The sequence below is a fragment of the Sturnira hondurensis genome, unplaced genomic scaffold (genome assembly GCF_014824575.4).
Source record: "Sturnira hondurensis isolate 20B ecotype Veracruz unplaced genomic scaffold, ASM1482457v3 Scaffold0013063, whole genome shotgun sequence".
In the NCBI taxonomy this organism is placed as follows: Eukaryota; Metazoa; Chordata; class Mammalia; order Chiroptera; family Phyllostomidae; genus Sturnira; species Sturnira hondurensis.
Window position 1 is genome coordinate 3898054 of NW_028085694.1, and position 137373 is coordinate 4035426.

At 38.8% G+C, this 137373-nt stretch overlaps 3 protein-coding genes, 1 non-coding gene and 2 pseudogenes across 11 annotated transcripts; 4 read left to right on the forward strand and 2 right to left on the reverse strand.

Annotated features, from left to right (window-relative positions):
- Window positions 1–8972: 8972 nt before the first annotated feature.
- SSX2IP (SSX family member 2 interacting protein) lies at window positions 8973–52699 on the forward strand. 7 transcript variants are annotated; one of them, XM_037060961.1, is made up of 14 exons: window positions 8973–9123; window positions 25598–25729; window positions 26319–26488; window positions 26946–27158; window positions 32328–32438; window positions 34281–34416; window positions 36495–36570; window positions 36656–36833; window positions 40723–40873; window positions 42217–42353; window positions 42688–42858; window positions 45414–45528; window positions 45920–46082; window positions 49696–52699. In XM_037060961.1, exons 2-14 carry the CDS (start codon window positions 25687–25689, stop codon window positions 49871–49873), a joined length of 1842 nt encoding a protein of 613 aa, XP_036916856.1. In that variant the 5' UTR covers window positions 8973–9123; window positions 25598–25686; the 3' UTR covers window positions 49874–52699. The 7 variants fall into 7 exon arrangements, with proteins under 7 accessions (XP_036916856.1, XP_036916859.1, XP_036916852.1 ...); XM_037060964.1 differs by having other exon boundaries at window positions 25598–25717; window positions 42685–42858; XM_037060957.1 differs by having other exon boundaries at window positions 8974–9123; window positions 42685–42858.
- On the reverse strand, window positions 20344–21163 carry LOC118997363 (60S ribosomal protein L6-like; annotated as a pseudogene).
- Window positions 52700–75723: 23024 nt separating the features above from the next.
- Window positions 75724–95597, forward strand: CTBS (chitobiase). 2 transcript variants are annotated; one of them, XM_037060965.1, is made up of 8 exons: window positions 75724–75936; window positions 78768–78906; window positions 79409–79617; window positions 88785–88956; window positions 90735–90832; window positions 91410–91571; window positions 94810–95049; window positions 95309–95595. In XM_037060965.1, exons 1-7 carry the CDS (start codon window positions 75754–75756, stop codon window positions 94999–95001), a joined length of 1155 nt encoding a protein of 384 aa, XP_036916860.1. In that variant the 5' UTR covers window positions 75724–75753; the 3' UTR covers window positions 95002–95049; window positions 95309–95595. The 2 variants fall into 2 exon arrangements, with proteins under 2 accessions (XP_036916860.1, XP_036916861.1); XM_037060966.1 differs by lacking the exon at window positions 91410–91571 and having other exon boundaries at window positions 95309–95597.
- LOC118997385 (U6 spliceosomal RNA) lies at window positions 86289–86392 on the forward strand. Its single transcript, XR_005068655.1, has one exon. It is a non-coding gene; the product is annotated as a U6 spliceosomal RNA (small nuclear RNA).
- A 1320-nt stretch (window positions 95598–96917) lies between the features above and the next one.
- Window positions 96918–121253, reverse strand: SPATA1 (spermatogenesis associated 1). Its single transcript, XM_037061013.1, is given in 10 exon segments — window positions 96918–96948; window positions 96950–97003; window positions 99025–99125; window positions 102085–102263; window positions 106216–106392; window positions 107029–107090; window positions 115779–115893; window positions 119374–119602; window positions 119988–120000; window positions 121108–121253. Coding segments are annotated over 10 exon segments (1107 nt in total).
- A 6082-nt stretch (window positions 121254–127335) lies between these two features.
- On the forward strand, window positions 127336–128062 carry LOC118997380 (elongin-B-like; annotated as a pseudogene).
- The last annotated feature ends 9311 nt before the right edge of the window (window positions 128063–137373 follow it).

Below are 137373 nucleotides of genomic sequence, written 5' to 3' on the forward strand. Positions count from 1 at the left end.
AGTTTGTAAAGGGAGTCATTTCCAAGGTATTGCAATTCATATTTTTAAAAAGATGTTAGCTCACTCTTTTAGTTTTCCCCAAAGAATCTACATCCCACATAATTTGTTACCCACGTTACTCATTTTAAATATAGATGACCTAGCTCTTTAACAGAAAATTTACATTGTTCTTTCTTCTTCTTGAACTCATATTTTCATTCTATTTCCCCTCAGAAGGTTATCTGATTGTGTATTGTCATGCTTGAAAAGTATTTATCGATCATTTAATCATTCTTTACGACAGACATTATAACTACAAATTTACATAATTTTACTTTCCTGTGACTATGAGGATCTAAGTGTTAAAAATGTCTCTGGTTGAAGTTGCTCCTACAATTGTTAGTGATACACAATTGATCAAACAATAGCTGTATTGCAAATTGGTAACTGTATTTTTAAACATAAAATAAGATTTTATTGAAAACACATCTGTTAATGAAATGGGACGTCCTCTTTCCCAGTGGATTTGTGGAAGAAAATTATTTCTAGCCAGAATGAGCCTGAGTTCTGCCTCAATTCTATTCATGCATCTGTTCTTAGAGATAGAAACGCTACAGCACTTTGTTCACAGAAATAAGTAGATGGGAGTGGCAGGAATTTGTGGTGGCAGTGTTATTCCATTCCTCAAACTCCTTCCAATTCTATGCCAAAGTCTTGTGGTAATCTAGCATTTAAATTACTTTTATTGGTCTATCAGGTGACAGTTCCCTTTCCAGCCATCCTAGTCCTCCCCCTTTCTCAACACTAAGGCGGGCTTCCAGTTTTCTGTGTATTGTGCACCTGGGGTCAAAGCGCCAGAGCGAGGTGTGGGATCTGTGGGAAGAATGACTTTCTTTTGTTAAGTGGAAAAATGGTGATTGTGAAATGGGGTGGAAAAGAGACCGCAGACATGTTCTCAGGCAGATACAGTTTAGGAAAGTGCAGAAATGAAATGGAGGATGTGAAACTGATTCCGTTGAAAGTGTCTACACCCTGGACCACGTTCACATGCACAGGTAGAAGGTGGCTGTCTGGTTGGAAGATTTCTCTAAATTAACCAGCGGGCATTTGAACAAACACGGTTGGAGATCAACAGAGATTCAGGCAATCCCGAACAGACTGGTGAGGACCTGGTAGTTAAGTTAAGAGCTCTGAAGTTTACTAGATGCATGACCTTGGGCAAATTTTTAACCCCTGCCCTCTTAATGCTTCTTCAGGAAGTAAAGGCAATAATGACATTTACCTCAGATGGTGGTTGTTCCATCTAATTGAATTAATATGCAATCTCGGCAGAGCCGAGATTCTTCCCCAGAGCTTGTACTCTTAATGATCTTGCTATGTTGACTCTTGAAAAACAAATGCAATAAAAATAAATGAAAATACAAGGTATATGAGTTTCTAGATCAATGGGCAGCCTATGCTAGGGAAAGTTTACAATCAGCTTATTTCGGAGAGGCAAAAATAGTGTTTGATGTGTTCTTTCCTCCTCTTCCACGACCACAGAAAGTTCCATTAGTTCCATTTAGGACCCTTCCCCTCCCCCCCACACTTATTACTAAATATATCACCCAACTTTTGGTGCTTAGAGGTTCAGTTGCCTTGCTACTGTTACAGGGGCTTCAAGCAGATCATGTTCAACAGTTTTATCTTTGTTACATGAAAATTAGAGTTTCTTTCAATACTATTTTATTTCCCCAGTGTTTCTACTTGTCCCCAACCCACACCATTCTAAATTTGGGTTTTATGTTTGATAGCATATACCATAACTTGAAAAACACAACAAAAGAGCTCGAAAACCCTCATTTGAATAACATCAACTTCAAGAACAGCTGCTAAGATAAAATAAATCCAAGGGAGCTCAGCAACCAGAACCCAATTGCTTTCCTTTTTTAAAGGGACAGGCAGATTCTCATGTGATTGTAAGTCTTAAATGGTAACTTTAAATCAATACTATATTTTAATTGATATCTAATATGAATTTTATATGGGTGTTTTACCCAGTATACAGAGGATTCTATTTCACTGATTTTCAATTTACACAATTATTTTGTGACATCATTGATAAAAGTGCACAAAGCAGAAAATAAAATCCATCAGGAATCAAGCCTCCAGATTCCTCCTTCACTGAGAATGCAGAAAAATAAAATTTGCTTATTACAATATAAATAATGCAATCAAATGGAAATTTATAACTGAGATAAAATAGAATTGCCAGAATAAAACAATTTGAACAGTTTTGTTGATTGCAACACCTCAGCCTTTTGTAGTGTGGCTCATACTACAGAAAACTCAATAAAATAGTTACAAAGAAGCCTGAGTTTTAAATAATGATACATAAAACTCTTTTAAAGAAGTCTAATGTTAAAGTGTAATCTTATAGAAGTGATAAATGATAAAGAGATTATTTGTTCCACAGAGGTGTCATTCATCAAGCAAAAAGATTACTGTAACTTTTAAAAATCTAGTTTCATTAGTACATTTAGAACATGATTTGATTTCCAAATATATTACTTACACCTGACTTTTACTAGAAAAGAGCTATAACATGAAGAAAGTACTAGCAAGAAAAATAGCACTATGGCCTGAACATCTCAGCACAGCAAATCATTTTGTGAAAAGATGTATATATGAATATGCTTTAATTTTTCTGGCCTAGTTAAATTTATATATATGTACTTTTACAAAAATTTTAACATCCTAGATATAAATGTATATCTCAAAGCATAGAAATAGTTCCACATTTTTCCTGCTTCTAATTTAATTATTCTAGTCAATCAGTCCTTTGCAAATAGCAGCTATACTTAATTTTTCACTGAATTTTTTTGCTCACTTGGCTGTTTCCACTTGGGACGCTTAAGTATATTGGTACCAATAAAATAAAATATTATACTGTCAGGTCACTTTATGTGAGTTCTCTTTTGGTGTACTCTCAGATAAGATGCTTCTAACGGCAAGTAACAAAAAACCTAACTAGTAGTGACTTAGGCCACAAAGCATTTATCGAGTACTAAACAGAATGCCAACAGGAAGGAAGCCCCAGCTCGTTTTGGGAGCCAGTGATGCCAACACGAACCCAGAGGCTGAGCCAGTGTTTCAGCCCAGGCGGTCTGCCTCCAGTGCCTGTTAAAGTGAAAAGTGCATGCTCTTTTCCTACTATGGACCTCCCACCCAATTTCCCCATGAACAGTTTGGTTAATAGCTCTAATTGCAGGCATGGAGGGGCTGGGGCTATGAAGGCAAACACAACCAGCAAAGTCCCCACCTTCATGGGCTTATGTTCTAGTGGAATAATACAGACCATAAGCAAGCAAACAAACAAACAAATAAACCCAAGCCAGTGAAGTTTGCTTTATACATGGAAGTGGGATCCAAATGATGAAAAGGAACCATAGTCTTGAACCCTGTGGGAAGAGCCTTCCAGGCTGACTGAATGGCAGGTGCAAAGGGCCAGAAGAGCAAAACACAGGCTGCTATGGCTGGCACTCTGTGTGCCAGAGTGAGAGTTCCAAGTTGGGGACCAGATCATGTGTGCAAGACTGGGGAGAGAGTTCGGTTTCACTCCAAATACAATGAGAGGCCATTAAAGGTTCTTCACTGTAGGAGAGTGGGAGAGAGGAGTGGAGAGCATTTGATTTTCATTTTTCAAAGACTCTGATGTAATGGAGGCAAGAATGGAAGTCTACAGGCAGATTGGAAGAGATTCATTCCACATACACACAAACATACAGAATATATGTATATGTCTCTATATATTTTTTTCTGAAACTTGTTACCCATGTACATTTTTAGAACTCCTCTCTGAAATTATGTTCAGAGTCAGTTTAGTGTGTGTTTAAAAAAATCAAACACATCTTGCCCTGGCTGGCGTGGCTCAGTGGATTGAGCACGGGCCTGCGAACCAGATGATCGCAGTTCGATTCCCAGTCAGGGCACATGCCTGGGTTGCAGGCCAGTTCCTTGCAGGCTAACTACCAGCAGGGGACGCACAAAAGGCAACCATACATTGATGTTTCTCTCCCTCTCTCCTTCCCCTCTAAAAATAAATAAATAAATAAAATCTTTAAAAAAAATCAAACACATCTTATTTTTTGACCTTTCTCTATCCACCCAAGTATAGTAACTTAGTTGGAAAACACAGGTTGGGCATTTTCAACACTCCTCCAGAATGTGTTCGACAGAATTGGCTCTAACTTTTGGATTGTTCCGAAAATTAGGTTTCTTCTCAAGGAAAGAATTCGATAATTCGGTGCCTACTGATGAGATCGCTTTTGAGCAGCATTGTTGTACTGAGTATACATTAACTTGCCAAGGCAGTTCTTTGAAATTAAAAAACATTCATTTGAAGTTATGTTCATTTATTCACCAAATAATTATTGAGCACCAACCACTAAGTACCAGGCACTGTTTTCGGCGCCGGGGACACATTAGTGAACAAACAAACAAAAGCTCTGCCTTTGTTGGGCTGACATTCTATAAAGGGGGAAGAACCAAATAAATGAACAAACAAATAAAATAAGTAGGGGTTATGTTATAGTTGAAGATTACATTAGAGGGAGATGAAAGATTTAGAAAGCTGGAGGGGGGGTTCTAATTTAAATAATGTTGTCAGGTTGGGCCTCACAAAGAGGGGGACTTTGTGCAGACTAGAAAGTGGAGAGGTAAGTACAGCTGTTAAGAGGGAGGATGTTCAATCAGAGGCAGTAGCTAGTGCAAAGGTCCTGCAGCACTAATGTGCCTGGCAAGACTGAGGAACAGTGAGGTGGCCAATGGTTACTTGAGAAAGGGAGAGCGTTGTGGAACACGAGGTAAAGAGATGGAGGGCCAGCCATAAGAACCTTGTAGTCATGGAAGAATTTTGGCTTTAACAGTGAATGAGGGGGAAAGCAGAGGAATGACATGCTATAAATTATATTTTAAAAGAATTACTCTGACCACTGTGATATAGACTACAGAGAAGTAGTGCTGGATGTTTTGATATGTTTTAGAAAACAACAATACTTGATAGTCGCACTCCCTTAATTTTGCAAAAAGAGGGCAAAGTAGCCAAAGTAAAGCATTTAAAAAATATTCCAAATTGCTCCTTTATCCTTTATTTTTCCTTACCATAGTAAAGTATTATCAAGCCCAATTCCTTTAGCCCTGTGTTTATTGTGTCTTTATACTATTTTCAGGCTGACGCCAAATTCCTTATTTTGTCCTATATATCAGTCAAGATATTCTGGCTGCAGGAAACTGAATAGCTGACCCACGCTGGCTTAAGCAACAGGCCATTTACTAGCCCACATGTGAGCAGTCTGGAGGTACACAGAGCCAGAGTCAATTAACTCAGCCACTCATTGACATCTGGGGTCTGGGTTGCCTTCCCCCCCTCCCCTTTTCTCTCATTGTTTTGGGATGCACCACCACAGCTCTAAACATATTTTGCTCGCTGGAGGATGACCAGGAAGGGAAATAGGGAAAAGACTTCCTATGGGCTCTTGTGGGGGGTCTCCATCCACAGAGCCCTACTCCCATCCACCACAGGTGAAAATAAGTCTACCAACAGATGATCTGTTTAAGGAGGACAGGTGGCCAGTCTCTCAGAGGAGAAGGGCCAGGAGCTTCTTCCTCAATGGGCTTTTATTAGGTTCAATTTACACAGGAATACAGGTAAAGCTCATCAATCATTGTCTGGCAGTAAGGATCAAACAACAGATAACATACAAAGAACTCTGAGGGCTTATTCTGAGTCAGGGTCAGTTAGATAAAGGGCTATAAAACTTGGGGGAAACAAACTCATTTCATGCTTGGATCCTTATTAGAAAATTGAGGGCATTCTTAGCAAAGCAGTTTTCACAAGATTTTATGCATTTTTTTCTTAAGCCTGATTGCCCTGGGGAACCACCCATTCCTGCCCAGGGCTACACTGCCCTCTGGCATTATTTCAGGCTTAAGTCAGGTAGGGGAAGTAAGGCAGCCAAGAGATTAGGAGACTTCTTCCAGACAGAATGAGGAATCAGGCTATGTCAAAGCCGATGGGTGAGGGTCCATCAACCCCTTTTTCTATAGCCCCCCAAGTCCTTTTCTGAGGGCCACTTCAAGGCTGTGCCTGTCTTAGGTCGTCCCTCCCTTGTGGATTGGCTAACCAGTCATCCACCTGGGCCCAAGCAGGGTGAAGTGAAAGGGGACAGAGGCTGATGCCCCCTGCCAGGAAAATAAGCTTTGTCTCCTTAGTGGATTATGGTCCTAAGGTCTTTTACTCAGCCTTAGTCATGGGTGGGGGCAGGCAGGGCAGTTACAGCTTCTGACACCAGGCAGGGCAGTTCCCAAAAGGCTCTCAGAGATAAATGTCTGCCCTTAAACCCCCTTCCCCACCACACACATACACACTTCCCATAATGTACTCACCAGAGTGGGGTCACCTGTGTAGTTCCTAAACCAATCTTTGAAAAGGGCACAGCTTACCAACACAGCTTTGGACCAATGGTATTCCGAAGACCATCTCCGAACATCTACAGAGTTACAACTATTTTTATTATACTACTAAAAGGCTAACTTTTACTCCCATTCTCTTATGAGTGTACGGTTTTCCAAAGGCTGCCTGAGATAGTGCAACAGATTGAATGCATCAAGTATGAAAGTCCAATTGCCTTCCATTAGGCCAGACATTAAAGACATTTGAAAAATGTTAAAGTATGCCCTGGCTGGTGTAGCTCAGTGGATTGAGCACAGGCCTGTGAACCAGAGGATCGAGGTTCAATTCCCAGTCAGGGCACATGCCTGGGTTGCAGGCCGGTTCCCTGCAGGCCAACTCCCAGCAGGAGATGCAGGAAAGACAACCATACATTGATATTTCTCTCCCTCTCTCCTTCCCGTCTAAAGATAAATAAATAGAATCCTTAAAAAATAATGTCATTCTTTTTGAAAATATAGTTGTTTTCCATTAAAATGTGCTATTTATGTTAAGATGTATTTTTATTCTTATTTATTATTTTATAAATAAACAACTTCAAATTTCTGCTTTAATTTCTCGTATGGTAAATATTTATAAATATAACCCTTTGGGGGAGTCTCAATAATTTTTAAGAATGAAACTTGGGCCCTAAGACCTGAAGATTGAAAACCGTTCATTTATTCTCACAGGTCTGACTGATCCTTGGAGCTCTGGGTAGGGCTGAATGTTTTGGAGTTTACCTTAGCCTGACCCAAACCTTAAAATCTGATTCTGTGAAAGGTTAGGTCACGAAAGGGTGTGCTAGACGCTGCTTATTTAATTCATCAACCTCAACTCCTCTAGTTAATCAGAGAGTGAGCTCTCGCTTTTACTGTGAAGAAGCAAACCGGTCAAAATGAAGCCTTAAGTGTTACTTAAAAAAAAAAAAACTCTCACATTAAGTTGTTCCTTCTTAGTATGGGAAGTGATATGGGATTTTGGGGGCAGACAGTTGAAATTGCTCACCCCCTTTTTGGAGCAGAGGTTAACCCCGCCCCAACATACAGGTCATCAGTACTCTGGAGTAGGGAGTAAGAAATTATTGGTAATAATTGGTTTCTTCTTCCCCAGCAGTCCTGCCTTAACAGCGTCCTTAACACTGATGGTCCCTAAAGGATTATGGAGCTGTCATTCAACTAAGCTTAACAGCATCCAGCCAGATCTCCTGAAGGTGGACAGGCCACTGGTCCCCAACCTTTTTGGCACCAAGGACCAGTTTCGTGGAAAACAATTTTTCCACAGACAGGGGTGTAGAGGGGTCGGGGAGACACAGGAGGTAATGCGAGCAGGGTAATGAGAAGCTGGCCTGCCTCCCTCCCTGCTGCTCGCTCGCTGCTCGCCTCTTGCTCTGTGGCCCATATCCTAACAGACCATGGACCTTTATAGGAGTAGTCACTAAGGTGTGCTTATTGTCTTGACTTCATCTTTCATCCAGGATTGAGAATATGTGCTTGTAAACTGGGAGAAGGGCACTCACCCCTCCCTTATTCTTCATTGTTCACGTATATTCTTTTGGCTCATTATTTTGGTATTTTGGTTTCAAAGTACTTTCAGAAGCCTTCTTAAAATAGCAAGCCTGTCCCCCCCCTTGAATAAATAAATCCCGTCTTACACACACATACACACACTAAATCAAAGTACATTTTTGTGTCTCTAACTCAACTTATATACCTATGAGTTCCCCATCGGATCTTCCCTTTCTCTGGCCTCTCTGCTTCCCTGGGCAATTTTAAGCTGACACGGAACCGGTAGGAGCCGGCCTGACCCCGGCTACGGGTACAGCAGCAGGGATTCACTTTCTTCTCACATATTTTGGTGGATGGGTGTGGGACATTTCTGTATAAATTTGTGGACCTTAGGAGCCATTTCTTAGTCTTCCCGTTGTCTTCCGCCTAGGTAATTTTATTCGCCCTAGTTTTCCTTGTAACTTCCCCCCTTGTTGAGTTGTTTGCAACCACGATTCCCGACGCTTGAAACTCCCTTCCCCTGGGCCTGACCTAATTCTGGGTGCCGGCTGTTGTTTGGTTTATTTCTCCACTTTTAAAGCGCACGTGGCTCTACAGGGGAGCTTCACTTCTGCTCCCAGTATGGGTGTTGGGGTTCACTGGAACCCAGAACACGTGTTTTAATGCAGTCACGACCCCCTCCCCCGCCGGGCCCCAAGCCGGGTCAGCGTGAGGCGGGGCGGGGAGAAGTGCCCGGCCGGGTGAACCACAGGGCGTAACAGGTGCCACGGCCACAGCTGCGCCAGCATCCCGCCTGGCTCCAGGGATAAGGTTTTCTTTCTTTCAACGGGTTTTTTGGACGTGGGGAGGAGACTCCCAGGCCCCCACCGGGCCAATGCAAGCCGCGGTTGTTCATTGCCTAGCAACAGGCGGAGCCAATGGGAGGTAGCCCGGCCTTCGGCTCTGGCGGTGCGGGGGCGGGGTGGGAACCTAGAGGACTCGCCGAGGCTGGGAGGCAACTGCGAGGGGCGGAGCGGAGCCGGGCTGGGGACCGGGAAGGCGGGAGCCGGAGGCGGGGCCGCAGGCCCGGGGCGCTGCGTGCGGCGCGCCTCAGCGGGCCCTAGGGGCTGCGCAGTCTTGAGTACGACGCCCTGCCGTGTCTCCCGGCGGCTCCCGGGGACCGTGACGGTGAGAGCCTAGCCCCGCGGCGCGGATAGTGACGTGCCCGCCTGGGGAGGGGCGACTGCACCGGCGGGACCCGGGACCGACGGTCCGGGGGTGGGCGCAGGCGGGGAGCGGTATCGGGGGTGGGCCAGGGGTTGAGGGTCGGCACCTGGCTGGGCGACCCGCTTCTCAGCTAGAGGCTCGGCGCGGCCGTTCGGGCCGTTGGAGCTGGCGAGCGTTGACCTCCCCGGCCGCGCCCAAAGGTAGATGTGGGAGGTAGGTGCCAGCTTGGGGATCGTTCTCGCTGGCGGTCGCAGTGCTGTGCCTACGGTAGGGGTCTGGCCCTGGGAGCCTAAAACCCTCTCCTGGATGGAGAGAGCGTGGCGCCTGGCTTGGAATGACGAGCGATGCGGAGACTTGGGGGAGGAGGAGATGGCAAATTTGGGGTTGCGGTGTCTCAGCGGAGGCTGCGGGGCATACGGGTTTCGAAATTTTTTAGCGCAGTCCCCGAGAGTTGTCCTTAGAATGAGTTACTAGGCGTCCCATGGTCGCTGCAGAAGAAGAGAACCCTGATGATAGTTAAATGTGTAGGGGGAGAACTCACATCATCTAAGAGGCAGGCATGTGTGAGAATATTTCCATGTAGAATCTCGTAGTATAGTACAGTAAACTGAATTACGAGCTAGCTCCCTGCCCCCTTTTGAGCCTATGCTGGTCGCCCAGTTATGCAAGTCACTTGGGCCCAGGAAATGGAATCCGCTAAATAATTTGTTCTCAGCACGTGTGATACAAGAATCTTTAGATTATTACCCCACTTCGGGGCCTATAGTTAATGGTTGCTGAATTATCATTACTTGCGACGCCGATAAAGTGCTTGTTTAATCTGAGCGAATTGAGATTTTCCAATGCTGGACTCCATATTGGGGTGAGGATTAAAAGAGGCACTCTTCCGAGGATGGTTCAGAAGTGTAAGAGAGGGTGTTTCCTGAAATTTGAAAATGCTGGGCTTCCCTAACAATTCAGATTGGAGTCTAGGTCAAGATTTGGCTGTGAATTGTGGGTGCCTTAGAATTCTTCACGAAAGAGGAGGGATTGGTTTACTGTTGAGGTAGGAGAAAATTCTGGCAGCTTTGACCCTGACCTGAAAAAGTAGGTATGACTTCACACATTTAGAAGATTGAACAAAATATGAAAAGAATGTGAGATCTGGAGAGAGGGGAAAAAAACGCCTTTAGAGTTCGAATTTAGGTCAGGCTATCCTGAAATTTAGAAGAAGATAGGTTTATGAACTTGGATTCTCATCCATCCAATCCTAACTATTTTAACCTACAGGCCTGGGAAGATTAGGTTATTCATTCAAACTAAATAAGTGAAATTACTGATTTTGGTGGAAGTACTTGGCACTCTATTCTGCCTTCTATTAGTGAAAGTTTCTCAAAATGCTTCTTTTGAAGAGGATGAAGAAACTGGTAGTTAAATGAAGGTTCTTTTAATGACTCGCTGGGTCTTTTCAGCCAAGTCATTTTATACCCTTCACCTCTTCTCTCTCTCCATGTGTGCAATGAAGATAATAAAGCCCCAGGGTTATGTAACCTGAGTGAAACAAGTTTGAAGATAACTGCAAGGACTTGGTTATTCTAGGATGAAATGTGCAGATCTCATAACACATTGTGCCTTATGAAAAAACTTGGTAAAGTATATTATGTTCCAAACATGCTGAGGTGGTGTATGAGAAAATTAAAATGTTAACTATTAATTTGACTTGCCAAAGGCCTCAGGGCGGACATGAAATCAGATTAAATCCTTGGCCTACCCGGAATCCTGACATAGCTGCTCTTTGACAAAGCTGGCCATGACACAGTTTTTATAAAAGGAGACATTTGAGTGTCTTCTATGTAATATGCACCTACAGATAAGAAGATGGAAAGGCACTGTTCTGGAATTGTGTGATTTTAATTCATTTCCCATGCTGAAAATGGAGCAGTCCCAAAGTATTTCAGGTGTTTTTATATATCACTTATTAGTGATATAAGCCTTGAATATATAAGCCTTATTAGTTCTCTAAGTTCACAGAGAGGTTTTAGTACTCTGTCGGTCTGTTTTGTGTCTCTGGTTATGGTGATCACAGTTAGTTGCTAATGAAGGTACAAGTTATCTTGCATCCACAAATTTATGGATTGAGATAGATTAGAAAGGTGCACTATTCATTATTGATAAAAGAAAACTACCTGAAATTTTTACTTTTAATAGCTTTTAATTTTTACTTTTATAAGTCTTACATAGTACCAGCAGATTTACTGAATTACACTTTAATAATTCTTTTAATAAATATTTATTAAACACTTATTAAGCCCTCATCAACTTGCCAGACCTGAGCATAAAAATGACAAATGTTGCTTTATGGACTTTGTTTAGGAAAATTTACAGTAAGGGAGAGAGCAAAAATAGAAAATAAAAAATGAAAATATGGGAACGCTTCAGAAAAGAGAACTGTACCTGTGTCCTGATGGACGGGAGGAGGTAGTGGTGCAGCTCCCTGTTGGACAGACAGTGGCCTGTCCTGTGTGGTGTACCGTTGGGGACATACAGGTGGTTTGCTAGTTAGAGCCAGGTGGGGTGAGTTAGTGATAAGCTTGGAAAATAGCAATATGACCTTTGGCCATAAGTGATAGGGAATTTTTAAAAGGCTTTGTTCAGGGGATTTGCATGTGATTTTCACTCTAGTAGTATTTCCACCAAAATCAGTAATTTTTGTGACCCAAAAGTACTCTGAATATAGACAATCTAATTTGGGGGATGACAGCCCTACACAGCAATTAAAAACTAAAAATATCTTATTGAACCCCCCCGAAGTTTTTAAAAAGTAAAAATGCTTATTCATATAATTAACCTTTACTGAGTATCTTTTTTGTTTTTTATTGAGGTATAATTGACATAACATTAAATTCAGGTGTAACACGATTCAATATTTGTATATATTGTGAAATGACCACAGTTTGTCTGGTATCTTCAGCTTTTAAGATGGAGGAGTAGAGATGCAAGGTTAAATCAGATACAGCCCCATTTTCAAGCAACTTGTCACTCAGTAGGAGAGAGAACACAGTTATAATACAGTGTAGAATCTGAGTGTCATAAGAGGTATAAGGATGTTAGGTTCTAGCAATGCAGGATCTGAGATAAGATAAATTCAAATTAAAAACAGTTCTTAGTTAGAAATTAAAACGGCCAGTTTAACAATCAGTGCAATCCTAGCTAACATTTGCAGTTTTCTATTAACCCTTATTTCGTACACTGCCCTCCCTCTTAATTCTTTTGAGTCAAATTTTTGGTTTGACCACCATTTTACTTAGCTTTGGGACCTTGACCCAGTTGCTAGTTGCCCTTTATCTTCTCTGTGTCATGGTTGTCTCACTTGTGCATTCGGGGTGAAGTATCTGCTTTATAGGGTTGTGATGATTAAATAAGAGTATGTTCGTATCTAGAACAGTGCCTGGAAAAATACATTTTCTGAACTTACATTCACTGAGCACTTAAGTATTTCTATTTGATGTAAAGTGCTGTAGCTGAATAAGGACCAACTTAAGGAGAGGATCTCTTTTTTATCACCAGTGGAACTGTCTATGATCCTCTGATAAAGTCTCTCCATTCAAAGAAGCCAAACATATTCTGTCACACTAAGCTTTGTTATCTCCTTTTCTTGTTTGCTGATCACTTCCCTGAAATCCGATTTCCATTTTTAGCCCTCACTAATCACCAAGTTCAACATATTTTTCTGTTTAGATCTTGCTATTTCTATCCAATTTGTTGCCTGCTGTTCATCACACTTTCCACTTGAAAACTTTTTTCCCTTGCCTTTCCCAAAGCCTGGCCACTCGGTTTTTATCTCTTACGTCTAGATTACCTTCACTCACCGGTTATATGTTGATGTCCTTTAGGGGTTCCTTCTGCTTCCCCTTTTTTCTGTATGAATGCAGTGATCACATACATGCTAAATCTGCCTGGATGCCTTTTGACCTCCTGGCCCCAGAGTTTATCCCTGTTTGAATGTCTCATGACAGCATCTCTAAACGCAGTGAGTTCTACACGGAGCTCATTGTCTCCACACTAAACCAAACCCAGGCTTATTGACCTTATTCCTCTGCTCTTTGTATCTAAGAGAGTGTCTTTTCTCTGGTAACAGAGACAAATTTTTTCATGAATAAATGCCTCCCTTTTGTTTACTTGTCACCATGTTTATTAGTGCAGTTTTTGAAGTATCTCTTGTGTGTCCTTTGCTATCCTCATCGTCATAGGTTAAGTCAGCCAGCCAGTCCCTGACTATCAGCTACCCAGTATGTCATAATGTTTTTGTGCTGGGACTGCTGAAAAAGGAGCCCATTTTGGAAACATTAAGATGGGAGTCAACTGCTCGAAGAATATTGCTCTTCGTGAAAAAGATACATGAATTTCAACTGTTATGCAGTTAGATTTTCAGAGGTTCTCCTCACCCTCCAGTGTTGAAGAGGCCTTAGCCAGGTGTTCCTCAGGACTGTTATATTCAGCCTTTACTTGGTACTTTGGAATACTTTTACATTTTGGAGTCCATTTGATGGCATCCTTAGAAAAGAATACCTTTTTGGTATTCTCCACTCTAAACTGCATAAATAGGGTACTAACTTACACCGAACCAGTTCTGTAGAGTACAGCCGTGTTCTTACACTGTCCCATCAGAGTCCCGTGGAGGATCTGTTAAAGCTCTGATTTCTGGGTTCCACCCTGGACTTTCTGCATCTGTAGATCTGAAGTGGGACGTGAGAATTTGCGTTTCTAGCAGGTTGCTAGGTGCTGTTGATGCCGCGAGTCCTGGGACCACAATTTGAGAACTATAACCAATGACTGAATTTGGGCTAAACACTGAAAAAAGATTACAGAAAGATGACTACACTGTTACAGAACAGATTTATGGATGATGTTCAGTTTCTGTGTTATTTCCATTTAGATTCTGTTGCCTATTACTTAAGAATGAAATACTAATAAATAGTAATTGTTTTTTAATTTTATTGCGACTTCTTAGCTGACTTTCAGCTTTACAAAGAAAGATGGCTTCTTTTTTGTTCTTTTTCTTAGTAATTCTCATGTAAGAATGTTATCCCTGCTACTTCTACCCCTGCACTGGAAGGATTTGAAGTTGGTGTACTATGTGTAAATTGTCGCACTCGTGGTTCATATGCTCAATCAGCTTCCTGCTTCTGTAAGCTGGCACCAGTCAAGATCTGATTGAAGGCCCCTCTGAGCTGCAGCATGGCCAAAGTGTTGGCTCTTCTTTATCATGATATCACAGTGGTGTGCCTCACAGTAATATGTCATTGAACTTTGTTGACATTATTCAGCATACTTTATTGGGTTCTTATCATGGGTCAATTATGATATCTCATAATAAAGCAGGGCACAAACAGTGCGATGACGGGCCTGCTGACCAGAAACTCAGTTTAGGTGCAGAGAGGGGTCTCATTACAGTTGGATCTGGGCTGCAGTAGGGTTAATGCAAAAGGTTTAGGAAGTACAAAGAGGAGGGAATGGTAGTTTGGGGAAAGCCTGGCAGTTGGGCTCCATATATTCTAAATTTTTCAAAAATGTTTTTGTGTACTGCTTGTTTGAATTTTAATATTTTGGATGCCTTGTAATGCGTTCTGGTTACTCAGTTGGAAGTTTGTAACTTCATCTTGAGGTAAGCTGGCAGAGAGATGGGTACCTTTGCATATGTTCAGTCTGAAAAAGCAGCTCACCCACTGTGTATTCCCTTCTTTTGACATGAAAGCCAGGAGGGTGTCATAGTAGATGTGCTGGACTACTGTGGTTTGAATCTTGGTTTTGTCACATTCTAGCTGTGCCACTTTGGGCAAGAAAACTCTCTGGGTGGTCTGTTTCCTCATCTGTAATAGGGGGCAAATAACTATTTGAGTTATTTTTGAGATTGAATGAGTTAATACATGTTTTTATGTGCTTTAACTTTCTTGTTCCAAGTAAATGGTTATGCATAATAATTTTATTTTTATTGTTAAAATTAAGTGGAATCTCATTTGTTAAATGTGCTTTTGGAGACAGTGTGCTCACATTCTGTTATAAAAATGTGACAAAGAGATTTTGATATAGCTATACTTGATTCTATTTTAAGCCCTATGAGAAATGTAAAAATCATAGATGATAGACCTGGAAATTCTTTAAAGGTCATCTAGTTTGACCTCCTAATGTGGACACTGAAAACCAAAGAAATTGGGACTGGCTCAAGGTCGCTCAGTGAAATGGTAGAAGCGGCACTGCCCCTGGCGCCCATTCTGGTCGTCTTTCAGCTCCCTCTCAGCTCCCCTGGACGACAGTTCCCAGAAGAAAACTACGTTTAATTGGAGAGCCAAGACCAAACAGATGAAAACATAGCAATAAAAAGTCAGTCTGTAGTGAAATGCCAGATGGTGCGACGTGAACTCTTAAGTACATACCTGTGTAACTTCATGCACTGCTCCCTTGAAGCAGAGTGTAATTAACTGATTGACCTGGAGATAAATAATATTTTGTGTGTGTGTGTATATATATATAATATGTATATATACATATAGACTATAATATATATATATATATATAGACTATAATTATATATATATATAATTGCTTGTGCCATTCTGCCATTAGTTTTGGTGTTTGAGAGTGGTGCTCTTCATCCCCATTGCCTATGCTTATCACCAATTTCTTTTTAAAAACTTGGATTTTTCCTTATATGAAAATATATTCACTCATAGACAATTTGGAAGACACAAAGAAGTAGAGATTCTTCATAATGTTTTACAGGTGTGAAAATGTGTGAAGAAAGGGATGAAAGTCCTGCCCTTGTTCTCTTTTCTATTCCCAGGCTGGTCTTGTCTTCCAGTTTTTCCTGTTCTGTCTTTATAGAACAGAATTTATACCTGTATTTATATACTCATATAACTTTTAAAAGATCAAATAAGATCATGTTTTTGCTGCTCTGCAGCTTTAAAAACATTGCTTAACAAAATATCATGGAACTCTCTCCAAATAATAAAATATCTAATAATAGCTAACTGACATTTTTGGGTACTTAACCATGTACCCAAGGCCCCTTACATGTATAAACATATTTAATAATGTTGTTACCTAAATTTTGCAGCTAACTTTAGTTTTTTATTTTTATTTTTTAGATTTTATTTATTTATTTTTAGAAGGGAAGAGAAGGAGAAAGAGAGGGAGAGAAACATCACTATGTGGTTGCCTCTCATGCACCCCCTACTGGGGACCTGGCATACAACCCAGGCATGTGCCCTGACTAGGAATCAAACCAGTGACCCCTTGCTTTGCATGCTGGCACTTAAATCCACTGAGCTACACCAGCCAGGGCGCAGCTAACTGTATTAATCACATTGTAATTCTTTAAGGTAAAGCCGGTTTTACTCTCCTTTTGCAGTTGAGGAAAATGAAGTCCCAAGATTTCTGTTCTGAGCAACTTACCTTATAAGTGCTGGAACTGGGGTTTGAAGCCAGGTGGTCTGACTTTGGCTCCTGTGTCATTATAGCATGTTATTTCTCATACTGCAGCAATAATTGGTGTATATAAGGAATTTAATGTAGCATTCTACTCTGTAAAGTAGCTTTGTAATGGCAAGTTCTGGCTTGGAGCTTCACTGAGATTATATTCCTCAACCCAAAGAAATACACCTGAAATATATTTACTATGATTTGGGTCTTCACACTGTTTTGGGCCGTCTTTGTCCAGTTGGGAGGTTTGATTTAATGATTGGTAATAGCACATACTGCTTCCTGAGCCTCGTATCCACTGAAGCTGCAACACCTGACAGTTAAGAGAATGGGTTCTGGGGTCTGGGGTGGGGAATACACCCCAGTTCTGCCACTTGCCAGTTCTAGGACCTTGCACCAATTACCTGATTCTTCTGTGCCTCAGTTTCCTTATTCTGTAAAAAGGAAATAACAGTGAGGGTGGTTGTGAGCGTTGACCTCATAATATTGCAGAGCATTTAGAACGGCACCTAGCACGTGTTTATTGTCGGTCCCCTGTATCCCAGGTACACTTTGCTCAGGTATACCCATTATCTCATGAACCCACAGCCACCCTGCAAAGTAGATGGTGTCACCCGGTTTCCCAGGTGAAGAAACAGGCTCAGACTTGGTCAGGGTGCGACCCCAGTCTGTCTGACCCAGGTCCGTGAGGCTTGCATTGCTTGCACTGGACTTTCCAACTGTGGATTCTCAGAGCCACAAGCTGAGCAAGAAGGCAGATTTTAAGTTTTACCATTCAGTTATATATTAAAATTAATTTGTGAAGAATTTCCTTCTGTGGAAAATAGCTATACTATTAAATTATGCCACTCAAATCAAATCATTTAGATTTTAAATTTGTACAAAGCAGAATTTCTAGAGGTTGAATTTTTATTGTGTTTGTATTGTGATATGCGTGCCTGAATTGGGATTTTGTTATGGTAGCAGTGGCATTTGCACTGGAGTTAAAAACTATACATAGTCTTCTTTGGAACAAAATTAGAGTAGGAGGTGGTATTAATTTTTAAATAATCATAATGTGGTTCTTGAGAGCATTCGTGTCTCTTAAAGTATGCTGATAACTAAATTCTCAAGTTTTATGACTGAATTTGTAAATAGGACTAGTGTTTAAAGACTTAGTTTTAATCATTTGTTTTCTTAAACTAACAATATGATGGCTCTGACTTTGTGAGATCTTAACAGAGACCTTAGTTTGCTATCTGTGAAAAATCCTGCACGATATTTAGAGGCCCAGATGATATAATGTTCCCATATAATGAAAAACTATTATTTTCTCACACTTGATTGAAGTTTGTTTTAGAATTCTGATTAGGTAGGCAGATGTGCCTTCTCAAGTTTGAATTCCCAGGGAACTTGAAAAGAACACTTAAAATTGCTTACAGTGTGAAGGGAATCTTGTAATCCTGATGTTACTTACGTTTTTGCTGAGCTCTCTGTCAGTGAGCAGATGTGTTAGGAGAGGCTTGGTGGATGGAGAGAAATGCTTTCCCCTAAAAGGCTCACATCTTTTGCATCGTTTCCATTGCTGTTTTCCTTTAACCACTTCTGCTTGCTGGAGTCAACATGTTACTTTACAATTAGTTATTTAGCTGAGTATTCATTGATTATTCCATCCATTAAGATAAGTGGGAAGACTACAGAAATGTAAAATAAGTGGTATTTAAAGACTAGCTGGGAAAGATGAAACATGCTAGTAAGTGGATGGAGGACCTAAAGAGTGGAGTTTTGCGGGTTGTGTGGAGGGCATGATGGTGGCTGAGCTCGGAAACAGTAGCATGAGGGAGGTGAAAGAAGCAAGCAGAGGTGGAGAGCACAGGCTGGAGTGCGAGTGCCATATGTGGGACTCAGTGCATTTATAAGCATTTACTGAGCTCCTGCTGGGTTTCAGAAACTGTTGGATACAGAAATGAATGATTCCCTATCCTGTAGAAGTTCATACACTAGTGGGGGAGGCATCCAACTATAACAACATGGAGTGGTTAATTACAGTGCTGGATGACATCATTGTCCTAGAACTGAATAGTTGCTTTTGTAGTTTATGTTATTACTTTAGTTATGTTTCAGCAAGAGACATGTAAATTAAGGAAGAAATTCAGAAATGTATACAGGGATGGGCAAAAGTAGGTTTACAGTTGTTATGGAAAATAATACAAGAATAAGCTGTTTCATGAGCTCATAAGTGTAAACCTACTTTTGCCCACCCTGTATATATATTTTAAAACTTTTATTAGTTATTTATTGCTGAGTAACAAGTTACTGTAAGTCTAGAAGCTTAAAACAGTAAGCATTTATCTCCCGATTTCTGTTGATCAGGAACCTTGAAAGTGCCATGTTGCTTCAAGGTATTGGCCAAGGTTGCAGTCATCTGAAAGCTTGATTGGGGAAGGATCTACTTCCAAACTGACTCTTCTGGCTCTGTGCAGGCCTGAGGTCCTCACTGGAGACATCGGTTCCTTGCCACGTGGTCTCTCATGGGGCTGCTCGCAACATGAGAACTTGCTTTCCCCAGAGGGATCCAGGAGTAGTGAGTAGGAACTGATCCCAGACGGAAGCCACAGCCTTTTTATAACCTAAACCTGGAAGGCCAACTTAGAGGTTGCCTTTTCCAAAATTCCTCAAGTGGTTGATGCATATAGAGAACTGAGTCTGTGTAGAAGGAAGAGGAAGAACCAGCCAAGGAAGTTTTCTGATGGGGGCAAAAAACAGGAGTAATTAACCTGAACCACAGATGTTTTTGCTAAAGGTACATAAAGTTACTTTGGATGTTGTCTTACTATTTAGTCTACTACAGAAAATAGTAAAATAAGTTATTCTATCCTCATTAAACATTGTATGTACCTGGTTTAGTTTCTGGGAATTGTTTTTACGCCTTTTCAAAGCACAGTTGTGAGAGAGACGCTATTGTTTGTGGCATAGCAGTTTATAAGTGTGCCTGAATTTTAAATAGTAGATAAGTTTATTTTAAATTGTATGCTCTGAATAGAATAATTAAATGATGAGAACTCAGTCTTTTAAAGAAATGATGAAAATCTTTTCTATTATATTCTACTTGGAAGATAGGTAGATGGAGAGATTTAAGTGTACAGTGCTGACAGGTGGAATTGGTGGTAAAATGAAAAGAGCACAGTTTTGAAGGTGGAGATTTTTGTCCAAACTTCATGATGAATTAGAAATGACTTCAGGTAATACTGTTGACTTTCTGAGCTCAAGTTTCTTATCTATAATATAGATAAATACATATGAAAGAAAATTATTTGACATGAAAATAGTAGATTTATGAAACTTAAAACTGCTTCTCAATTTTCTGTCAGTTTTCTAATCTAGAAAATGCTATTAGATAATTCTTATGTTCTGCACAATCACTTCACCCAAACAAACCAGAGTCCCTTGTTTTATACCTGAACTATATGGCATTGGTACTTCGCAACACAGAGGGAAGCCAAAGCAGTTCTTCAGAAATAGTAAGATGATATTTTTTTTCTGAAATGATTGCAGTTTTACTGTAATTAGTAAGACTTTCTATTATGAAGACTTACTGAAGTGTACGCTAAGGAATACTTGGAACAAGGAAGTGTATGAGTGCCTATACGCATAATATGTACCAGTAAGGAATAAGCTGTCTCTCTGAATAGGAGAATTTTTTATCAGATCAATTATTTAATTAGGCTCTTTGTAAGAAATTTAGAACACCAGTTTGTGAGGATAACGCCTGTTTGTGAGAGCAAACACAGAGTGGAGTTAGCGCTGGAGGTGAGGGACATCTTTGATTTGTGGCAGAATTTACGAGTCCATGGCTTCTTGATCAACCTTGCGCTGCTGGGTAATCTCTCTCCTTCTCTTGGTCGAAGAACTTACTCTCCTGGCGTCTGGGCTGGCACAGCTTCTTTTTGAAGTAAGCATCTGTTTGGGGGTTTTCACACACTGATACCAGTTTTGGTGGAGGTGGCAATGACAGACTTCTGGTATGTTCTGTGTAGAGGAACCTGAAGGGACAGGTCTGGTCACAAGTAGCAGGCCGCTGCACAGCCACTTCAGGAAAACCAGCCTCTTGCCTCTGTGACGCCCAGCAGGGACGATTGGAATGGTCCCAGGAGTGACGCTGGCCTATGGTCTCCTCACATACTACGGAAGGCTTTCTTGCTGTGACTCAACAGCTTTCAAGGCACACCTTCATTCGGATAATATGTAGGCATTCCACTCAGGTACCACCATTCTGGTTGCCACAAACTGGTTTTGTGACAGCAGCAAGAACTTTCTCCTTTTTCTTTTCAGTCCTGGATTTAGCTGCTGAATAGTACATCCCCTTTCAGGAATACATAGCTGATTGGGACTGTCTGCCAATTCCTCTGACTAGGACAGGGTTTCAGCTGCAGTGGGGCTTCCCCATTTTAGGCACCTTGGCCTTGAGGTTAACCTTCTTATTAGCCTTGCCACCAGCATCAGCCTTCTTGGCTCCAGGTTTCTTCTTAGTATCTGGAGTTTCAGTTTTTTCACCCACCATCTTGTAAGATGGGAAGAAGAGGGGAAAGAATTCTTACTTATGAAATACTTTATAGGTTATTTGTTTTTATATATTTTAAGATTGTTCCCTAACAATCTTCGATGAATGAAGTGACATTTACAAGATGTTTAAATTCTTTAAGCTTCAATTTTGGTTTATAAAATTCACTTGTGATTTTGATCTATCTTGGAATCTGGGGGACTGTCCTAACAGCTGGTATATAGACAGAAGTGGGGATTCCAGATCACTTGAACCAAAACACGACCACTGTTGACTTTTTCCCTGTTGCCTTTAATGAAACTATAGTAACAATGTTAGCATAATCAAATTTGTTCTATGACTTGTAATGGATAATTATGTCTAGTTTACAATGGTTTGCTATGACTTGATTAATATATTGGGTGGGCCAAAAAGTACATTTGTTTTTTTCTGTAAGATGGCTCTAGTAGCACTTAGTTGTCTTTAATTTCATCAGAACAATTCGATTAGATTGTATTGTGACATCTGGCATATCAGTGTGCATTTTTAAAAAAAGATCATAATTGGTGAATTTTTGTGTAGCCATTTAACTATTGAAGATGGAAGAAAGTATGCAACATTTTCATCATATTATGCTTTATTATTTCAAGAAAGGTAAAAACAATTGAAACGCAAAAAAGACTTGTGCAATGAATGTGTAGAGAAGGTGCTGTGACTGGTCGAATGTGTCAAAAGTGGTTTGTGAAGTTTCATGCTGGAGATTCCTTGCCGTATAATGCTCCACAGTCAGGTAGAACAAATGAAGTTGATAGCGTTCAAATTGAGACATCAATTGAGAACAGTCAGCATTATAACACAAGGGAGGTAGCTGACATACTCAAAATATCCAAATCAATAAAGTTATTGGTGAAAATGAAACACATGTCTTATATTTTATGGAAAAAACCATATGGACTTTTTGGCTACCTATTATAATAACATGTATTGTGTTTATATATATATACATATATAAACAATATATATATATATATAAAATAAGGAACTTAATTCTGGGCCAGTGCCAGGCTTTAATGGAGTCTTTCTTGGCTGCTTTGAGGCTTTCAAATTGAAATGAACTTGGGATGGTATAAGATTTAGTTATAATTAAGCTAGAATAGAATACTGTGCTTTAATTAGTCTCTTGATTTGGGGGATATATATTGATTAAGAATTTTAAGACTCCTCTCTTGGAAAAACTGAAACTGATTGGTTAACTTTTATCACAAGCCATGTAGTTTATAATTAGTTGCATCATTGAGCAGAAGAGGTGATAGAAGGTTCTAGATTGTGTGAAATCGTATACTAGAAGATCTTTGTTTCATGGCAGTTTAAAATGGAGTTCTGGTTTTCATTGTGAACATTTAGTCCTGAATATTTTGCAGTTGATTTCATCTTAAGTAATAGGACAGGCAACAGTGTTTACTGTCTAAACCTTCAGATGCTGGACAGCTAAATTCACAGAGAAAGAGCAGCTGACTTAAATTACAGTTTTACAGAATGGATATGCAGTAGACACATTTTGGTGTTTTGACGATCTTCCTGTATGAGGACAAAAGGCATTTAGCGCACTGTTGTGTCTTATTCTCAGATATCCTGAAAGATAAAAGGACCTGGAAAAGTGCCATGTCTGTTTTCTTCTAATCCTGTCCCTCCCCACAATTTATTGATTACACAGTTAATCTACTGCCTGATAGATTTTTTATAAGGACGTGTGTCTTCAGATCTTCTAAGGATTTATGTCCAGCTTTTATTTGGGACAGCAGTGCATTGCGTTACAGGTTTTAGAATTCTATTATTTCAACAGTCAGATCTGTACCTTTTTTTCTTTTTCTTTTTTCTTTTATTTTTTTTTAATTTTTATTTTTATTCTTGTTCAAGTGCAGTTTTCTGTCTTATATTCCCAGCCTTACCCCCGCCCAGTGCTCCCCACCATCTGTACCTTGACGATGATAATTGCTGATATTAATTCAGTGTGTTTCAAATTCCAGGCAGTGTGCGAAATACTTTATGTGCGTTATTGCACTAATTCCCAGGGAAAACTGCGGAGTAAGAGCCATAATAATGGCAGTTTACCTGTGAGGAAACTTGGTCTTAGGAACATTAAACAACTTACCCAAAGCAGAGCTGAGTTAGAGTAGATGGGTTGTTATCCCTTGGACTCTGTTTTGCTCCCATCCCCGAAAGCCAAAGGTAAAATCATTGCCTGCCTTGATGCAAACTCAACCTTCATTCTGCTCATCCTGCTCATCCTGCTCATCCTGCTCATCCTGTTGTTGAAGACATCCATCGGGACAGGGGGAAGTGCAACATGGGTAGAAAAATGGTAAAAATTCAGAGCCAGAGAGAATGACCTTCTGTGTATATGTGCGTGTGACATCATAATGTTACCATACCACTGCCCAGAGGTATGGTAACCTCTGGGTTACCATAAATTCCAGAGGCAGAGGTTTCGTGAAAAAGGAAGTCTTTTATTTAAAGGCTATAGAATTTATGAAGAATAATGGCTTCTGCCTTGTTCCCTTTCAAACACCCAAAGGTAAATAATCCCACCACCCTCTGCCAGATCAGTTCAAGGCTGCGTCTGGAATCCCCTCGCCAATTTTAAAATACTGTCCTTTGGGAAATACAGGTGGCTTAGCTGGTTCCTTGTCATAGTTTGGTTCCAAGTGTCTTTTGGCGTTTTCTAGCCACATGCCGGAGGTCGGTGTCTCCACCTAGGGCAGGGGCGTCACCATGCTCATCTCTATGATATAGGTGTGTTGTGACCTTTTCAGCCGTTCAGGCTCTGTGCAAGCTGTGTCACAAGCCACATTAGTTGTTTTTACCCTTTCCCCAGGGTATGGCAGCCTGTCACACCCCAGCTCTGGCTTCAAGCCACGCCTTGGGGTTTCTTGCAACCCCGCCCTCACTTGGGGACTGCAGCCTTTCTCTCTGCCTTGGCACTTCCTGATCCCTGTCCTTACCCTCCTCTCTGCCCAGCGGTCTGGCCAGACCACCGTGTCACAATAACACGTTATACGTAACATCATTTGCATTAGCATAAATAATATGCTGCTATGTGGCCTAGGAATCATCTGTAATGTCTCTTTTGCCTGTATTTTAATCCATCTGTGAGTCCTGAAGGTACTGTCTTTGGCACGCATTCCTGACTTGTTCACCTGTCTGTTTCCGCTGTCAGAACCTCAGTGTAGTACTGACCTTGCCGCAATGATTGTAGTAGCTTGGTTTCTTTCAGCCTCCACTATTGCTCACCTATAATCTACTCAGAGTGGAGAGTAGTTTGAGTGATCTTTTTTTTAAGGCCTCAAGATCATGTTGCTTTCCTGCCAAAACTGCTTTAATAGCGTTTTGTTGCAATTCAGAAAAAGTCCAACTGCCTACCATGTATTCTTGCTCATGTGCCTGAAACTTACTGACCTTTGTGTTATTCTTACTTACCAAGTTCATTTCCATCTTGGGTCTTCCTACCTACTGTTTCTCTACCTGGGCTGTTGTACTCATTGATCATCTTGTGGCCAACCCTTTATTGTTTAGGTCTCAGTTCAAATGTCAGCATGTGAGAGCAGCCTTTCTTCGCTAATCTAGATACCCTCACCCCAAATTGCTCTCATGTTAATTGTGTTGTATGTTCTTTATGGTTCTTATTACACTCCTAGTGTTAATGTAGTTTATTTCTTATCTATTTCTGTCCCCACTGGAATGTGAACTTCTTGAGGGCAGGGCCTCCTCTGTGCCTAGAATAGTGCACTTGGCACATAGTAGCATATTTAAAAATTTATTGGATGAATGAATATTTTCATCTCACTTTAACATTGTATTGTGAATATTTCCCTACAGGCTTATATGCTCAGAAAAGAAGTTGTGAACCTCGATCCACAGTCCGCATCTGGCCTATTAAAACGTGTTGTTTGAGGAATAACTTAGACTTAGTCAAATGTACAAATCTTAAGTGTACATTTAAGGACATTTTCTGGGAATTAACCAGAAAAGTTTGGCTGATATAGTTTATAAAAACAAAAAATGGGAATTGCTGGCCAGGATTTTTTTTCATCTTCTTATCTATGTAAATAAGAATTATTTTAAGGGACATAGTATAGAAATATTTATTACTCAGTACAATGCTATACCTTGAGTTAGGAGTTAAATCATGTATTTACCATGTACTTTGTATATGATGTAATGTGAGTATCTCAGTACAACTGGAGAAGCCCTTATTCTTGACCCTCACACACACGTGTGCACAACACACACAACAGTTGTTACTGAGTTCTGCCGTGTTCTATCTGGGTATACATGAGAGTGAATAATGCAAAATCTTGCTGTTTTGAAGTACATAGAACTAATTTTTACACATTTGTTTAATATTTGCCTTCATATATTTATTGGGTGCTGCTGCTGTGTGATCTGCTTTTTAAGGAGATGCCTACATAGAAGAGCGACAGCAGCAGGACTCAATGTTGCACTGCTGAACCGGTCCCTCAGGTTCCCTGGCTCTGGCAGTTGCTATGGGAGATTGGATGACTGTTACAGATCCAGGTCTGTCTTCAGGTAACTGAGTTTGAAGTAACTGTAAGCTAAAGCAGTGATTGTAATGGTGATTTTTTTCAATGAAACTGTAATTACCACAACATTGAAGATGTGACGAATGAGAGACAAACAATTGTAAAATATCCAATTTCCATCTTGAGTAAAATTATTAGGGAGGACTAAGAATTATGCCATAATTAGTGGGGTTTTATGTTTTGGATGGATGATAGATTTCTTGATTGTTACTATTTTTGACAAAATTTGTATGCATTTGAAATAAATTCATTGGCTACTTTAGTACATTTCTCTGATGTATTCCTTTGTTGCATAAACTTTGAGTGCATAGACAAGTGACTTTTGTCTGTTTTTATAAATCTAAAGCACTGTAAATTAAGGTAGCAAATTGTAGCTTAACATGCTTAGTAAGAACATCAATCACTTCATAGTTGTGTCTTTTTGGAAAAATGTATACAGTCTTCATACAAAAACCAACTTTGGCTTAATTTGAAAATACTTAAAACTATTTATATAATTCAAAATCTTTGGTAATGGATATTAACATTGCATGCATTTTATAAATTAGTTATATAAGTGCCTTTTATTCTTTCAGAAAGCAAAAATCTCTCTCAATATACCTCAGAAACAAAGATGTCTCCATCAAGTTTATACTCACAGCAAGTGCTATGTTCTTCAATACCTTTGTCAAAAAATGTGCACAGTTTTTTCAGTGCCTTCTGCACAGAAGAGAATATTGAACAAAGTATTTCATATCTTGATCAGGTAACATTTTTTTTGTAAGAAGCAAGAGTATAAATCATGTTCTATAGTAGAACGTATTGTATTATTAACATTAGGAGAATGTTTGCCATTGCAAGTGTGTTGCTGTGCGAGGGCCAGGCCTCGCATTAGATGTGTGGGGATCTTGGTGATCACCTCTCTAGATACAAGGTGAATGTTTTCCCCTGGGGGCAGGGTGGCCTCCCATCACCCCAGGGGCTCCTCCACCAAGTGTTCCCCTTATTTTACTGATGTAGAAACTCGAGTGCTCTGCTCTAAGTGAATGCAGAGCAGAGTCGAAAAGAACCCAGTTCTCTCAATTATGTTTCCTTTGGGATATTTACTATTTTCTTAACTACCTCAGGATAGTTTTTTTTCTTTCTCAGAAAAATTTCTGTCTTGCATTTCTTTACAAAGTTGTCTGGTAACCAACTTTTAGGAAAACGTTTTCTCCCACCAGGAATTGACTACTTTTGGTTTCCCTTCATTATATGAAGAATCCAAAGGTAGAGAGACAAAGAGAGAATTAAATATAGTTGCTGTTTTAAATTGTATGAATGAGCTACTTATACTTCAGCGGAAGAACCTTCTAGCTCAGGAAAATGTGGAAACACAAAATTTGAAGCTGGGAAGTGATATGGACCATCTTCAGAACTGCTATGCAAAACTTAAGGTAGAAATTACATGTCAATCTGAATTTTAATGCCATTATTATGTAATTTGATGCTGTAAATTTTCATTGGCTTTCTCAGATTTTAGAGTTAATGTTTAAGTTTTATTGTTTTTTAAATGGCTAATTAAAGGTGAACATAAAGTAACTTGTGCAAATCCATTATACTGCTTCCTAATATCTGTATTAGCAACATTGGTGTAATGAATTGTTTAGTGACTTGCTGAATCTGTAGACAGTTAGATTAAGAAATATTTATATCCGAGAAAAATAAGGATTGCCCCACCCCATTCAGTCTTGCTTATAATAAATTAGATGCTTAATTTACAGAGATCTTAGCATGACAGGCTGCATCAGTTAATTCCAAGAAAAATATTCTAGAGGGCATCTAAGTGAAATTTGCTAAAAATCTCAGTAACAGAAGCAGGCCAGGTTACTGGTCACTTGTAGAAGTCTCCGAGGCTCTAGAGACGACCACAGAAGAATGCTTTTGCAAACTTGCTTGTTTCTCTGAACAAAGGAAATATTTTTCATAGGGCCATTGACCTCTACCTTAAAATATAGAACATTTGTTGCTGGCTTCTGTTTTACTTTCATTCTTTCCTTTTATGTTTTCCTTTAATTTTTTTTATTCATTGAGAATGAAAGGGAAGAATATGTTGAAAATCACATCAGGGTAGAGACTTCTGATTGTGTAGTATGGAGGATATAATAGAATCAACCCAGGGTAAATTTTAATAAATCCTGTTGAATCTGCATACACCCAGAGGATCAGCCTCCTTTTAGTTTTTCACCTGTTGGTCCATGCCTGTCCACTTATTTTTCTTCCTCTATATCCCCCCATTCCACACTTCCTCTAAGAACAGATAACAGAAAAACAAAACAAAACAGCACTTAATATCTTGAATCTGAGCTCTGTTGGAAAGCAGTAGGATCTCTATATGTAATATTTGGAAATCCCTTAGTAGGGAGTGTACAATAAAGAAGTGGCTTGGAGTTGGCCTATATGTGAATATTGGGAGCATTCCGTAATTGACTTAGGGAAGCGTCTCTAAGCATCTTAGCTCCTCAGCAACACCTGTCCTACTGGCTCCTCTTTGCCTAGTGCGATGTATGTTGTCTTCTAGCTCATGTACAGTAATAACAGTATATTTTCTCATTAGTATTTTCAGATTTTGTGCATCTCAGCACACTGGGGAACTGTAGAGGGCCAGAGGGGCCAGTTGGTACCTCCAGGCTTATTAATAGGCTGCAAGTTGTGGATACTACTTTAAGTGTAATCAAAGAGACCTGTAGAAGTGGGGTAGCGATGGGCAGACCCAGTGAGGGCGCAGGGCGGCTGGCTGACTGTGGTCACACATTCGCACACAGAAAAACCAAGCGAAGGAGCGAACAGTGAGACAGACCGCTCAGACTAGGGCCCCAGTGGGGATTGGAGCCTGAAAGCACCAATTGGAAAGACTTTCTCAGGGTCGAGGGGCCAGGAGAGGCTCCCAGGCTCACAGAGAGTTCATTGGAGAGACCACAGGGCCCTGGAGAGTACACGGGCCCACACACCTGGAGAGACCCAGAGAGACCCAGTTTGCTTGTGGGAAGCTGAAGAGGGGACAGAAATCTGAGAGCGGAGCAGAGCAAGGCACCATTTTTTTCCTTCTCTGACCCCACCCCCACATACAGCATCACAGCCCAGCGACTGGGTCACTCCACCCTGGTGAACACCTAAGGCTCCGCCCTTCATACATAACAGGTGCGAACAGACCAAATATTATGACTCAAGAACAGCTCAAAGTCCCAGAGCCTATAATTCTAAGTGACAAAGAAATAGCCAACCTTTCAGGTGCACAGTTCAAAATACTGGTGATCAGGATGCTCACAGAATTGGTTGATTTTAGCCACAAATTAGAGGAACATATGAAGGCTAAACTGATTGAAATGAAGGGAAATGCACAGGAAACCAATAATGATGGAAAGGAAACTGGGAGTCAAATCAATGGAGTGGACCAGAAGGAAGAAAGAAACAACCAAACAGAAAAGAAGGAAGAAACAAGAATTCAAAAAAATGAGGAGAGGCTCAGGAAGAGGAATGTTCCAACATCCGAATTATAGGGGTACCAGAAGGGGAAGAGGAACAGCCATGAGTGGAAAACTTATTTGAACAAATAATAAAGGAGAACTTCCCCAGTCTGGCAAAGGAAATAGACTGCCAGAAAATCCAGGAAGCTCAGAGAGTCCCAAAGAAGTTGGACCCAAGAAGGAACACACCAAGGCACATCATAATTACATTAGCCAAGATTAAAATGAAGGAGAGAATTCTAGACGCAGCAAGAGATACGGGGACAGTCACCTACAAAGGAGTACCCATCAGACTGTCAGCGGGTTTCTCAAAAATGACCTTACAGGCAAGAAGGGGCTGGAAAGAAGTATTCCAAGTCATGAAATCCAAAGACCTACAGCCAAGATTGCTCTACCCAGCAAAGCTTTCATTTAGAATGGAAGGACAGATAAAGTGCTTCTCAGATAAGGTCAAATTCAAGGAGTTCATCATCATCAAGCCCTTACTATATGAAATGTTAAAGGGGCTTATCTAAGAAAAAGAAGATAAAAAATATGAACAGTGAAAGGACAGCAAACTCACAGTTATTAACAATCACACCTAAAACAAAAGCAAACTAAGAGGACAGCTAGATTGGGAGCGGAAACAGAAATGGAGATCACATGGAGGGTTACCAACAGGGGAGTGGGAGGAGAAGAAGGGGGGAGAAGGTACAGAGAATAAGTAGCATAGGTGGTAGGTAGAAAATAGACAGGGGGGAGGGCAGGAATACTATGGGAAATACAGAATCTAAAGAACTTGTGACTCATCGACATGAGGAAAGGGGAGGAATGGGGGAGGGGTGTGCAGGGTAGAGGGGAGTGAAAGGGGGGAATGGGACAACTGTAATGGCATAGTCAATAAAATATATTTTTTAGAAAAAGAGACCTGTAGAAGCTCTAATGAATTAGATCAACCCAGAGTTGTAAATTCTAGACTAAGGTTTAAAACTTTATAGGTGGGCATCACTGGCCAGGTGTCTTACAAATAGCTAGTAAATAATTAATTACATAATGATTTTGGTAATTTGGGGCTGTTGAGCCTTTCCTCTAAGAAATGATCACTTATTAGGACTATGCAGAGCATCGAGTGTTTTACAGGATACCTTCTAATTTAGAATTTGACCTGGGTTGGTATCAGGTATTTTGGGTCAACTCTGGACAGAAATGTGTGTTTAGAGGAAAGTCGTTGATCTGGCCTTGAGTCTCTAGGTGTAGTATATGATTCATTCAGTTTTTTGAGCAAAAGTTGTAGAGTGTGTACTAGGCACTGGGTTTCAGAGACGAGTGGAACCCAGCCCATGCTGGCACAGAGATTGTAGTCTAGTGGAAGGAGAGACCTGGAACCGTAGTTACTTGTTTCACTAATTGTTCTTGGTGTGGATGATAAGGAAAAGGCTTCCACAGGGAGGTGACAGCACTTGAGCCAAGTTTTGAGGGATGAATAGAAATTTGCTAGTGTTTGGAAAATGCATTCTAGGTAGAGCATAGTACTTTCAGGGAATAGCACATGTAGCTCTGTAGGGGCTGCATGACAAAAAGCGGTAGGCGGTGAGGCTGGGACCAGGCCCCAGGTGAAGTGAAAGGCATTGTGCAGAAAACTGGGGGCACCAAGGGATGTAAACAGGAAGAATGTATAGTGTATACATCAACTGGCAGTAGTACCGAGAAATTATAGAGGGGAGGTGTGGGTTTGTATTTGAAATGGGAGTGGAGGGGGGTGGGGCTCAGAAAGCCTGATGGAAAGGACAGCTGTTAGCTGGCCTCAAAAGTCACTCAAACCAGGGGGAGTTTGGACTTGGACAAAGGTAGTGCCAATGGATATAGCAAGAGGGAGTTGTGAAGACAATTTAGGAGGTAGAATTTTACGGAAAATTGAATTTGGGGAATAAGTCATGAATTTAGGATACTTCTCAAGTCTCTGACTTGGGTTTGCTGAGGATGGTAGTTTGATTCACTATGATAAACAGTGCAGGAGGGCAGTACAGATTTGCAGGGATGATGATGAGTTCAGACAGTGTTGATAATGACTCTGAGTGAATCTCATTTCACAGATAGAAGACCTGTCAACTGGCCCAGAGGCTTTAAGTTCAACCATACCAAATGNAGGAGGTAGAATTTTATGGAAAATTGAATTTGGGGAATAAGTCATGAATTTAGGAAACTTCTCAAGTCTCTGACTTGGGTTTGCTGAGGATGGTAGTTTGATTCACTATGATAAACAGTGCAGGAGGGCAGTACAGATTTGCAGGGATGATGATGAGTTCAGACAGTGTTGATAATGACTCTGAGTGAATCTCATTTCACAGATAGAAGACCTGTCAACTGGCCCAGAGGCTTTAAGTTCAACCATACCAAATGGTCTGGCCTGGTAGGAAGTTTTAAAGGAGAGGGTGCTAAAACTTTTGATAGCCTTAGAGTTATCAAGTCCTAACCCTAAACCTATGGATATCTTCTTGAGATTCATTGTTACAGAGGTTGTGCAAGTCATTGTATGAATCGTGACATAACTTGAATGTCTGTTATATTTTATAAAGATAAGAAGAAGATTTAAAAAATATTCTAGTTTCATGCAGAACTTGACGCAGTTTCTTTAGAAGCGTGCAGAATGAATTGAAGTGAGCACCTCATTCTGTCCTGATTCCAGCATTGCCGTCGTTTCTTCCTGAGGGAAATCTTTAGAGTGTGCCACCTGCAAGTGAGAATCGGTGTCACACTGCAGTCCCACCTTTCTGCCCTGCAGTGTTCCTCTTTGCTGGTCACCAGTCTTCTTCAGCCTTAGCTCTGTCAGTTTTGGTTCTTTCTCAGAGCATGCTATAGAAGGGTTAAAAAGTATTAAAAAGAAATTTTAAGATCCTTGGAGGCGACATCACTGGAGTAGGTGAAGAGCCTTACAAGGGATCCACTTTGAAGATCTTCTGAGTATACATTAAAAATTTGGTAGTGCTTTAAAAATTTTTGTGTACCTCCAAAATTTTAGCAAGCACCAGCATACATAGCTTATTTTTACCAATCTTTAAAGAATTTGTTTGCCCTGAATCCTGTGTTAATTTTAACCAGAGTTGCATATGAATATTTTAGGAACAACTGGAAACCTCCAGGAGAGAAATGATTGGGCTTCAGGAAAGAGACAGACAGTTACAGTGCAAGAACAGGAATCTGCATCAGTTACTGAAAAATGAGAAAGATGAGGTGAGTTGTCAGTTACTGCAGATAAAGTTTAAGCGAGTTTTTTTAAAAAATCATTTGAGGTGACCCTAAGAGCCACTTCATTTTAAAACAAGAAAGAACAATTTAATCATCCTCTGTCAAATCGTGTGGTAGCCCACCGTGTACAATGTTAGCTCATATTGAACTGAGGGGAGGAACCCTCCCCGTAATCCCCTCTGCCAAGTGGATTAGTACACTAGTCCCTACCTCGTGGCAGCCAGTATCCTCGACCATCCCTCCTGGATGCACATGCGCTGTCACTTTTTGTTGGGCACAGGGATGCTTTAAATGCAGATGTCTTATTCTCTGCCTTACCTGTGCTGAGTATCTGGCATGCCTCTTCTTGCACTATCTTAAATACTGACATTCAGCGAGTCAAGCAATTAATTGATTAACTGAGCACGAGAGTTACTGTTTTAAAAAAAATCTCATTTCTGAGGCTAACAACATTGTGATCCTAATCTCATTTTTGCTTTAGTGGTTACTTAGTATTTGGACCTATAGAGCCAGTGCATTTGAAATTATTTTTTAATTTATGCAAGAAGAAATCATTATGTTTTTATTGCTTTGCAGTTTGATCCTTGATGACCATGTGATAACTGTAAATATAGTAATATATAATTTTAGTGCTGTATATGTTGTTGTAGTGCATTTCTTTAAGGACTTCGTAGTGATTTAGACAGGTTTGTTTTACCAGATTTGGTTATTTAGTAATATATTTAGTAAGTGGTTAATGAAGCATCTTAACTAAACCCCAAGGTTGCTTATGTATTTCCTTGAGTCATTTCTCAGAAAATTTTGACTTAATCTGTAGGTTACACATAAATGATTTGAAAATAGTTCACCTTTAATAAGGATTTAGTTAAACATGATCATCTCTACAGATATTAAGAATGTTTATGTAGAATAGAGCTTAGTTCTATTAAGGACTGCCTGAGAAGCCATAGTAGAAATCAACACTGACCACTAGTGCCTGGTATATAGTAGGTGTTCAGCAAACGTCAGAACTGGGTTTTGCTGTTGTAGTTACTCTAATTTCACAACTGCTTGTGGCTGGAGAAAAATGAACCCGTTTACCTGCTGCCATCCATGTACTGTGACTACTTTGTCTTGTCACAGGTTGATAAGCAATAAAGTGATTTAAGTCCTTTGTATGAGGAAATCACTACAAAATGATCAGATGAATTCTGTTTCAGATGAAACTTTAATCACTTTAACACTTCCATAAATGAGTTTGTGGCTGAGTGTACATGTAGGATGAAAGGTGTAGAATAGCGATCTGCAACTGGTGGTCCACAAGAATTGTTAACACCTGCAGTACCTGACTGTTTAGTCAGGGGCACTGACCTCTTTTCCCTGAGAGGGTCAAATGAAAAAATGGCAACAGCCAACCCAACAATAGTCATCTGGTGTGAATGAATCAATATTATACTTAGTTTTTTGGTCAGATGGGCAAAAAATACATTTTTTGGTTTCCCTAAACTTTTAGTGATTAGTTTATGTGTGCCATGAGATAAAAAGGGTTGAAAATCGCTGGTGTAGAAGATAATTTAGACAGCAACAACAGATTTTCAGAGTTAAAAATCAGAATACTATACTTGAACAACAATTAAAATAAATAAAATAAATAAGAATTTGATGTGATTCATTTAAATGATATTTTAAAGAATGATTTTTAGTAATTATGAAGAAGGAATGATAATTCTAGAGTTCTGAAACTATTTTACAAGGAACCGAATGCTAGGACCTCTTTTCCCTTTCGAATTTGTGAAGTTTAACTGGGTTTATCAACCTTTAAGGGACAAATTTGATTCTTTTTTTCAGGTACAGAAATTACAAAATATTATTGCAAGTCGAGCTACTCAATATAATCATGATATGAAAAGGAAAGAACGTGAATATAATAAACTAAAGGAACGTCTGCATCAACTTGTTATGAACAAGAAGGATAAAAAGATAGGTAAGCAGCTGGCGAAGATGGAGCAAATAAGCTAATAAAATACTGTGCTAAGAAATAAATGTAAAAGCATTAAACACAATTAACTTCTGAAGTGTTATTTTCATACTTTATGCAGTTTTTAAGTGATGGTATATAGTCATATAAAGTAGAAATTGAGACTACTGGTGAGTGAAAAATAATGATTTTGTTTTGCTGATTAGTTACATATGCAAATTGCATTTCTTGTTAACATGGCATAGGATTAATCCATAGAGAAAAACTAAGGCAGAGGACACTCTGATCTTCTATAATATTATCTTTCAATAATATTAAAAATCAGGATCAGCTTGTGGTATCACTAGAGGTATGTTTCTGAGAAAATTGTTCATCAGACCAGTAATTTGTCAGTTTGAGTTCCTTTAAGTTGAGTTGTGCATTTTTGAAACAACTATTCAAAAGGATGGATTATGAAAGTTATGCTTATATTTGTGTCTAAGGTGTACTTCTGTCTGGTATTCTTTTGGAAATTAATGTGTAACTTCATCTAAGTATGTGCCTAATTTCAAGTAAATAGCATGGAGTAAGAAGTAGGTCTACACAGACACAAAAGCAGATACACATAGTTTCGCTCACCTGATAAGTCTCAGGGAACATGAAATCTGTGCATTTATTTATTGAAGCATGGTTTCTAAGTGGACGATAGTTTGTCCTGTAACCTATTATATACAGTCATACCCCTAGACTGTCTTTTTAAACTGAACTTGAACTTGCACGCAACAGCTGACGAGCAGATGTTTCAAGCTGTCACATGCTGGGCTCTGGCTGCTCCCAGCAAGCCATTGTGTTGCCTGCATCACTGTCATGTGGTACAGCAGAAATGTGCAGCTATTCAAAAACTTTATTTTAAAAGTTACTGAAAACTAAAGTGTAATAAACAATTAAGACAAGTTTGAAAATCTTTCGGTATTATAAGGTAATAAATCTTAAAGTGTACTTGGACACTCATTGGTTTTTAAGGTTGGTTAACCTGGTATTCATTCATGAAGAAAATAAAATTGAAGAAAGAAATGCTAGAAGTGTAAAATGTATTGCCTAGTTAGAGAAGTTTATTAAAAATTTTACACTGGTCTTGGCTGGTGTAGCTCAGTGGATTGAGTGCCAGCCTGTGAACCAGACGATTGCGGTTCGATTCCCAGTCAGGGCACATGCCTGGGTTGCAGGCCAGTTCCCAGCAGGGGACTCACGAGAGGCAACCATACATTGATATTTCTGTCCTTCTCTCCTTCCCTTCCTCTCTAAAGATAAATAAATAAAATATTTTTAAAAATTTTACACTGGTAACAGAGCCTTTATTTTATGGGGGAGAGGGGTGGCCTGGCTTGTTTCACCTAGTCCAGACCCAGGTGAAAGTGACAGTTTCATAGTGTGATGCTGTCAGCTCTAAAATCACAGTAACTGACCCCCATGTCTTATTTCTTCCTCATACCAATTGCTTCCATCTCCACCCAGTGCAGATGAGGTGTTAACCGGGCACGGGGCCTCTGCTCCTCCACTGATGCTGATGCTGATGCCGATGCTACAGGGCTTGGCAAACTTCTGTGAAGTGCACATAGTCAATATTTTGTGTTTTGTGGGGTCTAAACTGTTAATCTCTGCCATTGTAGCACAAAAGCAGATGTAGACAATGTATAAACAAATGGTGTTCTAATCAGACTTAATTTATAAAATCAGACAGCCTACAGGCCTTGGTTTACCAACCCCTGGCGATGAAATTAATGATGACAAAATCACATTTTTTGGGTACTTACTCTGTTAAGTGCTTTAACAGTTTCATTTCCTCTTTATGACTTACTTTTGGTAGATACTTTTGTTATTACCTGTATTAGTGAAGAGACAGGCTGAGCAGTTAAATAACTTGCCATGGTCTCAGTGCTTATCAATGATGCAACTATAATTTGATATCTGGCTGAATGAGCCCAAATAGTAATTCGTATGCCAGACTGATTTATGTCCCTGATGTGTTGTAGAGTATATTAGGGTTTAAACACTTTATCGTGCACGGTGAAAATTGGTTTTGTTCTGTGTGTTCGCATTTGTAGCTATGGAAGTTTTAAATTATGTGGGGAGAGCTGATGGAAAAAGAGGCTCTTGGAGGACTGGTAAAAGTGAAGCAAGGTGAGATCCGATTTCAACTGATAAACTTAATCAGACAGGCTTTTCTTTCTGTACTGTGTACCCATACTGACAGTTTCTTTTTCAGGAATGAAGATGAAATGTATAAAATTCTCTTGAATGATTATGAATATCGTCAGAAACAAATCCTAATGGAAAATGCTGAACTTAAGAAGGTTCTTCAGCAGATGAAAAAGGAAATGATTTCTCTTCTTTCTCCCCAAAAGCAGAAACCTAGAGAAAGGGCAGATGATAGCACAGGAACTGTAAGTGGCTCTTTCCTCTAATACAGCCCTCAGATTGCAAATTAGAACAACTGAAATGCTGGATAGGTGTTCTTGGTGGGGACACTATTGATATTTTGGACAGACACTCTGCTATGCTAACCCCAGTCATCTGTCAAAGCCGAGAAGATGTCCCTATAGGGTTTCAGACGTGTCCTGGGAAATGATGGGGATTATTTTCTGAGAACTTAATCTGTGCTGAACACTGATAAGCCCTTTTATAAGCATTGTGTCATTTCATTCTTACTATAATTTGATGCTTTTGATACTGTAATTATCCCCATTTTATAGGTGAAGGCACCTGACGCACAAGAGTTAGCTCACTGTCACATATGACAGAAGCAGGGTTTGAATCCAGGTCGGTCTTGCTCCAGAGTTTATGTTTTTAACCACTGTGCCAATATTCTTTAAATATTTTAAGTATTGTTTACTTAAGCAGGGTCTACTTTTCAGAGAGTGAGACTTTTGTTAACTTTAGGAACCAAATAATCATTTAATTCATAAATATATTGATTGTATATTATGTTCTAGTCCCTGGAAAGAAAAAGCCAAAAAGATTTTGACTTTTGTCTTTGTTTGGGGTGCTATAACAAAATACCATAGACTGGTTTGTAAACAACAGAAATTTATTCCTCACAGTTCTGGAGCCTGGAAGTCCAAAGTCAGGGTGCCAACAGATTTGGTGCCTGGTGCGGGACCTCTTCTTAGTTGCAGATTGCTCACTTGTGTTCTCGCTTGGTGGAAAGGGGGCCAGGGAGTTCACTGGTCCCTTTTATAGGGGCACTCATCTTGGTCATCACCCACTCAGTGCCCAGCGGCCTCACCTCCTAGTACCATTACACTGAGGGGTTAGACTTTCACTATAGGGGTTTTGAGGGAGTACAACATTCAGCCCATTGCCTCCCTCAAGAAGCTCCTTTTGGGAGAGAGACACATGTAGAGGAGTAGTAATTCTATAATTACTACAGGCTGCCATAGGGTGGTACAGTGTGTAAAAGAAAAGTTATGGCAATTAGGGGAGGTGTCACAGAGCAAGTGACATTTTAATTGGCTCCTTAAAAAATTAGGAGGTGTCTTTGAGGTAGCAAGTATGGGAAAGCAGTTGACAAAGGGAGAGTAAAATGCACAACTGTCTGAGAAAACAAGTCACATAGTGGCAAAAAGTTCTTTTTACTTAATTGTTTTACATATAAGTTTAAATTCTGGATTCAAGATTTATGACTAAAATCTGAAAATAACAGTGTTGATAGAAAATGCTAATTACCAGTAGGTCACCAGAACTTTTTTTTTTAAATCTATGTTTGAGGACTACAGGTATCCCCTGACTTTTTGAGTTTGCAATATATCACTTTGCTTTTATGAAAAAATAACTACAATACGTGTTTTCATTAACCAAGAAAAAAATCCAAAGAGGACCGCCACTTTTAAATTAATAGGAATTGCTTCTTTGCCGTCCGCCACTTCAGCCTGTGGGAGGTTATACAGCAGCACTCTGCTTTCGGATTGGGGACCCGTATGTGTTTATAGTGTCAAAGATTCTTCCACCCGATAAGCCCATCCAAACTCTTCCTTTTTTCCCCCTTCTGTAAAAAACAACATTACCTGAATGTTCTTTTAAACTCTACAGTTTGTGGCCTGCTTGACGTCTTATATTTAGTTAACCTTTTCTCTCAAAGTCTCTCATCTGGTCAGTTCCTAACATTCACTAATAATACCTCTCCGGGATTAGCGTAGTTTCTATTACTCCTGTAGTTTCTTCCATTTCTGGCCCATCCTTTACTAGTCTCTTCATTACTAGCTTTCAGTAAACAAAATACCGTATTTTACTGTGTATAATGTGCACCTGTGTATTAAACATCGGATTATTATACCCATGGTATGTAATCACTATACCCATGTGTAGTGTGCATCCTTATTTTTCCCTCAAAAAGGTGAGCATTATATATGGCAAAATACAGTAGGTAGTAAATAAAGATCTTTCTCAGATAGTTAAATTTCCCCTCTTCCTCATTACCCAGGCAGTAGTATCTGTGTAATCCATAATTACATTCTTCAAATGTTAAGGTTTGGAGAGACAATCTTTTAGGATATTTTGTGTTTTTGAAAGATCTGTGTTCAAGCCCTGGCTGATGTGGCTCAATGGATTGAGTACTGACCTGTGCACCCAAAGGTCGCCAGTTCATTTCCCAGTCAGAGTGCATGCCTGGGCACTGCCAGGTCCCCAGCTGTGGGTGTGTTGAGAGGCAACTGATTGATGTATCTCTTGCACATCAGTGTTTCTCTTCCTCTCTTTCTCCACCCTTTCCCCTCCCTCTAAAAATAAATCTTAAAAAAAATAAAAGATCTGCTTTCTAGATCCTTCTTCTGTTAAAATTGAAGTAAGTCAATCATGTCTTTTAAGAAAAAATTCTGGAGCATTATAGTAAGAGAAAAAAATGGCTGGAATGCTGGAATAGATAGGTAGCATCCACATTTCATTGATTGGTTTGCTTACTTATAGCCAAAGTTGATACTAAAAGTTTACATTAAATGTATTTTTTATGTGGTTTTAGAGTTTCATTCAGTTTGGAAATGTGCAACAATTTTGTTCATTTTTCTGAAAAATAGTGGATTTGTAATGATCTTAAAATATATGGAAGAGAAGGTATAGCTCTTTGGAAGAGTTAATTGGCAAACAGGTCTGGAAGATTGACTGGCAAGAACCAAGTGCTAATGAGCTGCGCCAGGGGCATCTCCCCACCTGCTTCCCTGGGGTGCCGCGACCTGTACGGCCCATCACTGACCCGAGACTGGTGATACAGTTCTTCAGACTCAGGGCCATTTTCTGTAGATTCAGATTACTCTGACATACTCACTTTAATATTTTCCATATGTTCTTCTTCCTGCTTTCATTCTATTTGATAATATGCAGTTATTAAGTTCTCTACATTTTGCTGTAATTTAATGTCTAGTAGAATTCACAAAGAAAAATAATCTCCCGTTTTATTTTTTAAATTAATATGAGAAAAATAAGATTAACAATTGCTTTCACTTTGGAGATTATTTCACAGGATTATTTAAGCAGTCTAAGATTGGAGACAGGTGGGTCTAACTTTGTCTCAATTCTCCCTCATGGCTGTTGTGCACTGGGCCAGTTACTCTACTTGTCTGAGTTTCCCCACATTGTACTGTGATTTGAGGATTATGTAACATATGAAAGCATCTAACACATTAGACAGGTCATAAACTTGCTCACACAGCTCCGTGACTCTTGTCGCTAACTATATTTGGATTCAAATTCAGGTTTGAAGAGACCTGCATTGAAGAATGCAGTATTCCTTCAGTATTAATTGCTTTTTCTTGAGATATTTATGTACTGGGTCATATATACTTAAGGTACAGCACAGAAATGATTCTATAAGTATTTGACAGTCAATCTGATTGCTACTGCCTTTGCATGGAGGGACCTGGAAAGTGTTAATGCTAACTGAAATAAGCCAGTCAGAGAAAGACAAGTACCATATGATTTCATTCATGTGTGGAATCCAATGAGCAAACTGAACTAATGAGCAAAATAGAGACAGACTCGTAGAGAGCAGACTGACAGCTGTTGGGGTGGGGGTGGGTTAGAGACTGGATGGGGCGGGTGGAAGGATTGAGCAAAAAAGAAAAAGAAAAATACCCATGGACCAGTGGGAGGGTATGGGATGGGGGGGAAAATGGTGATGGACTTGGGGTAGTGAGCACATAATACAGTGTATAGGCGATGGATGTGTTGTGGAATTTCACACCTGAAACTTGTATAATTTTGTAATAACCTGTTGTCACCCCCAATAAAGTCAATAAAAAGAAAAATGCCATTTTAAAATACTGGTCTTTCCGTCTCTTGTAGGTTATCTCTGATGTTGAAGAAGATCCTGGGGAACTGAGTAGAGAGAGTATGTGGGACCTTTCCTGTGAAACCGTGAGAGAGCAGCTTACCAACAGCATCAGAAAACAGTGGAGAATTTTGAAAAGTCATGTAGAGAAACTTGATAACCAAGGTAGCTACTGCCTAAATATGAGCAGACTGAGTTGTGACATAGTTGATGTAATTTTCAGTCACTTAAAAAGCCACGTGATGAGCTCAGACCTGAAGTACGTTAGCCCAGTTTGGTGGTTTAGAAAGCCAGACTGCCCACTTGCAGGCATGAGGTTTGACTGTCACTGAGAAAATGCACTCGACTCTCAGAGTGAACCTTTCCCTGAAAAGAGGACACTGCGACTCACGTGCTCTGCGTACGGCATGCAGTGGGGAAGGTGAAGTCTCTGCCTGAGTCTCGGAAATCAAAAGACAGTAATCATCATGTAGCATAAACATGAACTTATACTTCTTCTAGATACTTGTGTGTTCTTGGGTTCCTAATAATTCATTATAAAATTATTTTCAAAATAGTAGATGTTAAGTGTCTTTGCATCAATTAGGGAGTACATGAAGTAGAACATCCAGGCCTCTGTTCCCTACACACAACACTTAACAAGTTGGTGCACATGTTTCTAAACTTTCCTCCTTGCATTTACAAAATAATGTATTTAAAAATACATTAAAAAACAAAAATTGAATATTTTAGACCTTTCCCTGCCAATACAGATAGTATAGAAAGATCTACTACATTGATGAATATATCCGTAATACTCTATATTTATTAAAATTTACATTCTTTTAAATCAAGAAAAGTAAGCTCCTTCTAAGTGAAGTCTGTTTAAAGAATTTTATTCTAAATTGTCAAAAATAATACAGTACCAGTTTTGTTAAAAAATAAAGAGCAATTAGCAAAATTATTATAAGAACAAAAATTAGTTTACATGAGATTTTACGGATTCGAGTGAGTCATCATTGTCTGTTGTTAAAGAGCAAGTATATTTGGACTTTGTTAAATTTAATACCAGAGGGCAAGATTTATAGCACTGCATTGACCTTTGAAGAAGTGTCAAAAGAACATAGTTTATGAATGTTAATTATTTTTCTCTTCTGTAAATGTTAGGTCATCCATTTTTAATTAGGATGTAATCTTGAATAAATAGGATTACAAAGTAAATGTTGGCACTAAAGCTCTGTTTGTATGGATATCATGAAGTCCAAAAAGAGTACCGATTTATAGTTGTGATAAACTCCTTACAGTTGCTTTTTAAAATTTTTTCAAGTGTTAAAACAATATAAATTTAATTTCATTATATCTTACAAAATTTTTAAAGGGCAGTGGGAAGTAACTGTCTTTCAGAAAACCTATGAGAATCCAAAAAGAGAAAAGTTTTGAGAGCCTTGATTTTTAAATATATGTCCAACCAAAAAACAGCATAAACTGGTGACTGTTAAATGTACATCAAGTTACTGCTTTTGTGTTAGTCTCAAAGGTGCACCTAGAAGGTTTCAATGACGAAGATGTGATCTCACGACAAGACCATGAGGAAGAAACTGAAAAGCTTGAGTTAGAAATTCAGCAGTGTAAAGAAATGATTAAAACTCAACAACAACTTTTACAGGTAAATGTGAGTTCCTTTTTCAAACTGTTCTCCCTTGAGAAGGACCAAAATGTTGCTGAATCTTACTAGATTTTTATTCTTATTTCATAAGATCTGTAGTATTTGACATTTGCCTGATCTCTAAGTTCTCTGCTTACTAACAGGTAGATTAGTGGGTGCCTTGCCAGTTAGAGTAGAAGAATTTGAGGAATGACACACCTCAGTCGAGTTTCTCATTGTCCATAATTCCTGTCCATCCCCTGAAGTTTGGCCTACCTTCCTTGTTTCATTTCATCTTGTTGGAGTGCCGCAGGGACCCTCTGGAACTTAACTGTGTTCTAAAATCCAACAGCAGCAGCTTGCTACTGCCTGTGATGATGACACCACTTCACTGCTCCGAGACTGTTATTTGCTGGAAGAAAAGGAACGCCTCAAAGAAGAATGGTCTCTATTTAAAGAGCAGAAAAAGAATTTTGAGAAAGAAAGACGAAGCTTCACAGAAGCTGCCATTCGCCTAGGATTAGAGGTATCTTAAACAGTTAGCTTTCAAAATGTGGAGCTTTTGAGAATGTGGGGAGGCCTCACGAGAATGCATCTAAGTTCTGTGTTTCCCTGCTGTCCATTTTTTTAAAAAAGCCTTTTTCCATTGATTTCATAAATAACTTGGGATGCTAACTTGGGATGCTTAGCATCCCATATAAGGGATGCTAAGCACATGAATTATAGGAGGATATCTGGTTTTTACTTTGAAGTAAACTGTGTAATGCTTCTACTTCATGTTTGCTGAACTTCAGAGAGTATTAGTTTATCTTTGCAACGAGAGGTGACATTCTCCTGGTTACACTTATTCCACTTCTCTTGCCCCGGTTGGTACTCCCCAATTTTTGTGATGTTATTTTTCATTGTCAAGTGTTATCACATTTATGTTATGGCCTGTCATATAACCCAGGTGTAAGTATTTTGTGTAAGGCTGAGACTTAAAAATGGAAAACCAGGAAAGAACATTGATAGCATCATAATTATGTGAATTTTTTTCATTTTATTACCAAGTAATAGGCTTAGACACATAGAAAATAGTCTATATTATTAAGACTGTCGGCTGGAAGATAATCTTCTGTGTATCACTGTGTGTGAGGTCTTTGACTTTCTTTGTACAATTAGTTTCTGTTATGATTTCCTGACTCAGATTCACTGTCAGGTTTCTTATGTCTCATGACATCCTCTTTCTTGGGTTCCTTTTTCAACATGCTGTATTACCTCACTAATTTTCTCACAAGTAGTGTGTGAGTGAAAAATATTCTGAATTCTGGAATATACAAAAATGTATTCATACTTGATTGGTTTGGCTGAATATAGAATTTAAGTTCCAACTTCTCTCTTTGAAACTTTGAAAAAGTTATTTCATTTCTTCTAACATTTGGTTTTGCTGATAAGAAGCCTCATTATACTATAACCTACATTAATTTGTAGATACCCTGTGTTTGTTTTTCCCCCATCTGTGGAAGCTTTTGGAAGTTTCTATTTGTCAAGTTATGAAGTTTAACAGGATCCTGTCTAGGTAGCCCCCTTTAGCCTGAGGATATACACTAGATTTCTTTAAAATTTTTTAAAGAAAAAAATTTTCTATTTTCTTCTGAATTTTTTCCTCCTTTGACTTCTCTCGCATTCTGGAACTTTTATTAGACAAATGTTTGGCCTTCTGACTGTATCTGTAGGTAGACTTTTATGCTCTGACTTTGTCATATTCTCTCACCTTTATCTTGTGCACCATTAACCTGGTACTCAGCAAGATCAGTATTATTCATTTTATCCACTGAGTTTATTTCACAGTTTATCTTTAAATTTTTAATGTCTTTTTTGCTTTTCTTTGTATAGCATTGTATTATTTTATAGGTGTGCATAAATGTCTGATAATTTGTATTCTAGTTTTTTTTTTTAAGATTTTTTTTCTATCTTGAACTATTAGCCATTACAGGGTTTTGGGGGTTTTTTTGCATTATTTTGTATTGTTGTTCTATTACAGTTGTCCCAATTTTCCCGTTGCTCTTCCCTGCCCGGCCTACTGCCCCCCTGCACGCCCCTGCTCCCACAGCCAGTCCCCGCCCTGCTGTGTGTGCCCGTGGGCCTTTCATACTTGTTCCTTGACTAGGCCCTTTCCCTTCTTTCCTCCCTCACCCGCCACCCCCCCCCCCCCAATCTTGGCCTTTTTTCTCTTATGCTATTAGTTTTCTTTAAATACCTGGTGATGCCTGATTTTGTTTTAATATTTATGAATGAGAGACTATATGTGTTGATTGTTTTAAATAGCTGGCATGGATTTTCTCCACAATCATGAAAGTCTACCTCCTCAGTAGCTGTCTTCCTTGGGAAACCAGAGCAGTTGGCACCAGCACTTTCTCCTGCAGGATCGCCTCTGTTTCACCCCCTCCAAGGGGCGCTCTTGCCACTTTGCATACCACTCCCAGTTCTCAGCGGGAGAACATCTCTGCCTCTGGTCCTGGGAAGGCCTGGGGAAGGATGGGAGGGAAGGAAGGACCGGAACCCTGAGGGCTGGGGAAGAATTCAGTGCAGGACTCAACAGCTGTGCCAAATGGGGAGGTTTGACAGGTGCCCCTTGTGGTTCAGTGGCGGCTGCCAGTGCTGGCTGATGGTTGGAGGGCGACAGCGATGCTCGGTAAAGCCTGCCATCCTTTCTTATGTGGTTAATTTACAGTGGGGTGTTTTCTCTGTTTGTGTGTGTGTGATTTTACAATGTTCTGTGTGTTAAAAAGTTATGCTAATATTCTGTATGTTTAAAAGTTATGCTAATATGTTAATTTTTGCTTTGTTCATTTGAATTTATTCAAAACTGACTTGAAAAGTAGTGACTGGTTGGTTTATTAGGTGAAATGGGTGGCTTTTTATTTTTTAAACTATTTTCTTAAATATTTTTTAGTTGTCTAGGTTAATTCATTTGACTTAAGAAATATATACCTGATAGCCAAAAGGCAAACACAAATAGCTGGAGAAATCATGCAAAATGGCAACTACATGAATGCTAAAATATTGATCAGTATTCCTTTGGTTTGCTTGTTACGACAGAGAAAGGCATTTGAAGAAGAAAGAGCCAGTTGGTTAAAGCAACAGTTCTTAAATATGACTCCCTTTGACCACCAGAACTCAGAAAATGTGAGACTTTTCAGTGCCTTCTCAGGAAGTGAGTACTTCATAAACTCTTTAATTTGAAAATGCATATAAATAAAATACTGTAAATTACTAAGATACAGTTTTGGAGAGAACTTTGGTAAGAGTTTTCTAATTGGAGCTTTAAAAAATCAACTTTAGTATTTTATTTTTTGTAGTGAAAATGAGAATGACAGCAGGACTCTGCACACCAAAGACCACTTTTGTTGTGTAATAAGATCGAGCTTCTTTTAAAATTTAAATTTATAAAACAAATATTCTTAAAACTAGATCCTTCTAAATGTTTGTGGCATCTGTGTAACAAAGACTGCCTGTCTCGCTGTCTCACACCTTCCTCAGCACTAGAATGAACCTTGGCTGCATTTAATACCTCACCACGTGTTCTGCTTTGTTTGGTCCCACAGGTTCTGATCAGGACAATCTTACAGTGCACTCACGGCCACGACAGAAGCCTCCCAGTGTGTCTAACGGGTCTCCAGGTTGTACCTCTAAATGTACCAAATCTCTTCCTGCCTCTCCTTCGACTTCCGACTTCTGCCAGACACGGTCCTGTGTGTCAGAGCACAGGTATTGGTCTACAGGTCCCTTGTATAACGGAGCTTTGCTAGAATTCTAGGAAGAGTTGGCCTGTCTGTAGTGTGAGCAACAGTAGAGGCTTTCAGGAGGAATTTAGTCAGTTAATTCATTGATTATGCAAATATTTATTGGGTGTCCATTATGTACAGATAGCTGTTAGGTGTTGGAAATGCAGATGTGAACAGGTAGATCTGGTCCCTGTCTTCTGGGAACAAAATGATATAATGTGATTCTTTTTATTTTACATTTAAAATATACTCTTATTTCCAGGAATCACTTAATATTTTAAGTTCTGTAATTTTATTAGATAGAAAAATATTGTTTTGACAGTTTTTGTGGAGCGTGTAGTGCAGTTTCTTTCGATGTGCTCACTCACTGGTGCTGTAGGGCAGAGTTCTGAGTAAAGCCCACTCACCCTGACCTGTAAAGAGGACCTGCACCCACAGGCAACACGGCGAAACAGTCACTCCCCATCCCCATCCCAGGAACCCCACATATTTCTGTTAACTGCTGCATTTTGGTATTTTCCTCTGTCTCAGGTTGTTAAATCATTTTCTAGGGTATAATATCAATTCTCTACCACACAGTGTGCTCCGAGTGAGTTTTAACTAAGCAGATAGACCATTCCTAGTGATACAGAGGAACAGAAAAGAGCTAGCGGGTGCATTGCAAAGTTAGCTGGCGATCGCTTGCCTCTTAAAGCAGGAGACTGTGGTGAGGGCCTGCAGATTGCCAGGCGCCCTGCACAGAGGAGCCAGGCCTGCCTCACGCTTAGCCTGTGGTAGGGAGAGACCAGTGTGCGGTGAAGTATTGAAGAGGCCAACTAGCCCGTGGACCAAGAGTTGATAAACAGATGAATTTTAAAACAAAAATATGAAGCTTTAAAAAAGGACAAGATTCCTAACTTATAGTTAATTTTTGAAAGGATTAGGACTCTAAGTAAATATTGGGGGCAAGGAGGAGCTGGGGGAAGAGCCCTTTAGGCAAGCATAGGGACCCCCTGGGGTGAGGACACTGTGAGTGGGTAGTGAGTGTAGTTAGCAAGCAAGACCAAGAGGTGGGATTTGGGCAGGAGGGTCCTAGCCTTTAAAGCCCTGGGTGAATAGATGGGATTAAAACATTATGTATAAATGCAAATGTATGCAAATACAGAGAGAACCGAGGTCAGGAATCCCTGCCCACACATCACTCTGCTCTGGCAGTCATCCACAGGTGAAAATACCGTCCATGTGTAACTGCACTCTGCTGCCCGCACACACGTGGGATTTAATCTGTAAAGTAGTTCAGTTTGTATTTATAGGTCAGATATTGTTTTAAGGGCATTGGAAAAGCATTGGAGACTTTTAAGCAGGAGTGTGAAAAAATTTAAGTTTTAAAAAGATGACTCCATTTTATCATGTGGGAAGCATGCTTGGAGCCAGTAATATAAGCTGGGAGGCTTGGGAAGTGTCAGTGGAGCAGAGGTGAGAGGTGGTGGTGACTGGGGTGAGGGTCATGACACGGAGATAAGAATGTTTGAACTTAGGGTCTACTTTGCAGTTGGAGTTATTAGGTTGACTGATGGGTTGAATATAGGAAATGAATGTTTATTTAATTTATAATAAAAATGAGTGTTTTCTTACATAGAATATTATTGAAACACTCAAATTAGACCAATCAGAACCAAACATTAGACCAAACATTCAACTAGAATGAATGTCTAAATTTACATATATAATTTAGACATACATTCCAATTACCAATTACAAGTAATGTGCTTTGTATCTAAAGGAGAACATAGCATAGTTGCTTCAATTATTTTTATGTATTTAAAATTTTTACCTTTTTACATAATTATTCTTAGTTATGAAATATTTGACATAAGTATTTCTTGAAGACATTGTGTTATGTTTAATAAAAGTCCCACATTTAGTACCTACGTACGTCATAGGGTGTGGTAAATGACAGCACTTGGTCCATTGTAAACCTTTAGTAACAGGCTATGAAAATAAAAATACGTGTAAACATAAATGGATTATAAGAATGCTTTTCTGTTTCTTGTATTCCCAGGTTTTACACTATACAACATCAGTAGCATAGAAGCAAAAATTTGAACTAAAAGAGACTTCAGTAAGCTAGTCACAGTTACCGGCCTCTGGAGACCAAACATAGAAAAGAGTTGTGTGACTACTTATCAGGACAGAAGCTATTGCAGCTTGATGTAGTTCTTGAAATTTTATGTATTTTTTAAATCCTCACCCAAGGATATGTTTTCATTCATTTTTAGGGGGAGGGAAAGGTGGGGTGGGGAGAGCGAAACATCGATTAGTTGCTTCTTGCATGCACCCCCACCAGGGATCCAACCCACAACCAGTGTGTGTCCTGGTCAGCGATGGAGCCCACACCTTTTGGTGTTCGGGACAATGCTCCAACCAGCTGAGCCACCCCACCAGGGCTTGAGATTTTGTATTATTTGGTAAATTTGTGTTCCTGCTCCTGAAGCACCTTGGATCTTGGTTTGTAATAAGATTATAGCAAATAATTAGGAGTATTTGTGGCTAATTTCTGTAACATCCTTGTTGCTCCTTCTCTATAGGATGGAATTTCACATAAAGCCTGTGCCTGGATTCCATGCAGAATAACTCTGTACTAAGTTAGACGGTTTAGTTGATCATTGATCTCACCTCATGTGAGATGGCAGGGATTCTGAGGGCTGAATTGTAAGCAGTTCCCTTTTTTAAGCAATCTTGAATTATGTTTTTGGTTTAAATTTGTAGTATTAAAGCAATTTATTATGTTTTTCAAAGATTGCCACATTGTAAAATCAAGTTAGTAACCCAGAGTCAGAATATTTAAGGAACAAAGTTTCTGTGAAAAAAATTACATGATATTCACTTGATAAAAATGTATTATTCGTTGGCTCACCCCTGTAAATTTGAAAGTAATCATTTAACTACATTTCTTTATTGAAGCTGGTTGCAGAGAATTCCTTTCAGATTGTGTCCCTGAAGGTAGGAGCTGTGTCTGTGATGAGGCACCAGGTGGTTACGGCCTGACACACGGCACTGAGCACTGTCCTAAGTGCGCCGTGCACGCTAACTCGTTTAGTTCCTAGTGCAGCCTGTGAAATGGGTACTGTTGTTACTTTTGTTTTGTGACTGAGGAAGTTGAAGAACAGGGAAAAGCAACATAGTAAGCGGTCCATCTTGGGTATGGACTTTTAACCACCTTTGCATGCAGTCATTAAATACCTCTGGGTGAAGGGGCGGGTAGGTGAAACCAGGCACAAACAAACAGATGAGCAATGAAAGAAACTGTAAAGAGATGAAAAAACAGTGGCAGAAAAATGGGGATATGGCAAACGCTAGCTTTCAAAACTCACAAGTCGTCTTGGGCTTCAGTTGGGCAGCATGCTTTAGAGTTAGACTAGAGAGATAAATAAATACATGGATAAGATAAAAGTGAGTAATTAGGCTATTTTGAAAGACTTCTTTGCTCCTGATTAGTGTGGATTTAAAATTTACTTAGCCTGAGACAAGGGAGCACTCAGCCTTTAGACATTGAGGCACATCCAAAGTATAAAAGGAGAAGGAGGTGATTTTAAGGTCTACCTTTCTTTCCCCAATAGTTCAATCAACGTGCTGAATGTAACTCCTGAAGAGGCTGAACCAAACTGGGTTGGAAGAGAACGTGCAAGTCAGAAGTGGAGCGTGGCCTCAAGGCCTGGATCGCAGGAGGGCTGCTGCAGTGGGTGCTCCCTGACCTACACAAATTCTCACGGAGAGAAAGACGACGTACCTTAGACACGCAGACTGGAGTTTTTTTCATTAATGTGTTCATCAAATTTCACGTCTCAATTGAAACAGGGTGTGTCATAAAGTCAATCATCTCTAATAACTTAAGATTGTCTGAGTTGTTTGTTTGGACTTCCTGTGCCTCCCCCAAAGAACTAAAATGTTGACTCTATTTAAAAGGATATAAAGGTTTGGATATGTATTTTTAGTAACAGAAGCATCTGGTTCTGTGAACAAAGGAACGTATAGAGGTTCGGATGGAGACGAAAGCTCTAGGATGGGTTTCCTCTGTATTAAAGATAGCACTTTTAGGAAACTGATTGTTGTCAATGTTTTAATTTTGTCCCGTATCTAGTTGGCATTGAGAGTTTCGCCTTTACTTGAATGTATACTGTAGATTTTTAACAAAGCAAGTTCTATATTTATTATGTTTAGTGTGATTTGAAATTTGCTCTTTTATGGTTTAAATAAAGTGAAGTTTATGTATGTTTTGTACATAGATATACATGATTATGTTAAGAAGCTTTAAGATATAAAAATTTTACACATCCAAAATTATAGTATTTCATGCCAGGAAAATTTTTATTAGTGGTATTGTTTACAGGTGTATTAGCGCCATCACCACATTATGTTTTAAGAATTTTTTGAACCCATTTGAGCAATAAATACTCAAGCTATTCCGTGAAGCCAAGTTCTTTAGACAATTGACATCCCTAACGTACATTTTTGAGATTCTACAGCATTAGATTTTTATATGTGTAGGATCCTATAATTTTTCAAAGGAGTATTGATTATGGGCTAATAGAGGTAAGACAACAAAAGGACCTTCAAATAAAGCAATTTAAGAATTTGGCTTTCTTTATTTGGATAAAGAAAATGTTAAGATATTTGAGCTGTTTGAATGGTGATACTTTCTTTACCAGATGGGTGCCCAGGCCGTAACAGCTGTGCCAGCTAAGGCTTTGTATAGTTGTCAATGATTTTTAGGTAAGTGTTCAACGAGGTGTTTGCCACTAATGTTAAGGAAATCGGACAGTATAAACACAGTGGGTTTCACAATCCAGATACACTCTGGACAAACTAGTGTCATGTCCTCTTCAGAACTGGTTGCATGTTTCTTCATGTATGTTACTGTTAATAGTAATGATATGTGCAGACCCAGGCTCTTTCTAGAATTTTCATCAAAGTTTTAAGTGCCCAACCTTTCCGGTCTCTGCATAGAAGCCTGCACAGACCCGTCCTCACTGGCCATTGTAGTTTAGGCCCAGTGTCCACCAGCTGCAGTGGCTGTTCCATTTAAATTGGCCATGTGTTTTAAAAAGTGTTTTTGTCATTCATTCACTATATATAGTATAATTCTTTGGAATTGTGTAGCAGCAGCCATTTTTTCTGGGTTAATAGGATATTATTGAGTATCTTATAAGATTAATGTAACTACTCATGAGAAAGTAACCACATTTATAGTCTCAAAAAATCTAGCTTTTGAACAGAAGTAAATTTGGCATTCACTACCTTCTGCGGGATGCATGGCCATCTCTTTACCACTTAAAACAGTAGAAAATGATACAGTTTCAGAGATGGTTCTGTATTCCAAGGGAGAACAGCTGGGATATCATTCTTATGCGACTGAGCAGTAATAATGTGATCAAAGAAGAACAGTCAGAAATTTTTAGTCAGTGATACATTTGTCAAGAATTCTTTTCCCTAGGAGTTTCTGTGGTGTATTTTGCCAGAAATGAGCATTAAAATTTTATAGTAAGTCTCTTACTTTAGGAAATACTGCATTCCATGACATTGGATTTCTACAAAGGAGTATCATTTTGTTGTGTTAACATTTCAAAAATGGGTTGAATTCTCATACTGGAAAGAACGCTCCTTGAGAAACAATAAAATCAAAGCCAGGCTCATTGTCCCTGGATGAACATCAGCATAGAGCTGCTGGGAGTTGCTTCGTCTAACAGCTTTCGTTGTGCTGTGCTGTGCTTTCCAGCTCCAATATGGCTCCCGGTCGTACCCACTTCCCAGGATGTGGGAAAACTCCTGACTTCACACATAAAACTCTTAGGACTTTGTTTTCCTTCCCTCTCTGTGTGTTTGTGACGTTCTAAAGACACAGCTGCGCGGCAGCCTGACATTGCATCTGATCAGATGATGGCACCTCAGAGTACTTCAGCATGAAAATCCCGATAATCCTGTTTCCTTGTTTATCAGTCGATGTGTAATTCTGGAGTATTTTGTACCTGAAGTTTGTTTTTACATGACATATTCCATTTTGAATTTTCAGAACATGAAAGTGACAAAGTTTAACAGAAAAACTTTATTTGCTACTCTTAATTTTTTGTATCTTCAATTGATGATATGAGAAACTTAATAGAATAATCATGACAGAACATTAAAGTTAAAATTTAACTTAAAAATAGGTGTTTTCTCATAGAAGCAATGCATTAAATGTTTAGATTCATAGAGCGGTACAGAAAAAGTTGTTTTCCTCATAGTGTAATGAAAATACTATTGTTTATTTAGAGTTCCATATTGCCCACCTTATGGGACTTGTTTGTAGGCTTGTAATAACATGGTTTTGCTAGGAAAACAATTCCACGGTGCATGGTGAGGAGGGGAGTGGAACTCGGGCTCTGCCGCCCAGCAGAGCAGGAGGTTTTGCAGTGTGTGCGCCCCAAGCACCGTGAGCCCGCGAGCCCCTGCAGATGGCCCTGTAAAAACCTTCACAGTGTGTTGCCTAATGTAAATCATGCTATTATTTCTAGATAGACTGGATTTAAAGTAAGCAGGTTATGAAAGGCTAGTAAATATACTTTTCTATGTGTTTGCCCTTAATTTTTTTTCAATCTCATAATAAGCATTTACGAACTACCTGCTGTGTGCCGGGGTTTACTTAGCCATTCTAGTCAATGGGGATTGGAAGACAGCTGAGCACACTCCCTGCCCCTGAGACCTCGGAGTGGAGTGGGAAACCAGCTCCGTAAACCTAAATTGTAGTGACGATGATACCGCTGTTCAGTCTGTGTGTGAGTACTTGGCCTCACTGTTCTGCTCTGGGACTTCGTAACAGTGACCCTGCTGGGCTTCCATTCCAGTTACTCTTTGCATTATTTCCAATGGGAAGTTCTATGGAATCAATACATTATCGTTTTATTTTGCTGCACTTTGTTTTCAACAAAACAATGACCTGCAAAGCAGTATAAGATTTTCTGCCCACAGAAACACATTGTTATCTAGCAGAAATAGTATTTACAAAGCTTTGGGCCATGTAGATAAGGATAATGAAATAGGTTATTCTAGTCATTTTTCCGAATACAGTGGGTTTTTTTTAGGCTGGATGTAAAAGTAGAGTGGACTGTTGATTAAATTGTTTGATTTATACAGGAACTTTAACTTGACTGGTTAAGATTTTTTTTTAAATTTTTAACATTTACAAATAACTGATTCAGTCTCAGGAGTTACTGTAATGCCAATCCTCACTATTAATATATTTTGTTCAGAACTATTTATATTTATATCCAGTATGATGCTTAACATAGTAAACACATCATTGTTAATGAAAAATATAAAATAGTAATGAAACAAATAGCAAATCACTGCATTAGCATAAACAGACTATAAATTTCAGGTCAAAATCCTAAAACTCTTTCTAGGAAGGTGTGCAGTTTTGGGGTACATTTCCAACCCCACATAGTTGGAATCCTGCAGAGTATTAGGATAGAGGAGGCCATGGTACGAATAAAAGACACGAACAGGGTGCAGCTCAATACAGAAGTTTAAGTCTTGCCTGTGAAACACCCAGGATGGGTCGGGCAGTCCACCCTCTGTGCCATCTGGAACACATGGGCCCTGACGCTGTTAAATTGGGGAAGGGAGGGACTGGCAGAAGCTTTGGATATTAAGGACCTGACCTGAAAAGACACAGTTTCCACCTTCATTGCTTCGCCAAGGACTGCCGACTTCCCTAGCCTAACTACAGACAAGGCTGGGACACGGAGAAAGCAAAGCTGTTTTGTGATCAACAACAGTGTTACACACTGTAGTTGCTGCTTAATGTTTTATCCCTTCAGTGATTTAAAACACAGAATATAGTAATCTGTGCAAGGGGTTTATTGCTGATTATGAAAGGTTTCAAATATTCTTAATTTTTAGAAGGAATGTAAGTTCCCTAACCTTTTCATAATATAAAGTTTTACAATGTGCAAATGGTAGTTTTGCACAGTTACTAAAGTGCAGTGCATAAAACACATTTTCTTGTGCTCCAGTAGCCCCGTGGGAGATTATCGACCTTATTTTTAGGGCTGGTAACAGATTTAGATATTAAATGATGAACCTAAGGTCACATAGGTAGTAAGTGACAAAATCAGAACTTTAAAATCCAGATCTGCCCTGACCAGTGTGGTTTGGTTGTGAGTCATCCTGCAAAGTGAAAGGTTGCCTGTTCAGTCCCCAGTAGCGGTACAAGCCTGGGTTGCCAGTTCAGCTCCCAGCTGGGGCATGGCACATACCAGAAGCAGTTAACGGATGTCTCTCTCACATCGATATTTCCCTCTCTGCTTCCCTTCCCCTCTCTCTAAAAATAAGTAAAATATTTTTAAAATTTTCTGAATCTCTAAGTTTTTAACTTATGCCAGACTGCTACAGTGCCTTTTGGTATGGCTTTTTAAGTGAAATTGTTCAATTCTTAACATGCCACCCTGAAAGGTTATCATTTGGTCAACGAGTCAGACTCAGCCATGTTTTGTGATGGTTTCCCTGGCCATTCTATTAGCAACTGGACTTCTTCTACCCTTTCAACATTAGGGCAGTAAGGCTCTAACATAAATAGCTAGTAACAAATAATACTCTAAAGGCCACTGGGTGATGCAGGTGCACCTGGGCAGCCTGCTTTTCCTGCCTTGTAATGGTAACTCTGGGTGAGGTCGGTGTGCGCAGGTCCCTCTGCCTGCAGTCACGGTGACCAGAAACACTTCTGTTTTGTCCAAAGGTCTGATAGCCTCTTACAGATATTTCATCATGAAAAATAAATGTTAAAAGTAGTGGAATTAAGTAATGTGTGAATGTTTTTACTCAATTTAAACAACTGCTTGCAGGACAGGTGAGATTTTCTAGTCTCCCTGTTGCATCTGCACTAAGATGCTCAGTTTTCTTATTTCTGGTTACACAGGTCCATTAAAGCAAGCCATGCCCCAGTCCAGTGTACTGATTAGGAAAAAGTAGACTGCACATTCCCGAAGCCCTTAGGCTGATGTCCTACAACCCACCCTCCATTCCGGCTCTGGGTACAATTCTCTATTAAATCTGGTGTCTAAACTGAGGTAGACACTGTCTATCCCAGCCAGGTGGGCTCAGACGCTGCTCATTCTTACAACCTCAGTATAGTTGTTAGTTGATTATAATGTCATAATTGATTTACTCTGAATACCTTGAGATTTTTGTCTTCTGTACTCAATCTGGAACTGGCTCAGAATAATCTTTTATTTTCTCATTTTTTTTATTAGTGAAGAGTGTAAATCAAATGCAATTTGTGAGCATGCTTGATATTTCCTTCATTCAGTTTCTTTAAAATAATGCTTTTGTAAAACAGCAACATGAACTTTTTTAGCCTTTTTTTCTATACCAATAGCTTTTACCTTGAAAAGCAGATACTTAATAGATTATTTTTGGTAGTTTCATTCTTTTTTAAGCACAGTATTAAATAATGAAATATCTCTAAATTATTTTATCAGTGAAATCACCCCCCCAAAAAAACACATTCTAGATTTAGTGCTGTTAAATGAAATACAAATCCATCAACAACTAGCCCTGGCTGGTGTGGCTCAGTGGATGGAGTGTGGGCTGTGAACCAAAGGGTCACCAGTTCGCTTTCCAGTCCCCAGTGGGGGCCACATGAGAGGCAACCACACACTGATGATTTTCTCCCTTTCTTTCTCCCTTCCCCTCTCTAAAAATAAATAAAATCTTTTAAAAATATATCTTTAAAAACAACTAGTCACACAAGCCTTGGCATATGTTCTAAGAAAAACTATTTTAATCTTAAACCATGAAAAATTTTAACTGGAATTTGAAAATTGAGTTTTGGTCCTTTGCATTTGAAGCATTGTTGCTCATTTTTATCAAAGGCAAAGCTGAGGAAGTGACTTACGAGTGCTTTTAATTTAAAATATATAATTGTCCAAACTGAAAAGGTGTAATTGCCAGGTCACATCCATGTCGTGCAAACTATTCTCATTATATTAGTAATGGCTGGACTTTTTCTGGGCAGACCTCATATATAAATTTTATCCTCTCTCAAGGAGAGAGTGAGAGACAGACAGACAGACATGGGGAGAGAGAGAAAGAGAAGGAAAGAGGGAGAGAAACATTAGTGTGAGAGAGAAGCATCAATCGGTTGCCTCCAATATGCACTCCAACCGGGGATCAGACCTGCACCCAGGCAAGTTACCTGACCAGGGATGGAAGAGGCTACCTTTTGGTTTTCCAGGATGATGCTCCATCCAACTATCACACCATCAGAGCTGTATTTACCACCTGGAAGCTGCCTGTGCATGAGGCCCTCTTGGCAGACCCTTCCTAATACATCACAGGGAAGTACAGTGAGAAGAAGGGCAGTGGTGCCGATGGCAGGGGTGACAGTAAGCCCCGACCTCCTGCCTGTACGTAGAGGGCTCTCTCTCCTCCATCCCCTGTGCAGACATTACACCCCCAAAGCTGAGGGAATTGCCAGAAGATGAATTACTGTGTTTTATCATTGGTTCACTGATATCTGATAAAATGGAGGGAGCAAGTTTGGTAAAATGGCTCAGTTTGGTGAGCCTTTTTCCGGGAGCCTGGTTTTCTCCTCAAGTGCAGGATGATACTTTGATGTATTAGTGGCAGCAGAGCTCTCTCCCAGCCGTCACCAATGGCAGATGGAGTGGTAGCTCGGAAAAGGGGCTCTCTGAGAAGCCTGCTGCGGGGGGCTGCCCCCTGGGATCCTGCAGGGAAACTCAGGCTCTATTCCCAGTGTCTGGGTGTCAGAGCTGTCCTTAAATCTGTGATCTTGGGGACAGGAGCCACAGCCTGCGAGGTTCACCCTGAACACAATGGAGCACTTGGGTGAGGAGGAAGAATGCTATTTATTTTTCTCTGCTCCTGGGGACTTACTTATATTTCTCTTTCACAGAAATGACTCAATCCTAATGTAAAAACTCAAGTGAGTTATTGAACTAAGGAGGCAAAAATGAGGTCTCCGATAGGTTCCAAAAAAGAACTCTAGGGTCTGTTTTTATTCCCAGTACATTTTTACCTGGCCGTCCAGTTTGACCCCAAATGCAATCAAATCATGCTAACGGGAGGGGTGAGATTCTCTTACATTTGAGTACTTACTGTATGAACAGCCAACATGCGCAAACAAGCATGAGGCAAGTCATAAACTGGCTTCATGGAAAAAATTGTTACTGGTGGCTCAGCCAGGTAAAAATTAGATGACCATCCTCTGTGGGCTCAAGTATAAAAATCTGAGCCTTACGGATGGTGTCTGTGCCCTAGTCCAGCTCAGGGCTTATAAAACGGACCAAGAGAGCTGCTGTCTGCAGACCAGAAAGGGTTCAGTGACACACCGGTCATTCAGCCTTGATAAAGGTTCAGGTCAGAGCATCTCTGCGGATAGTTCCTCAGAGAGGGAATCATCCCACTAGTTCTGAGAAATGTAGACTCTTAACTTCAAGTGACTCATGTAGTGTAGAGTCTCCCTATGAGGTTCTCTGTCTTGAAATTCCAGTGTATAATTTTTTAAAATGGCTTCTAAATGCATGTTCAGCTCTGTTATGGCATGTGAAGAGCATTACTTAAAAGATTCTACATAAATAAAGAATAATGAGCTCATCCTCTCACTACTGAGCATTTCAGAGCAGAGTCTGAAACACAACCTCTTTCTTTGTTGCCTGCTTGGGGGTGAGAAATAGAGCAAATCAAATGGAGTCACTGAAGTCAAGTTGCTAAATGACTACGATCAAGTAGGTTGAGGTCTGAGGAAGAGATTCTGTCCCCGTTTTAACTAGCCTGGGAACTTGAACTTTGGACATTTCCAGCACTATACCAATGCCTGGATATACACCAAACCTCCAGGTAAGCCTCTGGTTACTGCCTGAAGGACTGAGGAAAGCGTGCTCATGGATCCAGACCACCAGTCATCTAGAGAACGACCCCAAAACAACCCAGAGGCTGAGAATGCAGGACTGATTCTTCTCAAGGATGTACTCTTTACTATAAGAATCTTCTTTCTTCTTCAGAACTGTTAACCTAAGAAATGTCCAGGTTTGTAGAGAATTTTTATATTTATTTGAGCCGAACGGATGGCAATTGCTAGGAAGCAAAGTCTCAATGGGTTGAGGAAATGCTCCGGAGAAGGGCAGTTTTACAGTGTATTTTATACATTAGAATTAAAGTAGGAGGTGTAAAGGGGGTTACATGAAATCCGTGGGTGGTAGACTAAGAGGGTGAGAGGAAGGACAGCTGGGAAGTCTCTGAGATTGGACAAAGAGTAGTGTGACGAGACACATACTTCTTTTACATCGGTGGGTAGAGAGTAGTTGTTAACATTTACAGCACAGAGATGGCAGGCAGGGAAGGAGATGACAATGAGGATTCTCGTGGGAGGTTGTACCCTGAGAGGCCCAGAAAAAGAGGATTACGCTGACGTTACAGCATATGTTGTCCTAGATGCAAAAAGAGAATAGACGGGCTCACCTCAGGGAAAGAGTGACCTTTGTCAAGAGAGTTACAGGCCCAGGATGTGACTATCCTGCGCAACTCACTTCTTGGTTAGGAATTTTTATGTTCAGACCATCCTGTGTGTTTACTTTTGGTCTCTGGGTTTGCAGGGCCCACTGAGCGGGCTGCTCCTGAGCGCGTCAGGTTTGGTATGTGGCCCCTTTTCATCCCACAAAACCTACCCACACAGCTGTCGGGAGATCCCCCTGAAACTTATTTCAGCTTTTCATTTGTCTTCTTATTAAACCTGCCTGATGGCGGGAGATTGGCAGAACTAGTGAATGTTTGCAAAGCGTATCTAATCAACAGAATCACACTCAGAACCACAGCTTTAAGGCATTTTGGAAAGGAGGCTTTATGCCCAGGTCTGAGGGACAGGCAGGCATACAGGGAATGTGCGTAGAGGGGTGAGACCAAGTGTCCAACATACGTGCCCCAGTGCATGCAGCCTGGCAAGACAAGTCTTTCCTTTTCAGACTTTGCCAAGATGTTCCTGTCTCCCTTACAACTTTTCTGCATTTCCTGCCACCTTTAATCATGTCTTTCTCCTCCCTCACTTCTCTGCCCTTGGCTTTATGCTTACCCCCAAAGCCCCAGACGCTGCCCCTGGCAGAGCAGATGCGTCCTGCCTGCTGGGTCTAAGTAGCACCCGGACTCGTCCTCAGTAAGTCAGTGTCCTTAGGCAAATCACACTCGACTGGCTTACAGGTAGCCCTTCTCTGCTGAAACTCGAGTTCCTCGATGGCCAGATTAGTAAGTGCCTGGTATTTGTGCCCACCTCGGCACCCCGTCGTATTCTCAGGCTGACACAAGCAGGAGCTAAGAAAATGTTTGTGGAGCTAGTGTGTGTTGATAATGGCTCTAGACAAAGCCACCTCCTGTCTCAGACCATAGCGTAGGGTTAAGAGTATGGGCTCCAGAGTAGAACGGCTGGTGTGAGGTTCCCAGTTCTGCCAGGAACCAGCTCGGGGCATCTCCAGCATACTATGTAGCCCCGCTGTGCCTCAGTTTCCATCTCTACTAACTGATTTAACAACACCTACAGGGGCATTGGGAAGATTAGATGACACAGTCCATGCAAAGCACTTAGCCCGGTGCCCAGTAGACAGACAGAACTCAATCAGCGTGATCTATTAACATTTCATAGTGGTTAATCTCTTGCATGCTCTTCACAATCCCTCTTTTTCTCTGCTCTCTTTGTACTTTGCTTTTCAATAACATTTTGACTCAACAAACGTTTTCTGAGCCCCCAGTGCTGACCCAGTTGGTCAGGACCAACACAGTTCCCACCTTGTGGAGCTTGCTGGCTTCAGGGGAGGCAGTCACATAAACTGTGAGCTACAAGGAAGCTTGGCACATGAGCAATAGAATTTCTCAACAGTTTCCATGGAAGCCCAGCAGAGAGAGGCAGTCATGGGGCAGGGTGGAGAGGACTGCTCAGGAAGTGATTTATGGAGGGGTGACTCTTGAGAGAGGACACTTCAAAGGTGAGTGGGAGGGGGAGGAGCCTTCTGGGCAGAAAGGACAGCAAGCGGAGAGCCTGGGAGGTGTTCCCTACACGGTGTGGCTTAGGAGGCCACCCCAGAAACAAGCCCAGTGCATCTCACACTGGAGCATGCATCCTAACGCCTGGAAGCCTCGGTATAGTGCATATCGCTGGGCTCCTCCCTCCGAGTTTCAGCTGCATTAAATCTGCGCTGGGGCCTGAGACTTTGTTTTTAACAGGTTCCAGGTGGTGCTCCGGTTGCTGGTCCAAGGCCATTCTCTGAGAGTGCTGGGAGGCCAGAGCATTGAGGTGGGGGTCGGGGAGCTGGGGAAAATGTGGGAAGTAGAGCTGGGCTCCACAAGCTAGCCCAGGAGTTTAGATTATATCCCATCGAAAACTACAGGAGTGTTCAAGGTGAAGAGTGAACAACCAGATGTAGGCGGCAGAGTGGATGGTAAGGGCGCAGGGCTGCGGACAAGAAGACACACGAGGAGTTGAATCGGGAACCTGTGGGAGGCCTGCACTAGCTGGGCAGAGTCCAGACCGGGCCCGGCCCCAGCCCCTTGGCCCAAGCCTCCCTCCCGCGGTTGCCCCTTTTCTCTTCATCGCGGAGGTGGGGGGCGGGGCGGGGGAAGAGGTGCATCTCTCATGCCATCTCCTCTGGATCTGCTATCTTCCAAGCACATCTTTCCTCCCCTACGTCTTTCCTTAAACTGTGTTGGGCCGAACCGTCAAACACAGACAAGCTCCCAGAATCAATCACCCTATGCTTTGACTGCTATTATTGATCATCTTTGTTCACCAAAAACCTCTCACTAAGAAGTCATCACCTGCCCCGTTTCCTCACACCCAGTCCTAACCCCTCAGTCTCACTCCGCGCCTGCACAATGAGATACCGACTGGTCCCTGTCGCTTGCCTTAACCGGACCACCTGTGTCAGCTCCACAAGGTCTTAAGAGAACCCCACGCGGAGGCTCCAGTAAAAATAGTTAATAAATGTTGAAAATGTCACAACAGAACTGAATTTTTAAGCCTCCAACCATTACCAACCTTTCTATTTCAAAACAGCTCACATGAAATTAATGCAGTAGAAATTCTTTCTTGTTCCTAACTTAGCCAATCTAACCCCAAAATGTCTAAATGATGAAGTTAAAATAAAATGGAGACTTATGTAAAGTATAATTTCACTGAGATATATGTCTTATATTCTCCTGGTCTGACTCTCTACCCTTTTGAAAATGGAATTATCCAACTTTGTATTAATTATTGCAATAAAATGTTTATGACTTGTCTGTCCTTCATTTGTGCCTAAATTTTTTAAAATTGTTATAGGCTTGAGAAAAAATGGTGCTTGTTTGACACTGGGGGCATAAGCAAAGCCTACTCCTTTTTTCTTTTTTAAAGATTCTACTTATTTATTTTTGGAGAGAGAGGAAGGAAGGGAGGAAGACAGGGAGAGAAACACTGGTGTGAGAGAAACTGGGTTGGTTACCTCTCATACGCACCCTGACCGGGAACCAAACCTGCAGCCAGGGCTGTACTGGGACCTGGAATCAGCTGGCAGCCTTTCGCTTTGCAGGACAACACTGGACCTGCCGAGCCACGGCAGTCGGGGTGCAAAACCTTCTCCTAGAGGCTGTTCATTCACCTGCTGTAAAGAAACACAGGATATCCACTGAATCCAGCTCAGGCTCTTAGATGTGTAACAGGGATTGGTTGATTTCCTAGTAGGCGGTTTTCTGAGTGTTGCTTACCACTAGAGATCTCACACTTTCAGACTTTTCCCTCTTCTCTGGACCATTTATGTTTCGGCTGTAAATCTCTGATGTCTATAGTTGTTTTACAGATGCCTTCCAACAGTGAGGGAGCTGGAATATTTCCAAAATAAATTTCTGACTCAGGCAGGGTGCATTTTATAGTGTCGACGAGTCAGAAGAGCTAAGTGAAACAAACCAGACAGAGAGGCCCATTCGTATTCAATAAATTTACTCCTTTTCGATGTTTTTCTTCCACTTTCTTTACGTTGTGACTTTGCAAGAATCCTCAGTTTTCTCAGTGGTTCATATTCTTCCCTGGAAGCAAAAGAAATGATTTTATTTTTCTAATCAGTGAGAACACCAGCAATTCTTTCATTACTATCAGAATTTTCTAGGATTAAGGGTTTCTCTCATTTTAAGGCAAGACATGTCCTCTTTTAAACACAGTTCTGAGCCCCTTTACTTTGTTTGATTAGAGGGCACAGAAAGCCTGTGATCTTATTTCCCACGACCTCCTTTCACTGGACTCCTCCCCTCCAGGGAGCTCCCGCAAGGGAGACTGCCCACAAATACGGAGGCAGGACTGAGGTTCGCTCTGCTGCGTTGCTGGAGGGAGTCCTGAGAAGCTGGCGGAGGTGGTGCTGCAGCAGGGGTGGGCGGGAGGTGGGGCGGGGCGGGGGGAAGGAGGTGCTTTCTGTCCTTCTCTGACACCAGTGACCACCCCAAATCAAAAGAGGAAATTGTCCACGTCAAATATACGAGGCTCTCCAATGAATTCCAAGTGTTTATCTTCCTAGTTTAGTGGTTCCCTCAAGTGCAAAATATTTTAGAGGTTATTTAAAAACTGCCAGAATATTTTCTCTTTCACACTGGTTCCTGCCTACTCAATTTGAAATTGGCTTTCTTGGTTCTCGTTTTCTTTCTTTTAAAAACTTTTATCTCTTGATTTTATAAAGAGAGAGGAGGGAGGGGTGAGGGAGGGGGGGAAAGAGAGAGAGAGAGAGAGGATTCATTGTTCCAGTTACCATTGATGCACTCATTGGTTGATTCTTGTATGAGCCCTGACCAGAGACTGAAACCACAACCTGATGTACTCAGATGACGCTCCAACCAACTTACCTGCCTGGCCAGGGCCTCGGTCCTCCCTTTCTCATCAGGGAGGGACCCCGCCAACTTCTGCCTGAAGAAATGCCACACTAGATCTGCCCCTTCTCGTTCATATCAGAGGCCTGGCTCAAAACGATGGTGGTGACCACTGGGCCACTGGTGATCCTCCCAAAGGGCAACCCTGCTGCTGCCCTGGGCGCGGTGGTTTTCCCGAAGGCTTGTAGTTTTCGGGAATAAAAGAGGTAGGGAATTGGGGAAAACTTATAGCACATGAAGGTCTAGCATGTCTTCAGGAGTGACATCATGGAAATATTCTCTGGCTCTTTAAATACTCTGTCAAGGTTTAGCCCATTACAGGGTCTGACACCAAACAGATATTTGATAAATATTTATAAGGTGAATGAATAAACAAATTGCTAGAATGAATTAAACAAATGCTTCATAAATACTAGAAAAATTTGTTCTATAATATTTCAAATGCTTTGATTTGAGAAATGTCAGCCATTTCCTGCAGTCTTGTTCCCAGATTAAGTGCCCTCCCCAACTGATGACACGGTGGCTACAGGCCCGAAGACCCTCCCCAGCTTTCTACCATCACCAAAGCCAACTGCCCCAATGGGGCCCACCTCTTGGTCTCTGTTAAATCTGAGTTCACCAATGGGACAGTTGGAAACCATTATGCCCCCCAAAGTATTTTGAACACAGTCATATTCTGAGGACTCTGTCCACATGCTGTGTGTGACCCTGAACTGCAGAGCCACAAGGATGTGAACATGGCCTTGTGCTTGCTGACATTCCTCAATCTAACCCTGTAGAGGGTTAGAGGGTCTCCGCCGTCAGGTTGAGATGACCAGATGACAAAGAGGTTGTTCTCTCCTCTTGTCTGCAGTCAGCATTTCCGGAGCTTGCCCACCAGATATGCCATTCACAGAGACTGAAAGGACAACTGGATGATTGTAGGCAAGATCAAGGACGTCAGCCCTGGCCAAGAGGAGCTTATGGAGACTGATAAGACTGTGTTTGCGAACAGCCTCCCAGTCCGCACTCAGCTCCCCAGCACCTTCCCCGGCTCAGCACCACAGGGGGCCACGGCGGTGGTGCCCTCTCTCCTGAGTCAGTGCCAGAGTGTCTGAGATGTGATCAGAGGTTTTCAAATTGAGTCCGACCCAGTCTGGGATGATCTGTCAGGGCCCTGGTGGCCAGGGGGTCTTGCTGTGGAGCCAGTGCAGGGAGATGATCTTCAAGCCCCCCTTTTTAGTTACAGGTCGTAAGCCCCCTCTTCTCCTCCCCAGGAACAGATATGACAGTGGAGCTGGCTGGGTGCCACTCGGTGCACACGCTTTAAGCAGAACACAGCACACATGACACTCAGAACTGGGAAAGTCCCTCTCAAGCAAGGCAGCAAGCCCAGCGTGCCGACAGGGCTCCTTCTCTCCGTGGAAGGGATGTTTCAGGCCGAAGGCCCACTGTTAAGCAAATACAACAATGAATGGAAAGGGAAAAGAGACGGCTATGCAGTCCAGAGGGCAAAGTGGGCTCAGCAGTGACACGCACGGAGTCAAAGGAGCAAAAGCAGCCTGGGGGTAGCAGTAGCCAGGACAACTGGGGGATTCACTGGCATCTTTGCAGAAGCAAAGGACTAGAGTCAGGGATAAACATGCCACCAAATTCAAGCACTGGAATTCAGAAATATATTTGGAATACACTGGATAGAATCTAAATCTATAATTATTCACTGGACATGTTTTGATGAGAGAATATGTATTAAAATAATTATTTATATACTTGTTATTAATGATATAATGATCACAAATATAGTATTAGTAATTAAAAGCGTCAAACTTTTTAATCTATATTGAAGAGATTTTTGGTCATTTGGCTATATTATTAATTTGATATGTGATTTAAACAGGCCCTATCTCCTGAGTTTCTCATTCTGCAAACAACCGCCACATGGGAAGGTGTCGACCTTGCAAGGACGACCACCTGAACCCTGTCAAATAAATCTGTGCTAAATGAGGCCAACATTCCGCATTTTAAAAATTTTAATTCCATTCCTATTCTTTCCAAAATGAGTCAGCCTGACTTCAGAATCTTCAAATCATCATTTTAATGGTTTCCATTACACCTTATTTTAGTTTTTCGTTAAATGGTATTTGATGAAGTTTCAGTTTTGATTGCAGAGTAGACATTATTTTAAAAAATTTACTTGGTCTGTGATACCATAGGTTCTGTCTCTCCACTTAAAATGACAGCAGTGTCATTTTAGTCCTGCTGTTTATTTCCTTCAGTTCGAACACACCAGAGACCTATCCGTTAAAATTCAAATCATCCCACAAATATAAGGCAGGTCTTATTTCTCAAGTGAATTCGCAAGGAACACATGTTCCATCGCTGAAGAAAACGAGCCCTCTCTAGGGTCACCCAGGCAAGGAATGTGTGGGAATGCATCCCTTGTGTGGGATGCGTGGGCACGGGTTTGGGAGTGGACAGTGAGAGCCGCTGCTGCCCGCGTCTCCCGCGCGCCAGAACAGCTCAGGGCGTTTCTATTGTTTTTTTTATTTTCTATTTTTTTATGGTATGACTCCACTTTTTTGAGGTATCTGAGTAGTCGAGTCCATAGAAACCCAAAGTGGGATGGTGGTTGCCATGGGGATGAAGAGATACTGCTGAAGGAGTCCAGAGTTTCAGGAGGGAACGGATTCTGCAGCCCTGTCGCACAGCAGTGTGAATGCACTGGACACAGCTGAGCTGCACTCATAGCAACGGTTAAGATGGCACATTTTGTTACGTTTTTAACTACAATTAAAAATTTAAAAAGCCAGATGATTTAAATTAAAAAAATAACCAACCCGCAAAGCCGGGTCAAGGGGCAGTGGTAGAGGATATTAGCAGTTCTTCCTTTCGGAGAGCAGGAGGAAATGAGAGGTCAACCCAGGTCCCCACTGCCCTCACCCTAGCTGCCCCAGCTAAGGACACCCCTTTGCCACCCTTACTGGGGACTGGTGAGGGGCAAGAGGCAGCTGGAGGGGCAGAAGGACAAAAAGCCCTGAACATTTCGCTGGGACCCAAATAGCCAAGGATCACAGTGGCCATTTTTACCCTAACTGCACTGTCTCCTCTGAACACATATTAACAACTTACTTTCCCCTCAATATGAGTCTTAGCGTATTGTCTGTAAATGTAGTGTGGAGGCCGAGGGGTGAGAAATGTGATGTAGACGCTCATCCCGGGGTGTATCTGCCATCCTGTCTATCCTACCTGTTTCCTCTCCCCAGAAAACTGTGGCCAAGGTTCACCTGGAGGCAGGGGTGGATGGGGTGATCGGTAGTAGGTGATAGGAAGCCCCTTTTGCCCATAAGAGGAAAAGTCAGCCTGGAGGGGAAGGCCGCCTTTGCTTTGCCTTTCGCTCAAATGTGATGTTGCCCTTTCTAATGTCCCCTCTTGTCTAAAGCAGCCAGAGCCACTGGGGGTCCTGGGCATGGGCTTGACTGAGGGCAGACATGCCCTTCACCATCACCTCGGAGGGGTTCCTCCAGCCTCCGCCTTCTTCTGCCATTTGGCATGGTTTGTTGCATTGTCCCTGTTTCCAGGACCTTGATCATGAACACTGCAGTTGAATTCCTTAGTGTGCTGGGTGGGTTTTCCTAAGCTTTTAGGTCTCTTTTTCTTTCTCTTAAAAAATCCTCTCCTAAGGATATGTTTATTGATTTCAGAGAGAGAGGAAGAAAGAGAAACACCGATGTGAAAACAAACATTGATCAATGTCCTCCCGTATAACCCGACTGGAACTCAAACCCTCAACCCTTCTGGTGTACTGGATGGTGCTCGAAGCAACTGAGCCGCCCAACGGGGCTACACCTCTTTTGACTAGGATGCGGTTAGTTCCAGAGATGAGACAGGAAGGAAAGTGGTAGTACCAGTACATATTCCTTCCTTCCTTCCTTCCTTCCTTCCTTCCTTCCTTCCTTCCTTCCTTCCTTTTCTTTCTCTCTCTCCCTCTCCCCACTCTCTTTCTTCTTCCTCCCCTCCTTCCTCCCTTCATTCCTTTCTCTCTCTCTCTCTCTCTCTCTCTCTATTTGTTTGCTATTACAGTTGTCCTGGTACTTTTTCCCTTACACTGGAAAGGAATATGAGAAAGAAAAAAGAAGCTATGAGCCAGAATTGGATAACTTACTATTTTACTCACAATTTTCAAATATTGAAATATGTTATAGCACTGTAAAATATTTTTATTGCTTAGTAAAAGCAAACCATAAATTACAAATAAGCTGTCTTTTTAAGTTTTGATGTTTGATCAGGTTAAAACTCAATTAAAAGTGTGTCTTCATTGAAAATAAGGAATTATACTCTCAAAGCTTTAAAAACAGGACCCCCCTCCCCAACCGCCAGAGAAACATTTGTAGACTGTTAGAGGTCGTCCTGTAAATTCTATACCAAGGTTTCGTGTCCTTTTGTGTTTTGAGATTTATCCTGGTTGTTTGAGAATTCAAAAAAATGTGGAGGTTAACGTGAGTGGTGAAAGCAGGAGCATCAGAAGCAGCCCAAGCAGCAGCTGCTGCAGCTGCAGCAGCTGCGACTCTGGCCGCAGCAGAAGCCACGCCCCCAGCAGCAGCCACGCCCACAGCAGCAGCCACGCCTACAGCAGCTCCCTTAGGCCCCCTGCACGCTACCAGGCTGGTAGCAGCAGGAAAAGTGAGTTCTTCCTAGGGCAGCAAAGGAGGCAGACCTCAGGTCGTACCTGTGTCCAACACATCTGCCAGTTTTTCAGAGCAAAAGACCACGTAGCAAAATCACGAGTTAAAAGATGGTTGGTCAAGGTAGAGGAGTGCCCTGTCGCCGTGTTTTTCAAATTTTATTTTTTAATCAGTGAAAGCATTTTATAATAGCCAATATAGGTTAATATAATACAGGCAAAGTAGGGGATATTAGAATGCAAATTTTCTACTTGAACTTTTTTGCTTCATTATAGAGTCCAATGTGCCATTCAAGCATGAGAAAAATGGTCTCAAGTTAACAATCTATGACTATGGCACTGAACACTTTTTATTACGGGAAAACATGCAAGCTAATTCTTCCTTTACTATTACCACTAACACTAAGAATACATATTATCATTTTTATGTCTGTCTACTTATTAAAATACATAATTATATTTCTTTTTATCCGCTTTTAAAAATAAAGAACCAGCATTCTTTTTAGATGACTGGGAAAATCCATGGTGTATGTGAAAAGTGATGATGAAAAAAATTGGAATTCCAAATGCCCAATAGCTACTGACTGAGCTGAAGGTTCAGTGAGCATTGGTCAGTCTTCACGGACTCTGGCAGAGTGAATCCAGAAATGTCTGCTTCATAATCTGAAGTGCTAACTTCTTACGATCTTTTTACTTTTCATTAACCAAACAATATCACTAGGACCGAACAGCGGCAAAGACATGGGCCTGGGACTATTCAGGTCCTTTGATTTCGTCCAGATGTGGCCCACCCCGGACCTACTGAATCACAAATTCGAAGGCCGAGCAATCTGTTTAACAAGCTCTGCCGGTGATTCTGACACATGCTAGAGTTGAGAGAGTTCTTAATTCAGCAGAGCTGGGCTGAGGTCCGAGAATGTGCGCTTCCAACTAGTTCCCAGGCGGTCCTGATTGGATACCACACTTTGCCAACCACTGCTCTCCAGGCTCCGAGTGTCTTTTGGCGGGGAGCTAAGACTGACACACAGAAACAATTACAGTTGGTGAGTCTCCGAAACTGGGTGGTGAGGCCTGAGTGCAGCAGAGAAGAGGAAGGGAAGGAGACAGGAACTAGGGTGAGAATAGGAGGCTGACTGGAGAGGGTGTCCTGTAAGCAAAGGCCCACAGGCAGGACAGAAGGCTGCCCCCTGGCTGGACAGGACAGATGTGGAGAAAAGACTGGCTGATCCAGATTAGAACAGATCCTGGAGAAGTTTGGTAGTCAGGCAGAATATGGACTTGATGCAGGAGTGCCTGCTGCTCTGGAGCAGGAAAATGACAAGAGGGTGCAGGATATCTAACAGGTTAGTCTGGGCGGACTTCAGGAGGAAGGGAGGAGAATGGCGGCTGCAGCTGGAAAGTTGGGAGGCAGCAGGACGAGGCACAAGAACTTGCTGCAGCTGGATGGTGGCACCGCCAGGGCTTGAATGCTGGCTTCGCTCCTTATAAGGAAAGGAAGGGTTCCAGGGCAAGTCAACCCAGGTGCCTTAGTTACGTTATCTGTGACATCTTGGGACAGTCAGCCTATGCACCTTAGCCTTACTACCTGTACAATGGAGCTGAGAATCATCCAAGATCTATGATTTAAGAACAAGGATTTGAGTTCGTGGCAGCTAATAGAGAGGAATGTTCCAAAATGAAAACAAACAAGCTCCTCTCAAAGTTCTGAGCCTGAGTGTAAGAATGGTAGTAGCAAGAATTACGAAGGAGACTTCGAGATGAGGAAAACAACCTGACTCCCTCTGACAAACAATACTTCAAACTAAGCTTGAACTGAATCTATGAAAAGCAGAAATTAATTATTTGTGTTTCTTGTTAAAAAGTGTTGTCTTTTCCTGAGAGAACTGAAACAAGATCTTAATTTTGATAATACTTTAGTTCTGGGAAAAGAATTTTGCATTGTTTAAAATTGTATTGGCGTTTAGGGGGTTTAATATGTTTAACCTTGTGGAGGTCATGGCAAAAAAAGTACACTGTAGGTCACGTGTATCAGAGAGATACATACACGTATAATAACCAAACTGACAACTTAAATGTTATGGCTTAACATTTGTCACATACAAATGTGCAGCTAGTCATGACCTTGAACCTATGTACCTGATACATGTTACAATATTTAAACTCATATGCTGCAATTAGAATCTTAATTTTTATTATTTCATGAGGTCTATAGTATTCAATTTCCATTATAGTTATCAAGAGAATTTCTAAAGACAAATCACTTTCAAAATGTTCTTTTCTTCTAGAATCCACTGGTGTTGATGAGCAGTGGAACCTAGTCCACAAGTGTGAGCGTTTGGTAGAAATGGTTAATGCTCTCACCTCGTGTTCCTGTAATAAAATGCAGTGCTGTGTATGAAGCTGTAATCCACAAGTTTAGAGCACTGGGCGACTCATTTTAGATTTATTTTTTACTGGGAGATCACAAACACTATTTAACTGGATATTCGGTGATGTGAAAAACTATTATTCCATCCACTTTATGGTTTTCTAACAACCTGTTTACAGACTTAGAAAAGAATGTCCTTAAGTGTGTCATAGCCAATAAATTCTGATTTTTAAAAAGAAAATGTGAGTGTATGGAAATGCAGCTGACGTTTGTGTGGTGATTTTCGGATCCCACGACTTTACTGAATTTCTGTGTTAGCTCTACCAGGGCCTTTTGGACCTCCAGGCTCTCCTGTGTGTGCGATCATGTCCTCTGCTAACAGAGACAACTTTGCTTCTTCCTTGCTGATAGGGATGCTCTCTATTTCTGTCTCTTTCAATTTACTTAGATCTTTTAACATTTCTCTCAATAATTTTTGTACTTTTCTACACAGAGGTCTTGCACCTTGCACTTGTTTTTGTTCAACTGAATCCCAGATGATTCATGTTTTACGTTGCTACTGTAATTTTTCTTTTTGTTTTTTGCTCTATGGCATGCTACTATGGGATATGCAATGCAGGAATTATGCATGGCTCTATTTTAATAAAAATATTTAATTAGATTTAAATTGCCAAAATAAATTTAAATTTATTCTTTGTTTAAAAATGTTATAACGTGACAATCTGCATAAGAATGTTTATAGAAGCTTTGTTCATAATTGCCAAGTTGAAAGCAATTAATATGTCCTTCAGTAATTGACTAGATAAACTGTGGTACATCCAGACAATAAATGTTATTCAGCACTAAAAACAAATGAGCTATCAAGCCATGAAAAGACATGGAGGAAATTTTAATGTATTTTACTGAGTGAAATAAGCCAATCTGAACAGGCTCTGTACTATAGGATTCCAAACATGCAAAATTCTGGAAAAGGCAACACTGTGGAGACATTGAAAAAAACGAATGGTTGCCCATGGTGAGGGGGGTGGAGGGAGGGCTAGGTGGGGCACAGAACATTGTTAGGGCAGTGGAACTATTCTGCTCGGTATTACAGTGGTGGGTACATGTCATTATACATTTGCTAAAAACCCATGAAATGCACACATGAAGAATGAAGCCCAGTGAAAAGTGTGGACTCCGGATGACGGTGAAGCGCCAGTGTAGGCTCATTGTAACACAGGCGCCGTTCCGGTGTAGGACCCTGGCAATTTTGCTCTGAACCTAAAACTGTGGTAAAAAAAGGCATAATCATTAATTATTTTGTATGTTGCCTATTCTAGAATAAATATAACTTTTTGGAAACTTAAACATTTTGTTTTACATTTACTTTACTTTTTAAATGAAATGTATTAAAATTTCATGTTTTAAACACAACTACATTTAAAAATACAGCTAAATACATCTTTTAAATCCTTAAGATCATTACTCTCAAAAGAATATAAACAATGTGTGAAAATCTTTATTATTGCAGCATAATTAGTGACAAAAACATGAAAATAAATCTTATGGAATAAGTAAAAAATCAAACCATCAACGTCTATGTCATAATAACTAAATGTTATCACCTTAACAGTTCATTGATTTTCAGCGATAAAAACAATAGGTTTACAAAACACACTCACATGTAGATGGATTTATTTCATCATTATAAGCCATATGTTTGAAGACAGAGCATAGTTTGTTGGCTTGGTTATAACTTTAGAATCTTTAGTCTTCAGGTGTGTGAACTTCCACGTGGGCCCTTGCCCTCAGGCAGCACAGGTTAGGGGCACCTGTAGAGCTGCTGGGAGGCCCAGGCTGTTGGCAATCATTTTACCATAAGGAGAAAGCCTGCCTGAGAATGGAGCCAATTCCAAGAGAAGCAGAGACGAGAAGTGGAGAATGAGACTGAGAACTGGGGATATTATTAGAGTCATCGGGTCCTGACGATTTATACATGAACTTTTAGTTTCTTAACCTGATAAATTCCCTCTTTCTCACGCAAGCCAAACTGAGTTTTTTGTCATCTATATTGGGTGTCATAACTTATGTGGAATCTTGATTTTTGGTTCAGAAAGCGTGATACTTTTACATGTTAGCAGTGGGAATGACAAGATAGCAGTGGGCAAGAAGAATGAGAAAGAGCCGAACCTTGGAAGTTTTGGAAAAAATCGGGCATGAGTGAACTGTGGCAGTAAAATAAATATTACCAATGCCATTTGAGGTCTCTATTTGTGAATGATCACTTCTTAGCATTATGCCTAAGATCAAATACCCTAGGAGTCCACAGAGAAACTTAAAGACTGTTTACAAAATTTGCATATGTATATACACTTTTCTAGAGAGGGTGTTCATAGAGATTTTTAGGTCCTCAGACAGAATTGTGAACTCCTATATGTGTAAGAAACTCTGCTGTACTAAATGGGGAAAGAGTTTTGAAAAGGTGGTAGGATGTAAAAAAGAAGCAAACAACCAACAAATACCCCTGTACTTTAGAAAGACTATGAAAGCATCAGTTATGGCGGTGTTCTCCCCTTCCACACCCCAACCCCCTGCAGGACCATTACCTGGGGCTCTTGTTTCTAATCGCCACTCATGGTTCCATACTGACCCAGTGAATCAGAATCTCTGGGGGGAGGGCCTAGGACTCTGCATTTTGAGCCTTGTAGGTAATTATTATCAAGGCTAAGGTTTGAAAACCATAGAGTTATTGCTCATATTAGAGGAGGGAAAGATTGGAGTTCAGAAAAGTAGAAGATTATAATAAGCCACATGAAACAATCTGAGTGTTCTCATCATCTGAATGTGTTACTTATTGGTAACTGGCTACTTACAGGTTTCAAAGCAATTTTATTGGAAGTATTCAAGTCTTTATTTTTTCACTGCATACTAATTAAAGACTTCAGAAAATACTGCTGGAGGCTTTGGATGTTAAGCTTTGCTAGCTGCACGTTCCAGACAGACCTATACATGCCTTTGGAGGAGTTTTCTACTCTAAGAAACAGTGTGGGACACATTGGAGTATCTTGTTCTGCTCACATCTACAGAAACAAGAAAAATCTGAGTAGTTAAAATATGTAAAGTTATAGTTCTTTAAATATTGCTCTGATGATGTGTATATATGAGTTTCAAAAGGAGCAAGAGAGTAAACAGTGAGAAGCAAGTCTGCCTCATCCCATTTTTCTCTCCTTAGGTACACAGTTTTCTCTCCTTAGAGACAAACACCACTAGCTTCTCGTGCACCCACAGCATATGGATGTCCTATGCATGGACAGACATATAGCAATTCCTCATTTGGGTAGTACGTAGAAAAGAGAACACCAGGCCTGAGAGTGCCACCCTCCGAAAGGCCTGTTTTCAAGGCTGGCCCTTGGCTGGCCTCAAGGAACTTGGATTTTGGTTGGTTTCTACCATTTCCTGAGTTTCCAATGAGTCTGCATGGTGGACATTTCACACCTGTCAAAATTTCATGCTGCAGTAATTACGCCTGTTCTTTGTGACTATGCTTGGTTTCCTCCAGCCTTTGCCCCATGTGCCTTTTTCTGCTGCCAATTTTGCTTTGTATCCTTCTGCTGTAATACATCTTACCTGTGAGTACAGTTTTTGTTGAGTCTTGTGAGTCCTACTGAATTACCAAACTTGGGAGAAGTCTTGGGAACCTCCAGCAGGAGGAGATATGTGTTTTCTTCTGTATTACAGAGTAGTCTGACACTATAGGAATCAGAAGGCTCTTTTCTTCCTGATTCCAGCCATTCATTTAAGAATGCACTATTTTATTGGGTGTATCCATCAGTCTCATTCCTATACCACCATTATCGTATATCTTGGTAATAAAGTGTTTTCTCTGACTTTCACCTGACTCTCTGTTTGCTCTGGAGATGACTACGGATAAGCCGCTCTACATATCACTTCCAAATTCTCTAGCATGATTTAATCTGACCTTGATGTTCTGTGATGCTTAGCAGTTACGGGATTTACCATCTTTCTGGGGTGGGCAGGGGTTGGGTTGTTATTTATATCTCTCTCCTGTTTTACATCTATTTCCTGTATCTATTTTAGTCCTCTTTCATTCTTTGTTTTGGTGAAACACATTCTCTAGTAGTTTCTTAAGAAAGCATGTATAGTAGGTAATACTTTGAAAATTTGCATGACTTTCCACTTGACTGATATTTTGGCACGATTTTATGTGGAACTATATTCTTTTAGAATTTCAAATACATTGCTTCATTGTCTTTGAGCTTCAGGTGTTGATGCTGAGAAAGCTCATGACATTCTGATTCTCCTATGTGACTTCTTTTCTCTTTGGAAGCTTTTAGGATCTATTCTTTGCTCTCTCATTCTGAAAACTCATGTCTTTCAGTCCTGAAAGTTCTTCTTGAATTACTTAATTAATTTCTTCCTTTATGGACTGCCCTTTCAATTTTCTTTTCTTTTTCATGGACGAGTAGTTTTGTTCTATTTTCCTCTAATTGTCTTTAATTCCCCCTCATTTTTGCTATTTTCTTTCTAATTTCCAAGAACTCAATTTATCCACTCACTCCCCTTTTTTTGTTGTTACATCCTATGGAGGCTATATTTTCTCTTAAAGTTTTGGGAGTATTTCTGAGAGTTTTCAAAAAGTGTTCACCCTGTAGTGTCTGTTTCTTTCATATTCATTTTTTAATAGTTGTTGTTTGGGCCTCTTCCTTTATATTATTGGATTTTCTTGTTTGCTGTCTATGACTTAAAACGAAGTTAAAAGGGAGAAAGCTCTGAGTGCGTCAGGCTCTTGACTCTGAATTTCAGTACAGAGTAATCTGGTGTACAGTTTGTGGAGAACCCTAATGTCAGTATCTGTGGTCAGGCACAAGGTCACTTAGTTCCCCTTTTAGGTGCAGTATCCACGCACGTCTAGAGATTTTACTCCCTCCAGAGAATTAAACCTCAAACTTCAGCCTAGGTGGGAAAGGGGCAGCTGCCTGGAGACGCAACACGGGAGGAAAAAAATATATATAGCGATCTAACTGATTCTCAAGCAGCTTTCATTAATTCTCCCTTATTTTCCGAAATCCACTGCATCCCACTAGAATCCTATTTTCTCAGTCACCTCTTGCAGCTCCAGAACCTTTCCAGGTGTCTGGTTTAAACTGAGTTCTCAGCTTTCCCCACTGTTGGAGCTGGGGCGCTTACCTCTCATACTTGTGCTTTCCAGCGTCCAGAACATTGTAGCTGTCATCTCCTCCTCCCTGTGGGCCTAGGGTTTGTTTCTTTTTCCCTCCTGAGGAAATGGGATTCGATGACTGTATTCAAACAGCCATCTTAACTCAGAACGTATATCTCTACCTTAAAAAAATCTGGCCATTCCAACTCTATCATTCTTCCTTCCTTTTCAAGGACACCTACTTCTCCACTTGGGGGCAACCCTGCACCTGCAGACTCCACAAGGAGTACACAAGCAACTAAGAGCTGCGGAGCGTTCGGTGGGGTTACGACAGGCACAGGTGATACCTGATGAGTCACCTGATGGGCAGATGCCCTGGCTCACGGCAGTTGCTTTTTAGAGAGCCCCTTCTTCTCCTTCCAACCCCGAGGCACCCAGCCTTAGCTAACGCCCAGTCCTTCCCCTTCCCAGCTCAGGAGCACCGCCCAGGTCCGTCCCCTCCCGTGGAGCTGCAGGCTCCGCCCCTCCCAGCCTGGCCGGAGGGATCCACTCGAATCACTGGCATGTCCAGACCATCGCTCAGACTCCCACGCGTGCTACCGCAGCATGGGAGCAGCACCCCTGGGATCGCTCCACTCTTGCCGCTGCTGCCGCTGCTGCTGTTGCTGCCGCTCCAGGCTGGGGCCACTTGCCCCTGCCAGGATCCAGCGCTGTGCCAACCCCTCCGCAACCGCCCCAACTTCGAGGTAAGTGCCTCTCGCGTCGCCCCGCCCCCACCGCCCACCGCCCCAACTGGGGTCTGGTCCCGCAAGCCTGAAGAGGAGTTAGAGTAGAACCTCTAGAAGGAGGTGGCTGCCGCTGCTGAAACGCATTTGACCACTCGCCTGGGGCTTTTCTATTTATGAATTTCCTTAATCTGGTAGATGAAGAAATTCTGGCTCAGAGAGGTTTAGTAACTCCTCCCACGTCTGACAGCAAGTGACTGGAAGAGACAGGCAAGAGTTCAAACCCAGACCTGACTCCAAACATAAGCTTCTCTCGTTATATAGCTGTGTCTCTGCCGTGCACTCCAGCCTTACAAGCAAGGGCCTAGGATAATGAGCTGTTTCCTGAGCTGGAAGACCCACTGGTTTTCCAGAGGAGGATTCCTTTTGAAAGAATCTCTGCGCTCCAACAATGCACTGGAGGGCAAAATGTTTTGCTTATCTTTGCTCTTCTATACTCACCACCCCTTTCCTTCAGACACCTCCAAAATCATCCTGGATGGTGGATGAAAATAGGTCTGACAATAAATTTTCCTTCTACACCTAACAGTTTGTAAGGCCTTTGCAACTTTAATCAAACTGTTTTGGGGGGCAAAGTGAAAACTGACTGCTAGATTTTGATGACGGCAGCAGGAACGGACCTCAAAGAGGTGTGCAGGCTTAGTCCAAAGAGTAGTATTGTGTAATGTAGGGACACTTGCCAGTTCTTAATCTAGCAGATAAGTTTGATGCTGTGGCATTTCAATGCCAATAAAAACAACACATAACACGGTTTAGGAGGAAAAATGAACGTGGTGAAAGTGTTTATGATGGAGAACACTCTTAGCAGGTTAGACAGAGTTTATGGGCATTTGGAAAGCGAGTTATGCAAATAAGCAAAATTGTGTTCGTTGTATGTTCCTGATAAATGGTCTTTTTCTCTACTGACCTTTTCTATATTTTTCAAACCCCATGACTAGACTACATAGCTTTTTTCTTTTGTATTTTCAATTAGTTCACCCAGTTACTTTTCAAGATTTCTATTATATCACAGAATTTCAGTAGTTTTTTTTTTACAAATTCAATTTTAACTATCAATTAAAATAGTGGTTAAGGTTTATGATGGAGATATGTCTAAAAACAGTGAGCTGTTCAATTTTACATTTTCTAATTTTTATCATTTCAATGGAAAACTGCGTAGCAGAAAAATGAGTTATGCACAGTGAATTCTGAAAAGTGAAACAAAACATAAACCCAGAAATTAGAAAATTGAGAAATGTCCAGTTTAACTTTAATAGCTGGCTCTCCCCACTAACCTTCCCCACCTGTTCTGCTCACAGTGGACCAGTCAGTAATCAATCAATCATGCCCCCCCACTTCTCTCTTTTATTTCTTAATGCAAATCTTAGGCTACACCCCTGCTTAAAATACTCTAATGACTTCTCATTGCTCTCAGGATAAAATACCAAATCCTCCCTGGTCTACAAGACTTTACTTGATCTTGACCTTACTAGTTTTACCTGAGCCCATGTGCTTACAGGATTGTGTTCTAGCCACACTGACTTTCTTTTGGTTCCATAAAATCAGAAGTCTCTTGAGCAATTGAAACCTTTGCACTTTTTGTTCTCTTTGCTGAAAATGCCTTTTTTTTGGTTCATAGGTATGTTCCTTCCATTCCGTCCAGATCATTCCACATATTTCAGTCCTTTCCTAAAAGTGTGTAGTCCTCAGGGAAGTTTTCCTGCAACTATCGAAGCAGCTCCCCTGCACACACACACACACACACACACACACCCTGCAGCCCTCAACATTATTGTACTTGGACAATGGACCTGTTCTCTCTTTTTAACCTCTTTGTCACTGATGCCTAGCAACATCCTCTCCCTATTCCTTACTGGAGTTCAATAACTATTTGCTGAATTAATTAATTAACACCTTATTTGGGATAAAATGATAATAATCAGTGAGCCTTCCGTACTTCTAGAATTATGTGTGGTAGAAATACTGGAAAAACATAACATCACCTGCTTTAGAATTTAACTTGAGCACTATTCTAGGAAGTCAGGTTCGCCAAAATCATTCATAAAAATACAGTATCTATGGCTCTGCCTACAGCAGCCAGAGACTTGAGGATTATATACTTCCTCGTTTTCTTTTGCCTTACTCATTCAAATAGTCACAAAGTCCTGTTAATTTTGCCCCCTCAGGGTCTTTCAGATCTGTGTATTAATCTCACTTATGTCTGCTGCTCCACTGTGTCAGTTGAGGTCACCATCATTTCTTGTTAGGATTCTTCCAACAGCTTCCCTGTTAGATATTCTATCTCCAGTTATAGCCTCTCTTGAATCCCTTTCCACTTCAGCTAAAGGGATTGTTCTAAAATGCCTACATAAATGCAGACCTAAAATGCCATTGTGTGAATTCTCCTCTAAAACCCTTTCCTTCAGGAGAAATTCGTTCCTTCAGGACTAATTTCTCAAGAGGGCTTTCGAGGCCTTTATGATTGAATCCCGCTTGCTGCTCTCTGGTTCTTCCCTGCTGTTGCAATCCAGTTCTAGGGGGAGCCACTCCCAGTGTTTGGTTACACCACCACCACCAGGCTCACTCTGCCTCCGGGCCTGGGCACTTGCCATGCTCCCTCCTTAGCTACCCATTCCTACTTACCAGGCTGACTAATTTCTCCTGCCACCAATTACACTGGGACTCCTACCCCAATGTCTTATTCACTGGTACTCTCAGTGCCTGACATGTTTGGTGTTTAATGTTATTTTGGGGGGTCAGCATGATATTCATCTTGGGTTAAGTGATGGTGTTTGTCCCTGGTGTCCTGGCAGGTCTTCGTGTTTGATGTTGGTGGCAAAACTTGGAAATCTTATGACTGGTCACAGATTACAACTGTGGCACTTTTTGGAAAATATGACTCAGAACTTATGTGCTATGCTCATGCAAAAGGAGCCAGAGTAGTGCTAAAAGGTAAGTACAGTTTTTACCCTATGTGTCCAGACAATTGGTAAGTTTACTTGCATCATTTGCTGTTGCTGTTTTCCAAATACTTCCCTTCATGTTCGTCTGGCATATTTTTTAGCACTCTAAACTCAATCTTGATATTGTCTAATTCATTTTACAAATGCAAATATTATTAAAGAATTAAACAAACCATGGCATGGTCTTGAGCCAAATGTGACTCCTAATTAGCATGATGTCCTTTAACTAGTCATAGTCCACAATTTCTGTTTCTGCTTTGAGAATTATTTTACTATTTATTCGAAACAGTTATTTTGGAGGTGAATAAGTAATGACTTTTTATTATTTTAGTATATTATTTTTACATTTAGAAGACAAAGTGGGAGTTTAGTATTCCAAAATAATGAGATGTTTAAAGGACATTTTGATTTCTTTGGAATGGGTTTGTGAAGTAAATGTCATTAAACTGTGAAAAGCATATATGCACAAAAGATGTATGTTTCTTCCACAGGAGATGTATCCTTACAGGATATCATTGATCCTAATTTCAGAACATCCTGGATAGCTCAACAAGTTGACTTGGCCAAAACACAATATATGGATGGAATTAATATAGACATAGAGCAAGAAGTTAATTGTTCAACACCTGAATATGATGCATTGACTGCTTTAGTCCAAGAAACTGCAGATGCTTTCCATCATGAAATTGAAGGATCACAGGTAAAAAATTCCTTTGATATATTTAGGAACCCCCTAAACTTCCTTATCGAAATGTATTCTTGAATGTATAACTAATAGAATCTAGGATGGAATTTTGGCACTTATATCTTAGAAAATATTTCTGGAACTCTGACAGATTTATTGAATAAATTTTATAGACTTTTAAAAAAGATTTTATTTACTTATTTTTAGAGAGTGGGGAAGGGAGGAAGAGAGGGAGAGAAACATCAATGTGTGGTTGCCTCTTGCACGTCCCTACAGGGGACCTGGCCCTTCAACCCAGGCATGTGCACTGGACTGGGAATAGAACCACAGCCCTGTGGCTCACAGGCCTGTATTCAATTCACTTAGCTACACCAGCCATAGCAAAATTTTATAGACCTATAAAATGCTAAATCTGATCTCTGTGGACATCAAGACACAACATGGATTCCCCCACCTTCTAGCTTCACAACAGAACTAGAAATATTAGAGAGGCAAAGGGATCAGCAAGAATCAGGAAGGGCGATGTTGTTCAGGCCCTGCTTTCACCAGTGAAGGACAGACAGCTCTTGCCTCAGAGTAGAGGCACTTCTGGGTATCTCAGCTGTTCCACAGACTTTGAATTACTTGTAAAGCACCCAAGGCCCACTAAGGCTCTAAGAACTAACTCTACAGAACTAGTCAGAGCTATGACAAAAGGCAGTATGCTTCCCCACTGCCGTAATGAGCGTGATTAGAGCAGCAGATCAGAGCACGAGACATCTTGTCAGGCAATGTATGGGTAACAAAGGATAATGTGGCCCCAAGATTAGTGATTCTCAAACCTGGCCGTATAGCAAGATAACAAGATAGTCATAGAAAAAGTACACACATACTGGAACCCACTCCCAGGGATTATTATTCACATGGTTTAAGTGAGCCTAGAATCCATATTTTTTTTTAGAAAGTTTTATAGGTGATTGTGGTTAAGTTGAAGAGATTCTGGACCAAATGGAAACATAAGAAACTCCTGAATTTCCCTCCTCACATGGACACACAGAGTGTACAGCTACAAATGGAACAATTTCCTTAGGGAGAAATCCAGAATCTAGCTACATATATGGCAACTGAGAAAATAACCACATTGAAATTGGTAGGAAAGGCTGAGACACACACTCTGCCATAAACCCCACCCCTAGCTCCAGCCTCTGAGCAGTGAGGGGTTGGGAATGTACCTTTAGTGCCCCAATTTTTAAAAAACATTTTTTAAAGATTTTATTCATTTATCTTTAGAGGGGAAGAGAAGGAGAGAGGGAGAGAAATATCAATGTATGGTTGTCTCTTGTGTATCCCCTGCTGGGAACTGGCCTGCAACCCAGGCATGTGCCCTGACTGGGACTCAAACCATGATCCTTTGGTTCACAGGCCTGTGCTCAATCCACTGAGCTACACCAGCCAGGGCATATGCCCCAGTTTTTAAGGCTCCTATGTGAGGGACGGGTCCCCCAAACACCTAGCTCTGAAAGCCAACAGGGCTTACATTCCCCAGTCCCAAAGGATTGTAGCAAACAAAGAGGAGTTTCCAAAGGCACTGGAGCACTTGCAATGGGTATTTGCCCAAGGGCTCAGCTCAAAAAGAACAGGAAAAAAATCCCTATATTTTCCCAGAAAGGGTTTGACTGCATACATTATAAGTTACTGCCTATGAATCTGGCTTCTAATTAGCACACCTTTAGGTAGCGACTGCAATCCTCCCCAGGCCCTAAAGAAAATAACAAGATGAAACATTATAAAAAGACCTTAATGTAACAGAGATAAGTGATTTACTCAATAATGAATTCAAAATAATAATCATACGTGGCTTACTGAGATCAGAAGAGCAATGTCTGAACAAAATGAGAATTTCAACAGAGAGACAGAAAATATTGAAAAGTACTAAACAGAAATCAGAAATGAAGAATAACAATAACAGAACTGAAAGATTCAAGAGGGGTTCAACAAAAGACTGAACCAAACAGAAGGATCAGTAAACTTAAAGGCAGAGAAAGTCATCTAATCAGAGTAGTAAAAAGGAAAAAAAAAGACTGAAAATAGCTTAAGGAATTTATGAAGCATATCAAATAGACGTATATGTTATATTTATACATCCAGTATTAGAGCATCCAGATATATATGAACAAATGCTCACATATCTGAAGGAAGCAAGAGATAGCAATGCTACAATAATAGAGGAGAATTTCTACACTCCACTTTCAGCAGTGGATAGATTATCTAGAACAATAATCAATAGGGAGACTTCAATAAGGAAATACGTATTAGAACAAAGTGATCTAACAGACACACAACAGAACAATCCGTCCAACACCAGCAGAATACATATCTTCTCAAGTGCACGTAAAACATTTTCCAGGAGAAAGCATATATTAAGCCACAAAATACATCTTAATGATGTTTATGTTACTGGGAAGATCCGAGTCAGGAGCTGCCTCTTCTCAGTTCTTGTCTTGCTCACAGGCAAGAGGAGAAGAATTCAGGCAAGACACAACACATGTAGTGGAAATGAGATGGCAAGTTTATTTATGAAACACGTACGAGCACAAACTGCAAGCAGGCACCCAGCTACTTGGAATGCCCCATGCATAGAGGAAATGAAGTTGTGAGTAAATTTGTTATAGACACCGGAGCACCTGGCTACAAGTGAGCACTCAGCTAATCTGAGTGTGCTGACTCTCAGGAATCCAGGCGTTATATCCTTTACTTAGCTTCTAGGTTCCCCCTCCTCCTCCCCTTCTAGACCTTGGGAACAATACACAGTTTTAAAGATTTTCTTTCTCAGCTAGTGGAGAAGAATTTCAAGGGCTCCCTGCCTCCTGAGGTATCATAGTTTTGGCTATCATAGTTTTGCTTGTGATGTTCAGAACACCTGGCAATCTTATTGGACCAGGCTTGGGACTGCTGAGTTAATTGTTGAGACATGTCTCCCTTTTGTTTCTTGTTCCCATTTTAAGTTCTTTGTTAGATTGTAATGGCAGGGGCACTGCCTTCCCCTCTGTCTGCTCATTCCGAGCTGCTACCTAACATTTAGAAGACTAAAATTATATCAAGCATCTTTTCTGACTACAATGGTATAAAACTAGAAATCAACTACAAGAAGAAAACTGGAAAACTCACAAACACATACAGAGTAAATACTATGCTACTGAACAACCAATGGGTCAAAGAAGAAATCAAAATTGAAATAAAAATATCTTGAGTCAAATGAAAACAGAAAAACAATGTGCTAAGACTTATGGGACGTGGCAAAAGCAAGTCTAAGAGGGAAGTTTATGCTGCTAATTGCCTACATTAAGAAGAAAGCTCTTGTCTTGGCTGGTGTGGCTCAGCAGATTGAATGCTGGCCTGAGAACTAAAAGATCACTGGTCCGATTTCCAATCAGGGCACATGCCTGGGTTACAGGCCAGGTCCCCAGTTGGGGGAATGTGAGAGGCAACCAATCTATGTTTCTCTCACACAATGATGTTTCTCTCCCACCCTTCCCCTCTCTCTAAAAATAAATAAATATAACGTGAAAAAGAAGAAAGCTCTTGAATACACAAACTCACTTTACACTTCAAGGAAACTAGAAGAAAAACTAATGAAGCCCAAAGTTAGTAGAAGAAGGAAATAACAATAATCAGAGTGGAAACAGATGACTTCTGGCCAAGATGGAGGTGTAGATACACTGTGCCTCCTCATATAACCAAAAGGATGACAACAAATTTAAAAAGAAAAAATAACCAGAACTGCCAGAAAATCTAACTGTATAGAAGTCTGACAACCAAGGAGTTAAAGAAGAAATATTCATCAGACTCATGGGAGGGGCAGAGACAGGCAGCACGGTAGAGAGGACACATGGCAAGGCATTGGCTGGCATACAGGGCAGTCTCATATTTCCATGTGGGTAGACCAGGAGGAACAACTGGGGAGCAAGACAGACTGTGCAACCCAGGGTTCCAGCGTGAGGAAATAAAGCCTCAAAAAACTCTGGCTGTAATAACCTGTGGTTTCGTGGTGGCAGGAGAAAGTCCCAGTCTCACAGGAAGTTCGTTGGAGAGACCCACAGGGTTGTAGAATGTACACAAACCCACCCACCCTGGAACCAGCACCAGAAGGGCTCATTTGCTTGTGGGTAATGGGAGAAGTGTCTGAAAGCTGGCTGAGAGCCAAGCCAGCAGCCTTGTTCCCTCTTGGACCCCTCTGCCACATACAGTGCCAAACCACAGCATGGGTTGCTCTGCCCCTTACATTTTAACAGGCACATGAAGACAAAGAAATAAGGCCCAAATGAAAGAACAGATCAAAGCTCCAAAAATAGAACTAAGTGATGAAGAGATAGCCAACCTATCAGATGCAGAGTTCAAAATGTTAGTGATCAGGATGCTCCCAGACATGGTTGAGTATGGTCACAAAATGGAAGAAAAAGTGAAAGCTACGCAAAGTGAAATGAGGAGAAATGTACAGGGCATCAACAGCGATGGGAAGGAAACTGGGTCTGAAATCAATAGTTTGGACCAGAAGGACAAAATAAATATTCAACCAGAAAAAAATGAAGAAATAAGAATTAAAAAAAAATGAGGAGAGGCTTAGGGAACATCCAGGACAACTTTGAACATTCCAACATCAAAATCACAGGGGTGCCAGAGGGAGAAGAGGAAGAGCAAGAAATTGAAAACTTATTTGAGAACTTCCCTAATCTGGCAAAGGAAATAGACTTCCAGGAAACCCAGGAAGCTCAGAGAGCCCAAAGAAGTTGGACCCAAGAAGGAACACACCAAGGTACATCATAATTACATTACCCAAGATTAAAAATAAGGAGAGAATCTTAAAAGCAGCAAGAAGAAAGGAGACAGTTATCTACAAAGGAGTTCCCATAAGATTATTAACTGATTTCTCAAAAGAAACCTGGCAGGCAGGAAGGGGCTGGAAAGAAGTATTCCAAGTCATGAAAGACAAGGACCTACATCCAAGATTGCTCTATCCAGCAAAGCTTTCATTTAGAATGGAAGGGCAGATAAAGTGCTTCTCAGATAAGGTCAAGTTAAAGGAGTTCATCATCACCAAGCCCTTATTATATGAAATGTTAAATGGACCTATCTAAGAAATAGAAGATCAAAACTATGAATAATAAAATGACAACAAACTCACAATTGTCAAAAACAGAACCTAAAACCAAAACTAAAAACAAACTAAGCAAACAACTAGAACAGGAACAGAATCACAGAAATGCAGATCATGTGGAAGGTTACTGGTGGGAGGAGTGGGAGAAGAATGGGGGAAAAAGTAAAGGGAATAAGAAACATAAATGGTAGGTACAAAATAGACAGGGAGAGGTTAAGAATAGTATAGGAAATGGAGAAGCTGAAGAACTTATATGTATGACCCATGAACATGAACTAAGGGGTAGGGGTGCTGGTGGGAGGAGTGGTGCAGGGTGGAGGGGAATAAAGGGGAGGAAAAAACTGGGACAACTGTAATAGCATAATCAATGAAATACACTGAAGGAGAAGAGTGGAAACAAATGAGGTGGACTATAAAGACAACAGAAAAGATAAATGAAACAAAGCTGGGTTTTTTTGAAAGAAAGTTGACAAATTTTTAGCTTTGAAAAAAGAAGACCCAAATAATGAAACTCACTAATGAAAGAGACATTACAACTGATAAAACAGACATCCTAAGGGTCATAGGAAACCATTATGAACATTTATACACCAATAACTTATATAACTTAGAAGACATGGATAAATTTCCATAAACATACAACCATGTTACTGTTGGTAGGAATGTAAACCAGTATAACCACTAAGAAAAACAGTTCCTCAAGAAACTTAGAACTAGTATATAATTCAGGAATCCCACATCATATATCCAAAGAAAGCCACATCACTATCTCAAAGAGATATCTATATTCCCATCTTCACTGCAGCATTATTCAAAACAGCAATGATAGAAAGTAGCCTAAATGTCTGTCAATAGATTAATGGGTAAGAACATGTGATCACACACACACACACACACACACACGGAATATTATCTGAGTTTTAAAAAGAAGGAGAAAAGGAAGGAAATCCTGCCATTAGTGACTACTTGAATAACCTGGACAGAATTATGCTCAAGGAACTACGTCAGGCAGATAAAGGCAGATACTGCATGGTATCACTTATGTGTGGACTCTAAAAAACAATTTGAACAAATAGAAACAGAGAATAGGTGGTTGTCAGGGGCTGGTGGAAATGAGAGGCTAGTAAAAGGGTATAAGCGTTCAATTAAAAGATGAATAAAGTCTGAAGATTTACTATATAATATGGTGACTATACTTGATAATTCTGTATTGTATAAATGAAATTTGTTTATAAACTAGAACTTACATGTTATCACCAATTAAAAAGTAAATATGTAACATGATGGGTGTGTAAATTAACTTGATGATGGGAATCCTTTCAGAATATTTATGCATATCAAATCATCACATTGTACACTTTAACTTTATTTCAATTTTGTCAGTCATACTTCAATAAAGCTAAAAATATAGATTTTAAGTGTAGACCATGACTTTTTTGAAGACAAGGAGCAACTCCTTTAAACATGTCTAACACAATGTTTAAGAATGAAACATTGTTTACTAAATGAAGGAAGGATACCTGCCCTTCAAAAATTTAAAATCTAGTGAAGGATATTCCCTTTGGCAGCACATATACTAAAATTAGAACAACACAGAGATTAGCATGGTCGCTGTGCAAGAATGACATGTAAATTTGTGAAGTGCCCCAAAAAGAAAATCTAGTTAACTAAAAAAGTACGTATATACATTAAATATATTTTGTGTTATATATTATATATGTAATATGAACCAGTGATTCTAAACCTATCTCAGAATTACTTGGCAGCACTTATTAACAATATGCCCAGTGATTGATTCAGTAGGTCTGGGATAGAGGCTAGGAACTGTATTTTTATCAAGTTGTGCTAGGTTATTCTGGCATATTTGGTCAACACGAATTTGAGAATTGTTGAAAAATTAATAAATGATATAATAAGGATTTGTCTGTGGCTTTATGCAGGTAAGGGAAGTTTGTCAGTATGCAAATCGGCTTTGCAGGTGAGTACAATTTAGACCAAGAATAGCGACTATCTGGTATGCAGGCTGCTAATACTCTCCTCATGTAGTTAGGTCTCAAAATCTCATTCTTTACACTGCTGTTATTAATAAATTAGAATTGGTGTGTGCTTATTAAGCTACAGTGAGAGGCAAGGAGGAAGAGATTGAGGAAACTGTTTCCATGTTTGAGGGGCAAGTAGAACAATTTGGGCTTCTATGTCAAGTTCATGTTAAGGAAATTAGTGGGAGGCACAGTTGCCCAGATAGGCCAGATTGTGGAAGACCAAGAATATCAGACAGAAGAATATGCATTTTATTCTGTAACAGGTTACGTGTGTAGAAAGTGTTTGGAGAAGAATATTGTATAGCAGTATGTAAAATAGTCTAGAGGAGAAAGAGAAACCAGTAAGGACTAACCCAATAATACCATGAATAATGGGATTTATGGCTTGGACTGGGATGATGGCATGACCATGCCACTCAGCCAGTGTTCAATAAGTGTTTACTGAGTTAATTAAATAATGGAAGGAAAGGGAAGAACAAGTATGAGAAGCCACCCAAAAGAAAATGTGAGATTAGTGATATGAGATTAGGAAAGAGGAGTCAGAAAAGGTTCTTGTCTAGTGACCAGAAGTAAAAATGACTGAAATGGAGTCCGGAAGCAGTAGTGTACTTTGGGGAACATAAGCTAATTTCAGATTACAGAAATGTGGTTACAGAATTAAAGAGCTAGAAATGCTCCTGAAGTGTTCTTTCTACACCCTTGTTTTATAGTTAGGAACACAGATTTACTTTAAGTTACACAAACCTAGTTATAACAGAGTGAAGACTAGAACCAAAAACTTTTGATTTGTCTAAAATATTAATACTGCCTTCTCAAAAACAGGAGATTAACTATGGCATGAAATCCAGGTGAAAATATTAATGCTCAGGTGAGAGATAAGGGCTTACAAAATGGATTTGAAATTTACCTGCCTGGAGGTAATCAGTTAGTTTCTCCTTTACAATAGATAGCTCCTATTTTGTAATATGAAGGAGTGATAAAACAAGGTCCAAAAAGTAAAAATTTTACTTTATAACCTGTAAGCTTTTAATTTTGGTAAAGCAGAGCTTCCCTTAGTGCTACCATACAGAGAATTAAGAGGGAGTTTGAGAAAGTTTTAAAAAGAGTAAGAGTAGGATAAGTTGGCCAAAGTGTAAAAATTTTAACTAAAGTATCTCAGTTACTTGTAATAATTAATCATTGTGTTTACTGAGAGCCTAATTAAGAAAAGAACTTTTAATGAGACTTTAGATTATTTGCACACATATAAAATAAGGCTAACGACTATTTGGGTAAGGTAGAGAGACTCGTGGAAGACTGGCTTACTGTTCAAAATGAAAGATAATTTATCACTCTACTTTTATTAAAATATTTCCATACAATTAGACCATTAAAGTGATTTGTTCAACATTCTGAGTTGATTACTTGTACCTGTAGCTACAAAACACCACTATTCTTTAACTGTGATGTTGGAACGAACCTACCATAATAATGTGATTGTAAATCAGGGGCTCAGATTGCCAACACTGGCCAGTCAGCTGTGCCAACATATGGCCAGTTTAGCCTGCACAATTTAAACGAAAAACTTTTGTTTTGAAGTTTTTTAGAGTGCTGCTTTCATTTTCCAGTTGCTTAAAGCCCTGCCCCCCCACCCCTTACTGTCACTACACCTGTTCCTTTCAATCTGTGAGTTTCCAGTGTAACCTTGGAAGACATTGGAGCTTAAGACTCCCCTTCTACACAGTTCTCTGCTCCTGGTCATTGTATACATCCAAATATGTCTCGGTCCAAATACATGTCCATTATCCAAATATAAATAACAAGCACTGTCCAAATATATGTCTGAGTCCATGTAGGTAAAAAATATATTTCTTAGAACTGTTCGACTTCTACATGAGTTAAACCCTACATTCATATATGAAAGCAGTTCTGTTGTCTTGGGTTGTATGAGGCAGAGAATATGTAATCAACAAAACATCTGATATAATATGCATATGCTAAACAAAATGGTATGCATTTCTCCACAGGTAACCTTTGATGTAGCTTGGTCTCCAAAGTGCATAGACAGAAGGTGCTATAATTATACTGGAATTGCAGATGCTTGCGACTTTCTCTTTGTGATGTCTTATGATGAACAAAGTCAGGTCTGGTCAGAATGTGTTGCAGCAGCCAATGCTCCCTATAATCAGACATTAACTGGTAAGGTACACCAAATAATCATTCATTACTGATATTAATTTCATAATCTAACACTAATATTTCCAAGTCATCTGTATACATTTTCCAAATGCAAAGCTTTCTTGAAACATTTAAAAGGCATTTAATTTGGAGAGTTTTAAAGTTTACAATAAGTTTTAAAGTTTTCACTTATTCTTCTGAAAGTCTTGTGGGATAAGTATGTTATTTATTACCTAATACGGACGAGATAAAAGTAAGTTATCTTGATTGCACAGCCATTAAGTGTTACATAGTTGAAACTCAAGCAAGTGTTTTAACGTCAAGTCAACGTGCTTCCCTCAAAATCACATGAAGATATTTGCTTATCTAGAATCTGACAATATATTTTTGTTGAAATATCCAATGTTAATTTAATAGCAAAGAGAGTTATGATGTGAATACTGTCTATACATGATTGATAGGATTGGCTTTACCTTCTTTGACATTTGCCATCAGCACACATGCTGTATTACAAACTACCTGCATACCCAGGAGATACTGTGGGCTCCATCCTGGGTACCGCAATAAAGTCAGTGTCACAGTAAAGCAAGTCGTAGTCATTTTGTGGTTGGACAGTCTGTCTTTAATTTGTAAAACAAGCAACTTCTTTTCAATGCAGTAAAGAGGGTATGCCTATATAGCATTAAAATTAAGAGTACCTCCTCTCATTCATATGATGCAGTTTTCGTATTGTCTGTTCCAAAGTTTGGATTACTTTGTATTCCATCAGCCAATAGAATAAAAGGTTGCTTGTTATCTTATGGATTCAAGGGAAATTTTCTGATAGTTGGCACTGACTAAATTGTTGTCTGGTAAGTAAATTTAAAAATCCTTTTTCATATAGAGGTAAGACCAACAACCTGGCCTCATTTTATCATGTCGTAATTGTTTGGACAGGATAGTCTGATCACAAGCACATACTCTCAAAAATTTGACCAATAATGTAACCATTACAATTAGGAAGCAACTACTCTAGTATTCCCAAACTCTGTTTCATAAAAAAGATGGTAATTATGTTCTATCAATAAAAGGTTCATAACCAAATATATTTGGGAAATGATATACACCCCACCCGTCTTTTGGATATTTAGTGGTACACAATAACTAAAGGCTCTGAAAAGTTCCAAATTTGCTTAACATTCTACATAGTCTTGAAACTTCTCTTGGTAGGAAAACATATTTTGTAGCATTGGGCATTTAGAGATTGATAGTACTAGTAATTTGCTTATTTTTCTCTTTGTTTCTGTAACTACAGATTATTTCATACCGAGTAAGAGGGTGACATTTCTCATCCCCAGCTGTAATTCACCCTTTTAGGATATTTATACATCACGGAACATTTGTGCTTTCTCTAAGAAATTCTGAGACCTTCCTGCACAGAAATTTTAAGACTTACAGAGCTTTATCAAAACTTTAGAATCTGGAAGATCAAATATATATCTTAGCAGTTAATAGACACAATGCCATGCTTTCCTGAAATGGGTCATTCTTCCTAGAATTAAATTTAGTAATTTTTGCATTAATTTGAACTTCATTGTTCTGAGTGTTTTTATTATTCAAAGAAAGAGTTTAGAAAATGATATATAGTTTATAGTTCTTAGGGATGACTTTCAGAATATTAAAGAAACACTGTGCTAGTATTTTGCATAAATGTACCTGTTTTTATAAATTTAGATTCTGAGCAGCTTCATAGCTTGTATAAACATATTAATAGACATATGGAGAGAAAAAATATGCCTTTTCTGTCCCTATTTGATTAGCATATGATGACTACATCAAGATGGGCATTAACCCCAAGAAACTTGTAATGGGTCTTCCCTGGTATGGTTATGATTATACCTGCCTGACTCTATCAGAGGTAAGAACAGCTCATCTCTCATGTAATTTTTTACCTTTCCTTTGTATTTTATATCTTGAATTCATATATATGTATATACAGTATATACTCTGTTTGGAATTTATAAATTATTCTATATAGAGTATGTAAACTTTAGAATTTCTGAAATAAGTTTGAGACCAAAAAGGAGTTTATTTTTAATTATTCAATCCCATAAAAGTTTCTGAGTGTTTTATATTTTCACTTAATAATGAAATTTTATTTTTATACTATATAAACAGGATACCTATTTATAGTATATATTTTTCTAAAAAATAGTTTTCTGATTTAGTGTTTTTTTAAAGATTTTATTTATTTATCTTATAGAGGGGAAGGGAAGGAGAAAGGGAGAGAAATATCAATATATGGTTGCCTCTGGTGTGTCCCCTGCCGGGAACTGGCCTGCAACCCAGGCATGTGCCCTGACTGGGAATCAAACCGCGATCATCTGGTTTGCAGGCCTGTGCTCAATCCACTGAGCTACACCAGCCAGGGCTGATTTAGTTTTTAACATGTGCTTAATTGATAATCTATAACATGCACATTTCTGTATTTCTAGGATCATGTTTGCACCATTGCAAAAGTCCCTTTCCGGGGAGCTCCTTGTAGTGATGCAGCAGGGCATCAGGTGCCGTATAAGATAATTATGAAGCAAGTAAACAGTTCTATTTCTGGAATCCTGTGGGATGAAAATCAAAAGTCTCCATATTATAACTATGAAGTAAGACTTTTCACAAATTATGAACATTTATTTCCATTAGTTTTTGAAGTTGCATATTGTGTATTTGATATGGAGAATTTTTATCAGTTTTCTTTTAAGGTACAACATAGAGACTGTTGTTGAAGGATTTTACTTACTTATTTAGAGGGGAAGGGAGGAAGAGGGGGAGAGAAACACTGCTTGGTTGCCTTCAGTATGCACCCACCCAGTTACTGAACCTGTAACCCAGGCATGTGACCTCACTCAGAATTGAACTGCTGACCTTTCACTTTGTGGGATGGTGCCAGGGCCAGACAGCTGTTTACAGTAGTGAACTTGTCTTTAAATCTGCAAACATTAACTTTACTTCCCTGTGAGCAATTTAAGGTATGGTCATTGTTGGAACTGCTCTGCACAAGACACTTGTTGGTGTCCTGTGGGTGGTGTAATAAAAACATGCCTATCACAAACAGGATTACTGCCCTGCCCAGTGTGGCTCAATTAGTTGAAGCATTGTCCCAGAGCCAAGAGTTGTGGATTCGATTCCAAGTTGGGGTACATCCCTAGGCTGCAGGTTTGATCCCCAGTCCAGACATGTATGAAAGGTAACCAAAAGATGTTTCTCTCTCACACTGGTGTTTCTCTCTTCCCCTTCTTCTTTCTCTAAAAGCAGTGAGAAAATGTCCTCAGGTGAGGATTAAAAAGTAAGATTTTTTAAATAACTGACAAATATATATAATGACTATGGTTTCTAATGAGCTTTGGGCCAAAACAGGTTGCCAGCTCTGAAAGCCTCCATTTTGAAGTAGATAAAGATACTGATAAGGCTCTTATACAGGAAGCCAATGAGGCTGAGAGCAAGAGATGCACCATCATGGACTTTACAATAGAAAAGGGCATCATTTCAAGTTAATTTCACGATTCAGTCAAACTATGTGATATTAAACAAATGAAAGAATGTTAAAATTAGAGACTGAAAAATATTACAAACAGACTTGAAGAAATGGAGTAAATGATCAGCAATTCTGTCAGATAGTGTTTGATAAATAGGAATTGCCAAAGAGGCAAAGAAGTTATATTTTTTGTAATTTACCTTTAGTATAATAAGAACTGTTCACACCTTACAAATCTAAGTACAGACTATATTTGAATTCACTTTGGATTATGTTACTATAAAAGGAGCCCTAAAATGATATGACTTAAGTTAATTCTATTAATAACATCTATTTTTTAAAATATTTTATTTATTTATTTTTAGAGAGAGGGGAAGGGAGGGAGAAAGAGAGAGAGAAAAACATCTATTGGCTGCCTTTTGCACATACCCTACTGGGGACCTGGCCTGCAACCCAGGCACGTGCCCTAACTGGGGACTGAACCAGTGACCTTTGGTTCACAGGCCAGTGCTCAAACCACTCAGCCACACCAGCCAGGGCAGAATATTTTAAACAAATTGTCTGGTATTCCAATTAAAAATAACTGCAAATATACATAGTTAATACATTGCAATGGATTTAAATCTATACATGCCTGTATATCAATTACATAGAAAGATTTAGTGTAAAGTTTTCTAAACTTTAGAATCTAGTGTACATGCCTAGTAATTAAACTAGGTAATCAAATAGTTGACACGGTAATGTAGTATCTTTGAAGAAGACGCATTCTTTAAGGTCTTAGAATTCAGGAAACATTTTGAAGAGCCTTGAAGGCCACTCATTCACAGGCACTTTAGACAATAATCTAGTTATGCCTCTTTTGTTCCCCTTTTTAGTCATTGTAAAATTTGTAGCAGCCAAAATTAAGTTTCCAGTGTGACCGAAGGGAATCATTCTGCCTTCTTATGCTGTCTCAGCAATAGTAGCTTCATCTTGGTACTTACTATTCTTGAAGGCATTTATGCCTTAACTAAGCATATATCAATGTTATATATGCTCTGTTTTTTCATCCTTTGATCAGTCACTATTTTTAGGCATTTGAAATTTCTTAATAGTGTCAAATATGCTCAAAGTACTAGCCAGAATGATGGCAAATTCAAAGATATAGGTATTTGGGTTAGTTCCTAAATCTTCAAAAAGAAATATTTCTATATTTGGGTACAAGTTCTTCAAGTTGCCTTTAAATGGTGAATCACAATTGTTACTAGAACATGCGTGGCTTTTAAGTTCTAAATATTTTAAAGAACAGGATATAAGATATACTTGTATGTAATGAGTCTGCTGTACTTAAATATGCCATAGCTTATTTATTTACCAAGTGACTCTTGTCCTTCCGTGTAGTCATGTTGAGGAAACTATTCTAATTCCAGTGGTCCTACCATAAAAAAATGTTACTGACATTAGTGAAGAACTGCCTTGAAAAATTTTTCCCAGATGTATATAAAAATCAGCAAATTATTTTAAGTCACAGGTTATTCTCTTTTGTACCTCCCGTTTCCCCCATTTCTCTACCTTTTTGCCTAGATCTGCTCCTTTCCACTTTCCTTTATCTTTTATCCAATCGATGATACACCTTCTAAAAGGGACTCTTTGTACTAGATGGAATAACTGTTGGGGAGGAGGACTTTACAGGGTGGAAGGTGAGCATGACAATATTTTCTAGTTCATGGTTCTTCCTCAGCGGTATGCACAAGGCATCCATGGAGTACAGATCTGACAGGCTCTTCAAAGAGTGCTGTAAGACCTAGAAGAGGAGTTACTTTCCTCATGTATTGTCATTACTTCCTTTTGATTTGACTAATTCATCATAAGCAAAAGCATCTGTTGAGGTCCTAACTAGAAACTGTAGGGAATTCAAAAAAACATGTGTAAGTTGGATTCGGAGAACCACAGCAGTGGTCCTCTTTAGTCTTGGCTGCGTATCCTACTAACCCTGATGGAACATAAAACACAAAACAGACAAAAACCCATCAGAGTTCTAGTCCTGGGAAGTTTGGATTCAGTAGGTATCATGTGGTATGTGTCCCATGAATTTGTACCTTTTAATCATCAGATTAGAGCAAGGAAGGAATTTTAGGTAAGAAAAAGACCTTAAATACAAGACATTAGGAGGCTTATTTGTATCATCTCCATTGTTGTAAAAGTGCTACAAGCAATGATATCTACCAAGTCTCACATGAGAACCATGGAGTCACAGAGAAGAAAAGTGTTGTGCCCTTAAATTTTTATTATTCATTTGTATCCTTTTTGAATCCTTGAAATTAAGAAATGCTTTCCCTCTTACTGTACTGAATACTTAAAATTCACACTTTCATTTCTTTGTCCAGGACTCTGCTGGCCATTTTCATCAAGTGTGGTATGATAACCCAAAGAGCATTTCTTTAAAGGCAACATACACACAAACGCAGGGCTTACGGGGCGTTGGCATGTGGAATGCCGACTGCCTTGACTACTCTGGAGATGCTACAGCCAAACAGCAGACTGAAGAAATGTGGAAAGCCTTAAAACCGAAGCTGTGACGTACATGAACGTCTTTTGTCAAACTTAAGATTTAGAAAATGATCTATGTAGCCCTGGCTGGTGTGGCTCAGTGGATTGAGCATGGGCCTGCGAACCAGAGGATCACGGTTCGATTCCCAGCCAGGGCACATGCCTGGGTTGCAGGCCAGTTCCCAGTAGGGAACACACCAGAGGCAACCGGACATTGATGTTTCTCTCTCTCTCTCCTTCCCTTCCCCTCTGAAGATAAATAAATAAATTAATTAATTAATTAAATGTATAAAAAATAAGTTACACGAGAATTAAAAAAAAAAGAAAATGATCTACGTAAACAGATCCGGTTTCTTGAAGAGACAAAAAAAATGTATACATTTTGGTTGTGTATCTATATGTTACTTATCAGTATAATCAAAACCAGACAAAGAATAAAGAGATACTTTGATTGTTTGTATTTGAAAGATATATAGAAATCTTAATTATCCAGCAACATACAGGTAAGAAATAAGTCAACATACTATATTAATTATTCCTCTATAAGATGCTTTAATACTATAAGTAGGAACTACTGCTTTCAAAATTTTATTGTGCTAAGTTTTTCCCTTAATGTTAACATGTATTCTTACAAATAAATGCTAATTTTTAAATAGGTGTATTTTGAAGTGAAAATATTTGCTTAGAATAGATTTTTTAAAACCTAGTCTTTGAAAAGCAGTTTACTTTGCACTTTTTTCTTCAATAAATCTAACCTTAAACCCTACAATGCATCCTCCTCTTTAGGTTCATCAAACTGCTATAAATAATTTTCCTGACTCCACATGGTACTCGTGCTCTCTGAGGCATAGGAGTTAAACTCAAACCTCTGGAGGGGGAGGGGAAAGAATATAAAAGATTAAAATACAAAGTACAAGAAGATAATTTACTAATACTTTTAATTAATAGGTTAGACCTACCTATTATTTTCTGACTAAATTTTTACATGTAGTTATGGATGACATTTTTTGTATGTCGTTATATCTGATATTTTACAATAGAAAAAGCTTGCTCTTGAACCTGATTCTACCCCTTGTCATGACCCCTTCATCTGCTGTCATTTACCCTTCCAATTACTAATATTCCCTTTACTTATGGACATGTATACTTTACCTCTTGGCTAGTTTTCTTTTCATAATGAAATTTTTATTTTTATGTATCTGCAGTTTACTTTAAATTACCTAAAGATACTGTTTTCTCAAGCAGTTTCTCTTTCTAAAAGAGATATTTTGTGCAAAGAACCTTTCTAAATGTTCCTTTTCTTAAGGCAATTAGGAAGAACATTGTGTGCACTTTATTAGTTCCTTTATTAGATTAAAAGTCTGTGTGCTTGAACTCTGGACTTACATGAATTCTGCATTCCCTGCACATTCCTCCCTCTGAACTGAAATAAATGGTGATCCAGTCATCTGTTAAGAGAATATTCCGTCCCCTATTTACACAGTTGTTATGGCAGAGTGTAAGAAGAACCACTTTGTTCAGCAAACCATACAATTTGCTGAATTTCTAGTGTCTTATATAATTACTAAAATATTTAAATTCTTAGACACTATACTCTGTCATAACTTTGAACGCAAGTTCAATATCCCTATTCTTTTGTATTTCCAGGTTGCTTTTAATTAAAGTACAATGAATAAATTAAACAGTATCTATTATATGCAAATATATTCCTATTTATTAAGAATGTGATTTAATCATATTTAGTCATATTAGTTACTACATTTTAAGATTATTTAAAAATAACCAAATGGACATCATTTTACTTTTATATATCTATTTCCTGAAATCCTTTGTATTACCAAAGGATTTGATGAAAAATATAAACTTTATGATCTGCATAAAATATTGCCATGGAGAACAAAGGTCAAACAAGTCTGATCAAATAAATATTCACTATTTTACATACCTAATTAAAGCTGTAAAGATGTATTAATTTTATTCTGTGTCAGTTCCACTTTCAGTGTGGATACATCTGAAATTGCTTGTTATCTATAAAATGAATTATCTTTCATAAATGAACTTCATTTTACCCATCTAAAATTATATAATTGTCATCTGAATAAAGGTTTTTTTGGCACTGTTTTAACTGCCTTCTTTCATTCCCCTTTAATGCCTTCACTTGCACTGAATTACTAGGTTAAACTTAAAGGTCAAAAGTCCTGCTTATTTACTACTAGGTAACCTATCAAATAATTTTATTTAATAACATAGTCATAATAAAATTAAACTGTTCTAAAAAACCTAAAGTGAAACAAGTTTTTATCTTTTGCTAAAGCCTCAAAATTTGTTTTAAAGTGAAAATATATAGTTAAAAAACCCATAATTACAAAAAAACTTAATTCCCAGTCCTGAGAAACTAAACAGTTAAGAAGCATAAAACAGTAGTGTTATTCCACTCTTCTAAGTGAATTAATCTCTTTGATTCTACCAAAAATGTCGTTGAGACAGATACTACTACTTGTCCCCATTTTACAGTTGAGCAAACTGAGATGCCTAGAAGTTAAGTAACTCACTCCAGGTATAGAACTAGTAAGTGGCACAGCCAGGATTTAAACTCAAACCAGTCTGGTGCCACAGCCCTTACTATTCCATGTATTGTCTGTGAACCGAAGCATTCATACATATCACCTAGGAGCTTCTTAGGAATGAAGGCTCTCAGGCTTCACCCCAGAATGGTTAAGTCAGACCCAGGTGATTTCACATTGAACTTTGAGAAGCACTGCTTAGGCTATACCAACTTGAATATGGTTGCAACAGACTCAGGCTAGATTTTTTGCCACTTAGTTCTGAATCTTATAGGTAAGTTTGAGGTGAATTAATAATAAATAATAATGATGTCTACTATGTGACAGTTAGGCACTATGGTTGAATGTATAATTCATCCCCTCAATCCGTAAGCTGAAAACTTGTTCTCTTTTTCTATTAGTCTTTCCTCTTTCTTGTGCTAGAAATTCTAATATGGTTAAAACCATTCATAATTGATATTTATAGGGTTAAAATACACTAAGATGATAAGATCTAATGTGCATACTTTCCAAAAGAAAAGAACATTTAGACTCTTCATTGAAGGCTCTGGAGGCATTTCTATTACTTTCTTTTACTCACCCAACTATCAATAAGTGCACGAGTTTCCACACTGGCTTTCTCTCTGTTTTTTGAATATACAAAGTTTCATTCATTGAACCAATTATTTTTTGAGTACATACTGTATAATAATGCTAAATATTATGCTTACTTAAAAATGCTCCTTTACCCTTTTCCTTTTCTGTATTTTAAGTTTTAAGCTTCTCAGTGCTGAGCCAAGGATTAGCCTTGAGAATGCCAGTAGTGAAAAGAATCTAGAACTGTGCTGTGCAATATAACAGCCATTTGCCAAATGTAGCTATTTAAATTTAAATCTATTCAAATTCAGTAAAATTTGAAACTCAACTCCTTAGTCATCCAGCAAGCTTTATTTTAAGTACTCAATATTCTTATGTGGCTAGTGGCTACCATACCAGACAGTGCAGGGATGGAACTTGCCCAACATTACAGAAAGCTCTCTTGGACGGTGCTGAATCTAGTAAGGGGTCATTATTCCGTCATCAAGCTATTTCTGATGAAGAGGTGAAGTGAAAGCATTCACACAAGTATATAAATGAAAATAACTGCAGAAAGTGAGATAATTACCCAAGAGAGGGGAAAAATTAAATTTTAAAAAGTCAAACTTATTCATGAATGACTCTAGCACATGAAAACTACTTCTTTTAAAATATTTTTATGAGCCTTTGTTGTGATTCACAGGGTCCTTTTCCTTTAATTCTTGCTGGAATTTTTACTAAATTTTACTTTGCCCTTGATTTAACATGCACCTTTTCAGGATTTAGTGGTTATTCTTGCATTTTTTCACATGTGCTCTTTGTTAAGGTAACAATATTAAAACAGTCAATCCTTCCTACTCATATGCTATTAACACCCAAAGTTAAAACACCAACAAGATAAGTGTAATCATTTAATCAGGAGAAATGAAAATTACCTTAGCTTCAATGATGAGTTTTATTTTCTGAATATCTTATTTTCTTTTAAGTTGGTCAATTGCATGCTGTGCCTCAGTGATCTGAAGTATAAGGTCATTCTGTGTGAGATATATTAAGATGTCTTTATTAAGGATAATGCCTATACATTTTAATTTTTAATTGCCTTGCTAACATTAACTATAATGTGATTAACAAAACCAAAAGAGCAAATCATGAAAAAAAAATCTATTCCATAAAGTAAACATTGCTTTGGAGTAAATTACTATTATCCTGTTGATTTCTTCAGTTTAGGGACTGCCTTCTCTTTTGTTCTTCTATCATCATTCATGTGTTATAAAAATAAAAAGTATTTGCAAAAATTACCATGGATTTAGTACCCCAAATGCCAACTATTACTACAAAAGAAATATGCTTAAGATATTAGCAAAGCTTTAGAAATTGGCATAATGCTTTATTAGCTGAATGAGTTAACAGTACTTTAAAATACTTAATAATAAAGTGGTATATTTCATATAAAAAACTTATTCAATATAAGTAAACCTATTTAATATAAGAACATTTTTAGTTACTTATGTTTGAAAAGTTTATGAAGTATATGGTCAACAAAGACATTATTTAAAATTTTAAGTGGCCTTTATGAAAGTAACTGTCATATATTGAATTTAATATATCAAAGCTAAATAAATACTACCAGATTCTGTTGGGAACCCCTCTGCCTGGATTCAGGAGTTGTAACCTCCCCCCATGGCTAAGGCTGAGTGAGAGACCTCTGAAATTCGAGCCACTAAGGAGACAAAGCTTATCTCTGGCAGCGCTGCTTCTGCCTCATCCCCTGCCCCCAACGCTTGGTCAGTTAGTCAGAGATGGGTAAGACTTCTCAGAGGAGGGACAAGCTAAGCCAGACACGATCACTTGGGAGGCCATCATGGAAGGACTGGGGGCTACAACAAAGAGTGGGTGATAGACCCTCACCCCCTGGCTATTCTGACATATCCTGAGTCCCCATTTCCATCTTGGAGAAGCACTTCCTGGTTCTAATCCACTTAAGCCTAAAAACCTATGACTGGGAAGGCAGTGCAGCCCTTTGCCAGCTAGAGCGGTTTCCGGGGTGATCAGGCATAAGAAAGAATTCACAAAGTCCTGTGGAGCCTGCTTTGCTAAGAGTGCTCTCATTCATATGATAAGGGTCCAAGCAGAAAATGAGTGTGTCTTCCAAAGTTTTTGCAACCCCCTTACCTGGCAGACACTGACTCAGACTAAACCCTCAGATTTCTTTGTAATGTTATCTACTGTTTGATTCTCACCACCTGACATTGATTGATGAGCTTTACCTGTATATTCCTGTGTATTACAACCTAATAAAAGCCATTGCAGAAGAGGTTCTTGGTCCTTCTCCTCTGAGAGATTGGCCACCTCTCCTCCCCAAGCAGATCATGTCTTGGTAGTTTCACTTTCATCCATGGCGGACAGGGGGACTTGCTGGCAAACTTGCCACCACAAGATATGCTAAAAAGTTGTATCAGCTAATATGGACAAAGCATTACTTGAGCTTATTTAGATTTTACATTAAATTTATTTAAAATGGTAAACATCCGCCCTGGCCAAGTGGCTTGGTTGACTGGAGCATCATCCTGTACACCAAAATGTTGCAGGTTTGATTCTTGGTTAGGGCACATACCTGGGTTGCAGGTTGCTGGTTCAATCCCAGGTCAGGTGCCTACAGGAGGCAACTGATTGATGTTTCCCTCTCACATTGATGACTCTCTCTCCCGACTCCTCCCTGCTTCCCCCTTCCTCTCTTTATAAAATCAATTAAAAACAGGAAGCGCTTCTCCAAGATGGAAATGGGGACTCAGGATATGTCAGAATAGCCAGGGGGTGAGGGTCTATCATTCCCTCTTTGTTCCAGCCCCCTGAGTCCTTCCATGATGACCTCCCAGTGATCATGTCTGGCTTAGCTTGTCCCCCCTCTGAGGGGTCTTACTTGTCTCTGACTAACTGACCAAGCACTGGGGGCAGGGGATGAGGCAGAAGCAGTGCTGCTGCCAGAGACAAGCTTTGTCTCCTCAGTGGCTCGAAGTGCAGAGGTTGCTCAGTCAGCCTTAGCCATGGGGGACAATTACAACTCCTGAAACCAGGCAGAGCGGTTCCCAACATTCCATCTGTCTGGAAGAGGTTCTTTCTTGGTTTAGAGGCATATAACCCTACTTGCCATTAGCAACTCTATTGCTACCATGATGGAAAGGCATTTTGTAAGCAAACCAGCATTTGAAAATAATCAAGAAATACTGGGTTGGCCATAAAGTCCATTATTTTTTCCATAATACAAAAGACACATTTTTTCATTATCACCAATATCTTTTTTAACTGGGATATTTTTGGTATGTTGGCTATCTCTTGCATGGTATAACATTGATTGTTCAGTTAATGTCTTAATTTGATTACTATCAACTTCAACTGGTCTACCTGACTGTGGAGCATTGTCCAGTAAGAAATCTTCAGCATGAAACTTCACAAACCACATCTGACATGTTCAATCAGTCACAAAACCTTCTGCATACACTGCACAAGTCTTTTTTTGCATTTAAATTGTGTTTTTACCTTTCTTGAAATAATAAAGCATAATATGTAAAAGAGTTGCAATTTTCTTTCATCTTCAATATTAAAATGGCTACACAAAGTTCATCAAGTTTGATAAGTTTTTTGATAAGTTTTTTAAAAACATTTTTTAAAATGTACTCTGATATAACAGCTTCACAATACACTCTAACAAAATTGTTTTGAATGAAGCTAAAAACAACTAAGTGCTATGAGAGCCACTGTAGGGGAAAAAAATCATACAACTCAGTACCAGAAGCACCTAGACATTTAAAGACACCATTACACTGGTGATTGTATCTCCTCAGCATCATGCATTTTCTTATTGTTTAAGCCAGTTTGAGTCAAGTTTATTTTATCTGCAGCCCAAAGCATCCTAAATATAATAATACTAACAATTATAAAGCAAATATTTTAAATAGAATTTCTCTAATAGAATGTGAACACATTTAGTAGCACCTTAGAGTTTGTGATGTTTGCCATATTCTTTGGTCTCATCTTGACCTCCCTGGCTTTAAGCTGCATGAGCAGTTTTTTATAGTAGAGTTCTAAATCTTCTTGAAATTTTACTAAAACCCTCTCCAGTGATGTTGTCACTTTCTTTGTTTCAAAGCATTTTTTCTTTGAACTATCACAAGCTACAAAAAAAAGGAAAGTCTGTAGTTTGAGTTTGACTAAAGGATTAAACTGTTAAAGGTAAAAAGGATCCTAGAGTTAATTTAAACTCTTCTATTTATCTTTTAAACTCATCATTTATCTTTATCTTCTATTCCCTCCTCTCCCTCCCTTATATGCTGAGAAAATTAGAGCTAAGAGAGAAATGTTTCTTAAATAATAAAAGTATTTATCTACAAATATAATGAAATAGTAACATAGCCAAAATCCATGACTAAGTTTTTCTTTAAGCTTATAATTATTACTGGAAAATATTTATTGAAAATATTATATATAGCATAATGCACATAATTTTTATTTTGATNCGAACTATTACAAGCTACAAAAAAAAGGAAAGTCTGTAGTTTGAGTTTGACTAAAGGATTAAACTGTTAAAGGTAAAAAGGATCCTAGAGTTAATTTAAACTCTTCTATTTATCTTTTAAACTCATCATTTATCTTTATCTTCTATTCCCTCCTCTCCCTCCCTTATATGCTGAGAAAATTAGAGCTAAGAGAGAAATGTTTCTTAAATAATAAAAGTATTTATCTACAAATATAATGAAATAGTAACATAGCCAAAATCCATGACTAAGTTTTTCTTTAAGCTTATAATTATTACTGGAAAATATTTATTGAAAATATTATATATAGCATAATGCACATAATTTTTATTTTGATTACTATTCCATAATCTGATTTGATTAGGGAAAATTTATTTATAATTTTGAAAGAAAGAGGCATAACATACTTTTTCTGATTTTTTCTTAGTTTTTTCAGCCCTCAGAATGACATGCTTTGTGATATCTGGTGATGCTGATTCATCTTTTATCAAGTTTATTCCACCTATATCCCCAGAATTGTGTGAATCAGATATCTCAAACCTGAAACCCTCAATTATAAATTCAACACTACCAGCTAGGAAACTGCTTTGGCACTGATGAGATTCTAACTACAAACTTAAACAGCAACACCAACTGCATGCTAGCATATCAGATTATGTTCGTGTTCATTTTTTTCAGATTATCAAAAAATGTAAACACCATATTTAAAAACTTCATATAGTGATTTGATTAAAATTATACAATTACACAGAACTTAATTCAAAATTTTAACTATTGCCCTATATGTAATCTTTATACCTTATATAGAGTAAGCATTTCTCTCTTTCTTTCTTCTTAAAGATGTTTTTTATTTATTTTTAGAGAGAGGGAAGGGAAAGAAAAAGACAAGGAGAGAAACAGCAATGTGTGGTTGCCTCTCCTACGCCCCTGACAGGGGATCTGGCCTGCAACCCAGGCTTGTGCCCTGACTGGGAATCGAACTGTAGACCCTTTGGTTTGCAGGCCAGTGCTCAATCCACTGAGTCACATTAGCCAGGGCTTTTTTCTTTCTTTCTTTTTTTTAAAGATCTTTCTAACTAATCTCTCTGCTTCTGTTCTTGTTCCTCTAAAGGCTACCATATAGCAGTCATTCTGAATATTCTAAAATATTTTTTAAATCATGTAAATCCCTAGCTTAAAAAAATCTTCCAGTGGATTCCCACCTTACTTAGAATAAAATGCAAATTCCTAGAATTGGCCTATCTGTTCCTTGCTGGATTTTTATTTTTTGATACCACTCAAGGATATGTTTATTGATATTTTTAGAGGCAGGGAGAGAGAGAGAAACACTGATGTGAGAGAGAAACATTGATCAGTTGCCTCCCGTATGTGCCCCAAGCAGAGATTGAAACCACAACCTAGGTATATGCCCTGACCAGGAATCAAACCTGCAGCCTTTTGGTGTATGTGACAAATCTCCAACCAAGCCACCAAGCCAGGGTTTCTTGCTGAACTTTTGATGTCATTTCCCTCCATATTCCTCCTTAGTTATCACACTCCGGTCACACTGGCCTTCTTTCAGGTCCTAAGACTGAAAACTCACTCCTATCAGCAGATCTTGACATTTAGTATTCCTTTCGTTCCTACTGTTCCCCACTGTCTCTTTACATACCTGCCTCCTTAAAAATCAAATCTTAATGGTTCCTCCATATAGAAATGCTGCTCTTGGAAACCCTAGCTAAAGCATCTCTCCTGCCCATCACTCTTTACTACATTCTTTTCAATTGACACCTCAGCTCTACTTAGTAGCTGATACTGTCTTATTTGTTAAGTAAGCTCCTTTGAGGAAGGCCCATGTTTGTTATATTTACTGCTATATCCTCAGCAGTTAAAACAATGCTGGAGCCCTGGCCAGTGTGGCTCAGTTGGTTGGGCATTGTCCAGCAGGGCATATGCTTGGGTTATGGGTTCAGTCCCCTGTTGGAGAGAGTCTCACGTTCTCTCCCTCCCTTCTCCTGCACCTAAAATCTATAAGCATGTCCTTGGGTGAGAATAATTTTCTTTTAAATCAATGCTGGAACCCTAGCTGGGTAGCTCAGTTGGTTAGAGCATCATCCTGATACTTCAAGGTTTCTGGTTCAATCCCTGGCCAGGGCACATACAAGCATCAACCAATGAATACTCTCCCTCCCTCCCCCTTCCTCTCTCTCTCTAAAATCAATAAATAAAAATTTAAAAAAATAGTGCTGGAACTGAAGCACATAATAGGCTCAATAAGTATCTAATGGCTAATACATGCCTTTAATTTGAAATGTTCCTGTTAAAATGGAAAGTGACTGATCACTCTCATTTTATAAACCGAAAGAGGCACAAAGAGGAGGAATAGCTTGCCTGTGTAAAAGATTGATCTGGTATTAGAATCAATCTTTCAATTTCTAGTCCATTCTTGAATCTGTCTAATAAAATTGCTCACTTAATGTGAAACAAGGCCGAGTCACTGCCATCACTTTCAGATAACATTTTAATACTAGGATGTAGAAGATTAAAAAATGCCTCCTGAAATCGTCTATAACTTTCAGTCAGTTCTAGTACTGAAGTAATAATTTTGCTGTAAATTGAGAATCCTAAAATCAGTTAATTCCATATGAACCTGTTACCCTTATAATTCTCAAGCACAACCCAAAATGCAGGACTCTAAAATCATTTGACATCTCTCAAACCATTAGCCAATACTTTCTCCACCCTGGCTCATTTTTTCCACTTTTACCAGTCCTAACAACAATGTTTCTGTTTCTATTGCAAGGAAACTACCTACTTCTCCTACCTAATTCCTATTCATTCGCTCATCCATTCATTCTTTCATTCATTCAGTTTAGCAAAACAGATAGCCACACATCAAAAAATTAAGCACCTTGAGGAGACTAAGGAAATCCCGGTTTCTAGAGTGAGATTTAAGCTGAGATTGAATGATCGATCAGTGAGAAAATAGCCAGTCGGAATGGGGAGAAGAGGGTAAAAGGAGAAGGTAGGACAAGCAGATGTAGACGGCAGAGGGAAAACCACGCCCGAAGGCCTGAGTCCGAGAGGAGGAGGCACACTGCAGATGCTGGCACATCTTTCCCTGGATGTGTTTCTTGTGTCTTCCGGCTAAGTTAGGTGCTCTTCCTCTGTATTCCTGCACAGAGTTCTGTAATTCCTTTATCATAGTACTCATGTATCAGGATGTATCATTACTGCTTAACTTGACTATCATTTCCCCATTGGACTATAAACTCTTGAGAGCGGGGACAAGGCTGTGCCCACCTATTCATATCGACTGCTAGAACGGTGGCCAAATTCAGGAGGCGCTTAATACTTATATAGCAAATGTGCAGGAGAATGAATAAATGAAGGTCCCTTATAAAAATATTTGAATTTTAATAAAAAGACTCTACATAAAACATGTTGCATTTATTGTATTAAATAGAGTTAAACAATGGTTTAATGGTATCTGAATTGAACTCATATCAAGTATACCATTTAAACCATAACAGTAAATAGTAAATACTAAAAGGCATAAATTCTATAAAACTTAAGTTTTTTATAGTGATAAAAGATACGTAATAAACTTTACCATGATATTGTTTCAATGTGCTTTGTTCACACTGCTTTTCGACTTTTACCAGCTCCTCTTTAATTCTTTGCAGATGCCTTCTTTCTTCCTTTACTTATTTTATTTGTTTGATAACCTTCCTTCCTAAAATATAACCCATGCTCATCAATGTCTCAAAGCTAAAAGATGGTTCATTTCCTAAAACACAGTGTATAAAACTTAAATGTAGTTTAAAATAAGTTCTACCCAAAATTCGATTTTTCTTCCTGTAATATAGCATTTGCTGCTATGGAAAGCTCTGAGGAGTCATTTTCCTTTCTAAGAGTGATACCTAAGGGGGTTTATATGTATGTGAGAACCCAGTAGGTTCCATACATGTGTAAAACTAGGTGAAGCTAGGTAAAGCTCAAGTAGTTATATGTCTTGGTTTAATTCTTTTGGTAAATTTATCTTGGGCCCAAAGTTTTGTCATTAAATCTTATGTGAAAAATGTAAATTTTAGAGTGTATTTTTTAACGCAGAAATCATATTAGTGAACAAACATATGCACTAATTAACATAAAATGTATACACTTTAAAATAATGTAAATTCTTTGTGGTAAAATATACACTAAAATTTTAATTTTAATCATTTTTTAGTGTATAGGCATTAAGTTACTTACAATTTAGTGCACCCATCACCACTACCCATCTTTGGAACTTTTTGTTACCTTCTCAAACTGAAACTCATTGCTCATCATACAATAATTCCCCATTAACATCATTTATCTTTATCTCACAGAATCATCTGTACTTATGATATATCATATCTGTACTTATGCTCATCATACTTACTACGAATCTGTAGTAAAGAGATTTCAGTTATTCCTGGAATCTCCCCATTGGACTGGAAGTGACTGTAAGGTTGACAAGGAAGTGAAGGAAAATCTTTAAGATCTGGCAAGGTGATGTTTTCTTTTTTACCTATCTGAAAGAAAACATGGAAATAAGTAAGATTTGATAGGGTGATACATTATTTCCCCCCATCTGTAAGCATTTGATAATATGTATAATAATACATTTTTACTTATATGGTGATTTTTTGCATATATGTATTTATACTTACAGACTCTTTCTTGTGCTCCAGCTTCTCCATTCCACTATTACTTAGAATGGCTTCAAATGTAAAATTTAAGGAAAAGAGTCTATTATTGATTTCAGAATATGATTTCCTTCTAAGATTTCTGGCCTTAGTTACTTTTCATGGTAGATAACATTGACATTTTTCTAAGCTGGCTATGGTTTCTTTTATCTTGAGTAAATTTTGACCATTTAAATTTGCTTAGAAAATTGGATACTCTATTGCATTTTCAATTTTTTGCACATACCTCATTTTCATATATTTTATCTCTTCTATATTTGTGTTATAGCACCTTTATCTTTTCTGATTTTTGTGTTTCTGCCGGTTTTTGATAAATGACTACAAGCCTTACCAATGTTGATGTTTCTGTACCACTTTGTAGATCTTGAATTGTTTCAATTCTACTAGTCTTTTTTACTTCTGCAATCTATTAGTTTCTACTTCATCTTTCTTAAGCCCTTGCTACTACTTTGTTTTATCACTTTTTCAAGTTTCTGTTATTTTATTTTTTTTAACTTATAACATAAGGTTCTCACAGGATAATGGCAACCTCCTAAATCAGAATCTCTCCATGCATCCTCCCAACTACTATAAAAAGAAAGCAAACAAGAGTACCCATAATTTATATCTACAGCACAGCTAGGACACAGAATCCTTTAATTTACACATAGTTTAATCTACATGTAAGTGTGGAAATAAACACACTAGACCAGCAGAGTGTGTTTGGGAGCCAACAACTGAGCAGAGTCGTACATAACTATGCATTACAGATAAGTATGTGGATCCTGAGAAAGAAGATAACTATAAAGAAGGGCTCCTAGTAGTTAACTGGGCTCAAATTCTAAAAAAGAGTCTAGCAGCCATGTCTATACAGGGCCCTCTCACATATACTGCATTTTGCAGAGAAGCCTGCACTGAACTACCTGTCTCTGCACTGAACTGCTTGCCTGCACTGTCTGAGTCAGCCCTGACAAAGGAGTTCCTAGAATCCCATTTTAATCCTAGGACTCAAGCTTTCCCCATCCAACTGGAGCTGTTTGGCTATATCTCCACCAGCATCTTTACTGACCAATCAGAAAAGTGCCATTTGGACCAAATTGCAAGAGAATTTGGAGTCCTCATTTGCATGAGAACAGACCAATCAGGGACCAGGGGCAGGGACTTCAGTCTCTACAAGCCAGCTCCCCCTCTGGCTCAGGGAGCACACTTTCCCTTTCCACTGGAGGCCAAAAGCTGTTTCCCTGGCTGAACTGAAATACAGAGATGTCTCACCAGAGCTGAGTAGAAGAGACCAACAAAGGACAGAGCAGAGCGGCATAGAATGGAGCGGACCAGTGCAGTGCAAAGCAGATCATAATGGAACACAACAGAGCAGAGCAGAGCAGACCATCCGGGAAGCAAAGCACAGGTGTCTAGATGGAGAAGGGCCTGGTCCCACATCAAAGCCCTGCTGCATGACAATTGAGCTGTTTTGCACTGAGTAAAGTTTCTGTCTTCACCATAGACCAAACTGGAGATTTCTGTTGGTGTTGAAATGGTGCCAACAGCCATGAATTAACAACTATGAAGATGACATAGGAAACATCAACCACAGTTTTGTCTGAAATAAGAGGCCCTTCCCATGCAGTGAAGAAATATGGAGAGTAAGAATGAGATCTGGTAAATCAGGGTACTTTCTATGAGGAATCTAGAAGAAAGGGGCTTGTAAAATGTAGGGGGCCAGAGGTGGTAATCATGGGAAGAGATAAATTTTTTATGACATTTATTTTATTTTAGTTGTTGTTCAAGTACAGTTTTCTGACTTTTACTCCCATCCCAGCCCACCCACCCAGCCCTTCCTCCCATTCCCCACCCTAGTTTTTGCCCATGTGTCCTTTACACTTGTTCCTGTAAACCCTTCCCCTTTTCCCTGAAATTCCCTCCCCTCTCCCCTCTGGACACTGGAAGACATAACTGCTGAGAGGAAAATGCTTTGACGATAAGAGGTATTATTCCTTTGGGACAAGATGGTAAAAGAGAAGAAGAAAGTAGCTAAGATAAAACCTCTGAAAAATTAAATTAGTAGGAAAAAGTATCCAAAGAAAACAAACCCCTTCCCCACCAAACCCCATTTATTTAAAAACGAACAGCTGCATTTTGTTGTACCAACAGAAGAGGGTGCTCCTAACCTAAGATGCAGAAAAACCATCAAAATACTGCTCTCTCTTCCTCTAGAAGAACACCTGTTTGTTATTACTGATAAAGAAAAATCCAACACAAGTAAACACAAACAATATCTATAAAACAATCTAGCATTCACATAGTTAGTTTTTTAAAACCCTCAAAATTGAACTAATAAGCAAAATAGAAATAAACTCACAGATAGAAAGCAAGCTGACAGCTCTGGGCAGGGGAGCTGGGAGGGGATAGGGATCAAACCAAAAAAAGAGAGAGAGAGAAAGAACTCATGGTCAAGGAAACAGTGTGGTGATTGCAGCAGTAGGGGATTGGATGGAGGGTAGGGAGATAAATGTTGATGGACAAAATAAAATAAAAATAAGTAAATAAATAAATATTCTAAAAAATAGCATGTTTTTGTAGATATTAACACTCTAAACTAAAAATTTTAACTAAGAATAACAGTGAAAACATAACAGGAACATGTAAAATAAAGTTGTCCAAACAGAAGAAATTAAGGAAAAAATAAAATTGTCTCAGAAATAAATAAATCAGCAATTATCCAAGGAGGAACAAATATGATCAAATATATAGTAAGGATAATGAAGAGTATAAATAAAATGGCAAACAAAATATCGACAAAGATATTATGGCATTGAACAACACCCTGGATGAAATGGACTTAACTGGTATATATAGAGCCCTTCCTCCCAAAGAAGCTAAATACACATTCTTCTCAAATGCACATGGAACATTTTCCAAGATAGACCACATGATAGAACACAAAACGAGCCTCAACAAATTCAAGAAAATTGAAATCATACCAAGAATTTTCTCCAACCACAAGGAACTGAAACTGAAAACCAACCCCAAAGGAAAAAACCCAAAACACTCAAAATCATGGAGATTGAATAGCATGCTATTAAACAATGAATGGGTCAAGAATGAAAGTGGAGAAGAAATCAAAAAGTTTCTGGAAATAAATGAAAATGAACTCACGACAACCCAAAACTTATGGGACACAGTGAAGGCAGTACTGAGAGGGAAGTTCACAGCAATACAGGCCTACCTAAAAAAGATAGAAACATTTCAAACAAACAACCTAACCATATGCCTACAAGAACTCAAGGAACAACAACAAAAACAGCTCAGAGCAAGTAGAAGGAAGGAAATAACCAAGATCAGAGCAGAAGTAAATGACATAGAGACTAACAGCATTAATGAATCCAGGAGCTGGTTTTTTGAAAAGATAAAAAAATGACAAGCCTTAAGCAGGCTCATCAAGAAAAGAAGAGAGAGGACCCAAACAGACACAATCAGAAACTGACAAACCCCATCCGACAATACATTAAAAAAATTATACACCATGACCAGTGGGATTCATCCCAGGGATGCAAGGATGGTTCAATATTTGCAAATCAGTAAATGTAATGCATCACATAAACAAAAGCAAAGACAAAAATCACATGATCATATCAATAGATGCGGAAAAAGCTTTTGATAAGGTACAACACCCATTTATGATACAAACACTCAGCAAAGTGAGAATAGAGGGAGCATTCCTCAATGTAATAAAGGCCATATATGAGAGACCTACAGCTAACATCATAACCAATGGGCAAAAACTAAAAGCTTTTCCACTAAGATCAGGAACAATACAAGGTTGTCCACTTTCACCACTTCTATTCAATATAGTATTGGAAGTTCTAGCCACAGCAATCAGACAAGAAAAGGAAATAAAAGGCATCCAAATTGGAAAGGAGGAAACAAAACTGGCACTGTTTGCAGATGACATGATAGTGTACATGGAAAATCCTGTAGACTTGACCCAATAACTGCTCCACCTAATAAATGAATTTGGCAAAACAGCGGGATACAAAGTCAATATCCAGAAATCAAAGGCATTTTTGTATACCAACAATGAAACAGCAGAAGCAGAAATCAAGAAAAAAATCCCATTTGACATAGCAAAAAGAAAAATAAAATAACTAGGAATAAACCTAACCAAGGAGGTAAAAGACCTGTATGCACAAAACTACACAACACTGAAGAAAAATATCAAGGAAGACACAAATAAATGGAAACACATACCGTGTTCATGGATTGGAAGAATTAACATCATCAATATATCCATACTACCCAAAGCAATTTACAGATTCAATGCAATCCCTATTAAAGTACCAATGGTATATTTCACAGACATAGAACAAACACTTCAAAAATTTATATGAAACCATAAATGACCCCGAATAGCAGCTGCAATTTTGAGAAAGAAAAACAAAGTAGGAGGGATCACAATACCTGATACCAAACTGTACTACAAGGCCACTGTAATCATAACAGCCTGGTACTGGCATAAAAACAGGCACACAGACCAATGGAACAGAACAGAGAGCCCAGAAATAAACCCAAGTCTCTACAGTCATTTAATACTTGACAAAGAGGATAGCAACATAAAATGGAGTGAAAATAGCCTCTTCAACAAATGGTGCTGGGAGAACTGGACAGCTATGGGCAAAAAAATGAAACTCGAGCACCAACTTACACCATACACCAAAATAAACTCAAGGTGGAGAAAAGACTTAAATGTAAACCGTGACACCATTAAAGTCCTAGAGGAGGACATTGGCAGGAAAATCTCAGATATTTCACGCGGCAACATTTTTACTAATATGTCCCCTAGAGCAAGGGACATAAAGGAAAGAACAAACAAATGGGATTTCATCAAAGTTAAAAGCTTCTGCATGGCTAAGGAAAACAGTATTAAAATAAAAAGAGAAGCAACTGTTTGGGGAAACATATTTGCCAATGATACCTCAGACAAAGGTTTAATATCCAAAATATATGAAGAACTCACATGAATCCACTCTTGGAAGGCAAAAGGACCAATCAAAAAGTGGGCAAAGGACTTGAACAGACATTTCTCCAAGGAGGACATACAGAGGATCCAGAGACACATGAAAAGATGCTCAATGTCACTGGCTATCAGAGAGATGCAAATTAAAACCACAATGAGATACCACTTTACACCAGTCAGAATGGCCATCATAAACAAAGCAACAAACAACAAGTGTTGGAGACGTAGTGGAGAAAAGGGAACCCTAGTGCACTGTTGGTGGGATTGCAGACTGGTACAATGACTATGGAAAACACTATGGAATTTTCTCAGAAAACTAAGAATGGATCTGCCTTTTGATCCAGCAATTCCACTGCTAGGGTTATATCCTAAGAATCCTGAAACACCAATCCAAAAGAACCTATGCACCCCAATGCTCACAGCAGCACAATTTACAATAGCCAAGAGTTGGAAGCAACCTAGGTGCTCATCGGTAGATGAATGGATCCAAAAACTATGGTACATTTACACAATGGAATTCTATGCAGCAGAAAGAAAGTAGGAGCTCCTACCCTTTGCAACAGCATGGATGGAACTGGAAAGCATTATGCTGAGTGAAATAAGCCAGACAGTGAAAGACAAATACCATACGATTTCACCTTTAACAGGAAGCTAAACAACAAAACAAACAAGCAAGCAAATATAACCAAAGACACTGAAATAGAGAACAGGCTGACAGGGACCAGAGGGGAGAGGGGAGGGAATTTCAGGGGAAAGGGGGAAGGGTTTACAGGAACTAGTATAAAGGACACATGGACAAAAACTAAGGGGGATGGAAATGGGAGGGAGGTGGGGAGCACTAGGTGGGTGGGCTGGGATGAGAGTATAAGTCAGAAAACTGCACTTAAACAACAATTAAATAAATAAATTTAAAAAATAAAATGGGCAAAGAAAATGAAACATAAAAATAATAGTAAAATAGATCAGAGAAAAAGTAACGAATATAAAAGGTAAAGATAACACTAATTGTGGTCACTGAGAAAAAAATGGAATGGATCTGCCATTTCAAGTGTTTTCTAATTTTAGAAAACATTCTCGAAACAAAAGAATGGCTGTGTTCCACATATACAATGGAACATTACTCAGCCATAAAAATGAAATTTTACCACTTATGAAAGCATGGATGGACCCAGAGGGTTTTATGCTAAATGAAATGTCAGGCAGAGAAAGTCAAGTATTGTACCATATGATTTTCCTTATATGTGGAATCTCAAGAACAGTATAAATGAACAAATGAAATTGAAACAGACTGTTATACACAGAGAACAGATTGATGGTTGCTAGGGGGAAGATGGTTGGAGACAGAGTGAAAAAGGTGAAGTGATTATAAAGTACAGATTGGTAGTCATAAAATACTCACAGGGATGTACAGTAAAGCATAGGGAATATAGTCAGAAATACTGTACAATAGTACTGTGCCACATGGGTGCTGGAAATACCAGGAAGATACTTTGTAAAGAATATGATTGTCTAACCATTATGCTGTACACTGAAACTAATAAAAAATAACACTGACTATAAACCGTAATTGAAAATTTAAAATAATAAAAATATAAAAAACATTCTTAAGTCACAGGCCTTACTAAACAGGCTGCAGGCTTAGTATGCCTACTTTATTTCTACACAAAATTTTAAGTGTGGAAGCAGTAATGGAATATTGTACCAAGGAGCTATTTCTATTATAAGTTGAGACTTATCCACCTAACTGATGATTGAAAGAACATAGAAAGAGAATTTGGAAAAAACAATATGTGGAATACTTAAACAATGTAGTCAGCAAGGTACACTATACGGCACAGAACAGAGGAAGACATTTGCAATATACATAAGCACAAGTTTTCAGTGTATATTAAAAATTCCCACTAATCAGCAATCTATGGCAGACAACTTAATAGAAATATTTGAAAAGTTACTTCCAAAAAAGTTATCAAAATGGAGTCCACATAATAAAAAAATCATGATCAACTTGAAGGGTATCCCGGGAAGTTGAAATTCCAACCTCAGTGAAATAGCATTAATCACTCACCAGACTGACAAATATTTTAAAGCATGAGGGTAGCATGTTTTGTTAATATCCAATAACAAGAGAACATTATTTGTTGAAGATGGCGTGCCTTTGCTCCAACACTTATTTCATTGTAAACCTGTGGGGGCTCTGAGCTGTGATTCTCCTGCCGGTGCTCGTCTCACGCTGCATTCAGTATTCAGTATTCCAATCCATGACACACTGAGCATCACTGGGTCAGCTGGGCTATAAAACACAGGCGGCAGCTCTACTTGCAGTACCTCTTGGATCACCTAGTGAGCCGTTCTGCTTTGGGCTCACTCAGAGTCCGCAGTCGTTTAGATTACTCGATTGAAAAAAGAAGATTGGAGCAGCATATCCAAATGTGGTAAATTCTCTCCAAATTCCAAAGAAGTCCATCAAGCGACTCATTCTCAGTGGTAGCTCAGGCAAGATAAAAACCTAGCTTTCCCTTTAAAGGGTATACCTTAACATGTCCCAGACCATGGAACTTCCACAAATTTCACTGAATTGTCAGGTCCCTGAATCATCTTGATGCTTATCTCCCATCCTCTAACCTCTAAGGTTAGACAATTTAGACATTTTAATCTGCAATTTTATTTTTGTTTCAGTATAAATATTAAGTTTTAATATCACACTTAAACAAACACCTTAATATCATACCTGACCATCATGCCTTTTAATGTTATTAACTCCATCATCTTTATTTTTCCAAAGAAACTGCCTTAAAAGAAATGAGAGAATTGAAAGTCATGTTAAAAATGATTACATATATATTAGCCTTTCATATTTTAGTTCATCTTCTATAAACAGATATAACACTAAAATTTTTTAAAGTTAGCCTGAGATCATTATCATATTACCTTTCAATCTCTTTAATGATCAATATAAACTATACTTAGTATTAGCAATAAAATTGCATTTCATTATATTACAGCTAAATTCAAATCATCGTCCAATGTCTATTGTATGGTAAAATAACTGGAAATTCTATAAACATATTTTGTTTGTAGTTCTTCTGTAAAAAATAGTGTATAAAATTCCTTATTTTTTATATGAGTACTATAATTTTTTAAGTACTGATTTGAATGAAATGATACCAATGTGAAACTAAAGCATACTGATTAGTTTACTCATAACCAAGAATCAAAGAGAAGCTGAAAAATTAGTTGTAAGAAATGCAAATGAAGACAGAAAGTTTTCTGTAATTAGGTTGGCCCTGATGACAAAAGGATTACAACAGAAATAAATTTAATTTAAAATATCACTCATTTAATTGATATCTTTGTTCAAGTTAGAAATCCTTATAACAGTCCTCTGGATATCTCACTCTTCTTCTTACAGTTTAGATTATGATATGTGCACTGAATATTTATACTAATTACCTCTTTTTGGTGCTACAACAGTCATTATTTGAATCTTCCAATGATCCTGGCAATTCAGAATTTCTGAACTGATTTTTTGCAGTCTGGTTTTCTTTCACAGTGTCTTTCCCCCCCGCTGATGTTGATGGTCATCCAGGGCAAACAGAGTTAATAACATATTAGAGTTCATAACACAACAAAGAAAATATCAAAATAAAATTTTGTTTTTATATGAACATACTATTAGCTTGCTCTGTGATTCAGAATATTCATGAACTTTACTATGCATAATAAAAGGTAACAATTTCCAAAGTAAATTTTATGAGATATTTCATGAAAGCGAAAGGAGAATTCTTTGGTCAATTCCGTTTGGGAAAAATTGAACTAAGCAACTCTAACAGAAACATAACCGTGTACATACATACACACACACTCCTACTGCATGATTTCTCGGTTTTCATGTACACTGTGAATTTTCAAGAGGGAGGTAAGTTGGGTTTTACTCAAACTTAATTGTCAAGTGTCTTTTTTTTCATGTAGCATTCTGAAGAACCCTCTCTGGAAATTCCTGGTGTAAATATAGAGCATATATTTTCATTTGTTTTTCACGTACATTTCCATTTATAACATCTCTCTTTATTTTAACAGAATTATGAATCTGGCAGTGATAATATAGATTTTCCCCTTGGACAAATCAACTTTTTAATTTAGAAAAAATTAATGAGTCATATTAATATTTGAAAAGTCATTTTATAAGGACTGTCACAATATTTTGCAACCTGAAAGCCTATTGATTTAATTTTAGTCTGGCTGCTACCACTTACTTCCCAGGAGGCACTAGAATAATCATTTAAGGACAGCAAACAGAATTTTTCTAAAAAAATATATTCAATGCAAAATGAACAAAAAATGAATATGCCAGGTGTTTAAGAGCTACTAGTAAAATACCACCCTCCCAATCCACTGCCCCTAAAAGAAACAATACAGAACTGATTTGATTCTGAGTGATGTTTTGATTGGTGTGGGACATGTTCCTCTTACTACTAATAGCAGTTTGGAGCATGACTCACCGCATTATTTTTAAAAATGGAGCGGGAGGGCGTTGATAACTGTGTTTTTGAACTGTGAAATATTTGTCTGGAAAAGAATAAAGAATTTAAGTGAAGAAAATGGCATCTGCAGGATACAGAGTAATAATGTATGTAGCATTTTTGGCAATCATGAAAAATTCTGTACGACTCTAGCCCAATGTTACAAAGCATGGGCTTTTGGTCAAACCATAAGATTTCAAGTCCTGGCACTATCATAGCAGGTGTGACCTGAGGTAAGTTATCAATCTAACTTCAGTTTCCTTGTCTCTAAAATGACACAGTGCATGTAAAGCACCCAGCACAGCTCACAATCCTTAGAAGTCTCTTCAAATTCTGATTTCTATTCCACCGCATTTCCCAATTCAGTTATTTCCTTGGTCTGTTCCCCATATGGTTGCCTAAGTTGTTTTTCTGGAACTTAAATCCAATCATGCCACTCCCGTTACAAATTTCAGCATGCTTTCCACTGCTTACATTAATTCCTTAGCTTTTTGCAAGCAAGGTTCTTAAGGTTCAAATTCCTACCTATTTCTCCAGTTGTACTTCATGGTACTTGTTCCTCCTCTTCCTACCCCTAAACTATAATAATAGTAGCGCTAATAACAATAATAGCTAAAATTATTGAAAAATTATTGAACCAACTACCTTATTGAGAAAATCCTGAAAGCTCCATTCATATCATTGATCTATATGAAAGAAAGGCTTCCGGAGTTAGGCAGTGAACAATCTACACAGCCCAGCATTCGTAACCTTGGGTCTGAAGTCAGAGTATGAGGGTCCTCTATGCCACCTTAAGAAACTTGGGCTTGAAGTAGTAATCAATGAGTGTTTCAAAGATTTTTAAGCAGGGAGATAGATAATTCAACTTGTAACAAGAAGAATGATTCTGACAGGATCTAGAGGATAGACTGGAAAGGAAGTTATAAGCAAGGGGGGTGGTTAAGATGGTTTTTAAGGTTCTTTTACCTCAGAATTATTCTACAATAAAGAATTATTGTACAATTATTCTACAATTGCAAAGCTTAAAGTTTGAACAACTGGAAATATGATGAAAGCAAAGAAGTCAAGAAAATATACTGGTGTGGGGTCAATGATGGAGTCAAGTATTAAACATGTTAAAGTTAAATTATGTCAAAACTGAGCACTGGCTTGTGTGGCTCAGTGGATTGAGCACTGATCTGAGAACCAAAGGGTCGCCACTTCGATTCCCAGTCAGGACACATGCCTGGGTTGCAGGCCAGATGCCCAGTAGGGGGTGTGCAAGAGGCAATCACACATTGATGTTTCTCTCCCTCTCTTTTTCCCTCCCTTCCCCTCTCTAAAATAAACAAAACCTTTAAAAAAAAAAACCCTTAAAAAATGAGAAGACATAGTGCACAGACTCTCAGGAAGGAACAGAAGATAACTAATGTAAAGGAATACCCATTTCAATGTGTAAAAATGAATAAAGCAATACTGTATTCCTTTTTCCCTTTATTAAAGGACTTGTAAAACACACTGTGTATGTTCTTACCAGCTATATTTGATAATATCACAATGTTAGGGCTCATATATTTTGAATTCTCATGCACTACTAAAGTGCAGTTTGGCAATTTTAAGCACTATACAACTACCATCAATAAATGGTAGTATATATATGGAAAAATACTAAGAAACCCTATCTCACGTCATGCATAAAAACTAATTCCTGGTAGACTAATTAATAGTAAATCACATGAGAATGGTAAATGTTAAATGTGCCTATGGTTAAAGAAGGTGCTAAGTTTGGAAGATCACTAGGTATAGAATACAAGAATTGTACAGAATACAAGAATTGTTTTAATTGCAGATAGAAAACAATGAAACTGTTTAAGATCAAGTGTATTTTGCAGCCGTAATGGCTGTTGTCATTAGCCTTGACTAGGGGGATTCATTTCATTTATAAATGTTTAGTATATTTACTTTTTCAATAGTTTATTTAGTGTATGAAATAAGGTAAAAAATAGAGTGTAGTACCAACTATATTTATATAAGTTTAACTTTGATTTTTTAAAATTATCTACCAGTTTTAAGAACTGAATTATTTTAGTAAATTGATGGGTATAGTAAGATAAAAAATCTAAAATTTTTTTAAATACAAATGTCTACCAAGATTAAAGTTGTTTTGCATTGGTTTAAAATAATGTTTTGCTAACTAAGAACCTTCTGGATTTAAAATAATACCAAGGTTTTATGCAGTAATCACTTCCTTCTTGTCTCATTTAGCCTTAACTTTATCTGAAACTATAATATTATAAAAGAAGTAAAGGCGGTAGAGTTAATTTAAGCACAGTGTGTCTTGATTTTGTTTCTATTTTAGCATAGTACTTAAATTGTTTATTTCTCCCACCTGGTGAAACTATTTTAATATCCCTAAATTGAGTTGTAGCTTTCCCTTTTATGGTGTCTATATTTGTAGGGCTATATTGGCCCAGAATTTCCTTACAGACCTGAATGCTAAAATACATTGTAATAACCTCTGTTTCTCCCACTGCAGTTGAAATCACCTTCTTCCTTATTTTTGTTAAGAGGCTTTTTCAAAGTATTTTCTAAAAAACTTGGGTCTGTTCCAGGTTCTTCCTTTGACAGAGTTACAGTAACTGGTCTGCGAATTATTTTGACAGCCTCAGCAACACCATTATTAGTCTGCCACCCATCTAAAGAAATTCTCGATGCTGAGTAAATATTTCCAAAATGATCCATTATAGGAAGCAAATATAATTCTGATTGAAGAGCCTAAAACATTAGGAAATATTAAATAATTAGAAATTAAAGAAACAGTAAGTTAAAAAATTAGCCAATAAGATAAAATTAGCATAGATTTAAAATGTCATGTTGCATACATATGGAGGAACAAACTATTTGAGTTTCAGTTCTGATTCTTGTTTTGCCTTCACCTAGAAATAAATGAGAAAAAAATTATAGCTTTCATAATATTTTTCAATTATTTTTACCCTTGAAGGCACACACTTATGCCATAGAAATCTAACCTGAAAGCTGGCAACTAAGGCTAGATTCTAGGAAATGTAGAATATAATCCTATTTCTATTTTCTTTACTGAACATAATAGAAATTCTTTGTTAGTTAATAATAATTATGGCATTCATTTGCATGAACTTACTGTGTGCCAGGCACTATTTAAGTGTTTTTCATATATTATCTAAGTTAATACTCAAAATTTCAAGTGATAGGCACACATGTTGTCTATAGTTCACAAGCAAGATTGAGGCAAAGAGAAATTAAGTAACTTCCCAAGATTTTATAACTAGGAAGTTTCCAAGTTGGGATTCAGAACCAGGTAATCTGCCTCCAGAGTCTAATATTGTACTCTTTATTTCTTTTTAAAAAAATTTTAAAAGATTTTATTTATTTCTTTTTAGAGGGGAAGGGAAGGAGAGAGAGAAATATCAATGTACGGTTGCCTCTCTTGAGTCCCCTACTGGGAACTGGCTGGCATGCCTGCCACCCAGGCATGTGCCCTGACTCGAAATTCAACTGTGATCCTCTGGTTCACAGGCCCACACTCAATCCGCTGAGCTACACCATCCAGGGCTGTACTCTTTATTTCTTAAATATTCATTTGTCACCCATTCATTCAACAAATATTGAGGGCATACTGTATGTCAGGCAATGCCATCTAAAGCAGGGGTACAATGGTAAACAAGGCCAAGTTCCTGCTCTAATATAACTTAACATTCTACTTTGGGAGAGCAGATGTTAAGTAAACATGATTTAGTATAGGGATTCGTAAACATAAGATAGAATAATGTAATAGAGTATACCTTAGGGGAAGAATATCTAAAAACTAGGTGGTCAGAGAAGGCCATTTTAAAAAGATAATGCTTGAGCTAAAACCTGAGTCACGAACAGGAAAGCTATTCAAAAATCAGGGGTAAGTGATTTCTAGGCAAGTACAACTATATTATAAATCAGAAGTGAGTTTGCTGTTGGGGACCAAAGGAAGATTTTTGTGTCTGAAGTAGAAAATAGTAGATGAAATCTGAAAATCAGCCTATTCTTTAGGAACTCCTTATTGCTTGCCTAACTTTTTCAAGAGTTTCCTGGTTACAACCCCTGCCTCTAGTCTCTGAAGGCTTTCATCATGTCATCTTTTGTTCAAAAAGTTCAAAATTTCAGAAAAGAAATCTAAACTCATTAATCTGGCATTCAAGACATTCAACAAACTACTTTTACAACTCATCTACTATTCCCTTTCACGCGGTCAAAAATGAACCACTTACTCTTTCTCAGCCTCCTGCTTCTCCACTCCTGTGCTCGTTCTATTTCCTGTGCTCAGAAAGCTTTTCCCACCCAACATCTTGGCAAGATCAGATATTTGTCTTTCAACACCTAAAATGAACATCACTTCTTCCTTGAAGTTCTCCATCTCCCCTTTTCTCCTGCTGGAAGTAATCTCTTTTTCTTCTGAACATACAAAATATGCTATTTTATTTATTAATGTATTTTATCTTCACAACATTGAGTGTTCTTTAAGGGCAGAATCATTAGAATAATTACCGAATTCTTTTTTCTCACTTTATATGCAGAAAAAATCAATAAATATTTGTTGAAAATAATAAAATATGATAAGAATTTTAGAAGTTGACTTAAATTACCTTTAAGATCCCTTCCAACCTAGGATTCTGTGATTAATATTTTGTAACTTTAATATCATGAAAAAAGTTAAGAGAGTTATTTATTTTTTTCCTCATTTGAGGAAAACGAACTTAAAAATCAGTAATTTAATATCCTGGCAGATTAAACACAACTCTGATGGCAAAAAATGTCAAATCTAGCTGATGATTCTAAAAATTCCACTTGGCAAATTCCTCTACAGTCCTACTTTGGGGGAAAATGTTTACTTTTTCCATTAAGAGTCATAACTTAATTTGTTTAATTAACATTTAAATATCTCTTGTTAGGTACTGATTTTAAATATAATAACAAATACAATAAACTCCCTCCTCATAGGGAACTAGAGTCTAGTTAAACAAATAATCACATAAATAAATATACAATAAGATACATTAACTAGAGTGGAATAGGAATATACTGAAAGTTTATATATGAAAAATCTTGACTAAACAAATAAACCTTATATACATATGAGAAACCAGAAAATTTGAGATCTGATGGATTCCTGGATTGAGAATTTCAGCTAGTAAGCTCTCTGCTTAGAAAATCCTGGCACTAAATCATAGAAACTACAAATAGGAGTGATCAGTAGATACTAGCTGATTCCAAAAAAGGTATGTAGGAGTTATAATCCTTTCACACCAACCAAGGCTAGTTGTGGCACATGCAATGAGAACCCATTTTTCTTCAGAACACATGTACTTGTTTCAAAAGCTTTTAAATACTATCATTTAAATTTAAAGATATGGGGGGCGGAAATGGGAGGGAGGTGGGGAGCACTGGGGCGGGGGGCAGGGCTGGAAATATAAGACAGAAAACTGTACTTGAACAAAAATTAAATAAAAATAAAAATTTAAAAATAAATAAATAAATTTAAAGATATGGCCCTGACTAGTGTTTCTCAGTGGGTTGGGCATAGTCCCACACACCAAAAGGTCTCCAGTTGGGTTCCTGTCTGGGTTGCAGGCCAGGTCCCTGGTTGGAGGCATACAAAGGGCAACATATTGATGTTTCTCTCCCTCTCTTTCTTTCCCTCTCTTTCTTCCTCCCTTCCTCTCTCTAAAAATAAATTTTAAAAATACATGTTACTTATATAGTTACATTTTAAATTTGTCTTCATTTTCTTCCCAGGGAAATTCACACATAAAAATACCCTCTTCATTTTAGTGCCTGATAATATGCCAATAAGACCCATCTGTTCTTGATGACTGCGTGTTTAGTGATACTTTCATTTCATTGTGATTGCGTAGTTAAGGAGCTGAGTTAATGAGCATTTAAAAATATTCAAATGCACATGGAACATTTTCAAAGTTGGACCATATGATAGGATATAAAACAAGCCTTAAAACATTTAAGAAAATTGAAATCATATCAAGCATTTTCCCAGACTACAAGAGCCTGAAACTAGAAACCAACCTCAAGGAAAAAACTAAAAAACACTCAAATTCATGGAGATTGAATAGCATGCTATCAAACAATGAATGGGTTAATAATGAGATCAAGGAAGAAATTAAAAACCTTCTGGAAACAAATGAAAATAAACACACAACAGTCTAAAACTTATGGGACACAGCAAAGGAAGTCATGAGGGGAGAGTTCATAATGATACAGGCCTACCTAAAAAAGATAGAAACATTTCAAATAAACAACCTAACACTACATCTACAGGAACTGGAGGAACAATAACAAAGCCCAGAGCAAGTAGAAGGAAGGAAATAACCAAGATCAGAGCAGAATTAGAAGACATAGAGACTAAAAGAACAATTCAAAGGATCAATAAATCCAGGAGCTGGTTCTTTAAAAAGATAAACAAAACTGACAAGCCTTTAAGCAGACTCATCGAGAGAAAAAGGGAGAGGACCCAAATAAATAAGTCAGAAATGAAAAAGGAGAGATTTCAAGTGATAGCACAGAAATACAAAGGATTGTAAAATTACTACAAACAAATATACACCAAGCAATTTGAAAACCTAGGTGAAATGAACAAATTTCTAGAAAAATATAATCTTCCAAAACTGAATCAAGAAGAAGCAGAAAGCCTGAACAACCAAGAACAGCTGGTGAAAGTGAAGCAGTAATAAAAAAAAACACCTGGCACACAAAAGCCCTAGACCAGATGGTTTCACAGGAGACTTTTACAAAACATTAAGAAAGAGCTAACCCACATCCTTCTCACACTATTCCAAAAAATCCAAAACGATGGAAGACTCCCAAATTCTTTTTATGAAGCCAGCATCATCCTAATCCCAAAACAAGGCAAAGACATAACAAACAAAGAAAACTACAGGCCTATATTGCTGATGAACACAGATGCTAAATTTCTCAACAAAATATTGGCAAATTGCATCCAGCAATACATTACAAAGATCATATACCATGATCAAGCAGGATTCATCCCAGGGAATGCTAGGATAATACAATGTTTGCAAATCAATAAATGTAATACATCACATAAACAAGAGGAATGATAAAAATCACATGATCATACCAATAGATGCAAAAAAGAATTTAGTAAGATACAGCACCCATTTCTGATAAAAACTTTCAGCAAAGTAGAAGTAGAGGGAGCACACCTCAACATAATAAAGGCCATATGTGAGAAACAGCCAACATCATACACAACAGGCAAAAACTAGAAGCTTTCCCACTAAGATCAAGAACAAGACAAGGATGTCCGCTTTTACCACTTCCATTCAATGTAGTATTGGAAGCCCTAGCCACAGCAATCAAACAAGAAGAAATAAAAGGCATCCAAATTGTAAAGGAAGAAGTAAAACTCACTCGTTGCAGATGACATGATGGTGTACATAGAAAACCCTATAGACTTCACTAAAAAACTACTAGAACTAATGCGTGATTTTGGCAAAACACTGGGATACAAAATCAATATCCAGAAATTGAAAGCATTTTTGTATACCAACAATGAAATATCAGAAACAGGAATCAGGAAAAGAAAATTCCATTTGCTATAGCAACAAGAAAAATAAAGTACCTAGAAATAAAGCTAACTAAGGAGGTAAAAGACCTGTACTCAGAAAACTACACAAAACTGAAGAAAGAATCTAAGGAAGATAAAAGTAAATGGAAGCATAAACCATGTTCATGGACTGGAAGAATTAACATCATCAGAATGCCCATACTACCCAAAGCAGTTTAGAGATTCAATGCAATCCCTATTAAAATACCAATAACATGTTTCACAGATACAGAACAAACATTTCAAAAATTTATATGGAACCATAAATGACCCCAAATAGCCTCAGCAATTTTGAGAAAGAGGAACAAAGTAGGAGGGATCACAATACCTGATACCAAACTTTATTACAAGGCCACGGTAATCAAAATAATCTGGTATTGGCATAAGAACAGACATATACATCAATGAAACAGAATAGAGAGTCCAGAAATTAACCCAAGTGTCTATGGTTAATATTTGACAAAGAAGACAGAAGCATAAAATGGAGTAAAAATAGCCTCTTCAACAAATGGTGTTGGGAGATCTGGATAGCTACATGCAAAAAAATGAAACTTGACCATCAACTTAACATCATACACAAAAATAAACTCAAGGTGGATAAAAGACTTAAATATAAGTCATGACACCATAAAAGTCCTAGAGGAGAGCATATGCAGGAAAATCTCAGATAGTCCGTGCAGAAATATTTTCATTGCTATGTCCCCTAGAGCAAGGGACACAAATGAATGAATAAATAAATGGGACTTCATCAAAATGAAAATTCTGCATGGCTAAAGAAAACATCAGCAATATGAAAAGGGAACCAACTGTATGGGAAAATATATTTGCAAATCACACCTTGGACAAGGGTTTGATCTCCAAAATATATAAAGAACTCACATGATTTCCCTCCAGGGAGAAAAGCAACCCAATTAGAAAATGAGGGAAGGACTTCAACAGACACTTCTCCAAGGATGACACAGAGGGCCCAGAGACATGTGAAAGGATGCTCAGTATCACTAGCCATCAGAGAGATGCAAATTTAAACCACAATNATTGATATGGAACCATAAATGACCCCAAGTAGCCTCAGCAATTTTGAGAAAGAGGAACAAAGTAGGAGGGATCACAATACCTGATACCAAACTATATTACAAGGCCACGGTAATCAAAACAATCTGGTATTGGCATAAGAACAGACATATACATCAATGAAAAAGAATAGAGAGTCCAGAAATTAACCCAAGTGTCTATGGTTAATATTTGACAAAGAAGACAGAAGCATAAAATGGAGTAAAAATAGCCTCTTCAACAAATGGTGTTGGGAGATCTGGACAGCTACATGCAAAAAAATGAAACTCGACCATCAACTTAACATCATACACAAAAATAAACTCAAGGTGGATAAAAGACTTAATATAAGTCATGACACCATAAAAGTCCTAGAGGAGAGCATATGCAGGAAAATCTCAGATAGTTCGTGCAGAAATATTTTCATTGCTATGTCCCCTAGAGCAAGGGACACAAATGAACGAATAAATAAATGGGACTTCATCAAAATGAAAATTCTGCATGGCTAAAGAAAACATCAGCAATATGAAAAGGGAACCAACTGTATGGGAAAATATATTTGCAAATCACACCTTGGACAAGGGTTTGATCTCCAAAATATATAAAGAACTCACATGATTTCCCTCCAGGGAGAAAAGCAACCCAATTAGAAAATGAGGGAAGGACTTCAACAGACACTTCTCCAAGGATGACACAGAGGGCCCAGAGACATGTGAAAGGATGCTCAGTATCACTAGCCATCAGAGAGATGCAAATTTAAACCACAATGAGATACCACTTTCACACCAGTCAGAATGGCCATCATAGACCAAACAAGTGTTGGAGAGAATGTGGAGAAAAGGGAACCCTAGTGCACTGTTGGGAATGCAGACTGGTGTGGCCACTGTGGAAAACAGTATGGAATTTCCTCTGAAAACTAAAAGTGGAATTGCCTTTTGACCCAGCAATTCCACTGCTGGGATTATATCCTAAGAATCCTGAAACGCCAATTGAAAAGAACCTATGCACCCCAATGTTCATAGCAGCACAATTTACAATAACCAAGTGTGGGAAGCAACCTAAGTATCCATCAGTAAATGAAGGAATAAAAAAACTATGTCCCCTAGAGCAAGGGACACAAATGAACGAATAAATAAATGGGACTTCATCAAAATAAAAATTCTGCATGGCTAAAGAAAACATATTACAGGAAACATATTACATTTACACAATGAAATATATATACTGTATATATATATATACTATATATACATATAGTATATATAGTGTATATATATAGTATATATACTATATATATACTATATATATACTATGTAGCAGAAAGAAAGAAGGAGCCCCTACCCTTCATGACAGCATGGATGGATCTGGAGAGCATTATGTTAAGTGAAATAAGCCAGGCAATGAAAGATAAATACTATATGATCTCACTTATAAGTGGAAACTAATCAATAAAACAAACAAGCAAGCAAAATATAACTGGAGTCACTGAAATAAAGAACAAACTGACAGTAACCAGAGGGGGTGGGGGAGAGGGATAATGGGGGAAAACAGGGGGAAGGGTCACTAAGAAACATGTATAAAGGACTCAATGGACAAAGCCAAAGAGGGGGAAGGATTGAGGGTGGGAGGTGGAGGTTTATGGGGCAGAAATAAGTGGTAGTGGGAAAGTAGAGACAACTGTACTTGAACAACAATAAAAATAGATACATAAATAAAAAAAATGTGCCCCCTTTGGCACACACATACACACACACACACACACACACACACACACACACAAGAATATATACACTATCGAGGCAACAACAGAGCAGAAGACTTTTTAAGATTTCAAAGCATTGTCCCACCTTGGTTTATGTTAAAATAGTGATATGAATCCAACAACTCTTAAAATTCTTGTGATCTGGTACTGATTACTGCTTTGTAAAGTCCTGCCAGAAATGACTAATTGTTTTAATGGCACAGAAATTAAAAGATTCATCTAGGAACACACAATCTTTTAAATCAAATTAGTTTCACATTGTACTTCCTATATAAGTTTCTTACAAGTAAAACTTAAAAATGTGCTTTGTGGTGGTCACACTGGTATATTGAGCAGGAGAGGTAGCTGCTGCAATGGATGTGTTCCTCATGATCCAGTGCCACAAGACCACCATCTTCACAAACATCAAGGAGTCCATCAACATGTTCCAACTGATGCACATTGTCAAAGGCATCCTCAAGTGGCTGCCTCATAAGCAGCAGCTGTGCAAGGATAACCAACCTCTGGATAATAGCAAGACACTGGTAAGTGTAGCTTCACCAGGCAACAGCTCTGCTACAGGCCCCAGCCACTGTGGGGCTGGCCTTTCAGGCAAATGGTGTATTTGAGGACCTGCCCATAAAGCCCTTTTTCCAGCCTGCTAGAGCTGCCTGTTGTTTTGAAGGCACAGGACTGAGGAAGCAGTGCCAATGAACAAGCCCTTCAGTGGGGAGGCCTCACCCCCCCCCAAAAGAGATTCAGGTGCCAAAAAGAATGTGCTTTGCCATTTTAACCATCTCAAACACTATATAAAATACATTAGTACTTTAAGAAAACTAGTAGATCTTTTCCATTTCTGTATCTATCCAAAAGCTCTTTCTTTCTCCCATCGTACTAATATTAGCCTCTATTATAAAACTAAATGAACCATAACTCAGATATATCTATCGTAACCTCCTTATTAGATAAGAATTAGTCATAATAATCTGTAATAATTATAATACATTAACTTGTATGCAAATAGAGGACAAATTTTTAATTCCTGTGGGTACATTAAAACTTGATTATTTTATTCAGGACAAATTTCTAATCAAGCAAAATCAAGAAAGATCAATCAAGTGCTTTATTGTTGTCATAAGGTAAACTGACCCACTATACAATGAAACAGCAAAGAAGTTATGTTTTGAACTATAATTCTCTTTACCATTTCTGATTGGATCAACACTGAAGATCAAATCCTGGCTGGCCAGAGACAAATAAAATGGCCTGGCATGAAAAGATGAGCTCTTGGAAATTAAAATTGGAAGAACTCAAGATTCAAGTATGTAGTTAGTAGATACTGAGTCAAAACCAATGGAGAAAGGGAAGTCACAAAGTAGTATCATAGCCATGAGGTAAGCCTATGTTATGAGAAACCAATAATTATCTGTGAACAAAGACAGAGAAATAGATAAAGAGTAGACACAATAACTAACTGGCAGTGAGGAGGAAACTAAGGAGATACATAGGCAATTCATGAAGAGGAGTCAAAATTTTTGCTATTGAGCTCTTTAGCCTTGCACCTACTCCTGGTTTGGCCTGTCAGTGAATTATTTGTTTTATGGATTTCCATGAGATAACTCTCTCCATGACTGCTCTGTGTTGATCTTTACAATAATATCTCAATTGCTTGAGGCAACTGAAGTCTTTACTATCAAAACCAACACAGGCTTCATTAGCCTCTTTAGGCATGTTTAGAATTTGTAGTTGATCTTAACTAAATCACATTTCACTTACTAACTCCTAACACACAATCTTTGGTATTTTCAAATTCCTTACTTATTATTAATTAGATAATTAACAAAACAATGGCAACTCAAACAAAAGAAGATTGAGAGCTTAATAGCCAAATACAAAGTGACAGTAACTTCCAGTCTAATCTCTCACTTACTGCATAATTTGCTTCATAACTAACCCCCTGCCAGAAATGAAAAATTGGCTTTATCTTGCATACGAAATCCCATCAACTCTTAATTGGCATATTGGCTGCAGAAAAGTAAGATACTGAAAAGGATCCCAAAGCCACATTAGGCCTCAGTAGCAATATATAGAAACAGATTATCCACCTTAGGCTTAGGAGAAGTAATTGTTGGTAGATATATCACCTATCTGAATTTTCTGATTTACTCTATACTTTAAAAACAATTAGATATCATGCATTTCTCTGTATTTTTTCAAAATGATTTTGGGATTCAGTAGCAGAGTTGAAAATTGAGCTTAAGAATTTCATATTTAGCCCTGCCCAATATCACTGATGAACATAGATGCTAAAATCCTCAATAAAATATTGGCAAATCGCATCCAACAATACATCAAAAAGATCATACACCATGACCAAGTGGGATTCATCCCAGGGATGCAAAGATTGTTCAATATATGCAAATCAATAAATGTAATACACCAAATAAATAAAAACAAAGACAAAAATTATATGGTCATATCAATAGATGCAGAAAAAGCTTTTGACAAGCTTTTGATAAAGCTTTTGATAAGCTTTTGATAAGCTTTTCAAAAGCTTTTGAAAAGCTTTTTGATAAGGTTCAACACCCATTTATGATAAAGGTACTCAGAAAAATGGGAATAGAGGGAGCATTCCTCAACATAATAAAGGCCATATATGAAAGACCTACAGCCAACATCATACTCAATGGGCAAAAACTAAAAGCTTTTCCACTAAGATCAGGAACAAGACAAGGTTGCCCACTTTCACCACTTCTATTCAATATAGTATTGGAAGTTCTAGCCACAGCAATCAGGCAAGAAAAGGAAGTAAAAGGCATCCAAATTGGAAAGGAGGAAACAAAACTGGCACTGTTTGCAGATGACATGATAGTGTACATGGAAAATCCTATAGCCTCTACCAAAAAACTGCTGGAACTAATAAATGAATTTGGCAAAACAGCGGGATACAAAGTCAATATCCAGAAATCAAAGGCATTTTTGTATACCAACAATGAAGCAGCAGAAGCAGAAATCAAGAAAAAAATCCCATTCGATATAGCAAAAACAAAAATAAAATATCTGGGAATAAACCTAACCAAGGAGGTAAAAGACCTGTATGCAGAAAACTACACAACACTGAAGAAAGAAATCAAGGAAGACACAAATAAATGGAAACATATACCGTGTTCATGGATTGGAAGAATTAACATCATCAAAATGTCCATACTACCCAAAGCAATTTACAGATTCAATGCAATACCTATTAAAGTACCAATGGCATATTTCACAGACATAGAACAAACACTTCAAAAATTTATATGGAACCATAAAAGACCCCGAATAGCAGCTGCAATTTTGAGAAAGAAGAACAAAGTAGGAGGGATCACAATACCTGATATCAAACTGTATTACAAGGCCACTGTAATCAAAACAGCCTGGTACTGGCACAAAAACAGGCACATAGACCAATGGAATAGAACAGAGAGCCCAGAAATAAACCCAACTCTCTACAGTCAATTAATATTCGACAAAGGGGGCAATAACATAAAATGGAGTAAAGACAGCCTTTTCAACAAATGGTGTTGGGAGAACTGGACAGCTACATGCAAAAAAATGAAACTTGAGCACCAACTTACACCATACACCAAAATAAATTCAAGGTGGATAAAAGACTTAAATATAAGCCGTGAAACCATTAAAACCCTAGAGGAGAGCCTTGGCAAGAAAATCTCAGATATTCCACGCAGCAATATTTTTACTGATACGTCCCCTAGAGCAAGGAACATAAAGGAAAGAATAAACAAATGGGATCTCATCAAAATTAAAAGCTTCTGCATGGCTAAGGAAAACAGTATCAAGATACAAAGAGAAGCAACAGCTTGGGAAAACATATTTGCCAATGATACCTCAGATAAGGGTTTAATCTCCAAAATATACAAAGAACTCATTCGACTCCACTCAAAGAAGACAAGCAACCCGATTAAAAAATGGGCAGAGGACTTGAACAGACATTTCTCCAAGGAGGACATACAGAGGATCCAGAGACACATGAAAAGATGCTCGATATCGCTAGCTATCAGAGAGATGCAAATTAAAACCACAATGAGATACCACTTAACACCAGTCAGAATGGCTATCATAAACAAAGAAACAAACAACAAGTGCTGGAGAGGTTGTGGGGAAACGGGGACCCTAGTTCACTGTTGGTGGGATTGCAGACTGGTACAACCACTATGGAAAACAGTATGGAATTTTCTATGAAAACTAAAAATGAACGTGTCTTTTGACCCTGCAATTCCACTGTTAGGAGTATATCCTAAGAATCCTGAAACACCAATCCAAAAGAACCTATGCACCCCAATGTTCATAGCAGCACAATTCACGATAGCCAAGACTTGGAAGCAACCTAGATGCCCATCGGTCAATGACTGGATCACAAAACTATGGTACATTTACACAATGGAATTCTATGCCACAGAAAGGAAGAAGGAACTACTACCCTTTGCAACATCATGGATGGAACTGGAAAGCATTATGCTGAGCGAAATAAGCCAGGCGGTGAAAGACAAATATCATATGATCTCACCGTTAACAGGATTCTAAACAAACCAAACAAGCAAGCAAAATACGACCAATGACACCCAAATATGGAACAGGCTGACAGGGACCAGAGGGGAGAGGGGAGAGAATCATAGGGGAAAAGGGAGTGGACTCACATGAACAAGTATAAAGGACACATGGACAATAACTAAGGGTGGGGGGTGGAAAGGGGAAGGAGGCGGGGAGCATGGGGTGGGGGGCCGGCAGGGTTGGGAATATAAGACAGAAACCTGTACGTGAACAAGAATTAAATAAAAATTATATTAAAAAAAAACAAACAAACAAAAAAAGAATTTCATATTTAGCCCTGTCCAGTGTGGTCTGGTTGGTTGGAGTGTCATCCCATAACTAAAGGGTTGCAGGTTTGATTCCTGGTCAGGGTGCATAACCTAGGTTGCAGGTTTTATCCCTAGTCCAGTCCAGGTTCGAACAGGAGGCAACCAATTGATGTTTCTCTCTCACATTGATGTTTCTTTCCCTTCCTGTCTCTCTAAAAGCAATGAAAGAAAATGTCCTACAGCAAGAATTTTTTTAAAAAAGAATTTATTTTTTAAACTTTTTATTGGGGTGACATTGGTTAATAAAGTTACATAGTTTTCAGGTGTACAATTCTACAATATATCATCTGTACACTGTATTATGTCTTTACCACCCCAAGTCAAGTTTATTTCCATCACCTTTTATCCCCCCCATATCCTCTTCTACCTCCACCAACCCCTCTTTCCCCTGATAACCACCATACTATATTGTCTGTGTCCCCAAATTGTTTTTTTCTTCACTTAATCCCTTCATGTTTCTTACCCATTCCCCAAACCCTCTCCACTCAGACAGCTGTAAGTTTGTTCTCTGTCTAGGAATCTGTTTCTATTTTTTTTAGTTTATTTTGATGTTGTTCATTAGATTCCTCATGAGTGAAATCATATGATATTTGTCTTTAACTTATTTCCCTTAGCATAATTTTAGGTCCATCTATGCTCTCACAAAGGGTAAGATTTCCTTGTTTTTATGGCTGAATAATATTCCATTGTGTAAATGTACCACGGCTTTTTTACCCATTCATCTATCTCCTCATGGATATTTGGGCTGTTTCCAAATCTTGACTATTATAAATAATGCTGCAATGAATATAGAGGTGCATATAGTCTTTCAAATCAGTGTTTTGGGTTTCTTCAGATATATTGCCAGAAGTGGAATCACTGGGTCATGAAGCAGTTCCATTTTGAATTTTTTGAGGTTAACTCCATACTGCTTTCCATAGTGGCTGCACCAATCTACATTCCCACCAACAGTGCACAAAGGTTCCCTTTTCTCCACATCCTCACCAACACTTGTTTTTTGATGTATTGATGATAGTCATTTTGACAAGTGTAAGGCTATATCCCATTGTGGTTTTAATTTGCATTTCTCTGATGATTAGTGACATTAAGCATCTTTTCATATGTCTGCTAGCCATCTGTATGTACTCTTTTGTAGGGAACCGGTTTAAGTCTGGCAAATGTAACTCAGCCCTATATGGAAAACCTATAGAAGTGAACTGGTGGGCAGGAGCCAGAACCTCAAACTGGGTTTTCCCCTGGGAATCAGGCCTAGAAAATGCCTGATTTTCATAGACTGTTCTGGCTTGCTCTTGCTAAAACTACCTCACCCTGGTCTGAAACAGTAGATGTTTATTGTCTATCTTCAAGGTAATTTTCAAAGCCTGTGTGAATTTTCCTGAGGATGGAGCTAAGCAGCTCACCATCTTTCCCTTCTGCATTTGTTATTTTCATTTCTTTGATTGTATCTAAAATGTGAACAACAATATTCTATGTAATCGATAATAAATCCTTCTTTGATGTAAAACTTGAGAAAAACAATAAAAGCCTGTCTAGGCAAGGGTTGGTGAGCTCTCCCCTTGAGAGAGTGGCCATGCTGTCCCTTTTTCTCCACAGGATTGCTGTAGCCTGTGCATTGTTTTCATCTTCAGTCAAAACAGGCAGACTCTGTGGGCCAGAATCTGCTACACTCATTGGAGAATCGTCTGCCCAGGTCCTTTGCTCATTTTTTAATTGGGTTGTGTGTGTGTGTGTGTTGAGTTGTATGAGTTCTTTATAAAATTTGGATATTAACCACTTATCAGATGTATCATTGATGAATATGTTTCCCATTCAGTGGGTTGTCTGTTCATTTTGTTGATAGTTTCCTCTGCTGAGCAAAAGTTTTTGGACTGTTGTAGTCCCATTTGTTTATTTATTTTGTTTGTTTCCCTTGCCCGAGGTGATATATCAGAAAAAATATTGCTACAAAAAATGTCAGAGATTTTACTACCTATGTTTTCATCTAGGATTTTTATGGTTTGGGTCTAACATTTAAATCTTTAATCCATTTTGAATTTATTCTTGTGTATAGTGTAAGAAAGTAGTGTAGTTTCGTTTCTTTTGTATGTATATGACCAATTTTCCTAACACCATTTATCGAATACACTATCTTTACCTATTATATTTTGCCTCCTTTATCAAATATCAGTTGACCATAAAGGCCAATGGGTTTATTTCTGGGCTCTCTATTCTGTTCCATTGATATACATGTCTGTTCTTATCCCAGTAACATGCTGTTTTGATTACTATGGCCATGAAGTAGAGTCTCATATGAGGTAGCATGTGTCCTCAGATTTATTCTTCTTCCTCAAGATAGTTGTGGCTATCCAGGGTCTTTTGTGGTTCCATATAAATTCTTGGAATATTTGTTTTAGTTCTGTGAAATACACCACTGGTGTCTTGATAGGAATTGCATCGAATCTGTAGATTGTTTTGGGTAGTACAAATATTTTAATGTTAATTCATCATATCCATGAAATGGTAAATGTTTCCACTTATTTGTACCTTCTTCAAATGTTAATCTCAGTGATTAAGGGAGTTGAGGTTGGGGTTATTGGCTCTTCTTCAGTTTCTTTCTTCAGTGTCTTATAATTTTATGAGTACATTTCTTTCACATTCTTGCTTAAATTTAATACTAGGTATTTTTATGCAATTATAAATGGGATTGTTTCTTAGTTTCCCTTTCTGATAGTTCTTTATTAGTGTATAAATATGCAATTGATTTCTGGATATTTTATATCCTGCTACTTTAGTGAATTCATTTATCAGTTCTAGAAGTTTTTTGGTGGAATCTTTAGGGATGCTTAAGAATTTCTCATTCTCGGTTCAGTGCCTAGAAATAAAGATTCTGGTGACTTTTATTTCTTGTCTGATTTGATAATGGGGCATACAAAGAAATGTTCAAGGGATTTTAGAAAATTCTAAATAAATACTAGAATTAGAAACCCAAAATGGGCTACATTTAAACATAACAATACAGAATCTCATAAAAAGTAGTTAAACTGACTGAGAGTCAGAGAAGTAGGTTTCAAGTCCTATGTAATCTATAAGGCCATTCATTCATGTTATCGGACTAGAGGGATTCATTTGCCTGTGTACATCAAAGCATCATAAGATGGGAACAGGAGTTTGCAGCAAAAAAATTAAAGATTGATTTAAGGAAATGCACCAAACCAAGAGTCACAGGTGAGATATTGTTCTAAGACCTGGTTCCCTGATGGCCAACACAGGAACAGATTGTATACGGGAAAAATGATTAACCATGGTGATTAAGGGGGGGTGGGATAGTGAGCTCCCCCACAGTTGATTGATTATTTGGGGTCAGGGTACAGAGTATTAGATCATTATATCAGGTCCTGATGTCAGCCATGGCATCGTTCTGCCTGGCTTCATGAGGGTGTGGCCAATTGGGTCTTTGTGCTTTCATAGGCCTGGGGCTGAAACACAGCTGAGGTCAAGATATTATCTGTAGTTTAACTGAAACTCTTTTCTTGTGGTCAACATGCTTGAAGCTTATTCTCAAGACATTTTGGTGCTGACCAGAATCTGATATCCTAAGGGCTTAAATATTAAAGAAGTGGTAAGGAAGGTGGGGGGTAAGTAAGTCATGGTACTATTAGACCGGATGAGGTCAGCGGGAATCAAGAGAAAAGGAGATAAAGTCATAGTAAAGAAATGAAGTTTCTGCACAGCTACATTCATTCTAAGCCTCAGTTTCCAAGTCTGTAAAGAAAGTGGTCAAGACCTTTGCAGCTCGAATATTCTTGACATAATTCCTGGTTCTTTTTTTGAGGGAGAGCGGTGGTGTAGAAGGAAACTTTATTCAGTGCAAATAGCTCTATAGTGCTACAGTGCAGCTGTGAAAATAGCATGGCTGTGGAACAGCTCTGCAGCGTAATTCCTCATTCTTAAATCACCAAGGCATGCTGTCAATCTGTTCGGGATAAATTCAGGTTACATGTAGGTCTTGAAAATTCTACCTCATTCATGGTTAACCTGTAAATAAAATTCTCTAATCTGACTTCCAGGCAAGATGGAGGTGTAAGTAAATGCACTTTGCTTCCTTGCAAACCAAAAGAAGGAAAACAAAAAATTAAAAAACAAACAAAAAATCCTGAACTGCCAGAAAATTGAATTGTATGGAAGTCCAACAACCAAGGAGTTAAAGAAGAAACATTCATCCAGACTAGTAGGAGGGGCAGAGAGGGGCAGAGAAAGCGGCACATTGCAAGGTGGCACCTGGCAGACAGGCTGGGTGAGGCAGCAGTGGGCAATATCGGCAAACTGGTCCGATATTCATGTGTGGATAAACTGGGAGGAACAACTGGAGAATAAGACAGACCACACAACCCAGGGTTCCAGCACAGGGAAATAAAACCTCAAAATCTCCGGCTGTAAAAACTTGTGGGGGTTGTGGCAGTGGGAGAAACTCCCAGTCTCACAGGAAAGTCTGTTGGAGGGACCCACTGGGTCCTAGAATAGATACAAACCCACCCACCTGGTAATCAGCACCAGAAGAACCCAATTCACTTGTGAGTAGTAGGAGAAGTGACTGAAAGTGGGATGAGAGTTGAGCAAATGTCATTGTTCCCTCTCTGACCCTCCCCCACATACAGCACCACAATGAAGTGAAGTGGGTTACCCTGCTCTGGCGAATACCTAAGGCTCTGCCCCTTATAATGTAATAGGTGCACTGAGACAAAAAAATATGGCCCAAATAAAAGAACACATCAAAACTCCAGAAAAAGAAATAAGTGAAGCAGAGATAGACAACCCATCAGATGTTGAGTTCAAAACAGTAGTAATCAGGATGCTCACAGAAATGACTGAGTATGAACGCAAAATATAGGATGAAGTAAAGGCAGGTAACCAACAATGACAGGAAGTAAATGGCCTCGAATCAATGATTTGGAACAGAAGGAAGAAATAAACATTCAACAGAAACAGAATGAAGATACAAGAATTCAAAAAAATGAGGAGAGGCTTAGGAACCTCCAAGACAACTTTAAACATTCCAACATCTGAATCATAGGGGTGCCAGAAGGAAAAGAGGAAAGGCAATAAACTGAAAGCTTATTTGAAAAAATAATGAAGGAAAAACTTTCCCAGTCTGGTGAAGGAATTGCAGAATGATGCAAGTCCAGGAAGCTCAGAGAGTCCCAAAGAA

What these genes read in the sequence shown, in the direction of transcription:
- SSX2IP (XM_037060957.1), top strand. Translation starts at nt 25,687, where the DNA reads ATGGGAGATTGGATGACTGTTACAGATCCAGGTCTGTCTTCAG. An exon ending in CAAGAAGGATAAAAAGATAG is followed by an intron (nt 34,417 to 36,494) that starts GTAAGCAGCTGG and finishes TCGCATTTGTAG; the next exon opens with CTATGGAAGTTTTAAATTAT. An exon ending in CAGATGATAGCACAGGAACT is followed by an intron (nt 36,834 to 40,722) that starts GTAAGTGGCTCT and finishes CGTCTCTTGTAG; the next exon opens with GTTATCTCTGATGTTGAAGA.
- CTBS (XM_037060965.1), top strand. Translation starts at nt 75,754, where the DNA reads ATGTCCAGACCATCGCTCAGACTCCCACGCGTGCTACCGCAGCATGGG. An exon ending in AGCCAGAGTAGTGCTAAAAG is followed by an intron (nt 78,907 to 79,408) that starts GTAAGTACAGTT and finishes TTTCTTCCACAG; the next exon opens with GAGATGTATCCTTACAGGAT. An exon ending in CTATAATCAGACATTAACTG is followed by an intron (nt 88,957 to 90,734) that starts GTAAGGTACACC and finishes CTATTTGATTAG; the next exon opens with CATATGATGACTACATCAAG.